Source organism: Myotis daubentonii, chromosome 6 (genome assembly GCF_963259705.1).
Source record: "Myotis daubentonii chromosome 6, mMyoDau2.1, whole genome shotgun sequence".
Taxonomy (NCBI): domain Eukaryota; kingdom Metazoa; phylum Chordata; class Mammalia; order Chiroptera; family Vespertilionidae; genus Myotis; species Myotis daubentonii.
The window spans coordinates 7,133,702-7,253,653 of NC_081845.1; the positions used below are offsets into that span (position 1 = coordinate 7,133,702).

The following is a 119,952-nucleotide window of genomic DNA, read 5'->3' on the forward strand; positions in this document are numbered from 1 at the left end:
GCATCAGAACTAGAACTTTACCAGTAACACTGAAACGAGCTGTGGACCCACTCAGATCCTATTCTTTTACCTCCTAAATCCAGAGCAAGCGATACTATATATGCATTTCCTTGCTGTTTACAATTTTTACTAGAGGCCCAGTGTGTGTGTGTGTGTGTGTGTGTGGGGGGGGGTGTCCCTCAGCCTGGCCTGCGCCCTCTCACACAGTCTGGGAGCCTGGAGATTTCCCCAAAGAGGTAGGCCCTATCCACCCAGCCAGGGCTCCCCGCAGTGGATTCCCCTCCCAGCCCCCCAGAGGGCGGCCCTGTCCACCCACCACAGTGCCACTGCTGGGTAGCCTGGGCCTCCCTCTTTGGGGAAATCCATCAATCCATTGCAGGGCTCCACGATCAATTGCCCAAGGAGGTAGGCCCTGCCCACCAGGCAGGGGCTCCTCGATGGATCACCCCTGCAGAGGGAGGCCCCACCCACCCACCGCAGCCAGCCTGTTGGTGGCCTGGGCCTCCCTCTTTGGGGCAATTGTGGAGCCCCCTGATTGATCCATTACCCCATTCTCCCTCTGCAGGGCAATCATTGGGCAATGGCCAGGCCCCCGACCAATTGCATCGCACCCGCCTTGGCTGGCCTGCCAGTGGGTGTCACAGAGTGGTCATCGGGATGGTCGTCCGGATGGTTGTTCCACTGTTCAGCCGTTTGGTCAATTTGCATATTACGCTTTTATTATTATAGGTATTGCTTAGAGGTACATACTTCACAAGCAAAATATTGTTTGGTTTGTTTGTTAGAAAACTTAACAAAAATAATTTCTTATTGTATGAAAACCGCAGAACTTACTTTTTTCACTCAACTTGATGTTTGTGAAATGCATCCCTGTTTTTTATTAACAATATTTACCATAAAAGGAACGTAGAATGAGTAAGGAGATGACAGGCCTATTGAGCTGTAAATCTGCCCTATCACTCCCTATGGACATTTCCTTCCTTAGGGCCCTAAAAATTCCATGGGGCACAAAGATGTCTAATTTCACATGGTTCCTTTGGGTGGCTGTCATCTGCTTCACATATTGATTACTGTTTTTGCCTTCACATTAACCTCCCTTTAAATGTGGGGAATATTCTTTTGTAAAGTTTTACTCCATAGAATCCTTGCATAGTAACTAGTAAAAAGTAGAAAATATCTCAATCAGAACAATAATTATACTTCTTTTACTCTGATTTGCTGAACATATACATGAATATTTATAGAACATTTTTCCCCCCAGAAAATATATAATAATAAATATAGGCTCAGTTGCCAGCTTAAACCCTAGAAGAAATTTCATAATGATACTTGTCTCCTCTATTCTCGCAGAGACATGCTTTTGGCACAGCGCCTGGGGATGCGATGGGTCTCCCAGAGCGTTCCAGCAGTAACTGGACTCAGCAGCGTTAGATACCCTCAGTTACTGAAACACTGGCTCGTCACCCAAGCCTGTTCGCAGAGGCGAAAGCCTATACTTTGGGCTCTCTCCCGACCCATCTGACTGCTCTCCCCACAGTATGGAAGCCAAGTTCATGCTTGCCAGGGTGTTACTACTCTTCAGGATTACACATTAATCCACACAATTAACTTGAAGCAACTTAGTTCTTTTAATTGTGCTGAGGCATCTAAAGAATTTGATGGTAAGACTGGCATGTGTTTATACTCAAAACATACATGGCTAAGAAGCTTACGTTAGCATAGGCTTAATGACTTAGAAATGCCATGGTTCTAAAATGAAATCATATCACCAAGCACATTTAACTCAGGTAGAAGCCCTGACTTTTCATAATGAGCGAAAGGAGTCATTCCCCTGGGGCCAGGGCATGGTTAAGATGAACACAGAAATGATATCATCGGACTTGGGGCAACTGACCCCCTGCATAATGTATATTGCATCCTTAATAATGGGAAGAGTTATCTGGCGTCTTTCACCGTGAGAAGGAAAAGACACAGGTTTAAGTAGAATTAAATGCAAATTATGTTCAGTCTTAAAACTTTGCCTTTTAGAACTGGACTCAAAGAAGCAGTAGTCTGCATATGAGCGGGCCCAGGGAAGATCTGAAGCTGTCCACTTTTCCCCATGCTTTACCCCCACGTGGTAATCTAGACATCACTAAATGTGGGGATGCTGGGACAAAAAGGGGTGCTGAAGCCAAGAGCCCCAGCGTGTCTGCAGAGAGAGTTGGCATGGTAATACAGCAGAAGTGGGGCGGTTCTGTAGGTGTACAGGTGGCTGTCAAGTTAAAATTTGGCTGACAAACAAAATGCAGTCTTGTTTTTTCCCAATATGCACTTCGCTCAGGAAGAGAAAGGCACAGGAAGGGCGTGGGGGAAAAGTGGAAGGTGAGGCAGGACCTGGGTCTAATCCCCGCTCACTGTTAACTGGCTCTATGACTTTGGGCATAAAATGGAAGCATTTTAGACATTTTAAAACATGCACAGCGGTGCAACTTTAAAAAATAAATGGAATTCTCTTAAAAGAGGTATGGGATAGTGGGAGAATCGCTGGTTTGGGCAACAGAGAGGTCGGGATCTGAATCCTGGCTCTGTGCCTGAATTTCTGAGTTGTCCAGGCAAGTTAGTCATGTCTTAGAGATTCCAGCCCTTCACTCATAAGTAATAGCAGCCACCTCATAGCGTTGCCTGTGAATTAATGATGTGATATTTGTAGTGCAACTGGATCATTGCCTAAAACGTAAGAGGTACTCAGTGAACCAGTGCGATTGTTCTTATCCGTATAATGGGCAGGTTGTGAAACATGATCTGCAAGGTCTTGTACAATTTAGACAAAATTCTTTGTAATGTTATCAGCAGCTCTTTTGCCCCATAGTAATCTCTTCCTTACTTCAGACTTTGCAAGAACATCAACCTCTTTCCACTGCTTTGGAAAACCTATTTCAGTCTCCATGAACCGGGACCACCTTGTACCCAGCGGTCCCATCAAACACAATGTCCTTCTAGTTCATTGGTATCCTTCAACTCATTCATTTTTCCCCACACCCCCTGCCAGGAAGAACTACTGTTTAGACAATGATCATCTCTTGCATGATATTGCAATGACCTTTTGAAGTGTTTCCTGACTTCCAGACTTGCACGTCCTACTTTATCAATGGGTAACCATGAATGTGCTCCAGGTGTGTTCATCCCCTGGGTCCTCATGGAAGCTGGGTGGGGCCTGGGGCCACCTCTTTCTGTTCCCCTTTGTGCCTGATAGTGTTACCATTTTCCATGCGTGTTGTTTGTGCAAAAACTCTCTGTACTGCAGCCAACGTGATCTTGTAAAGAAAACATGTAATAAATTTACAGCAGTCAGCTTAGGATCAATCAAAATTCCTAGCCTGCTGGGTCAAGTTCACTTCGGCAGCTTTAATTTATATGAGACTTGCCAAGCTATCTTGAGAAAATATTTTCCAAGTTCTTTTAATTCCCTTTTTAAAAAATTTTTTTTTTTGCATACTGACAAGTTAGCTTGGAGAAGTGGGCTTATGGCATTCTCCCACGGTATAGAGGAGGGAGAGGCTCCTGCCCGAATTACAGATGGAATCGGGAAAGAGCAGGGCAGGGCATGGGGAAGTAAAAGGGAAGTCCACCGCCTTCTAGTCCTGGGGCTGGTGGGGAGGAGAAGGGAAACAGAGGGTGTTTGTGTGATGGGAAAGGAGAGGAAGAAGAGCCCAAAGTCTGCCCTGAGTCTCGAGAGGGTGGGGGCCCATTATATCAGTGGGTTGCATACATCCAAGAGCAAGGAGGGGAGCTATTACCACAGCCACCCCGGGTGCAGCCTCTGAAAAATACGGCAGTGCGGATCCTTTCTGAGGTTCAGCCTCGATCCCTGTGGGGAAACGAAGCTGAGTCAGCTGCGGGCCCTTCTGAGGCAAGGCGACCTGCGGCCCTGAGCTCCGGGGAAGCAGTGAGGTGAGACCGCCCTGAGCCCTGCTGGTCCGACCCAGCCGAGAGGACCCGATCACAGGCCCACCCACACTGGGATGACCAGGATCTCTGGGCCATTCTGTGTAGATCTGAGAGCCCCAGTGTTTCCCCCAAACCTCAATAACCCATCCATCCCACAGCTCTGTTCCTAAACACCTGGTGAAAGAAAAAAGGGGTTCTATGCAAAGTAACCTCACAGGGCGACTGCTCATAAATGCCTAACTGGGCAGGTCATGGTGGGTAGCCACCCCCCAGGCATGTCACTTTTTAGCAAACGTTCATCTTTGCTTTAAGCAAGACCTGTCCATTGTTTCTGTGCATCTAAGTTAACACGCCCTGGAAATAAGCAATAACCACCCTCTGGAGGGCACATAATCTTGTTGACTATCTTGTAATTCAATTCCCACCTTGCTTTCTCCCACCTCCATGCAATCTTCCTTCATGTCCCTCCTTAATTTCAAATGTATAAAAGGAAGTGCAAAACTGTTATTCTCCAGAGCATTTGAGATCTTTCTCCCCAGCATAAGTTCTCCGTTTGGCCCAGATAAACTCTTATGAAAATCCTCTACAGGTCTGGATGATTTCTACATCGATAACCTGGATACGATTTTAAGAAAGAAGCAGAAGAGGGGAAGGCGGCGGAGAGGCTGAGCGGTTCTTCCCGACAGGCACTTGGCATTCCCTACATGGCCTTTTTAAGTTATTGGCCTGGACTGTGCTTTCAACAGGCTTGAACATTTAACTTAATTTGTTTTTCTCTTAACCAGGCTTAGGAAAAAGACCAAACGAAAGAAATTACATTTTCCTGCACATTTCCGTTGGAGTGTGTGAAATATTTGGCGCACTTCTTGTGTTGGTAATGGTATAAAGCAGATTACAAAATTCTCAGTTGCCCTTTTCCACCCTCCACCCCTTTCTTCTGCTTCTAATGTTTTACAAAGTCAGTGGATGGCGGAAGACAATATTTTGAAGTTCCAAATTTGGGCAACTGATTGAACGAGCCTACAGTTAACCCCTGAGGTTGGAGTGAATTTGGAACTGGGAACATGATTATTAGCTTGGAGAAGTGGGCTTATGGAATTCTCTATGAGGGAGCTACGTTTGGAGAAGTGTAACTTGATGTAACTGTGCATTATCAACATGAAGGTATTGTTTTGGAAGTTGGGGATATGTACTTGGAGCTTAAGCAGGAGACTGGGACACGAGGTATAGATGGAAGAGACTCCAAGATCAGTGACAAGTGAAGCTATTGGGTTGGTTAAGATCTCCCTTGATGAACAGTAAAAACATCTACTGAAGGAAAGGACCCATGAAAAAGACTGAGAAAATGGTGAAAGTGGACATCCTTGTCTTGCTTCTGATTGTAAGGAAAATGCTTTTAGCTTTTCACCATTGATTATGATGTTAGCTGTGGGTTTGTCATATGCGGCCTTTATTATGTTGAGATATTTTCCCTTTATTTCTACTATACTGAGAGTTTTTAATCATAAATGGGTGCTAGATGTTGTCAAATTATTTTTCTGCATGTATTAAAATGATCGTATGATTTTTATCTCTCATTTTGTTTATGGGGTATATCACATAAACAGATCTTGAACCAACTGTAATTGAAAAAATAAAAAAAATTAAAAACAAGAAAAGAAAAAGACTGAGAAAGAAGAATATTAGTTAAGTGGCCAATTGGGAAAAAGCAAGACAATGTAGTGGAAGGAAATGAAGAGAAAATTTCAAGAGTCTGTGATAATCTGGGTCAAATTATTAATCAATTATTAATTTATTCAACCAGTACGAAACACTTATCATGTGCCTGGGAGGGAATTAGGCTCTGGAGATACAAAGCTGCAAAGTAGTTGAGTAGAGTGTGAATTTGAAAAGGACACTGGGTTTTGCCACCAGGAAGGCACAGTGAAGTTTTAATAAAGTGATGGGGTCAGAGGTCAAGCTGCAGTCGCCAAGGTGTGACTGGAAGAAAGGGAGAAACGTCTTTCAAGAAAATCCGTGGTGGAATGCAGGAAAGCCATGGAGCCAGTGGAGTTCACATGGGAAAGAAGACATGTCTTAGGGAGAGAAACATGAGTTTGTATGTAAGCTGAGAGGAATAAGCCAATGGGTTCAATGCATTCTTCCAGAAAATATTTATTGAATAACTATTCTGTGCTAGACACTGGTCCTAGGGAGAGCGGAGGGCAAGGGAGCAGTGACTGAAACCCTGACCCCAGGGGGGCCCCATTCTAATGGGAGGAGGCAGACATAAACTCAGAACATACCTAATATTTTCCTGTGTTGGCAAATGCTATGCACAAAGGAGCTGGGTCATGTGGAGGGGCCACCTGATCTAGAGGCTAGGCCTCTCTGGGTGGACCCTTGCACTGAGGCCTAACTCAAGAGAAGGGGTGGCCACACACATGTCCAGGTGAGCAGCCCTCCCTGCTGGTGTTAGGGGAAGAGATGAGCATTTGAGTGAGTAGACTGAGTAAAGAGATCCTCCCTGCCCCATGTGGGCAGACATCCTCCAATCCATTGGGGACCCAAGGGGATCAATGGTGAAGGAAGGGTGAATTCTTGTGCTAGGTTAAGCCCTGGTCTGAGCCCAAAGGCCGCAGAACCAGAAACTCAAATGTCTGGTAGCCAGAAAAGATGGGTGTCTCAGCTCAAGAAAAGAGAGCAAGAATTCACCCTCACAGACGCATCCAGAAATAATGTTTTACCATAGAATTAACCATCACAGGAGGGTAAAGGGAAGACTGGTTTAGAATAAAAGGGAAGTCATGGGGGTGGTTGATAAAGAAGTCACCGGAAGCGATGGGCAGGATGGGAATAAGCACAGGTGTGTGTGTATAAGATTTGATAGGGATGCTTCTGTTATTTTATTTTTCCAGCTTCATGGAGGTATAATTGACAAATGAAATTGTACTGTACTTAAGGTCTACATAGTGATATGTATACCTCATGAAAGGATGCTCCTTTGAGCTAGTCAACACGTCACCTCACATATTTACTTTTTCTGTGTGTCCCCCCTCCCCCTCCCCTCAGAGAACATTTACGTTCTACTCACTTAGCAAATTTCAATTTTAAACACGGTGTTGTCAACTATGGGATGCTTCCTTGAGACATAGAGGAGGAACATACCATTGGAGACATGTTCCACGACTTTGGTGGATTTCTGAACCTCTCTGAGCCTTTTTGTAAAGCAGAGCATTATGGGTGGGGTGCCTGGCACCATGGCAGGTAGATAGCGAGTAGGCTGTGCGTATGGGGAGAGAGAAAGACTTTGAATCGGGCAGAGGAAGCTGGAGGGATTCCCTCTTTTCTGAAGCATTGTCTCGGTGCAGAGGAGAGGGAGTTCTCAGAGAGCCTGGCCTGCAGTTGGGAGTGGGCTCAGGGATAACATAGCCTGCTCAGAGGAGAGGGATAATATTTAGAGAGCTGCCACTGAGGAGGCTGGGAGGGGTCGGGAACCATGACTTCTAAGGCCCTTGCTAACTCTGTTCAGTGATATTTTTTCCCCCTGAAGTATTTTTTTAAGCCAACGGTTTCATCCAAAACTGAAGTCTCTCTGTACTGAGTCCAAGAAAAACAGAAGTCGTATTACAATTATAATAAGACTTGACAGGAAGTGGTACCCAGGGGAGCTGTCCTGGCATATGCTGGGGAGGAGGCCTGTTTCAGTGATGCTGTCCTTCCCTATCCATCCCCCAAACTCACCTGGATCTGGTTCAGTCTGAAGACTCAAAACTGATCTTACCTTGGGAGCGATGGCACTGGGGGGTGAGGTGGGGGTGGGGCGCAGTGTGGGAAGGGGGAGCAGCCTATGCCGGTTTACTTCCAGGTTCAATGCACATGTGGGGTTCCTTTACAGAGAACCGTGGGATCTGGTTACATCTAATAAGAAAGAGTAAGGAATAGTCACTATATACGATGTTTAATATATAATTTATATGGCTCAAGGTCCAATTAGGTTATATTTTTATGGATTTAAATACCCAGCTCATTTTTTTTCATTTAAAAACATAGCTTGAAAGCATATAACATTCTTACCCTAAAATATTACTTACAGTTTGTGCTTTTTTTTATTTTTAGTTTCCTTTGCTTGACAAATATATGACATATTATCATTAAGATATTGTACTTTTATTTTTTTTTAATGTCCACTATCTTTGGATGAAGTCATTAAGTGAATTAAATGTCTTTTTTACTTCTTGTTTTCTGTACATAATAAAATAAAATAAAATAAAATGTACAAGTATTTTCATGGAGCTATTAACATAAGTTAATTTAATTCTTTGTGATAGTGATTTCACAGTTTTTCTTTTCTATAAATTGCTGTAGCTTGTTTTAATGAAACAACTTGTGAAATTTCCTGAAGTACTGTTATTTTTCCTTCCTTTCCTTTTTCTCACATACTTTCAAATTTAATTTAAAAGCGTGCAACATTTTTATTTTGGTGTCGAACTGTTAAGGTTCTTATCCTTTAAAAAGCTTTCTTACACAGGAATGTAAAATCCAGAATGAATTTATGGCCTGAGACTTGTGTGTTTAAATTAGGAAACCAAATTTATTGCTGATGAGTAAGAACAAGATCTTCACCCACGTAGCTTTCTTTGGCCTTTCTTGAAAAATGACCTTTTCCTGTTTAAATAGCCATTATTGGGAGAGTCATAAGAAGAGATGAAGACCCTTTCTGGGCATTAACGATGCTGGCTTTCTGACTTAAGGTCCAAGAGATCCGTCAACACTCCGAATACTGATGCTCTAGACAGATTCTTGGTTTGCAGGTAGGACCAGAGCTGAGTGTCATTGTGGTCCTTGGCCGTGCAGCCCCGCTCACTGGCGCTGTGCCTTCCTGGAAGTCCAGGCGGTTTCACTCTCTGGATGGTTCCTCTTCAGTTTCAGGGAAGCTGTAAGTTGCTTTGTGTAGATGTATAATGGCGCTACGTATTTAGGGAAGCTGTAAGTTGCTTTGTGTAGATGTATAATGGCGCTACGTATTGCATACCACGTCTATAAACATATGATATCACATGAGCGCACTGAAAAGCAGCTGAATTTGCCGATTGCCAATGCTCTAACCTACATTATAACACTATTTGCTTTAAGTATTTTCATTTTTTTTCTTGCTATTTTTGGACTGTGGTCAAATGCACAGGGTAAACTATGTGAACATTAATTCAGATTGAACATGTATACATGCTAGATTTCCATTCCTGGGAAAAAGTAAATCTATCCAGTGTGTTTGGTCAATTTCCTTCTCTTGATTAGTTTTATGATTTATTCTTTAAATTCTGCCTTAATGATCACAACTTAAATACAGTTTGACATTTGAACAAAGAAAGCAATTTGTTATTTTAAAGAACAAAAGCTTATGATGGAGGAAAGTGAACTAAATGCAGCGGGAATTCAGAGTTTTGACCACCGGGGAGTGGATTTTTTTCCCCATCTGGCTCGGTGATGATGAGAAAATTTGTTCGGAGGTCAGGGTCAGAGAATCAAGAAGTTCCTGAGCTATGGATAATCTTAAATTCTAATCTAATCTAATCTAATCTAATCTAATCTAATCTAATCTAATCAACCCTCCTAATTTTGTAGAGATGTAAGCAGAAGGGAAGGGAGGTGATTTGTCTGAGGGCACTTAGTTGTTAATGGAAGAGTTGGACTAGGAATGCATTCTCTAGTGTCCAGATTCAAAACTTTGCCTACTGTAACAAATCATATAAATTGAAGCAGGGGTAGGGGCAGGGGGAGGATTAAGGGGATAGGAGCAGGGTTTTGAAAACAATGATCTCTTTGCTGAGTCCCGCCTTTTTGGAACCCTCAACTGAGTACTGTCAAGGGGAAAAGGAGTTGAATTTGCCATTTGTATTTAATTCCCTTGAAATCTGCAAGAGATTTGGAATTAAATCCCAATATTGACATTGATGATTTTGAGGTTAGACACCTCAATTATCAATTGAATGTGTTGGCCTAAGTCTGTGGTTCTTAGACTTTACCAGACATCAGAATCACCTGGAGGACTTGTTAAAAACGAGTTAATGCCGGGCTGGCCTGGGTCAGTGGTTGAGCATCGATCTACCATTATGAACCAGGAGGTCATGGTTTGATTCCCGGTCAGGACACATGCCTGGGTTGTGGGCTTGATCCCCAGTGTGGGGCATGTAGAAGGCAGCCAATAGATGATTCTCTGTCATCATTGATATTTCTATCTCTCTCTCTCTCTCTCCCTGCCTCTCTGAAATCAATAAAAATATATTTTTAAAAAACTAGTTAAAACCCCCAAGTTTCTGGTTCAATAGGCACAGGTGGAGCCTGATAATTTGCATTTCTTTTTTTTTTTAAATGTTTTTATTAATTTTTTTGAGAGTGCGTGCGAGAGAAAGAGACACAGATGTGAGAGAAACATTGATCAGTTGCCTCCTGCACACTCCCTGATCGGGGCTCAAACCCACAACCTGGGTATGTGCCCTGACCAGGAATTGAACCGGTGACCTTTAGATGCATGGAACGATGCTCAATTAACTGAGCCACTCCAGCCTGACTGCTAATTTGCATTTCTGATAAGTCTGCAGGTGGTCTGAGCACCACATTTTGAGAACTGGTGATCGAGGTCACCAAGGTCTTTTCTGCACAAAAACTCCTGCACCCTCTTACTTTCACCTTCTTGGCAAGTGAAAGTTAATACTTCATATTCCCTAACCTTGGGAGGGATGGGACCAGGAGGTGTTGCAATTGTGGACCCAAGTTTTGTAAGATCTTCAATGAAAGACAAAAGTTATTTTAGTATGATATTAATCCTATATAATAAAAGGGTAATATGCAAATCAACCGAATGGCAGAATGACTGGCTGTTATGACGTGCACTAACCACCAGGGGGCAGATGCTCAATGGAGGAGCTGCCCCCTGGTAGTCAGGGCGCTCCCACAGGGGGAGCTCTGCTCAGCCACAAACTGGGCTGACAGCTGGTGAGCACAGAGGTGGTGGCGGGAGCCTGTCCCACCTCTGTGGCAGTGCTAAGGCCCATGGGGAGCGGGCCAAAGCCATCAGTCGGACATCCCCTGAGGGTTCACAGACTGCTAAAGGGTGCAGGATGGGCTGAGGCTCCCCACCCCCCGCCGCCCCGCCCCCCAGTGCACGAATGTTGTGCACCGGGCCTCTAGTATAGTATAATGTTGAAAGTCACAGGTGTTATTGGAAAAGGAAGGTAAGATATTCTATCTGGCAAAAAGAAAATGTGGAAGAACTTGACTATACTGAATGCATTATAGGCTTCCCAGTAGTACCTTCTCAGGGAAGCCATTCTCAAAACAAACCCTATTTATTTAAATTGGAGGCAATGGGGGCTCCCAAAGAGAAAAAATAGTTGTATGATCAAAGCACTGAGTGAAAAAAGTCACAAAAAAATTTTTTTATGACACTATCTTAACAATTCTTCAGGTAAGAGCTTTTCAGTTGCATTTTATTGATGTTCTTTCATAGTTAAAATGGCATGATGCCATAGTTTTAATCCCACTTTACTCTTTTCTTAAGCCTGAATACAATATGCTTGGTGTTTTATTGAGTTAAAGGTGCTTCTTTAATCATAACCAAGAAAAACGGGGAAGTCCAAATGTATAGTCAGTTCGTTCCTATTACAGATCTACAGTTTTGCCTGTAGCAGTTTTCCTGTGGGAGTCTATATTGGCTGAGATTGCTATGCTGGGGTTTTAGATATTACAGTTATATTTTGTACTGTACAAATTCTTTTTTTTTTTTAAATATATTTTATTGATTTTTTACAGAGAGGAAGGGAGAGAGATAGAGAGCCTGAAACATCGATGAGAGAGAAACATCGATCAGCTGCCTCCTGCACATCTCCTACTGGGGATATGCCCGCAACCCAGGTGCATGCCCTTGACCGGAATCGAACCCGGGACCCTTCAGTCCGCAGGCCGACGCTCTATCCACTGAGCCAAACCGGTTTCGGCTACTGTACAAATTCTAATTGCTAAATGGACACACCCCTTCTTGTTATACACTGTTTATTTGTTTTATGCCAGGTTTTAAAATAAATATTCCCCAAACTTGGAACTTGACCTTTAAAAAGTAAAAATTGCATTTAAGATGTATAATATACTCCCAATATAAAATAATTTATTATTTTACATTTCTTTCATTTAAAAATGACCCCAAATCTGATTTAAGCCACTTAAGAAGAGGTGACTTTCTTTTTGTGGTCAAGATCTAATGCACGGGTATCTACTTTCATCTTAATGAAATAGGGCCCTTGGAAAATGTAAATTTATACAAAAGAAAGAAAACGAACACATACCTCTCAGTGGGCTTTCTGTTGACTGTGTAACAGTTACTGTTTTATCTGGTCCTGCCTGGGGGGAAGATATGTGAGGGAGGGTCTTGGAGTGAAAAGTTGCCCCGTTGGTAATCTCAAAACCACCTGGGAACTAGCCTCAGAATAGTTGGTGGGTGTCCTGGCCACTGTGTGCCTGGGCAACCCTTTCCCCATGGAAACGCAGGCAAGTTTTCTGGTGCGTTGAGCTTAATTAGGGCTCCATAATCCAGGGCTTTCTTTCTTTTTTCTTAATTTGGTTGACTTTTGACATAGAATGGTTGTGTCTTGGAAGTAAGACTATCAGAAGTTAAAAATGAGGCCATGATAATAATTTTTAAAAGTCAGATGATAACAAAGGTTGACAAGGATGTAGAGAAATTGGAAGCCACGTGTTTTATTAATGGAAGGCAAAAAGGTGCGGCTGCTTTGGAAAAAAACAGTTGGCACTTCCTTAACTGGTAAAACCTAGAGTCACCAAATAATTGGGTAGTTCTGCTCTTTTTCTCCCTCCCCCTCCTCCCCATACACTTCCAGACTCTCCACACTGGCGTGCAAGCTCCGCGGGCGTCCTGGCCTGGCTGTCCGGTCACTGCTCTACCTCCACCATCTGGAACGGAGTTTGGCACCCAGCAGGCACTCAATGTATTTCGGTTGAATAAATCTGTGAGACAGGCATATTGTTAAGTCGTTAAGAGCACGGACTCTGGAGTTATCCCGCCTTGGTGTGAATTCTGCTTCTGCTCCTACTGTGGGACCTTGCACTGGTGACTTAGCCTCTTTGAACCTCAGTTCCTCATCGATGGAATGGGGCAGTATTAGCACATCACAATCACTTATGAGAGAAAATTCATTTAACAAATTGTTATTAAGAATTGAATGTACAACACTCTGTGCCATGTAATCTGGGCATCACCTCTATAGATGAATAAGATGTGGTCCTTGGCCTTAAGAGAATAAGAAACTTTTCACCCTCCCGGGGCGGAAATCTGTAAAAGCCAAAGAAGGGCTCCAGGCCTGTGAGGAATAAATACACCAGCGTGAACTCCCACATCACCCAAACGCATTAGGAATCACCAATTAGCCAAACTTGGTTCCCAGTTTTTAGCAACAGGAGACAACAATTTTGAAATGATTTTTTTTTCTAAAATATTGTGTTAGATGTAAAAAATATTAATTCCTATATGTTTCAAGTGGACAGATTCATATCATCACGAGAAATTTTTATTTCATGTCTAGCCAGTTTATTTAAAACCAATGAAAATTAGTACATTGAACGCAGAACATATTTTTAAAAATACAACTTTGCTTTTGTCTTCCAGTCCTCATTGAAAAATGTATTTAGTGGGAGTGTGTTTCCTGTCCCTGCATCATTAATCAGGCAGGTCCCATGATTATGGGGCTCACTCTTAGACGTTTGTACTTCTAGAAGGTTGTGATCACTGTAGCAGGTTGTGCCTTCTTGACTTAAAATTCTTCCTAAACCTAAATCTACAACATACTGTGTGTGTGTGATTTTATCGTCCTAATATAGACAGTCCTACATACAGTCCTATAGTCCTATCATTGGGCAAAGGGCCAAGTATCAGCATTCTGCTTTCAACAAATAGTAAAAGCATCTTCGTTGCTATTCCGTTAAAACTGGAATTTTAGTGTTTGCCATCTCTGTATTTTGAAATATACACATTTTTGCCCTCCTCTTTTTTCTTTTAAGCCTACCATCTTAATGAAAATATAAAATTGTGTCCTACAATTTCCTGGTGCATTGTTAAATGGTCAAAGGCCATACAGCTCCTTATATCATAATGACAGGGCCCACGGCTGCCTGACCCTTGTACTATGTGGTAATGCCTTTGAAATAAAGGCTGGATTTATTTATTTTTCTATTTCCCCCCTGGCTCTAAACTTGTCACATAAACTAATAGGAGAAAAATATTTCTCTATGTTTTGTGTTCCTGGAAGATGATTTACAAAAAATTAGGTCATTGTCTATCTACACCCTCCACAAAGAAATAAAGTTTAATTTATGCCAATGTTGTTTATTACAATAGCATGAAAGATTGGGGGAAATTGATGTCAAATCAGGACAGTCTCTCAAAATCAGGATTTCTTTATAGCTAAACATCACATGAGGACCTTCTGTTTGAATGTTTTAGTTTGCTACTGCCATTAAGTAACTCTTTGATCACTGCTCCAGATGCAGGTATTGTGGGCAAGTAGTCAAGATTCCCACCTTCCCTCTTCTTTAAAGTGAAGTGGCATTAAAAGGGAGAGATGGGAGATACAGAGGAGGAAAACACACACACACACACACACACACACACACACACACACACGCCCCCGCACGTTGACCAGGGGCTGCCTCTGTGACAGTCCTGCAGGCTCAGCTGGTGTGCTATGGCCTTTGTTGGTCTTGCTCAGGGCAGGGCCACAAGGCCACGCTGTGTGGCCACACATGAACACCCAGCTGCGTGCCATCATTGTCAAAGAAAACAGTACAGGTGAGCTCACAGAGACCTAGTCATGAACACAATCACCGCAGAGATGCATGGTAATTAGCACAAGTGTTTATAATTTTACATAAATTGCTATAATTATGACAATATTTTAACCAAAAAGAAAACACAGCTTCTTGATTTCTTGCTTTGGTTCATTTGTACTCAGTCCAGAACGTTCCCTGGAACACATCCCATTCCTTTCTGACATCATCATCACCAAGTCTAGCTGCGTGTAGTATTAGTACTGGGGATTCCTTTGCCTTCTATGGCATTCCTCCTATATCTCCAAACCAAAGTCCTCCCTATGTGTCCTTTGACCCGTACCCTGTCTCAGTTCCTCTCACCATGCTCCTAGTCACCGGGTCCCACACAGTGAGCAGGAAGTCAGGGGGCTGTGGGTCCCAAGGGTGGGCGGGTGAGGAGATAACAATTTGAAGGGAAGGGAGGCCAAAGCTCAGGGACAGTCATATAGGAATAAAAGCATCCATTGAGATTAAGGGCTGGCTCCCCGGAATGCTTGAGTATGGATCACATGTGTTGAAGGAGAGGCATTAGGAAGAAATGAGAGGGCCCATCTTAGGTGCCATGTTGACCCTTAGCCACCATTTCCACCCAGCCATGCAAAACCATGGACTTCTAACCTGACACACAGGGGACCAGGGGCACCCTGGACACCCCCGCCTAGTATGGGGCATGCCTGGTAGGAATATTCTACACCAGCGGATCTCAACCTGTGGGTCGCGACCCCTTTGGCGGTCGAACGACCATTTCACAGGGGTCGCCTAAGACCATCCTGCATATCAGATATTTACATTATGATTCACAACAGTAGCAATATTACAGTTATGAAGTAGCAACGAAAATAATTTTATGGTTGGGTCACAACATGAGGAACTGTATCTAAAGGGCCAGGAGGTTGAGAACCACTGAGTTAGAGGATAGCTGTTCTTCTCATGAACTTTCTTGCTCATTGCTTCTTACTCTCTCGCCTTGTGACCTTCCACATTCAAATGATTTTTCTACAAGCGGAACCAGGTTCATGTTATTTATAATGCAATAAGCACGTCTCTAAATGACCCGGTGGTTCTCAAACTTTTCAGTCTTAGGATCTCTTTACACTCTTAAAAATTATCAAGGACCCCAGAAGGCTCTCATACGGGTTTGTGTGAGGTGTATCCACCAACATTTACCCATACTAGAAACTAAAACTAAGAAAACTGTGAAATATTTCTTTATAAATTCACTTAAAATAGTTATAATAGTGTTAACCGAAACAACATATTTTTTAAATAAAAAAAGTAACCATACCAAACAAAAAGACTTTATGAGAAGAATGGCATTGTTTTACATTTTTGCAGATGTCTCAATGTCTGGCTTAACCAAAGACAGCTGGCTCCTTATCCGTGTCTGCATTCAATCTGTTGCTACATCACACACATGCAGCCCCTGGAAAACTCCACTGCGAAAAAGACAAATAACATCTTTGTTTTATCCTGAAAAAATTTTTTGATATTGTAGAGCACCTGAGAGGCAGTTAGGGACCACGACGTGGTCCCAAAGCACATTTTGGTAATTATTACACCAAATCATCATCATAAGGCTTAAAGGAACCGAAGAGATGATTGCTAATAGTCACGTTAACAGTGAAACCACCCCAAAATGTTGGTTATCTACAGGTGCACTTGTCGATTGTCCTTTTGTGACTATGCTACTGAGCATTTTATGTGATTATTTTCTTTTATTATAAATTCCATCATTTACATATCATCAGAAGAGCTTAACATTTGGAAATAAACAGTATGGTATAGTGGTTAAGAAAAATAGCTTTACAAAGTATTTTTATAGAGAATACTATATGCTACTATTTGCATTAAAAAAACAAAGAGTAAGAGATGCTTTAGTCCTAGTCGGTTTGGCTCAGTGAATAGAGCATCAGCCTGTAGACTAAAAGGTCCCGGGTTTGATTCCGGTCAAGGGCACAGGTCCCCAGTATGGGGTGTGCTGGAGGCAGCCCATTAATGATTCTCTCTCAACATTGATGTTTCTATCACTCTCTCCCTCCCTCTCTGAAATCAATAAAAAAAATTTTTTTTTAAAAAGAGAGAGTTGCTTTATAGATTTTCTAGGAGAATCTATTAAAAGTACTAGTAACAGTTGAATATCTGGTGTAGAAAAAATGGCTATCACCCATTTATAATTCATGATTTTTTTAAACAAGGCGTATGCATTCGTTTCTCAATTAAAATATGTAGTGAATAACAAAAAGAAAAGAAAAACAACAAAACCTTTAGATTCAAGATTTAGCTTAGAAACTTAGCCACTTATTACCTACATGACCTTGGCCCAATTACTTGATCTGTTTAAAACTCATTTTTTCTTACATGTAAATTGAAGTTATTGATAATACCTACCTTATCAGATTATTAAATGCAAAAATAAAATATCTTGTTCTTGGTCCATAGAAACAACTGTTTTACTTATTTTTATCATAATGATCACTTTTTAAATCAGAGGATTATTTTGAAAGCCATTAATCATTCTTTAATTTTTCTTTTATTGGGTGATTCTAAAGTTTCGTTAGATGAATATAGTAATGCAATTACAACAGTGATCTGCTCATCGAGGGGCCGTTTAAAAGCTTAGATTATTCTGTCCGCTTTTGACTGCATCTTATCTTTCTGCCCAACATCATGCTAGACTTCCATAATCACACTTCTATACCGCACACCTGTCCTCGGTCACCCTACCCTGCGCCCGGCTGGTAGGTCCATTGTTCCTGCAGCCTACGGCAGAATCCCCCAGCTTGAGGCCAGCCGGTCTGAATTGACCTTTTGCCCTTTTTATGCTTGAATGGGCTTCATTAGGCCCTGTGGTTCCTGTACTGGATTTGGAATCATCTATTTTTAGTAAACCTCTTATTTGTCGATTATTGAGCTCAGCTACGATGGATTTGTAAGTTCCGACTCCTCTGGTTTTGATTCTGTGTATGTCTCAGTCCCAAATGCATGACTCACTTCCTGCTTAACCTAATGTGCATATGATTATTTCCTTTGTGCTTTCCATCCTGTCATCTGGGGTTGGTCCTTGGTGGCCACTTCACAAGTGTCTGTCTGAGCTTCCTCTGCTGCTTCTTGGTGCGTAAGAAATCTGAAGACTCCTACCTCAATAATGTACGGGTGTATCAGAGGAGCCAATCATGTGGCTTGGTGAGCAGTGGACAACACAGAAATATCACTCTCTGGTCCATGTGAGACACACAGTGTCCTCTAGCAAAGGCGGGTCTGGTTGAGACAGCATTCTTAAAGGGTGTCCATCTTCTACTTGGGTCTTTTCACGTCATCTTCCCTTTACCTGTGTGTCTGCCTCAGTGTCCAAATGTCCCCTTTTTATAAGGACACCAGCCATATTGGAGTAGCGTCTACTCTAATGACATCACTTAAACATGATTATGGAAAGATCTAACATCCAAATAAGGTCACATTCTGAGGTACTGGGGGTTAGAACTCCAGCATGTGTTTAGTTGTGGGTCACAATTCTCCCCTTCCCAGGCAGGACTTCTGGGATCCCAGCTACTTAGAGTATGGTCTACCAGGGGTTGCATGGGTTCCAGATGGTTGTGTCCTCCTAGCTCCATAAATGCCTTCCCCTCGTAGGGAGGGCCAGATCCAGGGGAGGACCACAGGGGCCTAGTCTGGTAGTGTTGTACTCTATAATGCAGCACATAAAATTATAAACTTCAGCAAACTCTGCCCCACCCTTTCCCCCAGCCTTTAGCACTTCAGGCAAGCTGGGCTATGACATCCTGCCAGCATCTACAGCCATCTGCCCAAAGGCTTTCTTTGGCCCACGGAGCCCGCCCTGTGCCAGGGAATTCACACGCCCCTGGAAGCAGCTCTCAACCCGGGACATCAATGGCTCAGCTCCCTCTCTCCTTGTGAGAAATAATCCTGAAGGGTAGGGTAAATGTGTGAGTCAACATCAAAGACTTTACCCCCTATTTTAAAATCTCATTTGAGAGATATTTGTTTAATGTGGAAAAAATTAGCACTGAATTGTCACATGTATTTTTTTCATTATGGATTTTATGAATGGTCCGTCTCCTCCACTTTAAAAAGCAAGCTCCAAGAAGACAGACTTTGTGTCTGTTTGGTTGACCGCTGTATGCCCAAGTCAACACAGGGCCGGATGTGTACACGTGAGCAGTGCTGTGGGGATGTGGAGTATGAGAGGGCAGAAAATGGCAGTGCTCACGAGGCATGCTCATCATCATCATCATCATCATCATCATCATCATCATCACTTTACGTTGGTATTATTATTGTTATGACTTCACATTTGTCTTAGGAAGCGAAGTTCTCATTCCCTATGATGCTGCATTTCAGCATCTTGTTTTGCTTTACCACCATTTTCCTTCGCCCCAGGATTATGATTATTGGAGAGCTGTTTGTACCTGGCTCATGATGTTTATTGGTATGTAAATTTCCAAGGGAGAAATGTGGTTGTTGCCTGATTGGGCCCATCGTAGTTACCACTTGGCCACATACACGCTCTTTAACCTCCTCTCTGCTGTCTCCTCTTTCAAACATAAGCTCATCCAACAACTCTAATTCTTTCCCCAGGCAACAATAATTCATGAAGAATCCATCATCACTTTTCTATTAAAGGTGGAATCCCCTTCTGAAGTCTTTTTTTATGTAACTGACTTATTTGTGTGCTATCGTTTTTCTCTGTTCGTTCCCTTCTTCTCTTTTCATTTTCCAGGATTATTTCCTTCAGGACATGTAAGCCAATCTGGTTTTAGCTCAAACACATGATACAAGACTTGGCATTAAACTTTTCTCCTTCTAAAGTGTTTATCTACTTTCAATTTCACTGACCTTCCATAGTTTCCATCTCTACACGATTCAGCCAGAAAGCTGAATTAATATACAATTGCCCCAATTCCCTAACGAAGGAAGAGTGTGATGATCTTATCTGCTACAGTAACATTTTATGGGGTGGGTTCTATTTTTTTTTAGAAGATATCTAATTTTTAAATATAGCACTTCATTCACCTCACCTAACACAATAGGTGTTTGTGGTGGATACTCAACTCCTTGTCGAATTGATAATCACGGGCTTTTTAAAGCTGTTTTGGACCTGAATGGTAAAACACAGCCTCGTCATTTACTAAGCATTTCTTTAATGTCCAGGGAGTGCAAAGGAAGTACAAGGACACAATGACTGCCATGGAAGAGTACAGAGGAATTGTACTGCTTGGACAAAGGGTCAATTTAGTAGAGAAGGAGTTAGGTGGCCATGGGTGGAAAATAATTAGATTGATTATATGGATCTTTAGATGCAAATAAGAGAACTGCCAGAACAAAGAAGACCAGCTGACTGATCTATCTCTCTGTATTATACAGAGGACAGCCCAGCTTGTGGTGTTGAAAGTGAACACTGGACTATTGATTTTGGCTCTCAGAAGACTTACCACATTGTACTCATGTTACAGCCTCTCAACATTTTCAAGTTATCAATCAAGTTAATCACATGCTTGTGGGAACTCTTAGTCCACTCTCCCACACCAGATTCTGGTGTGTGTGTGTGTGTGTGTGTGTGTGTGTGTGTGTGTGTATGTGTGTGTGTGTGTTTTGTTTGGTTATTATTTTGAATTTTGTTTAACTTTCCATAGAACTCTCTCTTCTCACACTTGTGTATTGGTTAACACAATGTAGAAATTATAGAATTTTATCTTCAGTGGAGTCTTTTCCTTTTGTCAACAAATAGATTTCACAGCTACTGTGTCTATATGGTAAAATTACCTTAACATTACTGTAAACAGTATTAACATTTAGCCCCTTTGATGAAGTTTATTTAGTTTACTACTGATGAAACAATAGTTGAAAAAGTTTTTTATCCTCCACTCTTTTGTTTGTTTGTTAATCTATGCCAGGGATATTTTCCCATTGATTTTTAGGTAGAGTGGACGAGAGAGGGAAAGACAGAGAGAAACATTGATGTGAGAGAAACACAATGATTGGTTGCCTCCTACAAGAGCCCTGACCAGGATCTGGGCCAGGGAGGAACCTGCAACCAAGGTACATGTCCTTGACTGGAATCAAACCTGGGACCCTACAGTCACAGGCCAATGCTCTATCCACTGAGCCTAACTGGCTAGGTCTATCCTCCACTCTTTATCTGATAGAGATTATGACAAGTTCATAAACTGATTTGTACATTCAAGAAATGTTTATTTGAGCACCTATTCTGTGCCATGCATCGTTTTTCACAGTAAGTGCAAAACACTAAACAAAACCACAAACACAGACATTTTTTTCTTGCAGTCCACACATTCTAATGGGATGGGATTGACAACAGATAAATTAATAACATTTGAATAGTGACATATACATTTATGTGATAGAAACCTTTTTATTTATTTACTAGAGGCCCGATGCACGAAATTCGTGCAAGAGTAGGACTTCCTTCCCCTGGCTGCTGGCACCAGCTTCCCTCTGGCACCTGGGAACCAGGCTTCCCTCACAGACCTGGCTTCATCCAGAAGGTCATCCAGAAGGACATCCAGAAGGATGTTTGGTCTAATTAGCATATTATACTTTTATTATTATAGATTTTATTTTTAAAAATCTTTATTGTTGAAAGTATTATACATGTCCCTTCCCCCCCCCTCCAGAAATCTTAATGTAGAAATGGTTCAAATTCCTATATTAGTTATCTATTGCTGTAGAACTTCCCCATTCCCCTCCACCCCCCAATTTAGCAGCTAAAATCAATAACTGTCTATTATCTCACCCACGTCCCATGAGTCAGGATCCAGGATCAGTTCAGCTAACGGTTCGGCTCAGGGTCTCTCATGAGATTGTACTCACGATGCTGGCCACGGCTGCAGTTACCTGAAGGCCGCCTGGGACCGAAGCATTGCTCCCCAGGTGGCTGACTTCCATGGCTGGCAAGCTGGTGCCGGTCTTTGGCAGGGGCCTCAGTTCCTCAGAACGTGGACGACTCCGCCCAGCTGCTTGCGTGTTCTCACAACATGGAGGCTGGTCTTCTCCACAAGAAGTGATCCAAGAGAAATAGGCAGAAGCTGCATGTCCTTTAAAACATTGTCTCGAAGTCACACATCCCCACCTCCGCCATATTCTGTTCATTAAGCTCTACTCTTATTTAAAAAAAAAAAAATTATTGTTGAGAGTATTACAGATATCCCTCATTTTTCCCCCTTTGCCCTCCCTCCACCCGGCTCCCACCCCACCCCATTCCTCCCCTTGTCTATTGTCTGTGTCCAAAGGTTACGCATATTTGCATATAAATTCTTTGATTAATCTCTTCCCCCAAGCTCTGCTCTTGAAGGGGAGATATCAAAGAATTTGCAGATGTTTCTAAAAACCACCCTAATTACTCCCATACATTTAAAAACATACTGAACAAATAAAAGGGTACATTTCAGAGATATTTCAAAAGCAGTTATGCCATGTTTTTTGTATATTGTTTGTTAGCATATAAGGCCTTATTTTACAGCTGCTGTTTTTTATTGTTTATTAGCTTTGCTTTTGAACACAGAATCATTGAATATTAGGTTTCTTGCGCTTGACTCTTTCCTTGCTGCTCTGGTTTCTTTGCTATTATGCTGTCAACACTGTTTCGGGTTCCATTAGTGAAAATGTTTGATATTTAAAAACATTTTTTTGTTATAAGTTGATGAATTTAAGACCACTTATTATTACCTTACTCTGGCAATGAACATGATGTGTCTAATGACAGGGAGACTCAAATTACATGGCTCAGAAGTAAAAGAAAATCCCCCCGGTTCTCAAATAAGTTCCTTTTGGTGGGGCACCTATAGTCTATAGCAGTGATGGCGAACCTATGACACGCGTGTCAGAGGTGACACAAGAACTCATTTTTTTGGTTGATTTTTCTTTGTTAAATGGCATTTAAATATATGAAATAAATATCAAAAATATAAATCTTTGTTTTACTATGGTTGTAAATATCAAAAAAATTTCTATATGTGACGCGGCACCAGAGTTAAGTTAGGGTTTTTTAAAATGCTGACACGCCGAGCTCAAAAGGTTCGCCATCACTGGTCTGTAGGAACGTGGTTCCTGTGGAAGTCAGGCTTCTGTACACAAATGCTGTATGATGGAATGAAAAGTTAAAATCGTGGTCAGCTACATGTGAGCCGGGAAACCTGGAGAGAAATCGCATATGGCTACTCAGGGGACATCCATACCATCTAGAGACATGTGAGTGAAGGAGGAATGCTTTGGCTCTTTGGTGATCATATTTGTGTATTGGACTGGAACACGTGAGAAGTCCCTCCCTTTGGGGCCCACGTGTGATGACGGTTCCAGGGCCTGCCTCTTAATGACCGAAGCGGTAAATTTGGAATTCATCAGGTTCAACTTTCCTCCACGACTGGGCCTCCCCTCTGGGCAGTCTTCCATGCGAAGCCGTTAGGGATCTTTCCAGGCACGGCAGCTGGACTGGAGATGGCAGTGAGTTAGTCTCTGCGCCCTCGATGACAAATGGTTCTTGTCAACTCCAAAGGCCCCCCTTTCCCCAGAAGGGAATGCTTTTAAGTTTCTTAGCAAATTAATTAGTAACTGGAGATAGCACCTTCTTTAAACCGTTCCCACTTTACAGCAAATAAAGGGCCAGCAGACGAAGAAATCAGAAAAAAGTATATATATAAGATAGTCACTTAAATGTCAGGCCTTGTCAGTCATGTGGAGATTTTACCTCTGCGCCTGGATCCTGCCCTACAAACAAGCTGTTGGTGGAGCCAGCTGGTAAAGGGCAAGGGGTGCAGGAGAGGTGCCTTTTCTGCCATTGCATCGCTGGCAAGTTCAGTGCCATGAATGCCCGAGACATTTCTACTTGTACGGGGAGATGGACTGAAGCGGGTGGAAGCTCACTGTTTCAGAAAGACATCAGATTTTATACAATGGGTGCAAAATGAAAACCAAACAACTAGTGCCGGTCAGAGCCAGTTTGTATCTGAAAATTATTTTGTGTCGGAGGAGACAGACCTCAGATGTATTTATGCTGATTTTCAAACAATGGTAAGCAGTGTTGCAACAGTTAAGTTGACGATGACATAGAGCTAGGAGAAACTTTATAGATGGTTGTTTTCGACCCCAGAGACATGAGATGACTCAGTGAATCACTGCTTAGTGAAGGGATGTGGGCACAGCGAGGACTAGAACTTTCTGGAAAAAAACAAACCCACAAATTTTGGATTTTCACTCTTTGTAAAATAGTCATTTAATTATAGGTCATTTTGTGGATATGTTTTCATCTGGGGGGTGTGGAGGGGGGGAGAGGAGAAACAAGAGCCACAGAACTAAATAGAATATACGTTGTAAAAATGTTGTTGTAAAAACAATCCAGTGAAATTAACTTTCAGACCATGGTTGCCCGTGAGACCTTCTCGGGGTGGGGAAAGGCAAGGTGAAGGTTGCTGGAACTGAGCTATCGGCTTGGGTCCTAAATGAACTTGGGGCCCCTTACTTCCTCCAGGTGACATTTCTTTCTTGGGGAGCCACCCCCTCCAGGGGGAGCCAGAGTTGGCTTCTGATGGCTAGTAATAGTAATGAGTGCTTCTCTGTGCATGTGATTTATTTATTTATTTTATTTTAACACTGCCCCAAGTGAAACCCTCAGATTGACAACCAAAGTCTGATTTGCGATCATTACATTAGTGATAGCCCCTGACAAGTGGAACAACTTCATTTTATATTAAAATCTATAAGCAATACCCAGCCTTGAATCTTCTCCTTTTTCTCCCCGAATTACTGTTCCACGTCCTGTTTTCAAAGGCAATGTCAGGAAGTGAGGCTATACCACCATGGCGAGCCCCATGGACTCAACAGCAGGCAGAAAGGACTTCCCCAAGTCCCTCATGCAAAACTGCCTTCTCCCCCTTCTGCCCTCAACAACCGATGTCTCATGACCAGAAAGGAGAATTTTGAAGCTGGAAGGATTATTAAAGTTCCTCTGAACTGGATTTTTAAGTATATAGTCCCACGGAGGCTGACTTGGTCAAGGTTACATAGCTGGCTAAGAGACTGAGATAATACAGTTAGTTGGGCTCAAAGAGTTCCCCTTGAAAACATGAATTCTCTGAGCAAAGGACCATCTTCAGCCAGCACCTTAGTGAGGATGAAGTTATCTAGCCCCGGACATGGGCACACATGGGGAGGAGGCAGTCCTGGAAGAGGAGGTGATACCGAAGGTGATCCCTGGCCGCCTCGATGGTGTAGGCTGTGTCCTCACAGGTGAGGCCAGCACCATAAGACTATTTCTCCTTGTTTCCTGCTCCACTGGGTGGTCTCTGTGTGGCACCCACAGGAGATGTCATTTGGAGCAGGACAGGCCTGAGGCCTGCTGGCTTCCCTCCCTGGTGTTGTATGCAGGTACCCTCTTTGCTTCACTACACCCAGCAGCAGGGATTTCATGGGACTCCAGGATCACAGCTTAAGCACAACAGGGCTTTCTGTTGGCCTGGAAACGGAGGTTCCTCAGCTCCTGGAACCTCCCTCACCCTCACCCACAACTGCTCCTCTGGGACTACGCTCAGGAGAAGGAGAAAAAAGTGCAGAAGGAATGGGTATAGCCCCCCCTTTCTCTGTAACTAAAAACAAAATTTATATGGAACTAAGTGGAAACAAGAGATTCGATCTGGGAGTATTTTTTCCAGAGTGGAATGACCACTAAAACAATTACTGTTGCTATCATTGGTGAGCTCGTTGTGGGTTTCAACCATTTTGCTGACTTTTTGGCAACAAGTGTGAGTTTTCCTGTTCAATTAGGCCTTGGGGAGTGCTCTTAAAATCCTATGGAATCATCTGACTCCCTCCAGGAAAAGCCTGATTGGTATTAATTTTCGTCCTTTCCCTTTGATGCTGACCTGGACTGAAACACTTCCTGCTTTTCTCATATGTTCGTTTTCTTACCACCTTCCCCTCCCACGCCAAACGATCATAGTGTTTCCAAATATGAGGGTCTAGTTGTGGAAAATGAAGGCATAGGGTCCCGTTACAGGCTTACATGTCTAGGGATCCCCAATGGGAGGCATAAATGTGCTTTTAGTGGGAAATCTGGATGTGTTGATTAGCAGGGGCCGAAGAAGTAAAATAGCCTTGATAGACTAAAACTAGGAGAATTTTCCTTCTCTGCGTGCAACGGTAGCTCCATAACAAAGAGCAAACACCTTTTAGATGGAACCCAAAGTTCACTAATGGTGCTGAATTATAGTTTAGCACCTGTGTATTTATTTTATTTGATTTAAAGTGGCATTATAAAATATTTTTGTTGTGCCAAACTCAAATTTGAAAAACACAAAGTAGTAAACAATGATCTTTATGTTCTTCTTGTTAACACTTAAGAGAATTTTGTAAAATTTGAGCTTGCTGTGTTCATGATCTGCGTTTTATTTCTCATGCTACAAGTTTACTTTGCTAATGAAATTATGGTTTTATTTTGAGATTTAGAATGATCTCCACCAATCTCTCTCTCTCTCTCTCTCTCTCTCTCTCTCTCTCTCTCTCTCTCTCTCTCTCTCTCTCTCTCTCTTTTCTGCCTGCTATTATGAGCATGCAGCTTGGGTCTGAAACAAAAATCATGGAGTCTGAACCTCTTGGCATTACGTGTACTCGTTGGAAGGTTGAGTCCCACAGAGTTAAGTGGAGGCCGCAAGAACAACTGGTGAGATGGCCCGGAATTCTTTCTGGACGCCCTGCAACTTGATAGCTGGAACAAAGAGTCTCCTAAATCCGTGGGAGGAAACGTAGGCTTGATTGTTCCTTCTTCGTCTATAACACGGGGCTTTGGTGGTTGTTCGAGCACTTGCAGGAAAGGGAGCTCAACTTGTTTGTCATTGCCTCATAGGAGGACTCTTAAAAAAACACAGCTATAAATCCTGGAAAAGGGGATTTACCAGTGTCAATGCTTCTTTCTTGTGGGAGAAAAGTGTAATCAACGTCTCTAAGTCTGATTTAAAATAGGTGAGGTTTTTGAATGTTTCCTACCCACTTGACATTGAACTCTTGAATTACTGATAGGGCTCAGAAAAAAAAAAAAAGCCAAATATCAGTTTTCCAACTGGAGGAAGACTTCATTAAAGTGACTGAATGATCAAAAGAATTCGAATAAGTAGGGCAACCCTTGTGAGACTTAAGGAAACAAACCAAAAATAAAAAAGTAAAAAAAATGAGGACTTACTACCTGAATTATCTGATAGGAAACCTGGCACATTTAGGAAGAAAATTACATTACCATGGTGTGAAGAATTCAGACCAAATGAAATTAAGTGGAAGATAGGATCATCAGCAGCCTGGATAACTTAGTTAGCCAATGCCTTTGCAGTGAGTGATGTCATAGATAAGAATGAGTATTTCTCAAGATATAAGATAACACCAGAGACATACATGAGGCAATTATATGTGAGGAAAATATGACATAATTTTGAATGTTCTGAAAGTAGTAAAAAAGCAACGTGATGGGAAGAAAATGATAATCTTAGATTGTGAGATAAAGTTAATATGTGGAGCACCTTGCTCTTCTTACTCATTTTTTCTTTCATTTTGGAAACCATTGTTTTGGACTGGGAAAGGAGACTGGGTCTTTACAGATTAATAATTTGTTTAAAAGTTTGCTCCCATGTTATCAAATAAATTCGTCATAACACCAATAGAAAATGCTCCATCCCTAGTTCTCAAATAAAACAAAGAATAAAATATGAACTGGCTCAGGACGAGAATATCACATCCATCCTTAAAATTCCCGTGTCTGGGTCTCGCAGGGCAGGCGTTTCCTGTCACTGAAGGCTGCAGAAGAGAACACCCCATCGCCCCTACAAAATCACAGGAGGCCTTGGATTTCTAAGGGCTGCTTGCGTGTGTTCAGAATCCTCCGTGTGCCTAGTTTAGTGTCTTACAAGTAAATAGTTCATGGATTGAATACATGACCGAAACACAGAAGGAGACCCAAAGTCAGAAGAAAGCAGGAAGTTGGCAAGAGAAATCCGGGAGACCTGGGCTCTGGTGTCCCGTCTTCTACAAGGCCGGCCTGAGTTACAAAAGGATTTGTGCAGCTCCTGGGTAAGTGCCAGGGACTGTGCTAGCCATCACGGTGCTGCTGAGGAGGTCTGCTTCTGAAAAAGATGGCATAGCTGGGGTTTGGGAATGTGCACCCGGGTACAATATAACACCCTTGCCACAGACGACAGCTAGCAGAGAAGAAAACTCAGCAAAGCTCTAAATGATCGTTTTGTATCCACTTTAATGTCCTAAGAGTCTGCCTTTACGCCAGCAGTGACTTCAGATGTCTTCAAGTTTGCCTCTCAGCCAACAAGGCGGGCCTCCCCAAAACTTTCACAGGCTAACAGCTGTAATTAAGGTAGAAGGCCTTATTTAAAGAGTAATTAGCCTGCAGGACTGGAAGTGTAAACAGAACGCTAATTCATTTAGATAGGTAATTGGTGTTCCGGTTGGAGATCTTAGCATGGTCTTCCTCTTTAGCTATGACGTGTTTATGTCCCGAGTGCAGACAGTGTATTGACCCAATGGGATGGAATTTAGCAAACTTTTGCTTGGCTACCAGAGTTTTAGCTCTAAACTCTCCCGTAAGGAGTCATGCAAATGCGCTTGAAAACATTGTGAAAACATCAAATAAAATTCTATGGCAAAGTCATTAACACTTGACCTCTCTTCATAATTACAGGGACCATATGGCCCAACTTATTCATGTTTTTCCAAAGTAAGTATTGTTAGATCCCCTCTCATATTCAGTAATGTCTTGATTTGGAGATAAATTATGTGGTCACTTTAATCATCATCATAAAAAGACACAACATATAGTGATTGCTCTAACTAAAGATGTAATTTTTTCCACGACAAATGTCAAAATCCTTCTCCCTACTTATTGCCATAAAGATACCTAGCAATTGATGCTGTTGAGTTAAAAAAATATTTTTTAAGGACAACTACTCTACCAGGAATTTTATCATTGCCTTTGCAAAGTTTCCTGGTCTGCCAATAACTCGTTAAAAAAATAAAAATCATTGTACTTGATAGCTGCATATCTGTGTTGTTGTGGTTTCTCAGTCCTATAGATAAATTTCATGGACGGTGGGTCTGATGTTGTTTTCCTTTTTAAAATGTTTCTTCTTCCTGTTTATTGTATTTCACCACACCATACAGCGGATGCAAGGCCTGCTGCTGGCCATCTCTTCAGCATGTGCATCCAAACAGACCTGTATCAACAGTGCATATCACACTAATTCAACACATATTTAATGAGAGCAGCGGTTGGCACATAGGAGGCACTCACAGATATTTATTGAATGAATAAGACCCAACCACACCTTTGGGTTCGTGCTAGGTGCTACCAGCTAGGTGGTAGGAAGTGGGAGAGGAGAGAAAGCTCTGTATCAGGTAGGGGCTGCCCTCAAAGGGTTAACAGTGGCCAAGCGTAGGATGTAAATATATTAGCCACAGTTGAATGTTAGAATCATTAAGTGCCAAAGAATCTCTATGAGCAGGAGGTAGAACTCGCTGGGGCTGTAGAGGAGATATTGGGGGGTGCGGGGGGGGGGGGCTTGAAGGAGGAAAGGTAAACATTACACTTTTGGATTTTCCCTCAGATCAGGGGTAGCTCTGGCCCCAGATTGAGACTCATGAATGTGGAAGGACCCTCCTCATGTCAGTCACTGAAATTGTGCACATGCTACCTTTTTTGGGGGGGGGGGGGAGGAGGGCATAGTGGCTGACAACTTCCCTTCATCATGGATGACTAATCCAAAAGTGCATTAGCTCACTTTGCAAATATGAATATATAATACGGCAATACATAACCAGTAGCATTCAAAGAGAAGTGAGTTTCCATGGCCACTATGTTATCCAAAATATAAAGTAAAATAATTTTACCGCAAGGCATTTCAAACAAGGAAGGCCTCACGGCAGAGCAATAGCGATACAAAGAGTTTAAAACGAACGGGACACGCAGATCCTCCTTTTGTTTGTTTTGAGTGTGTTGTCGCTCACACCGAAGCAGACCGTGCTGCTGCCAACAGGGCAGCGCCTCACTCGGGCTCTCGGGGTGCACGCACGTTTCCCGTGCGCCCCCAGAAAAGGAAAGTTCGCCCCGGCCCCCGGGCGCGCGCGCAGGGCTCGGAGAGGGAAAGTAACCCGAGCCGCGCGTTTCGGGCGGCCCCACCCCCGCCCACGAGTTTCGCTGGGCTCGCCCCGCCCCCCCTTTTATTCCTGGAGCGGCGACCGGAGCTGAAACTTTGTAACCCGAGCGCCGGCTCCGCTCTGCTCGCGGCCCCGGAGCGGCCCGGAGGGAGGCGCGGAGGTGGACCTGCGGCGGGAAGGCTCGCGGGCGCGGCGCACGGAGCGGGACCCGGGAGCACGCCGCGCGGAGGAGGAGCCGCAGCGGGAGCCGCGGGCAGTGACCCCGGCCGTGGGCGCAGAGGACCGGCGGGGGGCGGCCGGCCCGGAGGGTCCCAGGCCGAGGAGAGGACCGGGGGCCTGGGGTCGCCGTCCCGCGTCCCCGCAGCGGCGATCGCCCGGGAGCCGCCGCTGTCTGGCTCGGGCCGCGGCGGGAGGAGGCGGAGCGGCGGGACGGTGGCAGCTGGGGCCGCCGCCGCCGTGTGTCCCGTGGCCCGGAGAGGGCCGCGCCGCCCGGCGGAGCCGCGCTGGGGTGACCCGCTGAGCGCGGCCATGCAGCCTTGACGGGGCGCGGGGACAGCGCGGGGCGCGCCCTCCTGGTGGGACAGCGGGACCGCGGGCGCGGGCAGCAGGACTTGACCGCCGACTCCAGCCCCGCTGGGAGCGAGGATTTGGCCATGGAACCCGTGACCAAGTGGAGCCCCAAACAAGTGGTGGACTGGACGAGAGGTGAGCGGACGGGGGGCCCGGGGTCTCCAGCCACGGGGACGGGGAGGGCGGGGAGCTGGCGCCGGGGCGGGGGTGCGCAGCCCTTGGTGCCAGCGAGATGCGTGGAGAGCGCCGCGCGGTGACCATGCGAACTTCTTTCTTCAGAGGGGCCTGTGCGCCCCCAGCTCTGGCGTGGGGGTGACGGTCGTGGCAAGCCGAGGGGAGCCCTCTCTTTAAACCAGGGAGGAGCGCTGCCTGTCCCTGGAGGGTGAGCAGGCGGTGCCCCGCGTCCCCGCTGCCCGTCCCGGGGCGCGAGGCACAAGGCGCCTTTGTGTGGGTGCCTCCCCCCGGACCTCGGAAGCGCCGCTGCCCGGCGGGCGGTGGGACCGGCGGCGGGAGGGTCCGCCGCTCGCCAGCCCCTGTTCTTGTTGGAGGAGAGAGGGCGGCGCAGGAGCCAGCAGCGAGGCGTGCGCGGCGAGCCCCCTGGAGCCGGGCTCCCCGGGACTCGGGAACTTTTGCGCCGGGACCCCGGGGGCGCTGCGTGTTTAGGCCGCAGGGAAGCCCCGGGAAGAAGAAACGTGTGTGAGCCGCCACCCGAGTAACGCCGTGTCTGGGACGAGGGGCAGCAGGGGGACGGGGAGGCGAAGGGGGTGGGACGGGGGTAGAAGCTTGGACTCCGAGCTGTCGCGCGCGTACTTTTGACTTTCCCGAGATTTCCAGGAAAAGGGGATAGAGGTTTCTCAGGCCCCTGTACTCTTCTAAGAGAACCGAGCTCAACCAGTATTTTCATGGGTCCCTTCCCCCCCCCCCCCAACTCAGCGTCTGTTTCAAGCTATTGCCCTTGGTCATGTCAGTAAGCCTGTGAGGTGGTAACCTGGTAAGACTAGGTCATCTTTCCAACCGCCTCACCGTGGCTGGGGCATCCTGAACACAGCTTGGCTGCCTCTCATTCCTCCTGCCCGCGGGAGGTGGTGGATGGAGAACACGTGGGGAGGGATGTAGGGGAGGTGTCCGTGGGGGTGTCTGCCCGGTTCCTGCTCCTCTGGGAGAGGGAAAGGCTACACTCTCCCCTGAGAAGAGGTTTGTCCGGTGGCCAAGAGTACTTGGGCTCTTACTTAAAAACAAAGGTGAAAACAGCAAATACTTGTGCGTTGGGTAAAAAGTAACTAGCAGTTGTCAGTGCTGGGTGCCAACATTAACTTAAAATACCCAGAGCCTGTTTGTTCCCCATCCAGCGACTCGCCCAGACTGAGTTGGTCGATCTCTTTTACCTGTGAGTCTCTCATAGAGGCAACCGAGGAAGCTGATGATTTTGCTGTCTTTGAACCTGAGAGCTATTCTATCCAACATGGTAGCCGGTAGCCACACGTGGCTGTTGAGTCCTTGAAGTGTGGCTGGTCGGAGTTGTGACATTCTGTAACTGCGAAGAGCACGTGGCCTGGGCATGTACACTATCCCGTTAGTAGTTCTGAATCGTTATCACACGTGGAAGGGATAGTATTTTCGAAACATGGGGTTAAATCCAACGTATTCCTGAAACCAACCTCACCTGTTTATTTTCACCTTCTGAAATGGGGCGCCTGACCCGTTCCCTGGGGGGCTGCCGTTTGTGGCTTCCATGCTACTGCACAGCACTGCTCCCCAGGAGCGGAAGGGTTACAGCTGGTCACGCTGGCTTCCCTGAGCCGCTGCCAGACTCCTTGATAATGTACAACCAGAAAAATGCCAGCAGGCACACAGGAAGATATGGAGTGAGAGCTTCACACCCTCAGGATTGGTCTTTTTTTTTGGGGGGGGGGTTCCTCTTGGGATTGGGAGAGAAGTGTACATTCACATCCTGTTGTGTTTGTTTAGCATCGAAAAGGAAGAGCACGTTTAAGTGATTTTGGAGTCCAAGATTGCTTTCATCCGGGAAAGTTTCCCGCTGACCTGACGGCGATTGTGGGTGCCTGGGTTGGACACTGATTAGGTTACATACCTGTGGTGAGCACGTGGCAGCTTTATACAGAATGCCTGTGCCCTTTTGGACCCTTAAATACAACCTTATAGAATGACCTCCAGACTTTCTGTGTTAGAACGTAGAAAAGGTAAAAGGAGCGAGTATGTGGCTAACTCTTAGATGACAAGAGGTGACATGCTCCCAAATTGCACGGTACCTGTCTTGAATATTTCTCCTAGTCGTGACGTGAAAGTATTGGCTTTTTAATGGACTATGGGCGTATGCAAACGCGTTTGCTTATAGGACTATTTTTAGCTGTCTTTTCCAACCTCTCTACTCACCCCCCCATTTTATAAATACATGCTACTGATAAGCAGCTCTTCCTGTAGACTTTGCCACTCCTGGTATCGCATGGTTCTATGGCTGCGGTGATTCTGAGCCTGGAGAAGGCTTTGGAGTCAGAACTATCTAAACCCCACTGCAGTCTGCAGAATGTCTACAGTCGTCTGTTTTTTATGATGATTATTATTTGTACTAATCTTGGCCATACTGTCACCCATTTATCATCACAGTAGATCCTCACTAAATATTGAAATGTGTCAGGCACAGGTCCGAGCGCTGTAAGGATTAGTTCATCTCCTGTGCACAGCCACTCGAGCTAGGAACTATGGTTTCCATTTTGCAGTTGAGGAGACGGAGGCATGGGTTAAGTACCTAGAAGGATGTCGCGTAGCTGGGAAGTGACAGAGCGGAGTGCGACCCCAGGCGGTTTGGCTTCATGCCGTCTTCTCAGGAGGCCGGGCCAGGGGACTCTGGCTCTTCACCTCCTGATGGCTAGGCCTTCAGGGTTCCCACGATGGGCGTTACTGATACCATGTGTTAGGAGGAGAGTTGTCCAGCGTGTGTGTGTGTGTGTGTGTGTGTGTGTGTGTTATCCACATATTTTGTATACATCAGGAAAGCTAGTTGTAAATCAAATTAATTCATAGTTCATGGCACCTTGCCTTTCAAATAATTCAGTAAAGTTCTCTTCATCATGATAATTGGAAAACATTCCCTGAAGCAGTTATTATGTGTCAGACACTGGGTGAAGTCCTTTATTTAGACTTCATTTAATCCTCAGAAAACTCAGTGAGTTGCATGAACCGTTATGTGCCCATATTAAAGACGAGAGAGAGAGAGAGAGAGAGAGAGAGAGAGAGAGAGAGAGAGAGAACGAATGAGAGAATGAGAATGAATTCACTATGGGCCCCATATTTATAAGTGCCGTTGCTCTTAAATACCCTCCTCCCTTGTCACTTCGTTGCATGGCCTGTACCGGGCAGTGGTTGAGTGGTGAGAGTGCGGGCTCTGGAATGAGACTCTGGGTTCATACCCCAGTTCCACTCCTGACCGTATGTGAACCACCTCAGTCAACCACCACTCCTTGTGTTTATTGCTTCCTCTCCTCTTTTGCCCTGTAGCCAGGTCTGCCGGAAGGTTGAGTCCTGCATTGGGGACCAGTCAGTGCTGAGGACATTTCCCCGCCATGTGCTCCCTCAGAGCACCCAGGACAGGACTTGGAGCTGGTCAGGAAGGGTCTTGACTAGTTGCGTGATAGATGCCTCTCGCCAATATCATGAACACGCAAAGCGTATTTTCTCAACTTTATTCTTTTTAAAAAATGTTTTTATTGATTTAAACATTTTTATTTATTTTTAAATATATTTTTAGTGATTTCAGAGAGGAAGGGAGATGGGGAGAGAAACATCAATGATGAGAGAGAATCATTGATGGGCTGCCTTCTGTACATCCCCTACTGGGGATCAAACCCACAACCTGGGCATGTGCCCTGACCTGGAATTGAACCATGACCTCCTGGTTCATAGGTCAACGCTCAACCACTGAGCCACACTGGCCAGGCTGATTTTTTTAGAGAGAGAGGAAGGGAAAGGGAGAGAGAGAAACATTCATGAGAGTGAAACATGGATTCGCTGCTTCCTGCATGCCCCCTCCTGAGAGTGGAGCCTGCAACCCGGGCATGCGCCCTGACCTGGAATTGAACCAGCGACCGCTTGGTGAATGGGATGATGCTCATTCCACTGAGCCACACCGGCCAGGGCTCAACTTTTTTTTCTAACAGTCACTGGACTTCCAGGGAGCATAGCATTAGGACTGGCTCTCGCTGTTGACAGCGACCCATTGGGCACCTGGTCCATGACTGGTCTAGGAGGATTGCTGGAGACAGAACCGCAGGCCAGTGCATCGGCGTCTGCATGCTCACCAGATCCCGGTGGTCCGTGTGTGTTGCAGTGTGAGACACATGGCTTCAGCACGCGGCTGCGAACTTGTCTCACACTTCATGGGCGGGTGCTCTGTCCTATCCTACATGGGCTCAATCTCTCCTGTTTAAGTTCTGCAGCGATGCTGGGCGAGGCCACTAATGAAAGCCAAGACAGTCTTCGGGTGAGTGCTTACATTTATGAGCACCACCTAGCAACAGCAACCCCATGAGATAGTTCCCCTGAGCATTCTTGCATGTTTCTTGGGATTTGAAGAGTTCTCCTCATCACTTTTTATTTTTTTTAAAGACAAGTAGTAGGAAGGGCGTTGCGGAGTGGTCGGTGGGCTCTGTGGTTGACATGTGTTCTCAGGATCCTCTGTTGGCCAGTCATTCTCTCTGGTCATCTGCCACTGCATGGTGTTCACCACATGTAGCTGACTTTGGCGGGGAGATGTCGTTGTTGATGGAAAATGACACAGTGTCATTTTGGGAATAAATAACCAGGGAAGTATGGGTTGGACCAAGCCGGTGTCTCAGTTCTGTGTCCTTGGAGATTGGAGGTGACCTCTCTGTTCTCAGGCTCCCCCGCACGCCTCGCTCCGAGTTCCCATCATTGTGTAGAGCCGGGGGCCTCCCTTTCCCGGCTCACCTCTTCCATGTCACAGCCTCCACGTGTGACCCTTCTAGCTCTGGGACATTCATGTTCTCTCTCAGCTTGCTTTCCAGCGTTTTCGTCACCGGGGTAGCCATGCGCTGGGCTTTGATGAGTGAAGCCAATGTGACTTACATGACACTCGCAGAGTTTTCCCGTGCTTGTTCCCATTCAGCTTCTCACAAGCCCAAGGGGTGCACAGCGAAGGCACATCTCTGCTGCAGATGAGGAAACGGAGGCTTTTGGACAGTAAGCCAGGAGCTGGGCCAGACAGCAGGCTTCTGTCCTGTTGTCCGTCCAGCCCTGCTTCCTCTGGCCGAAGTGGCTGCCCTCCGTTCTCATCTAGGCACCGAGTGTGGGGAAAGGGCGGCTTCAAAGAACTCCTGACTTTTGTGTTTCCTGGTGAGCCCTTCAGGGTTTACACTCCTGGGACGCATACCTTTTCTTAAGTTTCCTTTTTTAATTCCACAGCGTAGGCAGGGATTTTTAAAAAATTCTCTACATATTTTGGGTCTGACCTTTTTGCATTTGTGATAGTGCCAGTTACTTGTTTTTATTGGAGTTGGTGGTGTTTTATTGTTACAGAATGCAACTCAGCAATGAGATGAATCATTTGACTCTAATTGTTATTTTTATTTTGAGGGTTCTATTACAAATTTTTTGCCTGATACAGTGAACATTTCTGGTTGGTAGAACCACACACACACACACACACACACACACACACAATGCATTTAACTTTCTTAAGCCACATCTGCAACTTTTATGGCCCCATTTCCTGCTTGCCTTTGATTCTTCACAGCTTCTTCATTTTACCGGCCCTGAGGGGGACTGTCAGGCACTCACAGTGAACAAAGCACAGGCTTTGAAATACAATAGAACTAGATTCAAATTCTGTATCTGGCACTAACTGGTTGGAAGCTTAGGTAAGTAAGTAAATTATCTCCTCCAAGCCTTCCTCTGTTTTCTCCTCTGTAAAACTGGACTGATGATCACCAACCCACAGGGTTTCGTTAGAATTGGGAGAGGTAATATGGGGACAGCACTTTGCATAACGCAGCAGCATGTGAGTGTTACCTTTCGCAGGCTTACTAAAAATGGATGGCGAGTCCATCCTCCCTTCCGTTGGTGTATGGGCTGTAAGTGAAATCAACTCCACCTTCTGCCTTCTCGTTGTTCGATACCTTCCTTGAGGACCTTAGACGAAGGTGGGGTCACAGGAAGGTGTAGTGGTAGCTCCCTCGGAAAAGGCGGAAAAGGCGTGGAAGGAACACTTATGTTGATGACAGATCCCACCCTGTCGTGAAAAAAGGGTATCGGTCACTCACATAATCCCTGAGGTCATACTGAGCCCCAGGTACGGTGCCAGGTGCAGGGGTCCAGCTGGTCCCTGCTGTAATGTGGTAGCTGGCAAACAACAATAACAATAAACAACAACAACAACACAACAGAGCAGACGAGCAAGAAATACCAGCTGTTGACAAACTCAAAGTAGAGCAGAGACGTGAAGGCGAGTGACTGGGGACGAGGGAGACTTTTGGATGATGTCATCGGGGGTGCCTCTCTGAGAAGGTGACACTGAGGCACGGTGACAGGAAGGAAGCGGCCGTGGGAAAATTAAGGAGGGGGGGAAGCACTGCAGGCAGAAAAGCACGTAGTGCCAAGGCCCTGAGGTGCGGATGAGCTTGGAGTGTTGGAGGAAAGGAAGTGTGGGGAGTCCTGCAGAGTAAGGAAGGTGGGTGGGGTGGTGGTGGGTTTGGAGACACACACAGAGGGTCATGTAGAGGCTTATCTCGGTCAGGGCCTTATCGTGTAGGGTCTTATCTTGGTCAGGCCTTTGCAGTTTTTCCTCTAGTTGTTTTGGAAAGCAGGGGAGTGACTTGATTCGAGTTGCATTTGGGGGCAGAAATGAATCCAGGAGCCCAGCTGGGAGGCACTGCGGGATTCTGGAGATGGTGGTATCCTGGTGGCTCCAGTGTTTGAGAATCCAAGGTCTGGGTACAGTTGGTTCATTGATAGCTCCCCATCCCAGCAAGTTTAAAATTATATTTGAAAGTAGGAGTGATCGATCGCTATATAAATATTTTCTTTCCCTGCCTGTGTTAGGAGAGCTCCCTGCGCCCCCCGCCCCCCGATTCCTCTCTGGTCATGGGAAATAGCGAGCAGCAAATCTGTCTTTTCGCATTCACATGCTTTGTTCACGTCCTTGTTCTTCGCTGGCACATTTTGCTGGGAGCTACAGTTTCCGAAGCTGTTTATTCATCTATGAATGGGGTTTTTGTGAAAGTGGACTTAGCCTAGTTTGTTTTCTTTGACATCAAGTGGCTGATTGAACAGTTTTTTTAACCTGGGGAATCACAAGGGCAAATGCAGTTGTGTTTATTAGAGCAAAACAGCTCCTTAGAATGCAGATCAGTCGTTCGGAAAAATGAGAGAGCTTTTCCTATATGAACACGTAAAAATGTTGGAATCAAAGGAAGTGGTAGAGAGATCTGATTTTAAATATTTGGTTCCATTGACAGACTGTCAATTAAAAAAAAATATTTCAGAGTGGAAAGGAGTGGGAGAGAGAGATAGAAACATCAGTGATGAGAGAAAATCATTGATTGGCTGCCTCCTGTACACTTCCCACTGGGGATCGAGCCCATAACCCGGGCATGTGCCCTGACTGGGAATCGAACCATGACCACCTGGTTCATAGGACAACACTCAACCACTGAGCCAGGCTAGCTGGGCAGACTGTCTTAATTTTGCTTTAGAAAATAGAGCCACCATACTTTCGGTCGAATAGATGGTATTTTGAGAAGTTTTCAACAGGTGAGAGTTGAACACATTTTTAAACAATGCATCACTTCTCAGTAGGGGAGCATGAGGTGGCAGGGATTGAAGGTAGGCAGGCTTGGGAAAACCTGGAAGTTTCCCTCTGCACACCTAGTTCCCACCCCCAGCTTGTGGGTAATGTGTCCCAGCGGAAAACCCCCGTGAGTTCTCTATCAGCAAAGGCCCTGATCATCATCATCTGAGTCATGCTTTCCTGAGAGAAACCTTTTCAGTCCAAAGGAAACGTTCTATTTCCTATTCTCAGAGATTTGCAGCGGAGGGGAAATTCAGTGCTTTTGCGTTTAGGCGAGGATGTGTGCGTGCCTGCGTGTGCGCGCGCCTGTCTCTCTGTGTCTCCAACTTTAACTTGTGTTCACGGAACAGTCTTTCATGTTCTCAGAGTAATTTTCTGTTATGTCTGAAGGACTGCCTGGAGTATGACCTTTGCAATAGAGGAAAACTGGTTTAATGTGGAGAGTGGACCAGACTTCCAGGGATGTAACACCTGTTAGAGTTGTCAGCACCGTCTTAACATGGATTCCAACTGGAGTCTGAAACTAACCATGAGCAGATGACACGGCTGTGAGCAGTCTTGGTGAAAGTGACTGACTACACCAAAGCCTTAAATTGTTTGTAATAAGTGCTTGAAAAAACATACACATTCCTTGCGAGTAAGACGTCTAGAGACATACGGTATGAAAGGGTTTGGTTACAAGCAGCCCTAGGCCAAGTCGGAGAATCCTCTAAAAAGCTGATTTGTAAAGAAAGACCCTTTTTGAAGGTGGAGAAATTCTTCATTCTTTTTGGCACTGTCTGATCGGGACTCCGAATGAGCACCCCTAAGTGGAGATACGACTATTGTACCTGCCTCCTGGTATTTGTCAGATGAGATGTTCACAGCACCCTTTTCCAGCCACGTACACGTGGTGCCTCCCAACATCTTGTCACTCTTGTTCTTAAACTTACTCTTCTCAGCATCAGCATCCCTGGGGACCTTAGGCGTGTGAATTCCTGGGCCCCACCCCAGTCCCACAGAATCAGAAACTCTGCTGTCTCCCAAACCCTGGGGCTGGGGCCCAGGATGCTGTGTTTCACAGCGGTCGCCAACCTTTTGGACCTCATGGACCACCAGGCAATTCTGGTGCTGGGCAAAATGTATTTACTTATTTATTTTTAAAATATATCTCTGCTGATTTCAGAGAGGAAGGGAGAGGGAGAGATAGAAACATCAGTGATGGGAGAGAATCCATTGATTGGCTGCCTCCAACTAGGGATGGAGCCGCAACTCCGGCATGTGCCCTGACTGGGAATCGAATTGTGACCTCCTGGCTCATGGATCAGTGCCGAACCACTGAGCCATACTGGCCAGGCAAAAAATGTAGAACCACTGGTCTATACCACTCACGTGAAGTGTATAAAAACAAATGGTGTGGGTCAGACTGGCCCCCATAATTCCCGTCTACAGTAGGTTTTCAGCTAATATATAATGACGGGTTAGGAAGTTTTCTGTAGGGATGGTGGTTGTTTCCTTCAGTGGGTGAGTTAATGCACCCAGTGTCTGTAGCGTGGGCAGGGAAGAGTTAAAGCTGCTATCCTCAGCGGCTCCACCCCAGGCCCTGGAGTCCTTGTTGCTCTGTGAGGGCTCAGCCCCAGGAAAACACAGGAGGGGGTTGTGTTTCAGGGCTGTTTTAGGTTTTGTGTGGAATTTCCAGACCTAACAGAGGAGCAGAGTGTAAACCCCTCTTCCCCATTCCACTTGGAGAGCGTGGATAATTCTCTGTCACTTAGCACTCCGGTTTTGGCTTTGCATAATGCAGGCAGATACCAATGAGGGACAGAAAAAGCAGGAAAGAGAAATACCCAGGGTGGCAAGTATGTTACAGCTCCAAGTAAAAAGCTCTCTTGTCTTAGTGCATGGACGAGGAATCAGGGCAGATGGAGTTTGGGAGCTCCCTGCCCTTGACAAAGGCCAAGGGAGTCAGTCTAAAATAAAAAGAGATACTTGTAGGAGTAAAGGCTGAAGACCAGGAATGGCCCTGAGACTTGCAACAAGAGTTGCAAACTCAGATGCCTACAGGGGCCAGGCAGGCAATGTCAGAAATTGAACTGTGGGGCACGTGAGACAATAAGGAGTGGTGGAGACTGTGGCAAAGACAAAGACATGTTTATTGCTCAATTTCTGCTGGCTATGCACCTACAGTATCTAGGTCTTCTGATTTATGTTTCAAATAAAGCTGGAAATCTGGATTTTTATGTAACACTTACCAGTTTTTAGAAAACTGCTCATAGTTGTTTTTTTGTTTTGTTTTTATTTTTGGCATAGGAAAAACAAAATATATCTGTTGGCCAGTTCTCTCTGTGGACAGCTGTGACCAGATGTTAATTGTCCAAGTGAGAAACATACCTATAAGATGTGAATACAATGAATTATATAGTCATTCATCAACTATTTAGTAAATCTGTTCATTACTAGGACTTCATTTTGCTACTTAACTAATTCCGTTATTTCTAAAATTGCAATATGTAATTCCATGCAGGTATTGATGAGCCAGAAATACACACCTACATTGATGAACACAGCAGACCATTGCAAGTTACTCTTCAGTGTAAAAACAGGAATTTTCAGGTGGTCCGGGAACCACAATTTGAGAGCCACTGTAGGGAGTGGGGAGGGGTGATTAGAGGCCGAAAGACCAGCTCTAGGAGGCATTTGGGGTGGACTCTCGGTGGGAGCTGAAGAGAGGCCTGAGCTACTGCAGGGGCCTTGACAAAGAGAGCAGGGAGGAAGTGCTGAGAGAGGCACGGCCAGGAGCAGACCGGGAACCTGCGCAGGTCTGAATGTGGGAGTGGTGAGACGGGGCCTGATGTGCAGGTTTTGTGCCCCAGTGCCTTAGCACGGCAGGAGCATTAAAAATGTGTTGACTTCTGAGAGGAGCTGCTTTGTGGGTTCAAGAGTGGACACACCTTAACGATACCAACCTCAGAAGCCATTCTAGTGGGGAGACGATACATCTTGCATGGTCCCAACATCTTGCCTGTTTTAAACACCTAAAAAAACACAGGTTTTTTTAGCAAGTGCCCTCTCTCATTGCAGCACTAGAATAGTCTCATGTTAATGAAGTGTAAATATCATGCAGTTTCGCACATGAAATGTGTTAGAATAGGATAGTGTTAGCTGAGATTCAGGTCCTCACCCTTGAGTGTGAAATGATGCAATATACATGAATATGACACCCAGACACTTTTCTGTACAGCGCTTTCTAAGCCATAGAACACAGAGTAAACGAGAGAGGATTAGATTAGGGCAGCCTTCCATGGGGACAGAAAATCAGTGTTATAAATGCAAGCTGCATCCCGGAGTCATCGCCGACGTCTTAGCGGGATGAGCAGTCTGGCTGCGATTGCTATGTGGGTGGGTGAACCGGTCCCTGAGATTAGTGCCTCCTTTGGGTTCCAAAGCGAGGAGAAGGCCTGACCAGAATAGCGCCAAGGTGGGTAGGGCTCTTTAAGGGCCTGACAGGACAGGGAGGGGTGGCAGGTGCTTTCTCAGCAGGCATGATGTGGCCCGTTCCCTTATTCATCACTGGCCCAACCAACCCTTAGAGATAGATGCGATTTCTTCTGTGATTTCCGCCAGGCAAAGTTAACCTGATTCTTTAATAGTAACAAGACTCTTTATTCAATAGCATCAGCTATAAAGCGGTAGCTTATTTTTCTTTAAAACATCTTTCCCGGCGCTCTGCATGGCAACATTCCCATGAAGACTAGCTAATTTCTCTTCTCTGGTTTCTAAATGAATACCAGTTCCATGTGCCTGGCATTCTGGAATCATGCTACCCGTCTTTCCCATACATTCTAGCCCTGCAAATGAGGTTTTCAATGAAGTGCTGTGCCACTGGGATTTATTAGGAGAAATATACTCTAACTGGGGGCCCGGTGCACAAAATTTGTGCAAGGGTAGGGTCCCTAGGCCTGGCTGGCAATCAGGGCCGATCTGTGGGGCAACTGGTGGGGCTGTTGGGGTCGGGGGGAGGGGGGGGAAACTGGCACCCGCCTTGGCTGGCCTGGGGCCTGTGGGCTGGGGCCAACTCCTGCATTGAGCGTCTGCCCCCTGGTGGTCAGTGCAGGTCATAGCGACCAGTCGTTTTGCCCGATTTGCATATTGGGCTTTTATGATACAGGATTCTTTACACCCTCCATCTGTTACATAGAGTGACTCGTTAACTGGCACTTTCACCACGTCCGGGGAGGCTGAGAGTCACCGTGCATTCACTCAGCAGGTATTTATTGAGTGCCTACGGTGGACGGCACTGTGCCAAGAGCTGAGGAAACAGCAGAGAGTGAAACAGGCAAGAGCTCCTGTCTTTCCAGAGCTGATACTCTAGTGCAGTGGTCGGCAAACTGCGGCTCGCGAGCCACATGTGGCTCTTTGGCCCCTTCAGTGCGGCTCTTCCACAAAATACCGACTTCTGTACATGGGCCTGTGCATGGGCCATGAAGTTTCAATCACACTGTATGTGCACGCCCGCATGTGGTATTTTGTGGAAGAGCCACACTGAAGGGGCCAAAGAGCCACATGTAGCTCACGAGCCGCGGTTTGCCGACCATGGCTCTAGTGGGGTGGATGACAACAAGCAGAATTCTTAGGACAAAGAAAGGCTATTTGCTGTGGGAAGGGCCAGAGTGGACGCAGAGGGAGTGGGGTACAGTGTGACCAGGGTGGCCGGGGAAGGGTTTCAGTGGGCAGTGCAGCTGTCACGTGGAAGAATGTCTGTGGCAGAGGGAAGAGCAGGTGCAGATGTCCTGAGACAGGTGAGTGCCTGACACGTTAGAGGAGCAAGGAGGCCAGGGTGGCTGGAGCCGAGTGAGCAGAAAGGAAGAGCAGCAGGAGAAGAAAGAGAGGAAGAGGAGAGGGGAGACCAGAGGGTGCAGAGCCTCAGGGAGCATCCCTTCTATATATTTGGTGTTTTGGGGGAGCTGTTGGAGGGTTTTGAGCCAAGGAGTGATATCAGATTTACATTGTAAGGTTACAGTGGTGGCTGTATTGAGAGGACTGAGGGGGCAAAAATGGAAGCAGGGAGCCAGTTAAGACTTATGGATGAAGATGTGCAAATTGCCAGTTATAAAAACAGGCACAGAGATGTAAAGTACAGAATAGGGAACATAGTCAATGAAATTATAACACTATGCATGGTGCCAGGTGGGTACTGGAAATATTGTGATCACTTCTTAAATTATATAAATGTCTAATCTCTATGTTGTTCACCGGAAACTAATGTAATATTGTTTGTCAACTAGTTGAAAAATAAAAAAATTATTAAAATAAGTTGGAAAACAAATAGATGCTATGGCAATGATGCTTGGGCCAGGTGGTAGCCATGGCCACCGCGAGAGGTGCCGTGTGCTGGGTATTTGGAAAGGCCAGCATTTGGAAAGGTCTGGAGTTGGAAGGATTGGTCTGTGGAGAGGTGGAAGTGTGCGGGAGGAGGAAGTTAAGGGAATATTGAAGTTTAAATTTGCAACGCCTGGTAGTCCATCCAGTGAGGTAGGTTGTTGGATATGCGAGTCTGGATTAATGGAGGAGGTTGGGACCAGGTAGAAATTGGGTGGCCATTGGGGTATGCCTTGTGTTGAATCTTTGAGACTGGGTGATGCCACCCAATGAGGGGCGCAGGGAGACAGGAAATGTGGGCGGTCTCACCTTTAGAAGTCTGGGAGGTGAGCAAGCAGCAGAGACTGCTGTGAAGTCGCTTCCATGAGTAGAAGGAAACCAGCGAGGGCGGTGTCCTGGGGCCAGGGAGGAAGTGTCCCCAGAAGGAGGGAGGTCGGCTGGGCCATACTGCTGTTCGGCCGGAAGGGGAGGGCTGAGAATTGATCATAGTATTTAGCGGGGTGGAAGATTTTGATGAACTCGACAGGGTAGTTTTGGTGGGTTGAAGGGGGCACAGTCTGAGTCAATTCAAGGGCAAATGGGAGAAGGCGAATCGATGTCCCAGGAGACCACCCAATGTCAGAGCGCCTTCGTGAATGAGCACAGTGGTTTCATTCTGAGTAGGTCATGTACTGAATGCATTCTATTTTAATTCTTTAAAACCTGTAGTCAACTGTTGGAACTGATAACAGGTTGGTAATTCTATAATTGATAAATTGGGACATGTTACGCGCTCCCTGCATTGCAGGTTACGCAATCTCTTACTTTATACTAACAAAGCCATCCGTTCAGTGAATGGCTATATACTGATAGCTTCTCTCTCTCTCTTGACTCCATTTTTGGGAAATGAGTGTAAACAGATTTCTACGAGTTCTGTATTATTCCATACTTGAGCCATTTAGGTAGAAAAGATTTGTTCTGCCTGGGTCCAAAACCTTGGAAGAATTCCTTGGTGCTGTTGGTTTACTTTCTTTGTAAGATTTACCTGAAATATTTAGAGTGCCATGAAATCACATATACATAATGTCTGTGATAGCCCAGAGGTGGAAGCCAGTTGTTAGCAGGAAAGTTGGTGCAAATAGAGATAAACAAATCAATTCTAAATTTAAGTCATCAAAAGGTATTTGTGGAGCACCTATCATTTGTAATGTCTCTTCCAGGTGCAGTGCACGGAAGGGTCCCTGTGCCTTCTCTCCAGTGGAGTGCACCGACAAGGCCACAATCATTTAAGCTACGGGCATCCTCAGAGTGCAGAGGAGGAGTATTTGACTCAGATTTGAATGAGCGCAGCATGGAGGGCTTCTTGGAGGAAGTGCCATCCAAATTGAGACCTGTAGGATGAGCCAGGAGATAGTCAGATGTAGAATGGGGGAAAGAAAATATTTGTCAGGCCCTAGCCTGTTTGGCTCAGTGGATAGAGCGTCGGCCTGCAAACTGAAAGGTCCCAGGTTCGATTCAGGTCAAGGGCACAAGCCCGGGTTGTGGGCTCGATCCCCAGTGGGGGACTTGCAGGAGGCAGCCGATGCATGATTCTCTCTCATCATGGAGGTTTCTATCTTTCTCTCCCTCTTCCTTCCTCTCTGAAATCAATAAGAATATAAAACAAAAAAACAATTGATTGGAAAAAAAATAAAATAATTTGTCAGAAAACTGGCAGGCAAGGGAGAGCATGGCATTTAGGAGCAACCGAACAAACTCGATTGTGCTAAATCTGCCGTGAGGTGAAGCGAGCAGAGAGGAGGCTAGAGGAGTGGGGAGTGGGGAGGCCAGAGTGCCTCTCTTTATGGAACATTGCACTATCCTGGGTTTTAGACCCCGAGTGAACTAGTCACTCTGAGGCAGGGGCAGCTCTGAATCTCAAGGAGACGTGTCAGTCAAAGACTCTGCAAAAGTTAACCTGACTTCCTGAGTATTTGTTTCCTTTGATCTGTGACATGTGACACTGATTGGACTTCCCGCATCAGGAAACATAAAAACTTCATTAAAGAAAGAAGGAACTATTGAAACATGGACTTGAGTCCAAAAGGAGAGGGGAGTCGGGGCTGCCTGGCAGTGGGGGAGGGTGTGGGCAGTGAGGGATGGAGAGGAATAGCCTGGGACAGAGGAAGGGAGTGCTGAGGGGTGTGCCTGGAGGTCACACCTTGAGCTGTGGGTGTTCTGTGTGTTCTATCACCTGTAATCTGCAGCCGGTGGCTGATTAATGATTAATCACTGTTTCTAGCTCAGCTATAATGTTGTCTTTATGTGCCGAGAGCCTTCGCTCAGTGGGGTGAGCCAGAGTGTAGCATCGCATGTGTACAAATGTACTCCTTAGAAGCGGGCAGAGATATCATGCAAGGGTTAGGAAGGCTCCCCCAGCCCCAACTTCTCATGGATGCTCAAGCTTGTAAGACATCCCCCCCCCCCCGCCCCCCACCACCTTTTGCGCTTTTAGCTTGGTGCAATTCACACTCAATCTCTGAAAACACATGGGCATTTTAGACCCAGGCCCAGATGAATCATACTTGCTCTACCAGCTCCAGAAGCAGCCACGTGGGCACTCACTTCTGAGGTCCTGAACTCGGAAAGAACACACAGATTATACTTAAAACTAATGGGCTTGGTTGTGGTCGGATGGGAACCAGCGAGCGCCGCACCCCCTCTGCAGGGCGGGGCTGCCCTCTCCCTGGCTTGCATTGTTTCCCAGCGTGTGGTGGGTGGGGGCCTTTGCCACATCATTCCGGCTTAAACACACACTCGGGCCGGGAAAGCTTCTCTCTCCAGCAGCCAAATTACAGCTCCCTGCAATGTGGCGTCTAGAGTAATTGAACAAGGGAGAATTTCAGTTTTTAATAGTTACCATTTAAAAAACATCAGCCAGTTTTTCTTTCCTCATGCGCCCCCCCCCCGTCACCCCAATAATTTGGGAGTATGTGATCCCTTGGGGGACTTTTATAGCGATTACTTTAATCAATTGAACATCCTTCTCTGTGTATTAGAGCAACTTAAAATTCTGTTTTATAATTTCTTTTTGTACCCGTGGGCTTGTTTCACACCCCGAGGGTGCTTTCACTTACCTTCATCTTTTCTTTAAAAAAGCACCAGAAGGGATACTGCGAAAATATTGTTTTAAGATAGCATGCACATTGGTGTCTTTTTTTTTTTTTACTATTTTCTGATTTTAAAATTCACTTTAACTTGAGATCAAATGTCATGGTCCAGTTCTGCTATAGAGATTCTATCCCCTAAAATCATGTTCTAATGAATCAAACAGCAACAGATCATTGTCTAAGACTAGTACACAGGGAAAAAGAAGCATACATGCCTATTAAGCAATCTTAGGAATTCTGGGAGAAGTCTAAGGATCCAAGAAAAATCCATCTTATTAAATGCAGTTGTGGTAGACTTCCTGGAAGTGATAAAAGCAGGGAACCCAATCGTTCACAATGACTTTAATTGTCGTGAGCAGATCTGAAAACAATTTTGTGGGTTAAGGTAGGTGACTGTCATCTCTGGAGATAACCATGTAACTGTAATGTTATAAAAAACGTCATAAAGCTATTTTTTTTCTTATAAAAGCAGACTGTGTACTGTAGAACTTATGGCTGTAATTGTTGGTTTTATTTGCTTTTTACAAATCCAAAGTTATAATGAAAGTGACATATTGCCATGAGATGTAAGGAATAGAGCTCTTTTTTTGTTGTTCCATGTAAACTTTTTTAAAAATCTCTTTTTAAAAAGAGCGTTTTCATCCCATAGCCAAATGATAGGATGAACATTTGCATTTGAGGTGGCCGGGGATGGTATCTGTGTATCTACTCAAATTAGGTTCGGGCTGTGCAATAAAGTAATGCTTGATAGGCAGGGTTCTCAGGGGAATGTGCCTGCTCTGATGAACGGAGGGGCATACCCTTGTAGTTAATTGCCCGGATGGAGAATAACTGTTTTACTCTTAAGGATTTTGCCTGGGAAAAATATGTATTCATGCATTCATAACCTCTCTGCCCCTCTCTCCCCCCTTTGTCTCTCAGTTCTATACTCTGTGTTTGTGTGTGGGCCATTCCTCATTCTATTTATGTTTAAATATATTTTTATTGATTTCAGAGAGGAAGGAAGAGGAAGAGAGAGACAGAAACATCAATGATGAGAGAGAATCATTGATTGGCTGTCTTCTGCACGCCCCCTACTGGGGATTGAGCCTACAACCTGGGCAGGTGCCCTGACTGGGAATTGAATTGGTGACCTCCTGGTTCATAGGTTGACGCTTAACCACTGAGCCGTGCCGGCCGGGCCCATTCCTCATTCTAAACATTTGTGGCCACTGTAGTATAGACGGTGGTTAAGACCAGGGTTGGTTGCCTAAGTTTGGATTCTTTGTCATCTTTATAGATGTGTGATGTTGGCCAATATGTGTGCATTGTTTAGTCAACTAGCTTATTTCCAAATTTGGGGTCGTACTAGTACTAAACCTTCAGGGTTTATGTTGAGGGTAAAAGTGAGAGAATACTGGTGAAATATTGACCACAATACATGTCAGTGCTTAGGAAAACTCTAGCTATTGTTTTGTTGCATAGACTACAGGAATATCATGGGAGAGAAAATTCACATTTCCTACAGAATAGTTTCAAATTAAACGAAGATACCCTGCCCTTTACAATTGGTAAATTACAAGTCGGTGAGAAGAATGGTAAAGAGAAGATTGGGTCACATCCCCTTTGGGCAGTATGCTGATATCCAGTGACTTTGAAAAGAGATGCCAATTCCATCTCTTAAACTTCAAGATGCAGATGATGTCTTAAATCGCCCTCCCTGGTTCTTCCCCTCAGGTAGTGTTCGGATTCCTGACAGATGCTAGTAGTTATCTGTAAAGTCAAGAGGAAGGTTGTCACCAACTCAGGCTCTTTAAGGTCATATTTCTTGTTTTATCACGATTAATTTTTCACGACTTACTGCATATCCTGCCTCCCTGACGGTGGCTGTTGATAACGAGTGAGTGTGGCAGGCGTCCTTGGGCGTGTCCACGGTGTAGCACATATTCCACTGACTAATAGTCCCCTGTCATCATCTGGCCCGCAGCCCCACACGGAAGGCGCTCCTTCTCGCCAAGCCCAATTAAGGAAACCCGCTTGGTTTCTTCTTGGAGCCAAGAAGTTCTTTCGTAAGATCTGCTGCTGTACGGACTGTGGGAATAGCTCTCAGAACGGGGATTATTTCTGTGCTTTAGTTACCAGAGTGGCTTCCCTCAGTTTCAAAATCTCAGAATGTCGCAAACTTCTCAAAGGACTTTGAGGCGACAGGTGCAAAGGGGAGAAAGAATGGTCCCCACGGGTCTTGTGCAGGCGGGCACCTGGAGTGATGTGAAACCTGCTGTCAGTGCTCACGGTGGACCGGGGTTATGAGCAAGACTCACACCTGCTGTTTGCTTTGGGAGGAGTAGGGAGTTACAGAAGAAGCTTAAGGATTTACCTGATTTGCTTTTCTATAGATGGAATAGACTATGAGGCACCTTTGCACCCCAGACGGAGGTTTGGGGATGTTTGTGCACCTTAGTCGGTGTGTGCCTGTTTCCTGAACGGGATTACGGCAGTGACTGGTGTAGAGGAGTTGCCTTAAAACTGGATAGGTCTGTGTTAGCCAAAGAGCACCATTTCTCCCTTGAGAAACTTTCTTCTAGATCAGTGATTTCCAACCTTTCTCATCTCATGGCGCACGTAAACTAATTTCTGAAATTTTGCAGCACACCAAAAAAAGGTACTAGTTTCTGTCGATCTGACAAACAAAAAGGTGTAATTTGGGTTCATTCACACTGGGTGGTTATTGTTGTGTTGGCTGTTGTCATTTTTTTATTTGACAGCCTAAGGGGAAGGAGGTCAGTGCCCCTGACTAAATAACTACTCAGGTAGTGCTTTTATTTTATCTTCACCGAAGATATGTTTATTGATTTAAGAGAGAGAGAGAGAAACATTGGTCATTTGCCTCTGGTATGTGCCCTGACCAGGGATGTAACCCAAAACTTAGGTATATGCCCCGGCCAGGAATTGAACTGGCAACCTTTTGGTGTACAGGACGATGCTCCAATGAACTGCGCCACCCGGCCAGGGTACATTGCATGTTTTAAAAATTCTTGTGGCACAACCGTGTGCTGTGACACGCCGGTTGAAAAAATCGCTGTTCTAGATCAACTTCCAACAATGTATTTGCCTAGTTATTTTATGCTTATGTCCTTAAAAAATACATGTATTTGTAAGATATCTATACCTTCCCCTCAACAGTATTATGGCTTTAGAACTCTGTGTAGATCCATAATGAATAGTCTAATGCACAGTAATTCTAGATGCTACTAATTTCCAAACTTGTACACGGAATTTAAAAGCTGCAAAAATCCATGGAAACTTCCATAGGAGGGAGTTAATAGCCAAGCTAATTGGCGGTTCTGTCTTCCGTGGAACTGGCCATTGAGCTTTCTAAGAAAGCAGGGCTGATGAGTCAAGCTAACCGCCCCCCTGCAGGGCCTGAAACAGCCAGGCCAGGGGCAGCCACCAGGCCGGGTGGCTGATTTACGGTCTGTTTGCAGGCCCGGAAGAGCCAGGGTTTGCTTTCCATGTCCTTGGCTGCTCAGATTTGCAACAGAGCCCTTTGCCTCAATTCAGATAACAGCAGTTTATTTTCATTTTCATACTTTTCCTCATTTTATTTGGGGGAAAGGATAGGGGGGAATCATGTTAGGTTTGAGGTCAGGGAGACCAGGAGGAACGTCATAGTAAAGAACTATTAGGTCTTCGGTGGTGCTAAGGTGCTAATCCTGTTTAGTTTTGTGAACCCCAAGGTTGCCTGCATATTAGGAAAATGGGGTTATTTCTTGTCCTCTCCTGGGACTGTGGTTCCAGCGCTGTGAGTTCCGTGATTTTTTCCTCGCTAACTAGAACTTTGAGGGTTGGTGATAACCCTGGATCATAAAGTCCCAGTACGTGTGCTTTTGCATGAATACATTGTTCCATTTTATAAAGAAACTGGCCCAGAGATTCTCCTGGCTGAGACGTAGTGGCAGGAGCTAGACTGGAACTGAATTCGCCAGACTCCTAGTTCCAAATGATTCTGATCATCCTATTTTCCCAACCTCACCCTCATGGCCCCCACCTCGAAATCCTATATGATTTACGGCCTTGTAGGTCCCACCCACCAGCAGTAGCATGGGCACCCAGATCCATAATTCTGTGAACTGTTGATGTACTAGACGTGGTGTCGGCTTTTGTGGGTCTGGTGATCAGGAGCTCTCAGTCTAGCAGGGAGATGCCAGCATGAATTATTACACAACAGGGTGTGGCACATTCCATAATGGACATGTCTGCAGGTCCAGGAGGTGTTCAGAGGAGCACAGAATGCCGTGTGTGTGTGTGTGTGTGTGTGTGTGTGTGTGTGTGTGTGTAGCTCAGGGTTAGTTGTGTGAGGATGGTTTTAAAGGATAAAGAACTGGGTTGAGAGTGGGGCCTTCTAGGTGAAGAGATTTAGGAAACCCCGCAGTCCACTGGCAGGGCTGGAGGGGAAGTTGGTAATGGGATCACGGCCAGTGGCAGGCATCACTAGGTTGTATTCACATTGTCCACCCTCCCCAGCCTTCTTCAGATGGGAAGAGGCTTCCCAAGGTCACCTGCAATCCTCTATTTTCTTGTTGGGCTAATGTGAAAAGTCTTTGACTGTGAGGGCTGGTGTCATGATGAGTGTGTGTGTCAGGTGCCCGGAGGCTCCGTGGCTGAGATGGGTTCGGAGAAGAAAGTTCAGGAATCATGCTTTGCCTGGAGTTCAGACACTTAGAGGCAGAGGTCCTGTCTGGAGCCTTCCTGCCCTCCCAGGAGGCCGTGGGGGTGAAGGTGTGGATGCAGGTTTGCAGGTTCAGCTTCCGGAACCAGACAGAACTTCCCTTCAGTGTTCTCGGCCTTGGAGGAAACAGATAAGGGATGATAGGAAGCAGCTGCCTCTCACGTGGCCGGCAGAAATGCAGCCTCATGGAGCAGCTTGCTCATCTCAGGAATATGAATGGAAAGTCCTCACTGATTAAACCTTTGGGGGCCCTGATTTTACTTTTATTTGTGCAGTAATACAGACTTTATTTTTAAAATATTTAACCATTATAACTCTAAATAATTTAAAAAAATATCTAATTTTCCCCTCCCTGGTGAACCCTTCTCGTTTTTCAGAGTTGGGTGTGAGCACCTAACAGAACCCTTCCTAGGCATTTGCATAAATGTTTATACATATTCATGTTTAATTATTTCCATTGCTATAAATGGACTCAGGCATCATTTGAACCTGATCCATAGTTCTTTATTTTGCATTTAATACCATCTTAAAGACCTTTCCACCTCACTCCATTTAGTTAAACCTTGAACATTTTAGAAGTGATTTTTAGATAATGAGACTTAATTAACTTTATCAGTACTTTAGGAGTGGTTGTATGAATCCAAGTGCCTCTAAGAACAGGAACGGGTCCGGCCCGCCCACATTGGTGCTGAGCGCAGACGGGGGCTGCTTTATGGCAGGCTGGCTGGCACCTGGCAGAACATCTCAGGTCAGCTTGACGAGAAAGGACTGATCTCTTGCTCGGAGAGTTTATTACTCAGTTCTGCTTCGACAAATATTTAGCCTTTTCTTATGCCAGGATCATTTCAAAGTGAGAGGTGGCACCATGTACAATCGTGAGAGCTGTGAATGTGGGACTTGTATCTTTCTCCAAAGCTTGCTCCGTAATTTTGCAAAGCCAGGAGAGGTTGATCAATTTTTGACCCAAAGGAATTTTCATGCTGGGAAGTGGGACCCAGAATTGATAAGGGAAACCCTTTGGGAGAGGAAATGGGTCAGGTCAATGCTTTGATGATATCAATGGCCTGCTGACATCATGGGAAGCACTTGATGGCAACTTGGTAAAATTATCTTGTACAGTTGAGTTTGCCAGACCCCTGCAGCCCATGGCATTGGGGGCGGCTCCCCGAAGGGCAATAGCAATTGTCGCAGGAGCAGCGGTCGCTGCTGGAATGCTGTCATCATGACCTCAGTGCTTGTTGTTTAGACAAAGGGGGAAGGCGCCTTCACAGCTTGACAATTTGCCAGCCACCTGCTGCCATTCTTTTTCTTCAGTGCTTTCAAAGCCAGCGGAGCCTGGTCTTCAGTTCACTTTTAAAAATAACACAGGATGGCTCAGTGGTCGAGCGTCGACCTATGAACTAGCAAGTCACGGTTTGATTCCTGATCCGGGCACAGACCCTGGTTGCTGGCTCGATTCCCAATGTGGGCTCGTGTGCAGGCGGCAGCCGATCAATGAGTCTTCCTCATCATTGATGTTTCTATCTCTCTCTCTCTGAAATCAATATTCCTTCCTCTCTGAAATGAATAAAAATATATTAAAAAAATAACGCAGGCATGCATACAATTATAAAAGCTTAAAATGATGTAATTATGAAGGACACATGGCAACATGAGCTGGTTTTCCTAATCTTCTCCATTCCTGAAGGCAACGCATTTCTTATATTCCAATTGCCAGCGCTGCCTTGAAGAGGGACATTCCAGAGGGCAGGTGGACGTTCATGGTCAGTTACTTAGGTCTCTTAGTGGAACTAACTCTCATCAAATAAGCATTAGAAGGACCTTCAAATTTCGGGAGGATGTGGGCCTAGGTCACGGCCTTCTGAAGAAATCATACTCTCTAGACATGATGGCACATACCCAGTTCATCGCTGTAACCTGAGTCTCAAGGAAACGGGGGCTTTGTGGGACATAAGGAGTTAAGAACATGGTGTATCTTCTGGGGGATGTGAAATTGCTATTTACAGTTTAGGAGGTCCACCTCTTAGACCAGCAGTGCTCAACCTTCCTAATGCCGCGGCCCTTTAATACAGTTCCTCATGTTGTGGTGACCCCCAATTTCATTGTTACAAATGGAACATAATTAAAGCATAGTGATTAATCACAAAAACAATAGGTAATTATATATGTGTTTTCCGATGGTCTTAGGCGACCCCTGTGAAAGGGTCGTTCGACCCCAAAAGGGGTCGCGACCCATAGGTTGAGAACCGCAGTCTTAGACAGTGGATGACGGGCACATGCCCACTCAATGGTGAACATGGGTTTACATCTGCATTTGTTCATTTATTAAGCACCGGTCAATCTGATCACACAGAGAACAAATCAAGGAGACAGCTGTTTCCCATCTCCATCCTGCTCTTGGGGACCCCTCACCCCCCAGTTAGAGGCTTGACTTTCCTGGGGAAGTCACACTCCAGGACGGGCGCGTCACCTGCAGTGGAGGGAAGGCAGAGCCAGCTGGAGCAGAAAAGCCTCACCCTCGTGCTTACTGGTGCCGTGACCTTGAACACAGCTTTGCGGAGACGCCGCCTGCAAAATGGGGCTACTAAGACGTCCCCTGGTGAATATGAGGGTGATTGAGACACGGGAGTGAGTGCCCAGCTGATGGTACGGAATACAGAAAGGCCCAGGAAAGGTACTTGTGACTTCTTTCTCTTTTCTTTTCTATCCCTTTGTCATGAGATGAGATGGACCTAGCCCCAGACATTCGGGTGCTTGGTGCTCAACATCATTCACCAGGGGTAACTTTCTGAGGCTGACAGTCCACAAAGAGAAAGTTTCCTTCTCCAGAAATTTCCCTCCTGGAGTTGCAGCCACGCTGTGATGTAGTTGCCTCCCCCCTCGCCCTCCGTCAGGAGTCGGGGGGGCGCCAGACAGTTACAGTGAGTTACAAGTCCAGAGTCTCAGATTACTTTGGCCCAAGTTTGACATTGGAAAGTCTCCTCCAGGTGCTTCCTCTTGAACCAATAAATGTAGAATCCCACGGGGAAGGACACGTTCTTTTAAAAAAATGCCGTTTTGAAATCCGCCAACGCCAACCTCTCGCAGTCCATCTCTGAGTTCCACGGTGCGCATTCTCGCCTGGCTTTTTCTCAGGGGCTCGATCTGTGCGGTAATCATTGTCAGCCCTGGTTTGACTCATGCATTCCTCGCGGCTGCAGTCAGATGTGTGTTTATGTGAAATATGGAAACGATTTCCCCCTCCTTTCCTTTGTGCTGGAGTTGGGATGGAGCGGCTGAAGTTCGCCTTTGTTATTTCTAAGGGGTCGTCCGTTTCAGGGCTTGAGGAGGGACAGCTGGCCGCGTGGCCCAGACGGGTCCTCCTGAGACCTCGCTGACATCCCCGCAGCTAAAAGCTGACTCTGAATCCAGCATCCGTGCCCCGTGCCGGGAGGCCCTCCCTTCTAGAACTTCGAGTCGCCCAACATTGAAAACAAGTTGGAAATGAAAACAATGGTCCAGGAATCGGTACCGGAGGAAGGATTTCTTCCCCTGAATGTGTCTCCTTTATCCGGAGCCATATGTCTTGTGTCTTGGTCTCTGCCTAAAACGTTATTTTTCTTCTCTTCACCTGCTCTTCCGCTTGGGTCCCAGGAGGTTGGGGAAGGGATAGGCTGAGTTTTCAAGGTCCAGAGTGAGCTGTAGAAAAAGGGCGTGTGACCCTCCCCGTCTTAAACCGTTTGCCCTCCTGAAAAAGAACGTTTTGTGAAAACGACCCCAGGCCGTAAAAGAGACTGTAAGCCGCTGGCGTTGTGTCCAGCCTGCTGTTCTCATTATCTGTTGAGCAACCCTTTTAGTGCCTTGGCAGACAGGGTTTCTTCCTTCACAGCACAGTGTTTTCCCAACTGCGGAGTTATAGCTGCTTCGGAGCCGTGACACATGGCCAGGTGGCAAGATCATTTTATAGGGGAAGAAACTGAAAAAAACTTTTAAGACGTGCAGCTTTCAGGGGAAGGAGAAAACAGAAGTCAGTTTTGCAGAGAGTTGAAGTAAAAGGGCGCCCGTGGGTTTATGCTTCCTTCATGGGCAGATCTCAGAGAGGGCCCAAAGAGGACGTGCGCGTTAGTCGCTCCTCACCCGTCCCTCAAGGCGTAGCTGTGCGGAGGGACCTTGAAGGAGCTCGGGTTTACTGAGGAGCCAGAGACATGAATCAGAGTATCCGGTCCAGGGGGCGGGGGGGGGGGGGGGTGATGGGCCCCGCGGGGTGGAGGTGGTGTGGCCGGGGCCCAGGGAGGCCTCCTCGCGAGGAGAAGCTTCAGGTGAATCTTGGAGGATCGCGAGGCCGTTGCCAGATCAGATAGGAGCGTGGGAGGCCTGCAGAGGCATGAAAGCGGGAAGCGGCAAGGTGTGTGAGGAGAGAGAATCCTCACTCGGGGAGGCTGCAGCTGGAGGGTGCGAGAGGGAGAAGGATGGGCGTGGAACTCGGCCAGGTACCCCGGGCCAACCCTGGGAGGCCTTTGCCTGTCATACGGTCCTGCTAGTGCCTTTAGGACTTGGCCCCGCTCACTTGCGAGGCCCTTCTCTGATGAGTTGATACTTTATCTCCTTTCCCCTTCTTCCTAGCACTGAGCACTGACCTGTTACAGGTTAGGGTTAGTGTGTTTGCTGCCTGGGTCCAGTCACTGGGATGGACTTCCTTCCGGTCTGAACCGTCTCCAGCGCCTCAAAGTGCCGGCCGTTGAGTGTTGAGTTGGGGCTTCATCCTCTGAATGTTGGGGAGGCGTCAGAGGGAATAAATGGGTGGCATGAGCATAGTTGGGTGGTAGGAAGAGTAGAATGAATGACACATCGAGGCGATGCCAAGTGTTTTGGGAGGGAGCTCCTTGCACATGGAGGGTCAGGGGAGGAAGCATGTCAGGGGTCGTGCTCCCCGGGCCACTTTGGATGGGCCCAAGCTCTGCCCACCTGGTTGATTATCCGTAGCTGGTATCAATCTCATTTTACTGGAGATGTTTTTAAAACTCTAAGAATTTGAGAGAAGTTCTGAGAATTACTTTTCCTGTTTTGCAAAACCAATAGCTGCCCAAGGATTCCAACAGAGGTCAAGATGTCATCATGTTACATAGGCGTGTGCTGTATGACGATCTTTTGGTCAACAACGGGCCACATATACTGTGGCGGTCCTCCAAGATAATAACGGAGCTGAAAAATTACTATAGCCTGGCGATGTCGCCATGGTAGTGTTCTAGTACAACATGTTCCTCACGTGTTTGTGATGCTGCTGCTATAAACAGACTTGTAGCTGCTAACTGGCAGCATGGCACAGACAACTATGTACAGAACATAATACTTGATAGTGGTAATAAATGACTGTGCTACAGGTTCGTGTATTTACTATACTATACATTTCATCATTATTTTGGAGTGTGCTCTTTATACTTATATATATATAAACAAGTTTTCTGTAAAAGTGTTATACCAGTAGCACCCTCACAGAGCTCATGTTTACTGTGTCTCTTGGAAGAGGCATGTTCTCTTGTGCTTGATTCAGTCTCCTGTCGTTTTCTGCAGTGACATGCTGTGCAGGCTGTCCCATTCAGCCTAGGTGTGGAGAGGCTACACGATCTAGGTTTGTGTGAGGGCACTCCGTGATTTTTCACACAAGAATAAACTGCCTCATATTGAATTTCTTGAAATGTATCCGTATGAAGTGGCACATGATTGTGATCATTTTTTTTGCATTTATTGATAATTCAATGATGAAAGACTTGATCTCAATTTAATGATCTTCCTTTGAAATGCATTGAATACTTTGAAACAAAATGAGTTCCTTATGTAAAAATAGGTTTTAATAGACTTTGTGATAGCCGATCTCATACCTATTTGTGTCTTGCAGTTAGGTTGTCTGCAAAATGAAAAAAGATAAGAAAGTGAACATTCTGCAAATTTTCAGAGATAAGTGATATGATGTACCAGCCTGTTGACTGGGCTTGGAGGAGTTCCAATGCATAAATTTTCCTGGTAACTAACTGAACGTTATCACTTTAAGACTTGGATATTTTTTATTTTCCACTCATTTTGGCTAGAAATCGTTCTAAAACAAATGATTTACTTTCTTGTGTTCAGAAACAGAGTGCATTCAACATTCCATGAATTTTACGTAATTACTGAAGCGTTTGTTTACCGAAAGAATAATGTAGTGACGCTGTGTCTCTCTTGGTGAGCGACTCTGGAATGTCATCTTTTCAACTGCCCCGGGTTTTTAGGTAGCAGATGCTCCTACCAGCACCCCGCGTGTGTCTTTCTTGAATTGACTCAACTTGTCTCTCTGAAGGCTGGGAAACAGAATAACTTACTTGCTTTCTAAAACGAGATTAAATAGGCTTTGGGTGAGGCCCTGTGTGAGAAGTCCTGGGTGAGTCCTGTGAATGTACTTATCATCTAGGCTTAACATCTCAAAGAACAAAGGACTCATATTTTTCAATTCTTCCTAATATTAAACCATCCATATCTGAACAAAATTATACTGTTATTTCTATTGGCCACACTGCTGGGTTTGCAGAGTGAAAAATAAACCCCCAGGCCTCTTACACTGTTTGTCTAGAGAGCTCTTGGCTTACCATTGGGTTCCAAGGGGTGTGAGGTGAGGTGGCTGGAGCTGTTACTAAAGGTTTGTTTTTTATCTTCAATAACAATGATAATTTATTGGGCATCTACCATGTGTAAGGCATTGTGAGCAATGTGGGGAAATGACGTCTTCCTAGAAATTCAAATTCTAGTTTGGAAGAGGAAGTAATGGAAGAGAATTAGTTAAAGGTTGACCTTGAACTGAGCGGACAGCTTCCAACATAACTCAGAGCTGATGGGAAGAGGCCCCAGGGAAGGTGCAGCAGTGGGATCAGCCCTGTTTGTCAGAGGTGTTGCATGTGGTGTCCAGGTTAGCATACCTGAGTTCAAGATTGTCTGTCTGTACACGCCAGGTGGGTGGGGTGGACAGCAGGACCTACGGGAGGTGAGACCGGTGATCACTTCCACGTGGGGAGGGGGCGGTTCATGGAGTGGGGAGGATTGGTGTTGGATCTTGACTAATGAGTACAATTGCTGTGTTATAGAAAGCAAGGGAGGGCTGGCCAAGAGGGGCATAATGCCCAGGCTGGGGAGGTGGAAAAGGGCCAGATGTGTGTTGCAACTCTGATTCGTTCTGTTCTCAAGAGAGCTTGTTCATTCTCCCGGCTTCTCTCTCTGAGCCTCCGGGTGGGAAGACAATGGGTTCTGGGGTTGGATGAACTTGGAGCTCAAGACCAGTTCTACTACTTTCTAGGGGTGTCATCTTCAGCAATTTTTCTGAGTCTCTCTAACATCCACTCCCTCATAAAAGGCAGGGAGATAATCAGACTGATCTTGTCGACTCTAGAAAGGTAAATGAGACTTGCATTTGACCGTGTACAATAGAAGCCTAGACTATGCTCAGTAAATGGTATCATTTTCTTGGACCAGCCCTTACTCAGGGCTCCTGTCTGGAGCCTCTTGGTGCCCACAGGCTGTGCCCACTTACTGACTCACTTACAATCAGCTCAGCAGGTGCAGGAGGAAATGCATTACCTCATCTTCTTCCTACACTTCTCTCCCTTTTCAGATCTGTTCACCCTCTTATGTTGCCATTTTCAGTCTGGGTAGAGTTTGAATTCTTACAGTTAACCTAGTTCAAACTCTTTGGTTAACTTTTGCCTTTCGTATGACATCTCTAGTCTGCCATCTGATCCTGTCCATTTTTTTCTCTTGTGATGCCTTCATTCCTATGTGCCCTGGGCTCCCATCACTTCTCAATGGATTACTCAGAGGCTTGTCCGAGGGAGTCTCTGACTTTACTCAGCCTCTGTCCATCTAGCACATTCTTCAGATACTACTGCAATCCCCGTGCCTTCCATAGTCCTTTGATTTGGCCATTCCTGTTCCATCTAACCTTGTTTTTCATTAGTTCTGCGTATGATAATAGGTAGTATTTGTGTGTGCTTTTTGTGTGCCAGGTATGCGTTAAGGCTTTTATTTATTAACCCAGTTTTCTTTATAACAGCCCCATTAGGTACTATTATCCTTGCCATTTCGTAGTGGAGGGAACTAAGTCACAGGGGAATTAAGTGATTGCCTAAGGTTGAATAACTAGTAAGTATTTGAATGCAGATGACTTGGCTCCAGACCCTACATTCTTAAGACCTGCTCTGTCTTCCTTCTCTTTCACCCATATAGGCTCCTAGAGGGCCGGGGCTAAGTCATCTACCTTTGCTCACCACACTTCATGCATCTTCTTGATATATAATAGGCACTTACTAAATGCATGCACTGCATAATTTCCTCCTTTCTCCTCTGAGACCTACTTCACACTGCTCTCTCCCAGCATCATGGTGAGAGATGGAGGAGGGGGAAGTGTTCTCCTACAACCTCATACAGTTTGGGGTTCAGATCTCAGACATGTACCAGTGATCTGACCTTTGTCAGGCTGTGTTTCTTAAGCCACTCTATAAAATGGGGATATAGTAATGCCTGCCTCATAGAGTTTATATCAAGTGTGTCAGATGCTCTGATTCTGTTTCTAGCACATGGGAAATGGTCAATAAGCATTAGCTTCTACAAGTAGTTGTATTATAATGCCCTCCCCTCCCACTTTCAGCTAACCCTTGTCTGTTCTTTTAGGCCTATTCCAACTCATATGTTCTCTATGTCACTTGTGTAACTTCTTCAACTTACAAAGAACTGGATACTCGTTCCTGTTTGACCACTAATTAGTTGTGTGACTTTGAGCCAGTCACTAAATTTTACAAGTCTAAGTTGGATCATGGTGATAACAAGGGTTTTTGTGGACTAAATAAGGAGTATGTGGACTGATTCTAAGCACTCAACAAACTTTCATTTTCTTGCCTTTTTCCCTTCCTTGTCACCAACTCCTTCTCCACTGACCAGCAGAAACTTCATAGCAGCTCATCTAGACTCAAGAATCTAACTTAGTTGTTTGGAAATTACATGGAAGAAAGGGAGGCTTCTGTTGCATGGGATGGACTGGACTGTGGTCCGTCAGCAGGAAGCTCATGAAGTTGAAGAGCTCCTGCCCTGTGTGCTTTTGCCTTTTTGAAATGTACTCTCAGTGGTCATTCTAACCATGGCCAATCCTTACAATGAATAACAACTTTGACATCCTTTGAATTCATTCATTCAATAATTCTTGAGTAGTTACTCTATGCCAAGAACGGTCCTAGATATTGAGGGTATGATGATAGACAAAGCCAACCTGGTTCTAGTTTCCCTGGAGCTTGTCAATGTTGGGGAGACAGACACCAACCATGCAAATATCTATAATAATGAAAGCGTAGTATGCTAATTAGACTGGACAGCCGAACGACCTTCCGGACGTCCTTCCGGACAACCTCCCAGACAAAGCTGGGGCTGTGAGGGCTGAGGCAAGCTGCCGCAGCTGTGAGGGCTGAGCCCTTTGCACAAATTTTGTGCATCGGGCCTCTAGTTAAGTTATAAAGTGAGATGTGTTATGAAGAGAAAGCAGAGGTGTCATGATTCATAATAAGCGAGATTTAGTGTTGAGAGCTGGGAAAGTATTCCCATTGGAAGGAATGTTCGAGCTGAGGGCTCAGTAGGAGTGTCCAACCAGGGAGTCAGTGGAATATCTTTAAATGTAGCACTCACTCTTTTTCTTTAATGCATGATGCTATTTATTATTTTATTAAGCTTGGATGATGACAGATGATAATTAGTCTTCAAATCTGGAGGTGCCCAATTATGCTGTCCCTGAATGTTTTTTATCTAACTTGTGTGTTCGTCAGGCTGGAGGAGGGATGATGGAAGAATTTGATCACAATCAAGCATTGTGTTTTTATTACACTTGGGGCCAGTGCTGTCAGTCAGGCCCATCCAGGCACTGTGTCGCATTGTAGGTCGCGTTGCCTGGGCTTGCCTACCCAATAGCAGGTGCTCTTTATTTTCATCTGTATTATGTATATTTGCTCTGAAAGTTGCTTTTGTTGAAACTTGAAGAGCCAGGTGCTTGCAGCGAGAGAATGGTCAGATTACTGGAAATTTGAACACAAAGAAGGGACACCCCTCAGCCAGGGGTAACGAGCAACCCAAATATGACAGTTGTTTGGGGGCATTGTCCTTGAAAACCCCCCCAGTATAATTATCATTATGGAACTGATTTTTTTATTTCCTTTTTCACGAAAGATATTTCCTGAAATGTTACAGCCATCTTCCAAGTTGAGGAGCCTGTGATAGCCCGAGAGATGATTTTAGATTGTCTGACTAATTCAAAGGAAGACTGCAACTAACATTTCTTCAACACCTGTCACTTGCAATTTCCCTTTTAACATGAAGAAGCAGGACCTGGGAGATAATTATATCCAGCTAATTATTTTTTCATATTTATGTTTGTGGTACTTTCTATTTATGTCAAGTGATACCAATTTATAGCAGTGATTTAAAGACTAACAATGATGTTTAAATCCATTTTTTTAAAAAAATAACCACTTAGCCCAGCCAGTGTGGCTCAGCTGTTAAGCGTTGACCTAGGAACCGAGAGGTCGTTGGTTCGATTCCTGGTCAGGGCACATGCCTGGGTTGTGTGCTTGATCCCCAGTAGGGGCAATGCAAGAGGCAGCATATTGATGATATTCCTCTCTCGTCGATGTTTCTATCTCTCTATTCTTCTCCCCCCCATCTAAAAAAATCAATAAAAACATATTTAAAAAAACCTAAATACATAATAGTAGAAATGACACTCAAATTTGGCAAAATCAGAAAGTTGGTTCTAGAATGACTGAAGATTGGGAATACTGCCTTGGTGTAATCTGGATTTCCCCCCTGCTTTCTGGCATTTGGTTTCTATGTCTAAGGGCCTATTTTAAATTTGGATGTTAAAATCTGATGAGACCATAAAATATTACTTCATACCCACTTGTATGGCTCTAATAAAAAAGATGGATAATAACAAGTGTTGGTGAAGATATGAAGAAATTGAAACCCTCGTAAATTGCTAGTAGGAATGAAAAATGGTGCAGTCCCTTTGGGAAATATTTTGGCAATTCCTCAAAAAGTTAAACATAGAGTTACCATATGACTCAACTATTCTATTTCTAGGTAGGTATATACTCGAGAGAATTGAAAACATATGTTCACATAAAAATCTTACATGAATGCTCATAGCATCATTATTTATAATAGCCAAAAGTAGAAACAACCTAAGTGTCTATCAGCTGATGAATGGATTAAACATGATGGTATAACCATACAATGGGATAGCCATAAAAAGGAATGAAGTATTGAACATGCTAAAATATGGGTAAACTGAAAAGATTGTGCTAAGTGAAATAAGCCAGACCTGAAGGCTTGGTACAAAATGTCCATTATAGGCAAACCCACTGAGATAGAAAGAAGGTTAGTGATTGCAGAGCTTGGGTGGAAGATGGGAATGGAGTGTGTCTGCTATAATGGGTATGGGTTTCTTTTTGGGATGATGGAAATATTCTCCAATTAGATAGTGGTCACACAGCTCTCTGAACATACAAGAAATCCCGTAATTGTACACTTTAAATGGGTGAATTTTACGGTATGTAAATTATGTATGTGTGACTGTTTATAGGAGCCTTTATGTTGTCACCACTGCCAATTGCGTTATCCAGTGGTGCCCATGTGGCCTTCGAGCCAGAATTCTAACATAGACTGACATGGGTGGGTTCTGCCCCGCTGTGCAAAGCATAACATTATGTTTTTATCTTCACAGTAGTCCTCTAAGGTACGTGGGTTATTCATATATAATAGAGGAGGTCGATACTTAACGAAGTTGAATGGTAGAGTAGGAACATGAAGCTGGGTCTTTACACTATACTTTGTACTATAATTTATAAACGAATTGTCGCACACTTGAGCGGTAGCTGGCCAAGGTCATAGTTGCAAAATGGGGTGGAAGATGAAAATGTTTACTCTTGCCAGATTAACTCACTTACTTGCATTCTTATCCATACTTTCCTTGATGCCACTCATAAATATATTGACTCAAGATGTCTTAAATAACAATATTAGAGTACTTCATAAGTTACAAAGCACTCTTAAGCACAGTACTTCACATTATCTTAGTTTGAAGCTAGGGAAAGTGAGGTATAAACGTAAGTAGCTGTCCTAGACACACAGGAAGTTAAGAAGTCAAGTTGGGTTTTAAGTCAGGTTGTCTGACACCCACATCCATTGTATTTTCTGGTTGTTTTGGAGTGTGTGGATCCATTCCTTCTTCATTAATTCAACAATTACTTTCTGAATGTCCATTATAAGCAAGAGTCTGTTCGCGGAGCTGGAGATACGTAGGCAAAGACACTCTTATGGTGCAGTTTAGAGGGAGGAGACAAAAAGAAGACCATTAGCCTAGTAAGCATGGTCATTTCAGATAGCGATGTTTTAAGAAGAAAATAAAAGGTTGATATGATAGGAAGTGATTTTGATAGATGTGAGAACAAAGATACCTACCAAGAAAGGTTCCTAGTGTCTGACTGGGCTCAAATGTGAGAACAGAGCCTACCAGCTGTTTTAAAATGGGCCTCTCATGCAAGCTGCATTTCAGAGAGCAGCCTGCACTAAAGTGCCTGCCAGCACTGTGTCCCTGATGGCTGAGCCAGTCCTTTCTTATGAAGGAGTTTCTGGAATTGTATTTCAACCAATAGGGCTGAGACTTACCCTGTCCAAGCAGAGCTGTGCAGCTATATTCCCATTAGCATCTTTACAACTGATCAGAGTGACTCCATTCAAACCAATCAGGACATGGCTTTTGGGACTGACTAATCAAATTGTGAGGATTTGGAATCCACATCTGCATGAGAGTGGACCAATCAGGGACCAGGGGCGGAAACGTGTGTGTGTGTGTGTGTGTGTGTATCTATAAGTCAGCTATCCTCTGGCCCTTTCCACTGAAGACCGAAGACTGCATTTCCCCAGCTGCAGCTGAAACGTGGAGGACTTCTTGCAGAGCTGGGCCTTGTCTGAGAGCCGCCTCCTACCTTTGCTGTCCCACAGCCGTGCTGTTTGACAATTGAGCTGTTCCCTAGCTGTGCTGTTCTCATAGACATGCTGTATCACTACTGAGCTGTGTGTCCTGAATAGTTTCCTTCTTCACCACACCCAAACTGGGGATTTCTGTTGGCATTGAGTTCGTGACAACAATCATTAGTTGGCGCATAGATGGACTTTTTTTTTAGATTGAATGGTCAGGGAGTGTTTCACTGAGAGGTGATATTTGAGTTGAGACCATAAGTACCTAAGAAAGTCAGCCAGGCAAAGATCTCTGGCTGAAGACTTTTCTAGAGAGATGAACATTTAGTACAGTGCATATCCCAGCATTTCCTGTGTTTCTTAATCAAATTTTGAGACTTGAGTTTAAACCACTATTCTAGTCTTCTGTATACACATGTCATTTTCTACTTTTTGGCAGACTGTATATATAGTATACATAAATAATAATCATAAAAATAAATTTCAAATTAAATGCTTACTTCTTAATAGAAAAATATCAGCCCAGACGTGTGATTTTCTATCAGGCATAAGCCTCATGCAAAATTCCCTCGTAGGAATATGAGCTATGGTTTTTGCTTGGATGACTGAATGGATGTTTTGAAGCTCATGAGAAGAAAATGTCATTCTATCAGTGGGTCCCCATCAGGACCACCTACTGACCATATTTTTCATGGGAATCCCTGAAAGAGTGCATAAGCCCCCCTCCTCCCACAAGTGCTGTAGGGGAGTGTCTCCTTGATGCTAAGTACATATATATATCTCGAAGCTGACTCAGATGGAAATCTTTGTTCTAGGGAAAATCTCATTTTTTTAGAACCCCCAAGCAGAAAGCTTTTGTTTCGTTGGTGTTGCCATGCCTCTCCAAAACAAGAAACAGGGAAGTGAAAGGATGGAGGTGGTTTGAGTGACATATCCTTGAGTTTTGGGCTGGTGGTGGTGGTGGTTGGTGAGGGTGGGGTAGGACGTTCCATGGAAAAGGTTGCCGTGCCTGTTGTTTCACCTCAGGACTGGCCTTGGGAATGATTGTCAAGGCCCTTTGGGCTCTCAGGGGAAGCAGAGTAGCCATCTGATCTGCATTTACTCTCCAAAGCTGCCTCTTCCTCCTTTCTGTCTGGCACCTGCTTCCTGCATTCCCACCCCCTTCTCTTTGGTTAACTTTTTCTTTTTCTAATATATTGTATTGATTTTTTTACAGAGAGAAAGGGAGAGGGATAGAGAGTTAGAAACATCGATGAGAGAGAAACATCGATCAGCTGCCCCCTGCACACCCCTACTGGGGATGTGCCCGCAACCAAGGTACATGCCCCCAACCAGAATCGAACCGGGGACCCCTCAGTCCGCAGGCCGACGCTCTATCCACTGAGCCAAACCAGTCAGGGCTGGTTAACTCTTTTTCATGGAGCAGCACTCGCAGACTTTCTAACCCTCTGTAAAAAAACCCGAAAAAAGTGGAGGAGAATAGCTTAATACATCTTTCTTCATTCATTGTTGTCCCTTCTCCATACAAGCTTTCTTTCAAGGAGTTCTCAGTTCACTGTCTTAGGGCAAAGCCAGAGTCCCAGGCTATGGTAGAGTGGACCCTCCAGTCTCCTGGTATTTCCTCGTGTTGCAGCATCGTTGCTGGAGCGTGCTCCAGTGGGGCAGGTGCTGCGTTCGTCGTTGTTTGTGGTAGGATGCAAGTCGGTACAGGAGCGAGTGAGTGGACTGTTCTCTACTCTGGGAGTGGATCACAGGCAGGGTTTGTTTTTTCCTTTTTTTGTAGCCTCAGGATATACACGTAGGTGTGCACCTGCACTGACAGCGACTTCTCTCTCTTGTTCGTAGTATTGCTTTCTGCCGTTGTCATTGTCTGGGATGCTCATGGCATACAGAAGCATGTCTTTTTCTAAATTCAGGTTTTTGGAAAATAACTTTGGGAAATATAGGTGGAGAGGTTTGTGAATTCCACAGATATTTAATCTTTTAAAGGCCGCCAATTTTATTGGTGTATCACTACCCTGTCTGGTCACCTCTGGTCTAAAGGACCAGTTTCTAGGGCCACATTCAAAAGTGAAGAGGCTACAAAAGAATTCCATCCAGATTTCTTAGGGGAAAAATAGAGTCTATCAGTCTCACCTGTATTTTAGAGAGTTAATAAGGAGCGTGGGACACCAAATCCTGCAGACCGCTCGTGGATAACATACTCCCCATGTAGGAGCTGGGGTCCCCAGTTTCTTAATTTTCTCATTTGACCCAATGGTGTTTACATGGCCATTAAAATTTCTGAGGGCCATCGTGAGCAGTAAACTAAGTCAGCTTAATGACTTGTGCAATTTCCTGTCCCATAAAACTCTACTTTCCTTGGGTCAGTTAAGAGGACATCTGTGACCATTCTGCATTGGAGGATGGACAGGCAGTATCTGGAGGTGCAGAGCAGAGACCCTGGTGCCCGTCCCTGTGGGTGTGAGCCCTGGTCCTGTGTGGCCCTGGGCAAGTCACCTCCCCTCTCTGTGCCCCAGCTCTTCATCTCCAAAGTGGGACACACATGTGGGGACATAAGGGAGATTAAGGGATTTATATACATTCCATTTTGGAAAGGTATCTGCCATGCAGTAAGTGACATTTAACCTTTTGCTACTATAATATCTATCATTTTATATGTTTAGCTTCCCTCTTAATTTTACATCTCGGAACACTTGATTCCTTCTCATCCGTAGTATTTGTAAGCTCTACCAATGTTACTGTATTTTGCATGAAAGACTCTAGAAGTTGTTTGGACATTAGTTCTGCAGGGCTGAGACCGAAAGCCTCCTGTGTTTCCACCAGATGCAGACCTCTGCGTCCTTCACCTGCATTTGCTGCGGCACCATGACGATGCTCTGGAGAGGACACTGGTACCTTAAGCTGTAGGGCTCCTTCCGGCCTTTGGCTCTTTAGTGTACGTTTTATTTTTAAAAAAATTTTTTTTTATTGATTTCAGAGAGGAAGGGAGAGAATCATTCATCAGCTGCATCCTGCACGCCTCACACTGGGGATCGAGCCCGCAACCCGGGCATGTGCCCTGACCGGGAATCGAACCGTGACCTCCTGGTTCCTAGGTGGAGGCTCAACCACTGAGCCACGCCATCCAGGCTTAACATTTGATTTTTGTTACAGGTCCATGTAGGAGGTGGTATTATTACCTCTGTTTTACAAATGAGGCAGCTGAGGGACTTGCCCCAGGAGTCCCGTTAGCAAGAAGCGGGACTGAGGTTGCAGATCAGGCTCCTAGCTGCTGCCCTGCCATTTTCTGATATAAATCATAAGACAGTGTTTTTCATAATCATAGAACATTGTTTTCCTTCTGCACGTGGGGCTTCTTTGGAAGCGTAGGGTTATTTGCAGCCAGGCTTGGTGGCGGTGGAGGAAGTCTGGCCCTCTCCTGCTCCCGTTCTGTGGGAGCCTCTGCTTTGTGATTGTTTTCACATTGAATTATCTGCTTAACTTAATTTGTGTAAATGGAATGTGTTTAATTTCCCTTTACTTAATTATGTGTTTCTCCCAGTCCTGCTAGCCTTTCTGTAAGTTCCCTTTACAGAAAGCAAAAGAACTGGCAAATAGGCCAATAGGTAAGAGTGTAGGGTTTATGGCAGATGCAATAAACCCAGTTTACTTGAAATTGGGGGTTTTGTTTCCCTTCTTTGTGGGACTGCATAATAGTTTGATTCAGCTATTTATAAATGTTTAATTGTATTTGAAACAATAGGATAACCGAACAATAGGCCATAACGTATTGGAATAATGAAACGGGGCAATACTCTTTAAAAGCTAGTGTATTCATATATGTGTCCCGTGAGGGGAAAGTCTTAGCTCACCCTGGGTTCTGTTTTCAGGTGGGAAGCAATGGGCTGTTTCTGCCCGGTAATTCTCCTACATGTCGGAGAGCGTTTGATTAGCCGAGGAGAGATCATTTATATTCCCTCAGAGGAGATTCCGGCCCCTTTTTTGGGCAAATGTTCTGTATCTGTCGGTTCTTAATCTCTGATCATTTGCACCCTTCATCCTATTCGGAATCATCATCCCATCTCCCATCTCAGCCTCTTTTCTGTGTCTAAACTTTTTCCTTCTAGCTCTAAAGCTACTTCTGAAATGCTGCTTCTTCAGTGAAACTTTCACAGTGAATTGAAAGAGAAATCCGGCCTTATCTTTACTTCTACTTCTTCTTATTCAGGGATAAAGTTTAATGAACTTCCATTGTACACAGTTTCTTCACTTTAATTATAACGGACTAATTTATTCTGCACATGAAAACTGTTTGGCACAGTGAACACAAATTTCAATTCAGTTGGTCACTGGACCTTGTTTATTTCGTTTAAGGGAAGAGTTGATCACATGTGGGTGCATATGAATTAAAATGCTATTGGGTTTATGTTGGCTTGCTAGGACTGCCATAACAAAGCCCCACAGACTGGGTGGGTGACACAGTAGAAATTTACTTTCTTGCTGTTCTGGATGCCGGAAGTCAGAGATCAAGGAATCAGCAGGGGTGGTTTCTTCTGAGGCCTCCCTCCTTGGCTTGCAGACAGCCTCTTCTCCCTGTGTCCTCACATGGTCTTCACTCTGTGTGTTTCCTCTTTTTTAAGAATGCCAGTCATACTGGATTCAGGTCCATCCGTACGACTTCATTTTAATGTAATTTCCTCTCTAAAGATGTTACCTCCAAATAGTCAATGTTCTGAGCTACTGGGGGTTAGGACTTCAGCACATGACTACTGGGGAGACACAATTCAACCCTCACAATAGGCAGGGAAGAGAACAACCTGAAGGAGAGGAGTGTGGGATATTGGTCATGATCTGGCTTAGAACTGGGCACTAGTAAGTGATTTAGGGTAAAATTCAAAAGAATTCATCTTTGGTCCATACTTTCCCAACTTTTTAGACTCATTGAGATCTGAAGTACCTTCTAAGTATGTCTAAAATTCCGTGATTCTTACTGATAATTTAGGAAGATGGTTGGAGAGGCGTTTTTATAACCCTGTGTTTGCTGGTAGAATGCAAAAGAGCGGGCCTTTTGTCAAATAGACCTTGATTTGAATTCAATCTCTTTTCTTCTGTATGAAGCTGAAGAAAACTCTGCTATAAAAATCTTTCTCTTGGCATCTTGTAAGCTCTGTGACTGTGGATAGGTAATATAGCGTCCACAAGCCCTACTTCAGCCGTCTGTGTGTGGTGGACATAGAGTTCTCGGGAGGCTGTCCTTGGCCCTTGGTCATTGTCACAGCTGCCTGCTGCTGATGGGTGCTGCCCCTCTGCCCACACCCTGGGTGGCCCAGGAGCTGAGACCCAGCCCCTGTGACCCAGGTGGAGATCGCCGTAAATGCCTGCTGACTTGCGTGGCCTCCACAACCTGCTCCACTCACATGTCATGGAGACCACTTGTGGCTCAAGGTGGTCCAAGTGGAGCAAAGTTTATATCAATGTCCCCAACCTCGCTTGCTGTGTGATGGAGCCCTTCTGCTAGACAGATGTCATTTCAGGGAGGAATGACGACTCATCTGGTTACCATAAAATTCATTGTTTCTTACCTCTTCTTTCTATATTTAATAGCCCCAAATGGTTATCAGGAAATTGTTCCTCTTCCTATATCTTATCAGGAGGCAATCGGGGTAAGTTTGTGGGGCAGAGATGTCCTTTAGCCTAGAGCATTAGATTTTAAGACCCACAAACTTTAGTATTGCCCGAAGTAAGTGCTAGACTTTTATCTACCTTTCTAGTCCAGAGAGGACCCACATAGCAGAGAGTGCTCGTGTGTGTGTGTGTGTGTGTGTGTGTGTGTGTGTGTGTGGTGTGTGTGGCGGGGAGGGGACAGCATCATGCTTTTCACATTCATTGTTCTAGTTAAATTGAGTTTTTATCCTTTGTGTTGGGATTGAGTTTATAGCAATCTAGTTGTTTAAAGCATTAGATGGCTATTGTTATTAGGCTACAATAGTTGAGCCAATTCCGGTAAAATTTTATTTCAGCAAAACCATTAAAACAAGTTGACCAGAAAGTTCTCTGTCCAGGAATAAAATTCCCAAGTTCTATTTGGCATACCTATTTTAATCATTATATAAGAACATTAGAATGCAATCCTGTTGGCAGTAGTATTTGGTCTGGAAAATTCCCCTAAGCTAACCCATTTAACTGCCTTTCTCTGGTACCACTGCTGGATTCTGTATTCATCAGAAGTTTTTTAGTTGCAAGGTACAGGCATGTAGGATATTCTGGGGCATTCTCTCTCTCTCTCTCTCTCTCTCTCTCTCTCTCTCTCTCTCTCGGATTTATTTCTAGAAAATGACTGCCAGTATCCCCAAGGTTGTGTCTTTATGGCTTCCATTTGGAAAGGAAGAAAGAGCCTCCATCTTCTGATATATCAAATATCAAGGAAGATTTTAATTGGTTTCTCTTGAGTCATATGGTCATCCCAGAACCTAATACTGGCTGGTAGATGAAATACTGTGGCAAAGCATCTTGATTGGCAGGCCCACTGGGATCACATGGGCTGGGAGGGTGATGGAACCCCCAAGGAAGAGTTGCTTAACCAACAGCCACACATGTGTCTAGTACAGATAAGTGGCACTGCAAGTCCTCAGGCGGTTAGTGTTTGTTCTTTTAGTTGAAGGGGAATGGGAAGGTAAGAGTCATAAAACTGAACTGGATCCCTTTGGAAACTTTAAGCTGCACCTTTAAAATCTGTCTGAGATGAGAAGATGAGGACACACTTGAAAGGTCCCTCAGGTGGGATACATGTTATATAGACAGTCGAATAGTGGAGCATAATGGGTGACTTCTTGGAGAAAAGGCACACAGTGGCACTGATGACCTGCTTTGCTTTCCCGGTAGGCTTAGATGACTGCCTGCAGCAGTACGTCCACAAGTTTGAGCGAGAGAAGATCAACGGCGAGCAGCTGCTGCGGATCGCCCATCAGGATCTTGAGGAGCTGGGTGTCACTCGAATTGGACACCAGGAGCTGGTGTTGGAGGCGGTCGACCTTCTCTGTGCACTGGTTAGTTCAGGAAAAGGTGATCTGTACCGGGGTGATGTTCTTTCGAACTTTGTTCTCATAAATCTCCATTGTTTGCCATTGAGCTTGTCATTATCTCCTTTCAAAAATATTTTCATTGATTTCAGAGAGGAAAGGAGAGGGAGATAGAAACATCAATGATAAGAGAGAATCATTGATCGGCTACCTTATGCACACCCCCTATTGGGGATTGAGACCGAAACCCGGGCATGTGTCCTGACGGGGAATGGAACCATGACTTCCTGGTTCATAGGTCGAAGCTCAACCACTGAACCACACTGGTTGGGCCATTATCTTCTTAATGATTCATTGACGTGAGCTGGAGATAATGTGAGAAGGGAAGATAAAAATCATTTTCTAAATTAAGAGTTGGCAAATGGGGCCTGTGAGTTAAATCTGATCCATGTCTATTTTTGTAAATAAAGTTTTATTGGGACACAGCCATGCCTGTTCATTTAAGCATCGTATGTGCCTGCTTTTATGTCACACGGGCAGAGTTGAGTATTTGTAACAGGGACCATGGGTCCCCCAAAGCCTAAAATACTATCTTGCCCTTTATAGGAAAAGTGTGCCTATTACCAAAAAACTCTTTTAGTCTTATTTTTAAATCTTGTGTAAAGAATAAAAAGATAGAGATAGTCCTGAAAGAAAACGTCTACTAAATTGCAACGAAAAAGGGGTTCTGATTTCCATGTCTGTTCTTGTTCCTATAGAAAGCGTTTTTATTCTGCACAGGCATTCATGATATTTAAGTAGCTGATGCCTGTGGGTGAAATAATCAACCTATCAAATGGCAGCTAAATGGGAAAAATGTGGATTTAGTTCCATTTCCCAGATGACTGGGCTTTGGCTTGACCGTGACTGAGTTCAATCCTGCCAGGTGCTGACTCTTGCATTACACCTGTGGCCGCGGGGGTGGCTCTCGGTGTGGGCTGAGAACCCCGGCACGGGCATTGTGCTTGTAGACTGGCTGCCAGGGGCTGGGGTCCATGTCTGTCTGTCCTGGTGCCGTGGAAGGGTTTGCACAGACCGGGCCGCATGCAGGCGGGGGTAGCAGTGCCCGGAACCCGAGCCAGGGGAATATACAATGACATCACCGAGGACGGCGGGAAAGAATGTGCCGCCCAGGCCGTGGCCAGCGCGGGCCGGCGCTCCGTTGATTATATAACACGCGCTGCATCGTGCGTCTTCTTTTGCTTAAAATGGACAGAGCCTTGTCTCCTGCTCGGAGATGCACCGAGCTCTTGTTTAGAGAAGTAACGGGGAAATTATTTGATAAATGAGCCGCCACGAGGGAGACGCCCTGGCTGAGCGGGGTGAGCGCTGGCCTGGGAGGCGGGCTCCCTGCCCTCTGACCCTGGCCCTGCTGCTCGCCCTTCACTCTGGGGTCTCCAGGGAAACGGGGGTGTCTGCTTCCCCTGTCTGTGCGGTCCTGTCCCCCTGGATGGGCCGTGGGCTAGCGTGTGTGTTTGCACTGCCCAGGAGATGTCGAAGAGCCCTACAACTGCATTTTTTATAATGCAGAGAAACATGTTTGAGTTCACTTTTATTATGCTTTCCGGGAACGATGCTGTTCAGTCTTCTCTGCCTTTTTTTTTTTTTTCTTGATTGATTTCAGAGAGGAAGGGAGAGGGAGAGAGAGAGAGAGAGAGAGAGAGAGAGAGAGAGAAACACCAGTGATGAGAGAATCATTGATCAGCTGCCTCCTTCCTGCACGCCCCACACTGGGGATCCGAGCTCACAACCCGGACATGTGCCCTGACCGGGAATTGAACCGTGACCTCCCGGTTCATAGGTCGACGCTCAACCCCTGAGCCACGCCGCCGGGCTCGGTTCTTTTGAACCATCTCTCTCCGCTTTGCGGTGGGGCTCGCAGGCCAGGGAAACCACCTTGAACTCCGCAGTGAGGAAGGGAAGGAGGACGGGGACTGAGGCACGCTGTGTTCAGTGAGGGCGATGATAAAAAACCCAGCTGCCTCTCCTGCTTTTCCCCTTTCCCTACCCCTTCAGCCATTAGACTGGAAGGAACAAAGTTGGACGCACGCCAGAACCCAAAGCTGTGTTTTATCTCCTACAGTTTCCTCCTCATTTCCTTTGTAGACAAAGTTCTGACCTCAGACTCCTTCTGGACATGCTTGGTGTGCAGGGCGCTCGAGGATGCATCTGACGGAGGCTCAGGGAAGCCTCGCGTGGACGTGTCATTTCTGGGCTGGGGAGGGTTTTAGAGAGTTTGACTGAAATATCATTTCATCTTGAGATCATCTCCCTTTGAAATATTCTTATGACAGTGAATATATTCATTATACTCTCGGTGTAACTCATTTACACCACGAATACGTTTGCACCCTTAACCCATTTATGCCAGCCATAAATCGGCGATCATTTTTTGCCTTGAAGAATTCGCCCCCCGGGCAGCTAGTTCATGTGTGCTTACACTTGGCCCTCGTGTCATAAAAGGGGTTTTTATGTAAACGTAGTTTGGCGGATGTTGATGTTATGATGGACAGGAAATGAATAGAATTCGAGTAAGGAAAAAACAAAGGCATCAGAACGTTTTGGAAAGAAAAGGGCATATAGAATGGATAGGAACCTAAAACAGGGAACAGCTACTGGTTAAGATTCCAAAACCTGTGAGCAGATGGCCCACAAATAGCTGGTCCTGGGGAGAGAGCGAGGAGAGAAACCGCCTTTGTGAGCATTGACCTTGGCGGGCTGGCGGGACTTAGGGGAGAGACTGGGATTATGAGACGCAATTGGGGCCACTTCCCAGGGTTGAATTCAGAGTCTGAGCCCCGTTTCCTCCTTCTACCCCAGGGCCGAGGGCAGCGGGGACAGGCTGCTCTTTCCAGTAGGGTAGCTGTTCGCCACGTGACTCTTTCAATTACGATGAAATAAAATGCAGTTCCTCAGTCGCACTAGCTACATGTCAAGTGCTCAGTAGCTCCGGTGGCTCCTGGCTACCATGTTTGGACAGTGCAGCTGGAGAACATTCTCGTTATTGGTGATAGTTCTATTGGAATATCTGGAGGGTGCAATTGAGAGTTAATAATGTGCAATTGTAACCCATTTTCTTTGCCAAATCAACCAGACCCTAGTTACCTGAAGACCAAGGCAGGGACAGATGTATTTTCTTGAGGTCGATGTAGGCTGAGAAAGTGGATAAAGTTGGAATTAGTCATGTGTTAAGGATGCCACCTACAAGTGTGATTAAGTAAAACAGCTGTAATGCATCTACCTGCCCAGGGTGTGTCTGCGCGCTCTGTACCCTTAAGATTATTCACTGGTCACCTGTTACCCACGGGGCAAATCGTTAAAAAACATTACCCTTTTCTCTGGGGAGAAATCATGCAGGAGGAATAATCTTTGCTGGCAGTTGGTTTTAACTTGATCTTTCTTATGAGCTTATTAAATGCTTTCAGGAAAACAAAGTATATTTCTTAGGTTGTAATTTAATCGATGCAACTCAATAAGCTGGTTTTGATTGTATGTCTCTGACACTCCTTAATCAAGAATGTTAGATCATGGACAGAACAAGTGGGAATGGGGAAAGAAGGTAAAAGTTGTGTTAATATCTCCCTCCCCTAGAGTGTGTACAGTGTAAGGCACAGGAAGAGTGAGCATCTGTCTGTTTTGTTTTCTCCTGTCCCGTGTGTCTCTGCCAGACCAGGAAATGGCCCGAAGGCTGACTTCGAATGGAGTGACATCTGTGTGGAGAGTTTTTAGTACACGTGTTGACTTTCGGAGGCTCGTTGCCTTTCTTGCCCAGTTTGTATTTTCTTTACCTTCAAGCAATTTCTGAAGGAGACAGGTTTTAGGGCAAAGATTGGTGAACATAATCAAATCTGTTCTGAGAAATTATTCCTTTTCTGTCTCATTGTGGGGCACTGAAGTCAATACTCCTTTCCTGGTCATGTTTCTACAGTAGAAGCTCTCTTGACCTGATACCATCAGTTTGTTTTCTTGTTACCGTGGAATGGAGTCATAGGGAAAGGAATTTCCCTGCCTTTCTTTGCTCCACCTTCCCTTTTTTAAAAAATATATTTTATTGATTTTTTACACAGAGGAAGGGAGAGAGATAGAGTTAGAAACATTGATGAGAGAGAAACACCAATCAGCTGCCCCCTACACATCTCCTACTGGGGATGTGCCCACAACCCAGGTACATGCCCCTGACCGGAATCGAACCTGGGACCTTTCAGTCCGCAGGCCGATGCTCTATCCACTGAGCCAAACTGGTTTCGGCCTTCCCTTCTTTTAAAATTATTTTTTATTATAGCTTCATCTATTCATCCTTCCAGTCTCATGGCTTGTCTTTGTTTCTTTTTTTTTGGGGGGGGGGAATAAAAAGAACCAGCAGTTAGAGTGGAAATGAAAAGAACCAGTTAATAAGAAGCTGTTATTTTAATATCAAATGTGGTAGGTTTGTAGGAGATTGAGGTTTAAAGCTTCTTGCAACACTAACATGCATTTAATCCCCTTAGAGTTCAAGAAGTAACTGCTGTGTGTAGCTGTGAAAGTTCCCAGTAACTTGTGACGGTGGTATTCAGAAAGCAGGCTTTCCTGCTTTTAGTTCAGATCGCTTGCTGTGAGTTGGCAGGCTGAGTAATTGACCGAATGAAGGGACAGTTCCTTTCAGCGATAGTCACCAGTCCTTTAGGACAAGCTGTGTCATGTGGCTCTTTATCCATTTGCTTGTGAGTCCGATTCTCTGAATTGAAAGGCCATGATGCAAGTCCATCTTTTCATTTCTGTCTTCTCTGTTCAAGGACAATTTCATATGCGAGTCTCTAGAAAAGGACACTGAGGGGAAAACGAATGAATGGAAGGTTCAGGGAGAACATTTCCATTAATACAGAGCACTCATTTTTATTATGACATTTACAGTTTATTTTTAAGGTTTGCAAGAGAGTTTTAGTTCATGGATCTGGGAGCTTTTTTCCTTTGTATTGGTACCTAACTCTTTTTCAAGATTTCTATCTAAATTAAAAATATACTTTTTATTCAGCTAGGAAGCAACATATATTGAAGCATCACATAAAAGCTAGTTAAAGTTTTCATTAAGGTAAAGCCTTGCTATTATTGTTATTACCTTTGTTCATCTTGGGATGGAAAAAAAAGAGCTCCCCGGTATATTTATGCTTTGTTTATCGTGATCTTAAGACATGGCTGTCCTGGGGCGGTAGAGATTGGGGCTGTGAGAGAGGAGGGGCTAAGGGACAGCCTGGATCAGGGGACAGAGCATTGCTCGGACCGAGAGGGCCTGCTGGCCTCTCAGAGGGTGAGGCCTGGCTGGCTAAAGGAAGCTTTGAACACAGGAGAGAACTGGCGAGTTAACCAGGTCGTCGGTTAGAGCTGGATCTAGGATCACTGGCCACTGCCCTTTTTTCTTGTCCCGTTTTCTGCGTTACCACTTTGCTCTTCCTTGGGCAGGAGGTGTGGAAGGGGGCATACCACATCGCGACCGGAAGCTTGTACCCTCAGTGCGGATGGCGCGGGTTCGAACCCCACCCCTACCACTGGTTAGCTGTGTAGCTGCAGAACTTACTGAATGTCTCTGTCCCCCAGAGAAAACATCATTTCCACCGGCACAGGCTGTTTACCTGAGATGATTCTTGTCCAGCACTCAGCCCAGTTCCTGGCACAGAGCAAGTTCAGTCCTGTGGGCCATGAGATTAGTCCCAGTGGTTAAACAGTACCACGTTCTTGCCGGGGCGACTGCTGACACAGTGTTACGTACCCCAGAAAGGTCTTCGCTTTTTGTTAAACTGATTAAACAGATGGTAATACAGAGACTCATCTCCCACCTCCTGCCAGCGTCATCTCAGATGGATGCGGTGTTTCCTGGAATTTGTTCTTTATCAGCCAGGGAGGCGAGGCAATGTTGTCATATGAAATTGATTTTTTTTAAAAGCACAAGTAAGTGGGGCATCGTTCAGAAAGAACAGAGGCTAGAAGCTCCCGAGACGGAAATTACATCTCAGGTGAATTGACATTCAGTTAGTGCTGCTCTGCTTCTGGGAGAGTCTTCTCTGATGGGAACGCAGCCCCCAGGCCCTGTTTTATTGCCTGGGCTGGACACACAGTGGTGAGCTGCGCGCACAGCCCCTGCCCTCGCTGACCTGCATCCCAGTGAGGATGGTGGCAGCAAATACGATGGTTCAGAGAGGTGACAGGTGAGGCGCCAGGGAGTGACCTGAGGGGTATTGGCAATGTCTGCAGACATTTTTGGTTGTCACAACTAGGGAGGGGGTGCTACTGCTGTCTAGTGAGTATCGGACAGCTGAACATCCTGCCGTGTACAGAATCCTCCTCCCACAACCCAAAGAGTCATCGGACTTTCAGTGTCCGTAGGACCCAGGTTGAGAACTCTGCTCTAGATAGTCCAGGAAGCCTCAAAGAAGAGCGGGGACATTTGGGCTAATTTGGACGTTAGTGAGAGGGGCCTGTCCCTGCCAAGATCTGTCCGAAGAGGATTTTGAAAGAGGAACTAGCAAGAACAAAGTCCCGGAGGCAAGAGTAGGCTGGGGGAGGGACAGTGTGGCCATTCTAGGTCAGATCAGCACTGTGGGCAAATGATAGAGGGCTTTGTGGCCATTGTAGGAGTTATTCAGGTTACTCGGTGTGCTTTTGAGTTAAGATGAGAGTTTGGAGACGGTTCATTGATTTTGCATTTTCTGCTTGATTTTATTTTCCACAGAATTATGGCCTTGAAACCGACAATATGAAGAACTTGGTTCTGAAATTGCGAGCGTCCTCCCACAACTTACAGAATTACATAAGTAGCCGGCGGAAGAGCCCAGCTTATGACGGGAACACGTCCCACAAGCCCCCCAACGAGTTCCTGACTTCTGTGGTGGAGCTCATAGGCGCGGCCAAGGCCTTGTTATCTTGGCTGGACCGGTGAGTTGCGGGTTGCTAGACGGTCCTGTGAAAGCAGGGCCCGAGGGGCACAGAGGCCTGTGCTTCGTCTTAGGAGCACGAACCGTCGTCCCCTTCCTTTGCCTCCCGCGGGGCCTCTGCAGGTGTGCTGGGTCCAACATGAGGAACTGTATTTAACAGGTGAATTGACATTCAACTGTATCTAGATCAGTCAATTCAACTGTATCTAGATCAGTGGTTCTCAACCTCCTGGCCCTTTAAATACAGTTCCTCATGTTGTGCCTCCAGGTCCCCTTTGGGACTTACTGGAAAGTGACCGGCAGGGCCACGTTAACCTCAGCCCAGAGAAGCGCGAAACTGTGCTAGCGTGTTTGCCTGACGTCAAACATTAATGACGATTTGGTCATATGAAGGCTGTTGGTTGACTTCTGAAGGGACGTTAATTCTCTTGGCTCATTTTTAATGTATTTTTTTTTTTTTTTGTCTAGCACTTCTCTCTTTCCTATTCAGATGCCTGATTTGTGTGTTTTGAGAGGAATGGTTACACAACACATAATTTAAGCCAGCCTGTTGAGGAGCCCTGCTTGTTGGCATAGTGCGGGATCCCAGTGGGGTCCCCTCCCCCACCCCCACACTTTTTAAAAGAGCATATGTTTTGCCTTCCAGGGCCCCATTTACAGGGATCACGGACTTCTCAGTCACGAAGAACAAAATCATTCAGCTGTGCTTGGACCTGACCACCACAGTCCAGAAGGTCAGTGTGTCGCTGTGGCCTCCTAACTGGTTTTTCCTCCCCTTTCTCTTTTCCCTCTTCCTCACAGGGTTATGTGCAGGTATGAGGTATCATGCTTTCTCTCTCTCCCTCCGTTTTCCCCATTAGAACTGGGGGGAGATGAAAGCCTTTATATTAGAGGCATTGAGTCAATGGTTTCTGAAAATGGAACCAAACCAGCGGCCTTTACCTCAAAGATCACCTTCTCTGATTTCAGAAAGTTGAGTGAATGGTCCTGCACTTTCTCTAAAATGTCTGAGCACTTAATTTTTTTTTTCAAATAGAAATTCTGGAGTAACTAAATTTCACTATAATCTTTGTTCTTAGTCTTCTTTTCGTTTTGACCGCTGGTGGTTGGGTTTACCAGTCAGGATGGATGAGCTAGGTTATGATGCAGTAACAAGTAATTCCCAACCTCAGAGTGCATTTCTTGATTATCTAGATCAGTGGTTCTCCACCTCCTGGCCCTTTAAATACAGTTCCTCATGTTGTGACCCAACCATAAAATTATTTTAGGCAGGATGGTCTTAGGCGACCCCTGTGAAAGGGTCGTTTGACTGCCAAAGGGGTCGTGACCCACAGGTTGAGAACCGCTGATGTAGATCCAAATGGGTCAGTTTGGGGAGCTGCTCCAGGCCCTTCACTTGAGGACATAGGCTGGCAGAATAACCAGCATCTCCTGTTTCTTGTTCCGGGCAGAGAGACCAAGGACCTGGGAGGATTGTACGCTGACGAATGTTCTGATTTGGAAACGACACGTGTCAGTTTCACCCACAACTCATGGGCCAGGCCTCGGGCCAGGAAGATTTGTATCAATCTAACTTTTAACTAGTTTCTGTGACCTGAACTTTAAAATATTTCTTATTAGACCACCAGCTTGTAAGGTCACTTCTTGTCCTATTCCCTGGCACCTAGCAGACACCGTAAAATACTTTTGAATGGAGTTGAGGCTATAAAATGTAAGGAAGAGGTTGTTCTTTTTTCATGTTTCATTTGTTTCTAAAATTCTGATTCCCCATTAGTTCCCACCGCTGATTTGACAAAAAGTAGAGCATGTGCTTTGCTCATTGCTGCCGGTGCCGTGTAACAGGTGCAGTTCTGAAGGGCCGGGCGCTTTCTTTTTGTTCCTGGAACATGGGGAGTGGAGCCTGGCTTTGAGGTCCAGTCCTGGGCAGCCATTGAACTTAAGGCACATGTGACTTCATCACTTGCTTTCCAGGCCATGTTCTTAGGAGCTCAGAACCGCTGAAGTGGCTCTGAGTTTCTGCTCTGTTTTACGATGTGTAAAGTAATCTTGACAAAGCCAGTCTGATACGACTTGCGGTACATTAATCACCCAGCCACTGAGTCCTGGCATTCGTGAGGGGGAAGACGTTTATTTCTCTGACACCTTCAGCTTTCTTTTTCTTCTCTGCTTCCCTCTCCCCACTATATTCTGCCTCCTATTTTGATTTGTAAAAGAATTTATTTGTGATCAATGAAAAGGACAGTGCAAGAGTCAAAGTTAAACATTGTAATTGGCAAATGGGAACGTTTTGCTCATGAGTGTGTCAAACAATGGTTGTTGGTGCCAATTCAGTGCCAATAGGAGTCCCCAATTTGGGGTGTGGTGAAGAAGGAAAAACTATTTAGTGTAAAACAGCTCGGTTGTGATCTAGCAGGGCTGTGAGGCAGCCCTGGGGCCAGGGCCCTCTCTGGCTAGACGGCTCTGCTCTGTGTCCTGCCGGTCTGCTGCATTCTGTGCTCCCCGCTGGTCTGCTCCCCTCCTGTCCATCCAGACATCTTTGGTGTTTCAGCTCAGCCAGGGAAACAGGGTTCAGTCATTGATGGAAAGGGCAAGTGCACTCTCCTGAGCCAGAGAGGAGCTGGCCTATATAGACAGAAGTCCCTGCCCCTGGTCTCTGATTGGCCTGTCTTCATGCAAATGAGGACTCCATATTCTCACAGTTTGATCAGTTTGCACTATCCTGATTGGTGAGAGTAAAGCTGCTCTGGTTGGTCAGAGCTGTGCAGCTTTGATTGGATGGCGAAAGCCTCAGTCCTATTGGTTGAAATAGGATTCTAGGAACTCCTTTATAAGGGCTGGCTCAGATGGCACGAACACAGTGCAGGCAGGCAGTGCAGTGCAGGCTTCTCCCTGAAGTGCCGTTTGTGTGAGAGACCCCTGTGTAGAAATGGCTGGTAGGTTCTGTTTTTTTGTTTTGTTTTGTTTGTTTTAATTTGAGCCCAGTTAGCCACCAGGAGCCCTTTTTACGAGGTATCTTCTTTCTCAGCGTTCACAGGTGCCTTTGTGTTTTATTTAAAGGGTTCTAGACTGTTGACTAATTCAGGCTGCCCTTGCTCTAGGGCAGGGAGAGGAGGAGAAAGTGATGACGTTGAAGGCTGAGGGGGCATTTGTTTTCAGGAGATGAATCTGCTTTGCCTAAGCAGGTTGGTGTTGGCGTTTGGACTGTTCCTTCCATAAATATTTATTGAACACTTACTATGTGCCTACCACTCTTCTAGGCAGGAGGAATATCAATGAATAAGCAGATAAAAAAGTCCCTGACTTTATGGAACTTACAGTCTCTGGGGGGAAAAGATAAATAAGCAAAAATATAAAGTTAGAGGAGTCCTTAGGAGGGAAGGTACCGGAAGTATTAGAGGGGAATCCTGTTTTAGGCATGTGGCTAGAGTAACCCTTACAGCGAGGAGGACATTTGGGAAATCCAGCCAGTGTGACGCTGCTTGTCTGGACCGAATGGTCTTACTGCGTCGTCTTAGGACGATGTGTTTTCCTTAGAGCCGTACAGGTGATTGTATGAGTGATGATGACGAGATCTCCCTCTGGGAGGTTGAGGTCTGGGTCCAGTTACCTCCGGAGCAGGGCGCCCACTGAGTCTCCTCCTCACGTTCACCTGGCTTTGGGGGTTTCATGACATCATGGTTTTTAAATGTCTGTTCAAATGAATGAGATAAGCTGATGTTTAAAAAAGCTGATGAGAATTTGTCTTTTAGGAGAAATTTAACCCAAATTTAAAGGATACTAGAGGTATTGTTTTGTTTGTTTGTGGTTCATTTTTTTTCTTTGTTTTCTCGTTGGTGTTTATTGAGCGTATGCTTCAGGGAAAGATAGGTTCAAACCCTGCCTCTCCCCTTAATTAGCCCTGCGACCTCAGACAAGTCACTGAAAACGTATGAGCCTCGATTTTTTCATCTGTAAAATGGAAATGCTAATATTTACCTTACCAGGTGATTTGATGAGTTTTCTACACGGTATTGTTGAGAAAAAATAAAGGGTGGGTGGGTGGGGAATTGTAATAGGAAGATAAACCGTGACCAAAATATCTTTTTAATGTATGTATATATGTATTTGGACTATATACATGCATCCAAAAAACAATACACCAATGACTATAGAAGCGCAGTGGAGAAAAACTGAGTTTACCTTAGTAGGGAGGGAAGTGGAGTGAAGCTGTCCATCTATCCTCCCAAAATTGTGATGACGTGAAAACTGGAATCACAACGGTGAGAGCCGGGAGGACAGTGGCAGGTGCTGAATTCCAGTGTGGAAAGCAATGAGACATGTAAAGCCCAAGAAAACAGTGGAAACAAGGCCAGCCCCGAAAACAGGCGAGGAGAAAGCCAGGAGGCCGTTTACTGCGTCCTGGTTGAGAATCGGTTGTGTACTGTGTCTGGCACATGTTACCACGTATACTTCTCATCAGCTGAGGCCGGTTTGATCGCCCCTGACTTCCAGAGAAAGACACAGAGGCCTGGGGAGGGGAAACAGACTCGCGGGCTCCTCAGGTAGAAAGAAGGCAGCAGAGGGAAGGGCGTGGAGGGAGGGGCCGCTGGTGGCTGCCCAGGCTGGGTCTCTGCCAGGCAGGCTGGCCCCGGTCCGCTGGGCCAGGTGACCGAGCCGTGTGACAGAGCTCAGCCCATTGTCTGGCTCACGAGGAGGGGCCTTGGTTCCAGGACTCCTTTTTCCATTCCACGGCCTTCGTGCCAAACAGCACGCCGTCGGGCCTGCAGCTGCTTCCCGCCCAGAGGAAGGGGTGTGGGGGCCCACGTGCATGGCCGTGAAACGCGAGCCCTTTCTCACACCGACTCCAGCCATTCCTCCCGCCCGTGGCCCTGTCGCCACAGGGAGAAAGCCATGCTCTTGGTGGCTTCTCGGATCCCTCAGAGGATCAAGTATAAGGAACCGTGAGGTCACACATCCACCTTGCCTCTTGGGCCCCGGAGCGTGGAGAGGCGCTCTCTGCCTGTGGGTGATTATCTCCCGGTGATGACGTGCTCATATCATGTCGGGATTTGTAGGGAAAGGTCATAAATACAAATGATTAGTTCCATTTCTGGCTTAAGAGTACAGAAGGGTTCTGTTTTTCTGGAGCTGACATTTAGTTAATGATCTGTCCTTCAGAGGGTGTTGACAGGGGATGGGCCATCGTGGTAGTTGCTCGTTTCGCGCCACCCTCAAATTGGAGGAGGAAAAGCGCCGTTTCGAGCTCTAATTGGTACTCATGTTTACAGAGGCTGTTCCCATGGTTAGAATTTATATTAGACTCACAGTGTAGAAATGCATTTCTCAGTTTCTTTTCATCTCCCTTTTCTCACTCGGCTGCTCTTTCCTGTGATTGTTTCTCACATGTGTACCAGGGAGAGACATTTTTGGAAAAATGTAAGAAGACCCTGAAAATCAGATGATGAAATCACCTAGGGTAGAAACCGGTAGCTCTTTCCATCCCCACTCCCGCGTGACCTCACATGTTGGTGATTGAAGGGAAACTGACAATTCCAGCTGAGGTGATTAACATCCTCCATGTACATCAGACAATTAGCATCTTCCCTAGAATGCCCCGGCCTGGGATCATACTTAGTGGTGCTGAAAAAACGGAAGAATGGCGCTGGCCTCCCTTTTCTTCTGCGTGCACACGGCCTCCTAGCCTGGAGTCCTGGGCCGCAGCAGGTTGTAGAAACGGAGGGAGTTTCGCTTTGGCTGCTTCTGGACAGGACAATGGTGGTTCCTATAATCAGCTAACCCGGTTCATGCAGCTTCAAGTCTTTTGTTCTTAAGCTGAGTAAATAATGCTTTGCGTTCCAGCCCTTTATTTAACGTCATTAATAGCATACCTCAAGACCACATTTTTGGCACTGGGTTAAATGAATGTTTTGTTGAACCCTTCTCATCTGTTAAGGACAGAAATATCTGATGTAATCTCAGTGGTGCTTAAAATAAACGTTGGTGGCTGAGCCCTTATTTGAAAGCTATTCTTATAGGCAGGCCCAGAGCTAACGACGCCTGACTTGTTGGTCCCGTGCTAGCTGAGCCCCAGGGTCACATTTGGGAGCCTTCATCAGGTTTCGTGGACCTTGGCTTCTGGCTTACGGCTTACTCTCCGCACGGTCTGGACAGCAAGATCTCAGCCCAGTGATTTTTGTAGGTTTTTAGGTTAATCAGTCAGATGGGTTCCTGGGTTGAGAAGGCCTTTGCGTCATGATTGAGCAGAGCCTTAGGAGGAGTCGAATGGCCACTATTCCCACTCTATCCTCGCCATCCAGGTCTTTCTTCCATCCATCCTTCTGTCCACCCAGGACTTCTCAGACTGCAGGGTCGGGGACATGTTGGGGACCATCTTGGCTGCAAGAAATATCTAGATAGCTTAAGCCAACAGTTTTAGAAAAATTTTAGTTCTTGTATTTATTTTTCATTTTTCTTCTTCCCTTCTTTAGGATTGTCTCGTAGCAGAAATGGAGGATAAAGTTCTGTCCGTAGTAAGTATACGTTCTCAAAGTTACTGCAAAATTCCCTTTCCCAAAACAGTGAGAATTACAGGAATTAAAGCAAATGCACTGTGGTCCCTTACTTCAGGACATACTTTGAAATATTGGCTTTCAGGATATGGGTCTATTCATGTAGATGGAAAGGGAAGAATAAAAGTTACTTAACAACAAGACCAACTACTGTGCAAATTCCTGTGCTGAACTTGGATATATTGTTTTTTCCTATGAACATTTCATCAGTATGCAGTTTTACTTAAATGGATGGCTAGCCTGTTAATCAGGGTGAAACTGATCTGCCGATTTTACTTGAGGACGGTTTTGATTTAAAAAGAAAAAATTCTTGGCAAAAGCCTTCTGATGCAGGGGATGTACTGTGGCTGTTTAATGGCATTTTGTAACTATTCATCATCGCTTCCTCCTTTTGACATGAGCTAGCCTGTGCTCTTTTGATAAGGCCTTGCTCCTACTGATGTTGAGGAATTTAGCAGTGAAACTGCTATAAATATATTTTCCATAAATAGGGAGGCTAAACAAATTGGAGGAATTAAAAAAGTGTCACTTGTTGGATTCTCCCCCTTGGGGAAAAAAAAATCACGCTTTGGAATTTCCTGATTGTTTTGGTTGTTTAATTTTGAAAGGTTAGATGGATCTGATTGGGGGGAGTGACCACATGTGCCCACTGTGATTTCTACACGGAGACCGTTGACTAGGGATCCTCACATTGTCTCCAGAATTTCACTCTGTCAGTGTTTAGCATTCAAAGAATGCGAGCATCACCATCGTCAAAAAAGATCATGGACCTGAATTTAAAACACAAAAACTATAAAACTCCTGGAAAAGGAACAGGAGACTCGTTCTAGGTGACCCGAGGTTTGGTGACGAGCTTTGAGGTACAACACCAAAAGCATGAACCATGGAAGACAGATTGACGAGTTTAGACTTCATTAACATTTAAAACTCTGCTCCATGAAATGCAGTAAGAGAAGGAAAAGATAAGTTCCAGACCGGAAAAAATATATTTTTTAAAAATATATTTTATTGATTTTTTACAGAGAGGAAGGGAGAGGAATAGAGAGTTAGAAACATCGATGAGAGAGAAACATCAATCAGCTGCCTCTTGCACACTCCCTACTGGGGATGTGCCCGCAACCAAGGTACATGCCCTTGACCAGAATCGAACCTGGGACCCTTGAGTCCGTAGGCCGACGCTCTATCCACTGAGCAAAACCAGTTAGGGCCGGAAAAAATATTTTAAGAACACATATCAGATAGGGGAGTTGGATCCAAAATATACAAAGAACCCTCAAACCTCAGTAATAAGAAAACAAACAATGCAGTTAAAAAGTGGGCAAAAGATCTGAGCAGACACCTCGTCAGAAAAGATGTACGGCTGGCAAAGAAGCATCGGGAGAGATGTTCAGCATCACGTCTCATCAGGGAACTGAATTAAAGCAAGACTCCTCTGTACACTGAGTAGAATAACTGAAGTTCAAAACACGACAACACCAGACGGTGGCAAGAACATGGAGCAACAGGAACCCTCACCCGTTGCTGCTGGGAATGCAACATGCTCCAGCCTGGCAGTTTCTGACAAAATTAAACATACTCTTAACCCTGTGATCTAGCAGTTGCAATTGTAGGTGTTTATTTGAAAGAATGAAACACTTATATCTACAAAGACTTGCACAGAATGTTATAGCAGCTTGGTTCATAACTGCCCAAACTTGGAAGCAACCAAGACGTCCTGCAGTAGCCGAACGGATAAACAAACTGTGGTCCATCCAGACAATTTATTGCTGAAGAGCATTTGGCAATAAAAAGCCATGAGCTCTCAAGCCACGAAGAGAGATGGAGAGACCTTAAATGCATGTTACTAAGTGAAAGACGCCAGTCTGAGAAGGCTACATGCTGTATCATTATAACTATTTGACATTCTGGAAATGACAAAACCATGGAGACTAAAAAGATCAGTAATTGCCAGGGATTCATGATGGGGAAGGGGGAGAGAGGTGACGAGGTGAAGCACAGGGGATTTTTGGGGCAGAGAAACTATTCTGTATGATATTGTCATGGTAGATACAGGATACTATACAGTTGTCAAAACCCATAGACCTGTACAGCACAAAAGAGAACCCAGTGTCAACTATGGACTTTAGTTCATCATAATCTCTCAATATTGGTTAATCAACTGCAACAAATGTAACACTGATGCAAGATGTTAACAATATCTTGTTATTATTAATTACACTATAATAATGTGACTATTGAAAACTGGGTGGAAAAGAAAGTATAGGGGAACTCTGCATTTTCTGTTCAGTTTTTCTGTAAACCGAGAACTGCTTTAAAAGACAAAACTGATGAAAATAAAACAGGTGCAGGTAAAAAGACTAGACCCTTGTCAATATTTGGTATGCAGAGAATGTGAATGATCACTAAAAAGTTACAGAGGGCGGGGAATCGATGATTCTCAGCTTGCCAGCCGGTGCCTGAGTGGCTGTAAAAGAGATAATAGGAAAGCTGCCCTTTTGAGACAGAGCTGAGAGTGGCACATTCCCACAGATGCTGATAAACATGGAGTTAAAGTGCCATGCGTTCATGGAGCGGTTGTGGAAATGATTGCCGGCCAGAGCTAAAGATGATAGGCGAAGCGCATTGCTTTAAAATTCAACTCCAGATAAACCTGGTTAATGATTGAGCCTTTCCTGACGCTTTGCCTCTCCAACTCTAGGTCAAGGTTTTGAATGGCATCTGTGACAAAACAATCCGCTCTACCACGGACCCTGTCATGAGCCAGTGTGCGTGCCTGGAGGAAGTCCACCTGCCGAATGTCAGACCCGGGGAAGGCCTGGTAAGCACGCCGACAGCAGTCGCACGCCGTCATGTGTGTGACTTTCCCCCTTGCTTCCACTATCGATAGAATTCAATTAGACCGTCTCCCGTCATGTCGCTAGGAATTTGCCATCTTGACCTGTTCGGTAGGTTTTGTGGCTTCAACGTATAAAAATAAGATCTGACTTTGGGTGGTGGGCACATGGTGCAATATACAGATTTGTAGCATCGAAATCCACACGTGTTCATGTGGACCAATCTCACCCCAATCCATTAAAGAAGTAAAATTTAAAAAATAAAAATAAATAAGGTTTAAAACTGCCCACTCAGACCTTGAAGGGATTGTCTCCACAGCGTCACTTTGAGGGCTTAGCGCTGCAGGGACGTAGAAAACAGCTGCACAGAGGAAAGCTGGTCTCTGGGTGCAGAGCAGCAGGTGCTCCGCAAGTGTCCGCGCTCAGGACGGAGGAGAGGAGGCTGCTTGGAAGGAATGACTCTTAAAAAAACACTCAGAAATGCTTCACTGGTCATGTCTGAGCGCTGTAACACCAGGCCCCGAGAATACACACAGGCAGATGCCTCGCTACCTAGCTCAGCGCCTGGACACCTGGATTGCCCGGTCCCTGGCATGCAGCCCATGCGATTAACATGCTGAAGTTTAAGTGAAGAAACCCTGAGGCCCATTGGTGAGCTTAGAGCAGCCGTGGGCAAACTACAGCCCGCGGGCTGGATCCGGCCCATTTGAAATGAATAAAACTATTGAAAAAAAAGACCGTACCCTTTTATGTAATGATGTTTACTTTGAATTTATATTAGTTCCCACAAACACTCCATCCATGCTTTTGTTCCGGCCCTCCGGTCCAGTTTAAGAACCCATTGTGGCCCTTGAGTTAAAAAGTTTGCCCACCCCTGGCTTAGAGGCTTTCGGTCAGGGTTTAACACCAGCCCGCAAATGATTTAACCTCTTTACATGGCGGTTTCCTCCTCGGTCAAAAGAGAATAATAACAGGGTTGTTGAAAGCATTAAGTCAGATGCTGGCTGCTGAGTGCCAGATGCTGGACCCATAGTACAGGTGCAGTGGTTGGTGGCTGTGGCTACTGTAGCTGCTGTGGAGGGGGAGGGGGAGGAGGAGAATGGGGAGGAGCAGGTGGAGGAGGGAGAGTAGGAGGAGGAGGGAGAGTGCCTAGCAGCTGTGTGGAGATATCAAGGCAGTCTCTGCTCTCAAGACAGAAAACCAAAAAGCAACCCAGTGTCGACAAGCCCTCATTCTCAGTAAGTAGAACTATGCGTGCGGAGACTGCTCGGCTTCAGAGTGAATGGTGGATTATAACAGACTGGGCAGGAAGGCTTCTTTGGGGGAGTTTACAAGCACATGAAGCGGAGAAATGGCCTGAGTGGGCAGAAATGGAGTTGCCATTTCAGACGGTAAAGTTATAGCAATGCTCTGGGCGGAGGAGTACCGCATGTGGGGAGAAGCTGCTCACTCTGAGGATGAAAGCAACCAGAAAGGAGAGGAGTGGGGAGAACCCTGAAGGTGTCATATTTGAGGAGGTTCTCATTGGAGAGGGTGTGGGTGGCTGAGGAGGGCGAGTTCAGGGTCAAAATGACTTCTTGGGAGGATCTACGCTATTGTGGTATTGATACCTATTTGAGCCACTACTCTTTATCCAATCAACTTTCTGCTCTCTTTCCCCATCTTATAAAAGCTTATAGCCCAACCAGTGTGGCTCAGTGGTTGAGCATCAACCTGTGAACCGGAAGTTCACGGTTCGATTTCCTGTCAGAGCACATGCCTGGTTGCAGGCTCAATCCTCATCGAGGGTATGCAGCCAACCAGTGGTTCTCTCTCATCATTGATGTCTCTCTCTCTCTCTCTCTCTCTCCCCCTTTCCCCCCCTCCTCTCTGAAGTCAATATAATCAATAAAAGTATATTTTTTAAAAAGTTCAATGAACATTTTTTTATATCTGACATGTCAAACTGCAGAAACGTGTCCTCGATGACACGGCGAACTCACTTCTGAGTGTGCCTGGTCTGGGTTGTTAGTGGCTTGAGTAAGTCCCTGCCACGACTGCTGATCTCAAATGTAACTGACTATATTGTGTCGCCAGACAAAGAGGTGGTCAGGAGAGAACAGTCCTCGTTTGAAAGGCCTCATTCATGCTGCGGGGCTGAGAAGATTCCTTCCAAGTCCCCAGAGCTATGGCAAAATTCGGGGTGCCTGGGACCCAAGCGGCAGCATCAAAGAGATGCCGCTTCCCATTGCTTTCACGAGTGTTTCGGTTGGCATGGCTGTCCTTCGCGGCTCTCAGGGTCGTGTTTCACAATGCTTCAGGAGGCTTCACAACGAGTATTGTTCTGCAGGGACTGCCTTTAATGTTTGATAAGCTCAAGTCCCACTTGGGGCGGTATTTCTGAATGCTAATATATCTGTGACTCCCTCTAGGGCATGTACATCAAGTCGACCTACGATGGACTGCACGTGATCACTGGAACCACGGAGAACGTAAGTGCCTGTCCGTTAAATGGAAGAGCTATTGGATGTTTAAACCAATTAGACACAGAGACCCACGCTTTTCATTCAAATGTGTGTTATCTGTAGGGAGGGCGCGGGTGCCCGTGTTGCTCATTTCTGTTGCTGGTACACACTGCTTATCACCAGCTGCTGTCAATTTATTATTTAAATTGCCCTTTATTGCTCTTGTTCACGTACCTTGCCCAGTTTCTACCCCCACCCCCTTGTGTTAAGTATTCCTTTTGCACCCTGGAAGTGTTCATGCATGAATACAAAAACAATGATCTCTTTGCTGTCGAGAATCACTCAACAGAATTGGTAAGCAGATGTGTAAAATATGGTGTGTTTTTTTGGTTCAGTGGAATTTCTGTGTCACCAAAGCAACTATTTTGGGATGTTTGCATGACAGATTCTTTTTGTAGAGTTGTATTTCATAATATTTGGCATGATAATGCAATTTAGGTCCCCCCCCCCCCCCCCCCGACTTTGAATAGAAAGAGCAAGGCTATTTCTACTGCAAGAGACTTTGTACACTGTCATCTTGCTTTTGGAAATTCTGCTACTGAATGGTATTTCTTTATAGCCCTTCAAACATTTTGAATTTGTGAGAAGTAGAGCTAAGTGAATGCTTTTTTTTGTGTGTTTGGCAACCTATAATATGGCTAGCTTTTAAATGACATTGATATGAAACTTAGAGTGTTTGACTAGTTTCCAGGATCTGTGTAAAGGAAGCCTGTGTCTGTGGAATTAATCTACTGTTTAATCAACTAAGACAAGAGGAAATGATTTCTTAAAATAGAAGAAGTTTGGTACCGACTTTCTAATCTGGTGAAAATATGTGTTGAATTTAGAGCTTCAGCTGCTAGGTCTTTTGATAAAATAAAATGGCATGAACTTTGATGAGAGTTCGTGACACAAAGTTGATTTTTGTAGCAAGAAAATGACATTGCTTAAGGCAGTCAATGAATTATAGATAAATTGTGTGATTCTGGCAGATGGAAAAGTAGAAGATGGTAGTGTCTTTAAGCATTCTCTGTTGAGCTATACTGAGAACCACTGGTGCCGGGGTCCAGCCCCAGCGGGTCCAGGGGTCCCCAAAGGTGTGGACGGAGTCGGCTAAGAAGGAATGACACGGAGACAGCATTCAGTTCATCAGCAGCCTAGCCAGGATCTCTAGCCAGGATCTCCAGCCAAATTCTGGTCTGGATCTACAGAGAGGTTCTGCTTAGGATCTCCAGCCAGGTTCTGTGTCCATGTTGTCTTGCTAGGTTCTCCAGCTAGGTTCTGTCTGAGATCTCCAGAGAGGTTCTGCTGGTTCTCCAGCCAGGTTCTGTCTGAGATCTCCAGCCAGGTTCGGTCCAGGTTCTCCAGCCAGGCTCAGTCACCAGGTTCTAATCAGGTTTTCTTGCCATGTTCTATAGTCAGGTTCAGTCCAGGATCTTTTGCCATGTTCTCTCCAGTGAAGTTCTTCTGTCTCCAGGCTCCGTGTAGGTTCTGTCTTCTGAATTCTCTTCTAAGCTCTGTGTCTTTCTGTCTTGTTACATCTGTATTTATACCAGTTGATTCAATCCCATCAATCTCTATTCCAAAGGTTAGGGCGTTTCTTATCTCCATTCCAGGGAGTAAAGATTATGTAGCTTAAGCATGATTGTTCGTAGTTAAAGGGATTAATTACCCGCCTGGCACTTAGTTGAGGGGTTTTATTCCCTCCCTAACTTCAGGGGAAAATCCCTACCTGGGGATTCAACCTTTCTCGGAGAGGTGACCTTGGTTAAAACACAGCGCCAAGAAGGTAAGCAAACATATTAAGAACCGTATGCCATATATGCCAGGTCCCTTGAAACAGCAAGCATGGACCGGCTCCCGGCACACTGGGAGGTTTTTTTTTTTTTTTTTATTGAATGAGAGATATGGGAAGGGGAAGAGAGGGAGAGGCATTGATTTGTTATTCCACCTATTAATACATTCATTGGTTGACTCTGGTATGGGCCCTGATCAGAGGTCTAGCCTAAAACATTGGCATATCGGAATGACACTCTAGCCGGCCGGGGCATCACTAGGAATTTTTATACCGCCTCACCTGATAGGCAGTAACAGTACTGCTTTTAGGCTGGGGAGGGTGCAAAAGAAAAAATGCATAAGGATTACGCAATTCATCTCTTTATCTGGCATTTTGTATATTTCAGCTGCAACATGACAAGAATATATTTGTGTACCGCTCAGTGCGTTGTTCTAGGGTTGGATGGATTCAGAAGGACGGTGAATGTTATTTCAGTTTTTTGAGGTGAAGTTTTGCACTGGCGATCTGGTGATTGAATTAACAACCAGACCTGTGTGGTTCCAAATTCTCTCTGGTCTTGAAGCCATTTCAATCTTAGATATATGTGTAGAACACTATAACATGTTTTCAGAAGGCACACAGATTTTTTGTCTTCAAAATGCACCCCCCTTTTGTTTGAAGGATGAGAGTTGAATGGGAGACTAAATAAGTTGCTTTTGAACCAAAGGAAATGTCAAATGTCATGATACATTTCCTAGAATTCCTACCAGACTCATAAGACTGGATGAGTGATTCAGGGTAGTTGATCCAAGTCATCCAGAGAGAGGTGGTTTCCATCCAGCTAAAGGTTAAAAAAAATGAACACTGTCTTATCCTATTTGGTAATCCATTTGAGAATATCATTCACTCTTTCAGACATTTAGCCATATTCACTGAGTTCCTGGAATGTGCTGAGCACTCGCTAAGACTTGTAGATGAGGGTGGGAGGTTAGGTAAGAGTCCACTGCTCATGGGCTTAATCTGGATATTTTACCGTTCATGCTGGATGAAAATGCCAGCCATGGGTCAGCTTTCCGGCTGTCACTTAACTCTCGATGACTTCACAGTCAGAATGTCTTCATGGAAGCCTGTGGTGGGTGGTAGTGGGCAGAAATCAGCCACTGCGTTGCCAAACCCATGGTTTCCATAGTCCTCTACCTTGGACTCCAGGCTGAAACAATGCCAGGGGCCATCTTAGTCCCCTAGTCCTCCCCACCCCCCCGCCTTTTTTTTTTTGGAGGTTATCTGAGAAGCCACTATAATTTTTTCAAGGTCAGACTGAACAGTATCTAGTGATTCTCTATCAGGCTTCTTTTATGATGTTGGTCAAAACCTTTACAGGAGTCTTGACATACTCCTGTCCCCCCTGACCCCCTGAGATGAGGTGGGCATTAGATTAGCTTCTGAAGAATGGATACATTCTTCTTCAGGTCATCACCCTTCTGCTGCAAACCAGAACAAGCATCGTTTTTCAGCAGCCCGCCTCCTGGTGAAGATAGGCAAGGGCTGTTGCCCTGGGGAGACTTTCGGTATCGGGCTCTCTCTTTACCAGTGTTCTGCCAAGCACAGCCCTTAATCACTTGGTAGGTCATTTGAGAAATGAATGCATGGAGATCCTTAGCAAGGGGAGTCAATTCAGGACATTGGCTTGTTTTTTTTTAAGATTGCACATCTGTAAACAGGGGCTCCCTGGCCTCGAGGCCATCTTTTATAATGTGATGCTTACCTTAAAGGAATCGTTAGCCCAGGAAGATGAACTGGAAAAGTTGGTCTGTCGCTGTGGGTTAAGCACCTGACACACAGGGCAAGAAGGAGCATTGACACGTGCATTTATTTTTAATTCCCTCAGAGAGAGATTGGAGTGAGGCCAACTCCCTCTGCTCTCCACGATGCTAGTCTCTCAGGTGAGGCGCTGCTGGTTGGTATGGCAGCATGTTAAATGTTTTTTACAAACAACAGTCACACCCGTGCTTCGCGTTGGGCCTAAATGAGTCAAAGGGAACGTTTCCTCGGTTTCATGCTGCTTTTGCTCATTTCTTGTTGAGCCTGTCACAACAGTGGAGTGAGAAAATGAAGCAAGTGTGTCTTGAGTTTAGTTCAGAAGCCCCATTCCCCACCCTGCTCAGAGGTGCTATTTTTTTTTTTTTTTTAAGGAGAGTTGTAAATTGTTGGCGATTCAGCCAGTTATATAAGGTCCCAAATAAAATACTCTGGCCTACACAACATTTGACTATCATTTGAAATCAAAGGCTTATCTTTTCCTTCTCTTTTGTTCATATATCTTTTAAAAAGAAATATGTTGGTACTCTTTTTAATTGATTTCAGAGAGAGGAAGGGAGAGGAAGAAAGAGTAGAACCTTGATGATGAGAGAGAATTACTGATCAGCTGCCTCCTGCATGCTCCTTTGCCTCCTACATGCTCCTTACTGGGGATAAAGCCCGCAACTCAGGAGGCATGGGCCCGCACCAGGAATCGAATCGAGACCTCTTGGTTCATGGGTTGATGCTCAACCACTGAGTCACACCAGCCAGGCCATATATTTTAATTATAAATGATTCTAGTTCAATTAAATGAGCAAAAATACTATGGCCAAAATATTTTACAAGTAGATTAATCAATATATCTATATGTAAACACATGTGAATATATCTATATTTGCAAATTTTTAATAAACTATTATCTGGCAAAACAAAGTCTGGAAGTTTGTTTCAACACCTGAAATGTGTTTATTTTGAATTCAATCTAAAAATGAAAAGAATTAAACTTGTTGTCTCTAACAAATTTTTCTCTTTTCACCATCTTTCTATTCTAATACCACCGTGACAACCTGTAAAACAAGGTTGAGGTACAATAAGATTTAGCTTTAACAATCACTTAATAGGAGGTGGGATGACACAGTGATGGAGTGATGGTCTTTATATGTTAAACAGTGGGTCAGCTTTCACAAGATTAACTTTGCTAAGAGTAAAGGTAAGGTGTCTTTTAGATGAACCACTGGCTTTTGTCGGCTCATCATGTCGACAGTGTGCCCCACTCTCTGGTAGGTGACGTGACCCTGGCTGTTGTAACTGGCAGATTATCTGTTATAACAGACCCCGGATAAAAGATAACACAAGTATTCGTTCGCCAGGTTCTACAGACGATGTAGTTGCAGGGAACACATGTACACCATGTAATAAATTTCTTGAGAAAATTATATTTCCATTGCTCTTTGTCTACAGAAGAAAGAAGGAGGAGGAAGTAAAAGCAGAAAGAAATATAAAGCTTAAAAAAATAAGACGCGTCTCTCTGTTTGTTTCTAATAGTCTCCTGCAGACAGATCCCAGAAGATTCATGCTGGCGATGAAGTCATTCAGGTTAATCGGCAAACTGTGGTGAGTTTTTCCACTGCGAATTAAGACTTAATGTTCCCCTCTAGAACTTTTAACTAAATCCGGAGCCATTGTGCTTGAATTTTTAAAATTTTCACTTTATATCCCATTTTCCATCATTTTAAGTATTGCTAAGATGGACATATTTGTTTCAGCCTATTTGTACCTATTTGCTCACCAATGTGTCTCTATCCTTGAGACACATTCATAGATTTTATTTATTTATTTTGCCTTATTTCTGAGTGAGTCCCCTCTCTTCATTTTCTGTCTTTGAAGGTGGGATGGCAGCTAAAAAACCTGGTGAAGAAACTGAGGGAGAATCCCACTGGCGTCGTGTTACTGCTGAAGAAGCGGCCCACGGGTTCCTTCCACTTCGCCCCCGCGCCCCTGAAAAACCTGCGCTGGAAGCCGCCTCTCGTGCAGGTGTGTGGTCCTGTGGTCCGTCCCCACTGGCGGGGTAAGCCTTCGCCTGGTGGCAGGGCCTGGGCAGTGCTAAGTGTCTGAGTTGTCCCCCAAAAGCAAGATGAGAATTGGGAGGAGCTTGGTGTCAGGAGTCTGAGCATGCATAATTCTCCTGTAACCCTACTTATGTGAAAATACAGTCTAGCTTTGCACCGAACAATGTAGTAGCCACTGGCCACGTGTGACTATTTAGATACAATTAACAGTCCGGTTCCTCCGGCTCACTGGCCACGTTTCAGATGTTTGGGAGCCACCTGTGGCTGGGGGCTGCCTTCGCTGCACCAAGGTCATTCTCTGCTCTCTCTCTCACTTTCAGTGCACGCTGACGTAAGGTTTCCAGTTTCAAGGCTAACCTTAGAGAGACCACGTGGGGCTGAGTCGGGGGTGGGGGGATGGGGATGGTGGGGGGAGGTACGGTGGGAATAATCCACAGGGTGCGAGCAGTCATCCATTGTTTAGACGTCGTTTAGAATTGCCAGTCTTGGGTAATAATAAGCAGCAGACCGAGTTTTAGTGAGTTTTATTATTTACATCAGTCCTTAGCATTTGTTTCCTAAACCATGGATGAAAAGCAATGACATTTGAATGCCCTTTGCCCTTTTCTAAGATTAGGATGGCAATTTGTATGTAACTGATTTTTTGCCAAATCTTCAACTGGAAGGAACGGTAGTAATCTCAAGCCGTCCATTTGGATACTTGGTGATGCACAGAGCACTGGGAGTGCATTTACTGGGTTCCGTGTGTGTGTGTGTGTGTGTGTGTGTGTGTGTGTGTGTGTGTGTGTTGGTAAATAACAGGACGTGGGGAGTGGAGCAAAGAGAGGCATGGAATTGAAATCCCTTCTTAAGTAATAAGTGAACATATCAACCACACCCCTGATGCTTCTGTGTGCATTGCTCCGTGCAAGGTGTAACATCTTTCAATTTTGGGGGAATTCTCAGAAAGTGGTACATGACATCTCAGAGGTCGTCCTTCATCATCGGCAGATGATGGGGTGACTGCCAGGTACTGGGTACCCAGAACAGAAGTCGGGCTCTGAAGAGGGGGAGAGAGGGGTGGGCCGGGTGGGTAAGGCACGCTTCCCGTGGAGGTGGGAGCACTTTGGAGCCTGGAATGCCAGGCGGGGTTTGGCAGATGGGCGGGCATGTCCTAGAGGAGACAAACGCTATTGTTGAGGCACACCCACAAATGCCATCGGGGAAGGGTGTGTCTTACACAAGGTTTCCTAGAAGCAGAACGTGTGACAGATGCTTGTGAAACTGATTTCTGAGGACATGTGCTTCAGGTGAGGGAGGAAGGCAGGCAGATAAGGAGCAGGAAGCCAGCAAGGTGGCATCTCAGGTACAGCCTATCCTCGGCCTGTTATACAGGTGGAACCACAGAGCCACCGGCTCCTGTAGCTGTGCTCAGAAGGGGAGCTGCCAGCCGAGGGCTATTCTCCAGAGAAGGGGACAGCTTTTAGCAGCCGACTCATGGCAGCTGGGCTCACTGGGCCTGTGGGTATATGGGCACCACAGCCCTCCTGCAGGAGTGTGTGATGAGACATGCCCCCCACCCCTGCCAGGTATTGTGACAGGTGGGGGGGGGAAGACCATATTCACATAACTTTTATTACAGTACTAGAGGCCCGGTGCATGACATTCATGTACTGGGGGGGTCAGGGGAGTCCCACAGACCGGCCTGTGCCCTCTCGCAGTCCAGAACCCCTTGGGGGATGTCCGCCTGGCAGCTTAGGCCCGCTCCCTGGGGAGCGGGCCTAAGCTGGCAGGCAAACATCCCCCTTGGGGTCCTTAGAGCTGCCTTAGAAGCAGGAGAGGCTCCCACCACCTCTGCTGCACTCACCATCCATTAGCCCGGCTTCTGGCTGAGCAGTGCTCCCCCTGTGGGAGCGCACTGACCACCAGGGGGCAACTCCTGCATTGAGCACCTGCCCCCTGGTGGCCAGTGCTCGTCATAGCACCAGTCATTCCACCGTTCAGTTGATTTGAATATTAGGTTTTTATTATATAGGATATTCTATTTTATTATTACTTATTATTAATCTATTACTGTGCCTAACTTATAAATTAAACTTTTCATAGGTATGCATGTATGGAACAAGTATAGTTTACATAGGGTTCGGTACTGCCCAAGGTTTCAGACATCCACTGGGGGTCCTGGAACATAGCTTCCTGCATAGACAGGATGGCACCCAAATTGTCTGAGTTCGAAGCTCACGCTCCCAGTCAACGATAAGATAGTTAGCCATTTGTATTCACTTACTCGTCCAGTCCTCACTGCCACCCTGTGCAAGAGGTGCTGTCAGTATGGCTGTTTCAGAGGAGGGAACGGGGGCACAGGCGGTTACATTATTTGCTCAGAGCTAGGATTTTAACCCAGGCACCCGGTTTGCGGACCTGTGTCTCACTAAGCATCTAGTCTTTCGGGATTCCCAGTGAATGGTGAGTGTCTCAGAGAAAAAGCAAGCTGAACGTTGCTAACAGCTGCCAGCATGCACCGACCTGGCGACCTCGTTACCCGGGGTGGGGAGTGGGGGAAGGTGGTGCTGGCTTTGGGGAGGGGAGATGCGCGCCAAGAGCAGTCTCGGGGGTAACCTGCACCCTGTGCACCTGCTCCTGTTCCAGACCTCGCCTCCGCCCACCACGTCGCAGTCCCCCGAGAGCACCATGGACACCTCGCTGAAGAAGGAAAAGCCGGCCATCCTGGACCTGTACATCCCCCCGCCGCCGGCCGTGCCCTACTCTCCCAGGTAGGTCCCTGTCCGGTCCCTGTCGGTGCGTGTGGTGCGCATGCCACCTGTTCGTGGAGAACCTGAGTGGGTGTGAAGATCATGAGAAGAAACATTGCCGAATTCCATGTGACAGGGCTGAGTCTTAAAATTGCAGTTCAAGAGTGCGACCCTGGGAGTGGGGGCTAGGGGATGGGGATGGGGGGTGGATGAAGGTGGTCACAGGTGCAAACTTCATGTTATAAATAAGTCCTGCCCTGGCCGGGTGGCTCAGTCGACTGGAGCCCTTGTCCAAAAGGTGGTGGGTTCAATTTCCCATCAAGGCCACGTACCTAGCCCTGGCTTGTTTGGCTCAGTGGAGAAAGCATCAGCCTGCAGACCTAAGGGTCCTGGGTTCCATTCCTGTCAAGGGCATATGCCTGGTTGCTGGCTCAGTCCCCAGTAGGGGGTGTGCAGGAGGCAGCCAATCAGTGATTCTCTCTCATCATTGAGGTTTCTATCTCTCTCCCTCTTCTTCTCTGAATCAATAAAAAAAATATATATTTTTAAAAAGGGCACATACCTAGTTTGCAGGTTTGATTTCTCGTTAGGGCAGGTATGGGAGGCAACCAACTGATTGATGTTTCTCTTTCACATTGATGTTTCTTTCTCTCTCCCTCCCTCTCTCTATTCCTCTCCCTTCCTCCCTCCTTCCCTCTCTCCCGTCCTCTCTCTCTAAAATTCATAAATACATATCCTCTTTTTTTTTTTTAAAAAAAATAAGTCCTGGAATGTAAGGTACAGGATGGTGATTAATTTCCAATAATGCCATCTTGTATATGCAAGTTGCTGAGAGAGTAGGTCTTAAAATCTCTCATTACAAGAAAAGAATGTGTAACTGTGTGAGGTAATGGATGTTATTTAAACTTATTGCAGTGATCATTCCTCTCTCTCTCTCTCTCTCTCTCTCTCTCTCCCTGAAATCATTATGTTCTACACCTTAAACTAATACAGTATTATGTCAACTATATTTTGATAGAACGAGGGGGTGCTGTGATTCTTAGGGGGAAGTGTAGGTACAGACCCAGGTTTCAGGGGCCTTGTCACTTTGCAGTTTGGTGGGGAAGGGGCTCCTCATAGAAGTATGTGTTCTTGGGAATGCACTGTTTTGGCTCCTCCCTGGATGTTGGGAGGGGGTGTTCGGGGTTCCCTGAAGCCGAAGTTTCATGAACTACATGGTAAATTCATCTCTGGGGAGGAAGGTAATAGATATTTCTGGGACATTAGCTATAGTCACAGCTTTATTTTGCTGAGAGAGGTGTGTTCTTCATGGCACTTAAAAAATATGGATGTAGGTGTGGATGAACTCTGTTTGCACACACCTGTGTGTATGTGTGTGTCTATTATAAATTCTTAAAGCTCATTGCTTTATAATGGCTGTCTTAAATGTTGTATGATATAACGGGGATGGTCATACTCGATATTATATAGGGGGTGATTTAGGTATAAAATACAGGCTTATTTATGTCAACTTACATATTTCCATATGTTGGTAAACCTCGAGAACCTAGCCCATTCATTCAGTATACATTTACTTAGTGTCAGGCCTGGGTTACCATTTGCACAAAACAGATGTAGTTCCTGCCCCCGCCCCCCTCCCCCCCCAGACAACTGCCAATGGCTCCGTCAGCTGTTCTAGAATCAATTGAGAAATATGTAATTATGCTATAATATTTCCTAAGACAAAGTTTGGGTTGAACTTAGGGTGATGTTTTACTTTATATTAGAGTTTTTCACTTCTTTCTTCTTTTTTTTTTTTTTTTTTTTTGGTAAGCTGAACTATTTGCTTCCATTGTATTTGTTCCTGGCACAAAGAAGAATTAATGTCATTTTCCTCTTCTTTGAGCATTGGTGTGCCTAGAACGTATTATAGCATGTAGAGCAGTCGCCGTAGGTGATCAGGGCTTTCTGGTTGGGAGATAGGACTCTTCCTTGTAGACAAAGACTGGAGCCATGTGGCCATGGGATCCTACGTGTGTTTAGAGCAACAGGCAGTTGCCTTTGCATATGCAAAACACAGGAGTGTCACTGATGGTCAGTGTGTGGGCTGTTGAAACTGTAGGAAGGACACCCCCCCTCTAACTCCCAACCCTGAGTGTTCTTGTCTGGTTCTCAGTGACTGGTCACAGGGCAGTGGTAAGACAGAGGGTGATGTATATAGTGAGCAGGAAGAGGAGCTAGGGCTTTTAATCTACTTGGGGAGGCACATATGCATGCGTGCTCCCCCTCCCCCAACACATGTCATTAATGAAGGATATTTTCTGAGGCATGAAGAATGCAAATGGTTACAGAGAATGAGGGGTGAAGTCATGGAAGCTTTGTGAATGGGAAGTTCTAGTCCAGGTTGAAAAGTGTGGAAGGAGACAGATTCATGGGGGAAGGGGCACACAGGCAGCTGGCTCACGGGGGACACCACCCTGGCTAGGCTGATCCTCGGACGGTTTTGGACTCAGTTGATTCTGTATTTTGTCTGGTACTTTTTTGCAGGGATCACCTAGTGGGATTTACTAAAGGCAAAACATGTAACCAGCTGGTCACTTGGACACATGAAAATTAATTTCAACTTTTAGTATAAGCTGACATTTAGAAAGAATGAAGTGGCAATCGAAGATCCAGCGCTTGCCAGTTCCCGTACTTGGTTCAGGAAATAGACACTCTCCACTGGGGGGCTATAAAGGGCCCTTTGTGTTTTTTTGACATAATTTTCAAATCTAACAGCTCCATTCACAGCACGTGTCTTTTTACCTGGATCTTGGCAGAGACACTGCGCTGGGCATGAGAGAAAGGGCTCCACAGGTCCCACCTGAACCTGAGATTCCTGTAGTGAGTGGTGACCCAGTGATAGGACAGGTGTTCACGGAAGCCGGAGCCCTCTTTCCAAAGGTACACGTGTACCGTTTGCGCACATATGAAAACATGTATTTTCCCTTATTTAAATAGGAGGATCATGATCTTTGCCTTTATTGAATAGGGCCTCTATGTATTTGAGAAACAACTGGGATTGAAAAGGCCACGCTTTTCCCCCAGTGGAAAGGTGGTTGGCACCTCCTATGGGCACCTCCTGTAAGCGGCTCTTTGTAAGCCAGTGCATGACCTCCCACTGCCTCGCAGGAACGAGAACGGGAGTTTCGTTTACGGAGGCCTCAGCAAGTGTAAGCGGCCGGCGCCTGGCCCCAAGGGCTCCGAGTCCCCCAATTCCTTCTTGGACCAGGAGAGCAGGAGGCGGAGGTTCACCATTGCCGACTCCGATCAGCTGCCTGGGTATTCGGTTGAAACCAACATTCTGCCCACAAAAATGAGGCAGAAAACACCGTCGTACGGTAAGTGTCTGAGTGTGTTTGGTGCTGCTGTTCTCTTCCCCAGCCCCGTCCTTGTTAGGGACGGCTGGCTGGATTTGGCAGGCGCTGAGGGGAATCTGAGGAAAGCATAAACCTCAATGTAATTCGAAGTATGAGTCCTTTATTCCTTCCTCCAAAGCGCAGCCTTGTTGAGTCATCGCTCCCCTTGGCATCAAAGCCTGGTGGGTGAGATCACGTTCCAGTTTTAAATCTCAGAGCTTGGGTTTTAGCTGCGGAGTGGCCCCGCTCTGCGCACCCACAGCCTCAAGTTCAGCGCCCCCTGTCCCCGTGGCTCGCTGCGGAAATGCGATGCTTTCAGTTATTGTCCTTACTTTAAAATATGTGACTGCTTCTGCTTAAGTGAGTGTGATCCTGCAGGGGTGGCGGTCTAGAATACAAATGAAGGGGGTGATGATTCTCTGAGCCACCCAGTCACCCACTGTCACCTTGCTCCCTCCCACCCCCACAGGCAAGCCCCGGCCTTTGTCCATGCCTGCGGACGGGAGCTGGATGGGGATCGTGGATCCTTTCGCCAGACCTCGCAGTCATGGGAAGAAAGGTAAGTTTAAACAAATCACCTCAAATCAGGAATCAGAAGACCCAGGCCCGGATCTCAGTCCTGTTCCTAAATGTTCTGGGATAATTGGATAGAGGACTTCGCCTTTCTGAGCCGCATCGTCTTATCTATGAAGTCAGGAATGCGGAAGACCTCAGACCCCACATATTTCTAGAATGGCAGAATGATACAGTCCTATTAGTGCTTGTAAATCTCCTCCTCAGCAGTGTGTGCTTTGAAAAAGCTGCAGACATTAATGGTCCGATTTCTAAACAAGTAGAAATATCCTAAATTTTATGATTATTGGAGTCTGTTTGATTTTTCATGAACAAACATGGATCCCCCCCTGCCCCCCCCAAATCCTTCTCGTGTTAGAGGGTACTTACAGTTAGAAAAGCAATTTGTGTTTAGTCCTCCCTATGGGCAGTTACTGGTTGTTGCACTGGTCTTGAGAAAAAGGTTTATAAATATTCTTATTTTTTTGCCAGTTATATTGGAGCATGTCGGCACTGGCGGGGCGTTCTAACATTGCTTTTGCAGTGCTAAAACAAAGCAGGTGGCAGGTTGAAGTCCACAGGCTTTAGATGGTGAAGGGAAGGAGAAAAACATTCTGAAAGCCCAACTTTCACAGTAATTGACCCCTGACATCTCCCTGGGACTTGGTACCATTTGTCACCGGAGTACCCGTATCACCTGGGTTATGCTAATGTGGAAAAGGCAGAAGACACCTGTCTGACGTCCAGGGCACCTCCAGTTACAGGGAAAGTCTGTGGAGCAGTCAGCAGGTGGCAGGCTGTCCTTTGTTTAGATTTTAAAATGTCAACATCTTTCTTGCCGGTCTCTTAGCCTCTGAAGCTCAGATGTGGCCTTTTATTGCCTTTACGTCCTGAGAGATGGGGTGAGAGGCGGGGCGGGGAGTGTGAAATCAGTAAATGGAAAACCTACCTGACCCTCTGTCCCCACTCCCACATTTTTCTTGTATGATCATGTTAGAATGAAAGGTACAAATAACAGCTTTATTGCGATGGAACTCACTTATACCACCATGCTCACCCTGGGGCAGGGAGCATCTGAGTGCTCTTCAGGATGGTCCTAGTGTTGTGTGTCTGTCACCATCTCTAATTCCAGCACATTTACCCTCTGGAAAAGCAGCCCTAAGCCTGTGGGCAGCCACACCGCATTCCTTCCTCCCTCAGCCCCTGGCAACCACTCATCTACGTTCTGTCTCTGCATTTGCTCATTCTGGACGTTTCATATCAAGCGACTCATATGTGGTTTTTTGACAACGGGCACTTTTTTATAGTAACTTTTGCCCTTTGATTACAAAAGCAAATCAAGTACTGGAAGAACATTTCGAAGGTGCTCACCTGCATCATGAAACTCAGCATCAGGCGGCTTCCCCCAACCTAGGAACCATCAGGTGCAGGTGTCGTGTCTCTTCCAGCTGTCTTCATAGATACAATTATACACTTGGGAAAAGCGTGCAGGGTGGGAGGCAGAGATGTTCACTAACACTATGTAAGCTGAATATTATCTAGAACATTTTTAATAGCTGCACTAGTATTCCATCTCATGGCTATCACACCTATTTATTTAGGATTTGTTGGACATCTAGGTTACTTCTGTTCTTATTCATTCCCCACCCCCATCGTAAACAATGCTTCAGGTAGCACCCTTGTACGGAGATCTTTGCACATTTTTAGAGGTGGAATTTTATGGTCAAAAGAATGCCAAGTGGCCTGCGTTGTAGGTTTCTATTCAGTTTCATAATCACCCGTCACCAATCCCAGGGGGTCTCCTAGGGTGGGATCAGTCTTTCTGCTGGGAACTGTCCTGAGTAGCAGAGCATTAAAATGTTTTGGATTCCCTCCATGAATGGTGAACAGTGCCCGCCCTTCATTCAGGTGACAGCTGTTAACACGTGAAAGAAAAACAAGACATTCAAACCCGTAAAGAATTTTTGTGAGTTTATTTGAGCCAAACTCTTGACAGTTGCCGGGAAGCAGTATCTCAATGAATGGGGATAGTGCTCTGGAGAATGGCGGGTTTTCCTGTATTTTTATGCATTGCAAGCAAAGGCGGGACGTAGGTGGGTCACATGAAATCCATTGGTGATAGACTAGAGAGGCGGCAGAAAGCAAAGAGAGGGGGGAGGGGGAGGGGGTCCTCTGGGATTGGATGAAAAGTAAAATGATAGACACATACTTAGGTGGGTGCAGGAAGAATGAACATGATAACAGTGAAGGAATTTCTGGTATCTGTCCTGGCGCCCAGCACATTAGGTTGTGCCCCAAGGGGTCCAGAAAATGGGAGCTTATAAGTCACCCAGACATTTCAAGGGTATGTTATCATAGATGCAAAAAGACACATAGGCTCAGTTAAGGTAAAGGCCGACCTTGTCAGTGAAGATACCAGCCTAGGACGTAACTATCCGACACAACTGCTTTTAGTTAAAGTTTAATTTCAGACCATCCTTTGTGGTTACCTTAGGCCTCTGAGTTTGCAAGACCTCCATGCAGGCCTTCCCTGAGCTTGTCAGGTTTGCACGTGACCCCTTTCGTCCACACATCCAAAGGCACCCCCATTTTTTTGAATGCTCCTTAGGGGCGCTCTAGCATAGGAAGCCTGTTCTAGGAGCATGTGCTATGTGCTGCAAGCATTGTGGAAGGATGATGGGGAAGGAGCATGGTGTTAGCAGCTTTCTCTCTTGGTTTCAAGTGAAGTCATGAAAACCCTTACCCTGGTAATGGAGGGCGGGCCTGCTGTCTCTGCTCTGCCCACCTGTCACCTCTCAGGTGGGAAAGCAGCCCAAACTCTGATGGCCCTCGGCCATTTCTACTTTCCACACCCCCAGGGGGTGGGCCTGGCTGTCAGCAGGGCCTCCTAGCCCATCCCTGGGGGAGGGCAGGCTGAGGTACCCGCCATCAAAGGGCATCAGAAGGTTGAGCGGGCTTTGGGGCCCACTTAGGCGGTGCCCGGTCATTTTAATGGACTTGTGGTTTTTGTCTGACAACAGGTGAGGATGCCCTTTGCCGGTATTTCAGTAACGAACGGATCCCGCCGATCATCGAAGAAAGCGCCTCTCCCCCCTACCGGTTCTCCAGGCCCCACACGGAGCGGCAGCTGGTCCGAGGCGCGGACTACATCCGAGGCAGCAGGTGCTACCTCGGCTCGGATCTCCATAGCAGCGCCACCATCCCGTTCCAGGAGGAAGGGACCAAAAAGAAACCCGCCTCGTCGGGGGCCAAGGCCTCGGCCACGGAACCGTCCCTGCTGGTCAGCTGGCTCACGCGCCTGAAGCTGTTGACTCACTGAGCCCTGCCCTCGGGGAAGCCCCCCTCCCGCTCACAAGTGCCTTCCTTCCTAGTGGGCCGCCGTTCTGACTTTCACGCACAGTATTATGTAGACACCTTTTGCAGATTCTTTGTGTGTGGTTTTTTTTTTTTGGAAAATTGTGTGCCACCCTTGTCGGATGGTGGAAGTAAGTGGGTGGGAACCGATCCAGAGGCCCTCGGCGCCGGCTTGTGGAGGCGGAGGGAAGAGATGGGTAGAGATGGCTTTTCTGGCCTCATTCGGAACCCGGAGACACTCTACAACCCAGCCCGCAGCCTCTGCCGGGATTGGGGCCAACGGGAGGACCTGGGGCATTGGTTTGGGGGAGGGACATAGTCGGTGGCCATTGCCGCACAGATGTATTGGTTTGTGGTCCAACTTCTCCGCCCGAGAAAGCCAGTGGGGAGAACACTTTGGTTTTGCTTGTGCAAGCGCCGGAGCAGCTTTGCCTTGGCGATCACATGACTCGGCAGTGTCTGCCGCAGGGCAGAGGTGCGCGGGCAGACCGGTCACACCGGCTTCACCTCCTGCTCATCCCAGTCTCAGTTCAGGGCGATGAACACAGAAACGCACGGAGAGAGGGCTGGTCACACACAAAGCCCTTTCTACAAGGCCCCGAGGGTGTCCTGTTATATGTTATCGTCTTTGAGGGAAGAGAAGCTATAAGATTTGCTGATAGCCAAAGTCTCCTTAAGAAAAACGAAGCAGCAGGACTTCAGTTTGTGAAAGAGACGTCAGTTCGCAGTGTGACCTGTTCAGTGTCTCTTCCAGAGGAGAACGGACCGCTCTTCAATCGGCCATGTTTTGCCGATTAGTTAAACCTTGGCGAGTGTCACGGTCACAAATTTTCAAGTAGCATCAGGTATTTTGGAAAAGTGTGTCTGGGTATTAACTCTTGTGTAAGCTGAATGTATAATATTTTGTTAGAATGGAAAAGTACTATCTTGTTAATTTAAGCGTTTTAAATACAGTTGTATATTTTTCCTACTCGTAGTCACACGGAGTGGAAGTATTTCTGTTTTGCGCCATGCACAAGGCTAACAAAAAAGAGAGTTTGGGGTCGTTTCCGATTTACAAGTGGCTGTTGCGACCACAGGTGCTCCTGTTAAAAAGGAAAATGAACCCTCCCAAGAATTTGGGATTTTCTGGCTTAGAAATGGGGGTGTTGAGGAGGCCTGTGTGAAGTCCATGACATTTGGGGAATTTTCTCAGGTATTGGTAGGCAGAGCTGGTATCCTCCAGCCAGAAATCCACCCCCCACCATATCCCCGAATGGTTTATTTTGCCAAACTTCCTGAAACTCAGTGACTTGGAGGTTCCCTGGAGTTAGTAAACATCTTCCCTTTAAAATGGTCTTGGTGGGTGAGGGAAGAACAGCCCTCACCGATTAGAGGGATTGGAATCAATCGGGCGGCCCTGCCAGCCTCTCAGGGTTTCCTAGGGGAGGGGAGGGGTTTGGCAAACCAAGGCCAGGAGAGGCTGGGAGTGTGATTCACCGGCAGCTTCTCGGCACACTGTGAGGGCCAAGCCTGGGGGCAGAGGTCTGCTCATGGGCCCGGTGACCAGGAGGGAGCTGTGGGAAAGCCTTGCCCGTTTCACTGTGAGTGTGAGCTGGCGGTGTGCCCAGAAAGTGGGGTGGGAACACTTCCGCTCACTCCCTGGGTGTAGGGGCAGACTCTTAGCATTGCAGTGCAGCTCAGTAATGAGTAAAATAGCTGAGTGAGACGGCTCGGGGGTCTTCGCTGGAGATGCGCTCCTTTTCTGTGGAGAAAATGCCACTTGGGATCTCTTGACTGTTCTTGAAATGAACTTGCAGAAGTCAGTCTGAGCTAGGCCGTGCCCAGCTTCGATGGCTGCAGCAGATGTGTTTCAGACTGGCCCCTGGGGGCCAAGGGAAGGCCAGGGAAGTTTCTGGGTTCTCTAACCTGGGGTTTTCTCCTGAATTGTGTTTAAGAGATAGATGGCTGCTTTAGAAAAGTTTGTATGTGTCTCTACTGTGGAGATATATAAGCAGTAGTTTAATACTAACGTCTTAGCAACGAATGGAAACTGCTAACCTCAATAGTAACCCGGGTTTATGGTGGACAGGTGTTAACATATGAAGATGCAGAATGACTCTTTTTGACATGATACTTTAAAATAGTGATTTTTTTCAAAATACTACCAAACCAAATTCAATACATGCATCTTTGTGTAATAAATATTTATAATATCACCACAATCATTAAATAAAAATCAAAGCACATAAAAGCATCACCCTATTTAATATTCTGAAATGAAATTAGCAGGCACTATAACTGGCCTCTATACACACACATCCATTTAATGTCCTAACTTAAATATAAACGTAGGAAACATTTATAATGCAATCATCATTTTAATACGTAAATGCTCAAACGCAGTTATGTTACAAGGGGCAGTGAAATCATGAAACAAGGGGCATGCTTGGATCTATATGTAAAATCCCCAGGGACGTGGCGTCTGCAGACACTGACCAGCACAGGCCTGCTGTGCTGGCAGCTCAGCACCAGGAACAGATTGACGTCAGCAACGATTTTCTAAGATGTGGCCAATTCTTGCTAAAGCTCTAGACAAAACAGAAGTCTACAGTAGCGACACCCACAGAGTGCTTCCTGGTGGCTGTTCTAAGTCCTCACAGCTTTATCAGGCGGATGCCATGGGCTTTCCCCTTTTACCTGCCAGGAGTTACCCAAGGGCACCCACCTGATAACAGGTGAGCTGGTGTAAACTCTGAAGCAATCTAGTGCTGGTCCTTGCTCACATTCTCTTTGCTATTCAGGCTCCCCTCATCATACAGAATATTCTAATTACGTTCCTAAAAAACCCAACACATACTAAAACGGGGCTAAGAATTCCCTGTGTGTTTATAGAGAAAATCAGAGTATAGCCCCCAATAAATCTAAACTGGGTTTCCGGCCACATCAATATTTGGGGGGGGGGAAGGGGGGCAGGCGGGCAATTGAACATTGTCATGATGGGGAACCGGTCTTTGTTGTGAGGGTCTAGCCCCCAGGGCCGGTGCAGTACCCATGCTCCATTGGTCACGCAGCTCGTGGCTCTCGCCATACTGTGCGGCGAGTCAAGCTTAGTAGGACCATGGCACATGTTTGGTGATACCTTAAAGGGACTTACAAATAGATTTTATAACCTGAAGGGTATGGGATTCACAAAAATATTAATCTTATTACAAAATTCTAGGTTTTGTGTTAGGGGTTTATTTATTCTGGGTCAGAATTATTGCTGGAAGTGTGCCGGTTGGACAAAACTTTGACAAAAGTGAGGTTCAACGTAAGTAAAGGAAAAGGAAATAACATTGAGTTCCGATTTGCCACAGGGCCGTGTGGTTCTCGTGTCAGGGATGCGAAGCCTGTCCCGAACAGTGTCTGTGTGTGTGTAGAAGAGAATTTCTTCTTACTACAAAATTCCTTCTACAATCTGGCCTATGGCTCACTGATTTGGAGAGAGGAGAGAGAAGATTTTTGTCGATAATCAAAAATAATGTCCCTGGGCCAGGAGGCGGTCATACAATCCTGCAGAACCTTGGGGGCACCTCCTCTGCTCCCCTTTCATAGAAATGCACATGGTGTCGGGTTATTAGGAACTGAATTCTGGTTGTGGTGATCATTTCTAGGCCTCTCCTAAAATTCCATGGCTGTGTTTGGGAAGCTCATCTTCTGAGTCGCTCATCTGTTTACGCATGCTGCCAGCTTGCAACAGACCTCAGGGCTTAAACGTGTGAGGCGACCACGGCAGAGATGGGTTTCCATCCTACGTTCTCTTCTGGGGCGCACCAACCTCTCGCGTCACTGCGCCAAGGAAGACAGCTTGCAGCCTGAGGGTTCCTGCCGGGCTCACAGCTGAGGATCGCACACACCCTCCTTTACTGAGGTGCCGATTTCTCTGAAAAGCTGTGAAACGGAAGCTGTGGGGGGCAATGAAGATGTACACCTCAAAGGGATTTTAAGAAGAAGAGATACAGCTCTCCTGAAATCCCGGCAGCCCAGGATATGAAGACTCTCAGTTTCTTTCCCCTGTCCTGGAGCAGAGGTTTCTGCAGGGATTAAAAGAGAAAACATTGAGGGGGAAATCATTTCCTCTTGTTTTTTCCATTGACTAGACCCGTGGTCGGCAAACCGCGGCTCGCGAGCCACACGCGGCTCTTTGGCCCCCTGAGTGTGGCTCTTCCTAAGCCTTAGGAGGACCCTAATTAAGTTAATAACAATGTACCTACCTATATAGTTTAAGTTTAAAAAATTTGGCTCTCAAAAGAAATTTCAATCGTTGTACTGTTGATATTTGGCTCTGTTGACTAATGAGTTTGCCGACCACTAGACTAGACCAATTATCAGGGACTTACTTTATGACAACTGTATTTTCAGGGTGACAAAGACTGGATTTTATGAAATTCCTTCATCATGTTGACAGATCTTGGTCTGAACATTTTGATTAATCTTAACCATAAAAGAACTTTAATGAACTTTAATATTAAGTAAGATTGTCTTTGAAGTAAAAAGTTATCCTTTTTCTTTGTGGGGACTGGGCTCTATTTTCATATCTCTCTATATAAAAGCCCAGTGACCATTACAGTGGAATAACCAGAATGACCGTCGCTATGATGCGCACTGACCACCAGGGGGCAGACACTCAACGCAGGAGCTTCCCCCTGGTGGTCAGTATGCTCCCACAGCGGGAGCCTTGCTCAGCCAGAAGCCGGGTTCATGGCTAGGGAGCGTAGCGGCGGTGGCAGAAGCCTCCCCTGCCTCCGCAGCAGCGCTAAGGAGCGGCAAGCCAAGCAGTAAGGAGCAAGCAGGCAGGTGGTAGGGAGTGAGCAGGCGGGCGGTTAGGAGGGAGGGTCCTGGATTGTGAGAGGGATGTCCAACTGCTGGTTTAGGCCCGACCAGCAGCTGGACATCCCTGAGGGGTCCTGGATTGTGAGAGGGTGCAGATTGGGCTGAGGGACCCCCCTTATGCATGAATTTCATGCATCGGGCTTCTAATTTTATACACACACACACACATATACATATATACTTATATATATACATACATACAGCTGAGGCCATGCCAGGATAAGAGTGGATGGATTTCAGGAATTAGGACCAACGTAGAAGTCTTTGGTTTTTAGAATTAGTCTTGGAGAAGTTAGAAGCAGTTGCGGGCGCGGCTTTTGAAGTCTGGCAATGCAGCTGTCCCACTCTACCACTGACAAGCTCTGGGGCTTGAAGCCAGTTACTTATCTCTGCCCCCCAGTTATCCATGTAATGGGGATAATAATAGCATCTACTTCATAGGCTCATAGGATTAAAGGAGTTAATGTCTGTAAGGCCCTTCGTGTAGTTGAGCACACAGCACTTAATAGATGCTGATTATAGGTGTGGTGTTTATGCCTCTCCACCGCTGGAGAATATGGCATTCAGAACCGCTCAACAGGGAATATGTTCATTCCCTTGTCCCTAACCAGCAAAATAATGCCATTGCCATGCTGTCAGAATCCTGCTTTGTGTTCTGTGGCCTTGAAGGGTGGATTTTACAAATCTGAGTTACTCAGAAACTAGGGCTGAGTCAGAACTCAAGAAACCATATTAAGTTTATGATTGGACATACTCGGAATAATAGAGTATTATTTTAAAGTTGGCTTGACTGATCATTAGTGTGTTTCCTCTCTTTAATCACCCCAACTTTCTTCAGCAAAATGATGTAGGAAAACCAGGGAAATCATTTTCCCCATCTTCTAAGTGGCTGAATGACTTTCGCCTCTCATCCACAGTTAAAGTGGTACCCCCCAAACTTACTTCTGTTTCATCTATAATAATAAAAGCGTAACATGCTAATTAGGCAGACCTTCCAGATGAAAGCAGGGGCTGCAGCCACGGGATCGAAGGAGGGATCCAGGCAGCCAGCACAGCTGCAAAGGCCTACTTTTGCATGAATTTCGTGAAAAGGAATCATGTAGGATGGTATTTCTTTTGAAGTTCTCATGAAAAAGAACTCTGATATAAATATAAAACAAGTGGATTGTGCTGCCTTTGTGGAAGCTGAGTAAGACTGTCCTTGGAGATGCCTCCCCCAACATACGCTTTGGTGGGTCCAGGGAGAAATAGGGAGAGAAGCTCTGGGAGGGACAAAAGGAACTGGAAAGTGGTTGTTAGGCTCGGCTTTCATTTGTTTGATTGAGTTTTGCCTGACTTTCAACCATCTGGGCGTGTGCAGTGTATGAGCCAGGCTGTGAGCACACACGCCAACAGGTGCCTCGCTAATACAGATAAGCAGTCATGAGTGTTGTTTCTGGACAGACTTTCACGAACAGAGCCGGGTTCTGGTTGCCCTTGCGTTGAGGTGTATTTCTCTGTTCCACGGGAATAGGGTGGAGCTGTGGCTGCACTTTCTAAGGTGGATTTCCCAGCCCCTTCCCGGCTGGAGCTCTTGTGTTTGCCTCCCTCCGCTGTTAGGTGGAACCATACAAACATGTGCATATTCAGCCGCAGTAAAATAAAAGCCTATCCAATCAGCAGTCCGTATACTATACTTCAACCCAGCAGATCACAAATGCCAGGGGATCCCATTCTTCCTTCCTTCTTTCTGACAAAACTCAGTTCTGTTCTGTATCTGGGGTCCCAGTTGCGTTTTGTACTAATTGTCTTCCTCCCTGGACCTCTCACCTTCACTTCCCTGAACACCTGATGATAACCCCCACATGTGATTGTCCTCATCTGTTCATTTCCCAGGAAATAGCCTGTTTTATTCCAGGAGAAAGGGAAGACAATTGTGGATTGACTGAATTGGCATTTTATATCATTTGTGCTTGTGGCGATGCCAAGGATAGACATTCAGAACAGATGAGGAATTTTGAAAAAAAAAAAAAATACAAAAAAACTAGAACCCAATTTTTGGAGAAGAAAATAAGTAAACCAAGGTTTGCGTGATTTAATTTGCTTCCGCTTTTGCTCTTGGGCCTTTAACTGGAAGAACATTAAGTGGAAGAACATTCAATGTCATGTGTTTAGATGACTTTTTACTTGGAAGTGCCACCTTTCGGCTTCTCATTGAAGGAAGTCCACTGAAGCCTGCTTAGAGTGTATTCTATTCCATGATGTTAACTGAATTATAATCTTTAGACGATATAAAACACAAATGCCAGGGTGAAAGATTTGTTTTGTGTGTTAGTTTTAACTGACACACAAAAGAGGTCATTTTGCTAATGCTCTTCCTTGCACCCCTTACTTGGCACTTAGTTCTGTTTTCTTAAATCCTGAGGATGAACTCATCTTTCTATGTCCCATCACCTACGTCAGCAGTTGCCAACCTTTCGGACCTCACGGACCACCAATGGTCCGCAGACCACCGGTTGGTGACTGCTGACCTAGGTAACTCTCAAGGTCATCCCCATGAGGCTCTCCTTGACTCTACTTTGGGAAAAATTAATCTATTGTTTCCTATTAATCTCCTATTAATTAATCTCCTATTGTTCTCATAATCCAAGCTGGAGGAGCAAACATTGCATTGATTCATCCTGTTAGTTAGATGTTTGCCTCTCCAGCTTGGATTATGAGCCTTTCTAAAGCGTTTCTGTATAGCTCACATGGTCAGTAGAGCAAATATTATTGAAGTCACTAGATGGTAAAATTAATGACTGTACAGTCTGAAAAAAAATTAGAAAAATATATTAAAGCTTTCTGTGGGAAAAAAAAAAAGACTTTATATTAACCGATTTTCCCCCCAGACTACTACATATAGAATTTCATTGCATTGGCTCTCATTCTAAAGAAAAACATTATACCAGGTGTCAGAACTCAATCCTATTTATAGGAAGAATAAACCTTGGCCATCAACAACAGCTTCTCTGGTTACAGGATTACAGTAACTGCTGGGAATGTAAGCACTTTCAGAAGTCTACAGAGGACTCATTTAAGACTTACACAGCCAGTTTCCAATTAGGCATAGAAAAAGTTACAGTGGGGCGGAGGGGTGAAGACTTTCTACACATTTAGACACGATGGAGGACCATTCCAGTTGTGTGATGTTTGGTGGAAGGAGAGTAATTTGTACCTGAGAAAACCAAGTGCCTAAATACTGAGGCTATTGACTAAATGGTGAAAGAGTGCTAAGCACCCTCATCCCAAAGGGGTGCCGTGATGGAACCATTGGGAATATTGTTGCTGTGTTTTTGAGACAACAAACCGATACCGTCAGAGACTTGAGAGCCTGGTTTTAAAAGAATGTTGGCCTTTGCTCACTGCTAAGTTGTCCTTTGCTTACCTGAGTCTGTGGGCTTCTCCTTTGTTGATGTATAAACACAAGCAGAGATCCGGCTGCCCCGGGCACCCTGCACTCCAAACACATGACAGGTAGCAGGAGATGTTGGACTACGAAAAAGAGAGAGGAAAAGGGAGAAATATCAGATGATTAAATAAAGAAGCTCCTTTGGAAATTGCGGTTAATGATGAGGACATTTACTGGACCTCTTTACGGTTGTTTTTTCCTGATGAATGCATCCGGGGACTTTTATCAAAAGCACTCTTGCAGAATTAACTACAAATGTGAACTACACTGACTGCATGGGAGATGGGATTGAACCCTGTCCTTGGCAATGGAATACGTGGTGCACATACGACAATACTCTGCTGCTGTCGTGTCTCCTTGTGCGGGTAGCACTGGTCCTGACCTTCCCAGACTCCCCTGCTGCTCTGCGTGCCTTTCTTCCTCTTGCCTTTTTGCTTTTTCTTTTTTAAATTCTTTATTATTGAAAGTATTACATATATCTCCTTTTCCCCCCATTGACTTCTCCCAGCCTGCTCCCACCTCTCAGCACAGGCCCTCACCCCCGCTACTGTCTGCGTCCATGGGTTATGCTTATATGCATGCATACAAGTCCTTTGGTTGATCCCTTACATCCCACCTCCCCCCTACTCGCCCCCCCGCCCCCCACCGGCCTTCCCTCTGTGGTTTGATAGTCTGTTCGATGCTTCTATGTCTCTTGCTTTTTCACGTTTGCTCTGACTTAAGGCCTCTTGCTCTGCTCTTTTCCTTTGTCTTTTCCTGATGCAGCTCAAACCCCAGTCACCCGGTTCCCCAGATTTGCTCTCTATGCCAGTGATGGCGAACCTTTTGAGCTCAGCGTGTCAGCATTTTGAAAAACCCTAACTTAACTCTGGTGCCGTGTCACATATAGAAATTTTTTGATATTTGCAACCATAGTAAAACAAAGATTTATATTTTTGACATTTATTTTATATATTTAAATGCCCTTTAACAAAGAAAAATCAACCAAAAAAAATGAGTTTGTGTGTCACCTCTGACACGCGTGTCATAGGCTCGCCATCACTGCTCTGTGCCAATCCTTCTCCCACCCTTTGGCTCCTGGGCCAGGAGAAGATGCAGCATAATTATTTGGCAATTGGAGGACAAACAGCAAATAGTCCAGCCCATGCAGCTCCACAGACATCCTCTCAATGGGCTCTCCTTTTGAGCAGCGCGGGCAGATGAAAACACATTTGCCAAGGAGACGAAGAACAGAGTTGGGCAGTTATCTGATGGCTTTTCTAAAGTTCAGGAAGGAACAGCTGTCCTTTGTTGAGAATTCTACTGCTTCTTTGTTTTCTGTTTCATGGATTTCTGCTCTTTTATTTCCTCCTTCCTTTTCTTTCCTTTGGATTTATTGTGTGTGTGTGTGTGTGTGTGTGTGTGTGTGTGTGTGTGTGTGTGTTTAGACTTATACTAGGCTCATGCTGTAACAACCGCCATAGCTCAGTGATATAACACAGTAAGAGTTACATTTTCCTTATGCAGCAAAGTCCCGTGTGTATGTTCCTGACTGGGCAACGCTCTGTGACAGCCGTCCTCCAGCTAGTGACCCAGGGACTCAGGACACTCCTTCCTTACGGTTTCTCCAACTTGAGGCGGCAGGCTTACCCTGGCATTATCCATCTGGCCGAATGGAGTGTGGGACATGGGAAAGTGAGACGGTAGAACAGAGTGGGCCTAGAAAGGACCATCATGGCACCTTTATTGCAAGCGAGGTTGGGAAAGGGATATGGGTGGGACTAATAGTCTCTGCTATGTGCCTTTATTTTTTAAATGAAAATGCTTGTTGTTTTCTTTCAAAAAATTTCAAATGCAGTTAACATTCAATATTATTTTATCTTAGTGTCTGGTGTACAGCATAATGGTTAGACATTTGTATAGTTTACGAAGTGATCCCCCAGTAATTCTGGTACTGACCTGGCACCACACGTAGTTATCACAATATTTTTGATTATATCTACCATATTTTTAAGTGGATACCTAGCTTATTAACATACTTTTCTTTTTTAACATTAACACGTAGACTACAAATTTCCCTTAAAACATTACTTTTGCTGTATTTCACAAGGCTTGATATACAGTGTTTTCATTATCCTTCAATTCCAACTAATTTTTAATTTCCATTATGATGTATTCTTTGGTCCATGCCTCATTTCGAAGTTTATTTGCTTTTATGACTTCGGGATAGGGGAGGATTTCTCACACAAGACAATAAGAGGGCCCACTGTAAAAGAAAAGGCTGACAAATTCAACTACATTAAAGTTAAGAACTGTTTGTCAAAAGACACTGTAAAGATAATTTTAAAAAGGCTACAGATTGAGAATAGAGAACAAATCAGTACTAAAATGAGCCAAAAGCATTTCACCAAAGGGAATGAAATGGCCCATATGCCCGTGGAAAGATACTCGTTAGTCACCATGGGAATCTAAATCAAAATCACAGAGAGACATTCTCCTATACTTAGTGGACTGGCAAAAATGCAGTAACTGAAGAATACGAGGAGGAAGTGCTAGGAGGGCCAGTGGGACGTCATATGCATTGCTCATGTGAAATAACATTGAATATTCATATATCATAGGACACAGCAGTTTCACTCCTGGGTATGTATTCTGGAGAATAAAACGACTTGAGAGGTAAATGCTCAACTGTAGGAGACTGATCCCTTATAGGATGGTCTCCCAGAAAAGGAGTTGGGCTCCCGCAGAGCTCCATGGAAATTGCCTATGACCCCTTACTTAGGGTAATAAATTCTGATTGAATGCGAGGCTTAGATCTTATTTTTCCGGGGCTACCTGTGGGAGGGGAGAGCTGGTTGTTCCCTCACTGTGGATGCTAATGAAGCGAATCGTGCTGCTCTTGGCAGTGTCACTCAGCTGCAAACTGGTCATTGCTGGTCAGGCCAGGGGAGGTCCTGGGTCTTCCTTAATCTTGCAGCGTGAAGGCCCCACAAGGCGTAGGAACTCTCTCCTGGAGTCTGACTTTGGGCTCTGGTAGACCTTTGTCTACTGCTGAGATGAGATGACCGGGACCTCCATTTCCTCTGCTGCCTTTTTTCCTGGGTGTCCCCAACAAATGGTCTCTAGGTGGCCTATTTGTGCAGCCTGCCCATCTGCCTTTGTTTACACACCACAGCCTCATGTCCATCAACAAAATACCGTATCCATTGTGGTTTATTCTTACAATGGAATAATCTGCAGCAAGTGCAAAGGGATGAATTATGGTTGTTCACAGCAAAGAGCTGAATTTTATTAACATAGTGTTGCGTGACAAAAGTACCAGAATTCAACTTACAGCATAATGTTCTTCATAACTTTCTAAAACAGGAAACAGTGAAGAAAATATTAGTGCCACGCCCTGTAAGTAACAAATGGAGAAAAAGGGAATGATAATGACCAAGTTCAGGATCTTGGTCCTATTGGGTGGGATGGCAAGAGGCCGGGACAGGAAGGGACCTACAGGTGGATGGATGGATGTAACAGATTGTCATATTAGCTAGATCTTGCTGGAGTCAAGGATAAAAGTATTGGTGCTTTACTTGGGAGATAAACACCCAGGGCGACTGAAGAGAGAAAAAAGATGTGAAGCGATACAAAGTGTGATGGGATGAACTGTGTCCCACCTACCCTCACTCCTCTCAAATTCACATGGTGAAGTCCTAACCCGTTACCTGGGAATGCGGTCATATTTGGAGGTGAGGTCTTTAAAGAAGAAATGAGGTCTTCAGGATGGGCCTAGTTCAGTATGACTGTCATCCTTACAAGCGGACACTTGGACACAGGCATGTGTGTGGACACAGGCATGTGTGTGGACACATGTGAAGGTACAGGGAGAAGACAGCCCTCTCCAAGCCAAGGAGAGAAGCCTCAGAAAAAACTAACCCTGCCGACACCTTGACCTGACTTCTCGTCTCCAGAACTGTGAGGATGTTCATTCCTGCTGTTTAAGCCCCCGCGTGTGGTCCTTTGTTGGGGCAGCCTGAACAGATCAGGCACAAAGTGACGCACAGACTTATTGGCCTCCACTTCCAGACGGGCCACAAGGAGACACAGTGGACGGTTGAGTCCTGCTCAGTGGGGCTTCTCTGGAAAGCTGTACAGAGGGAGGATGAAGAGGGCATTTATCTTCTGGGGCCACCCATCTCCGCTGTGCCCATGGGAAGTTAAAGTCCTAGTGCTTTCATGGGGTGTCACTTCCCCTCTTTGGTGGCTGCTCAAGTTGTTAGAGCCCATGCCATATAGTGTGACCTTTCACCTGAGTCCATGAAGGGCAGGGGGAGCGAGAACCTGGGTGCGCAGGGGGTTGGCCTGGCTGCAGGGTGGTCCATCGAGGGAACCCGTGGCTCTGATCAACCCTGACTGGGGAACCAGTAGCCCAGGTGCCTTGGTCAGTTGTGGGGCGGGGCTGAGGTAGAGCAAGTGGTGAGGGTGAAAAACCTGGGGGATGCTGAGCAGATGGGAGGAGGTGCACGAGATTCATGATGGGCCAGTCACTAATATTCTAGCTCTTGGTTAGGATACTGGGTTTATAGGTATTCGTTTTATTATGTTTAAAACAAACAAACAAACAAACAAACAAACAAACAAACAAACATAAAAGAAGGACAAGCATGACCTGGTGGTGATGATGATGGTGATGATGATGCTTAAAGAATCAAAAATTCAATTGTGATTCATTCAATTCTGGTTTCCTGAGTTTGTTTGTCTTTCTACCAAAGAGAATAGCAGTTGATTTTCAGTTCTGAGAACCTCTTACTCTTCCTTACCTCCAGGGCATCAATTGGTTATTTTGAAAAGCTCATTTAAACACGTTTGGGGAGAGAATCAAATATCCTGTAAAAATTCAACAATTACTACTCAAACCAGTTTTATTCATAAGCTATTATTTCAGAGATTAACAAAATAATGTACAATACATTTAACTTAGAAAACTTTCTTTTCAAATCAGGCCTAATAAAATAATTGCAAACGTGTGTTTTTAATTTCCAAGGCCTGCCAGTTTCTTGTGTTTGTTAAGAGCAGAATCGTTGCATATGCATGTGTATATCCACTGTGTCTTACTCACATGGCTACAACATACATCAGTCTGTGGTTATCATGGACCCTGAACTTGACAAGCATTCTTGCTTTTCTAACATTCCTTTCCTATTGCCTCAATAAATAATGTACCCAATAAAGCACCTTTCTTTCATTTTCTTTGCAGCAGAGCCTATGTTATTTTCTTAGTTATGTAACATTGTGCACCCAGTGGTTGGCCTTCCTTTTCTCTTGTAGTTTACTTTTCAGTTGGAAAAGAGTGAATGAAATGCGTGATGCATTGATATGGCGGCTGACAGTGTCAGTCACGCACAGTGCTGGAGGAAGCAGATGGCATCCTCCAAAGAGATCACGGATGAGAGTCTCATGAACGGGTAATTTACAAAAGTGCCGGCAGATGCAGAGCATCCACAAGGGATGGAGAAGCATCGCAGGATGAGCAAGAAGGACTGAAGATTCGTGGAGGGAGAAGTTCCTGTAACCCAGTGAGGATGTGGTAGTGGGAGAGGGGTGGGGACACCCATTAGGAGCCATGATCTTTGGTAGAAGATCATACCAATGGCCCGAGGAGGAAG

At 45.6% G+C, this 119,952-nt stretch overlaps 1 protein-coding gene across 8 annotated transcripts; it reads left to right on the forward strand.

Moving 5' to 3' along the window:
* Window positions 1-30,523: 30,523 nt before the first annotated feature.
* Window positions 30,524-107,014, forward strand: CNKSR3 (CNKSR family member 3). 8 transcript variants are annotated; one of them, XM_059699994.1, is made up of 14 exons: window positions 30,524-30,669; window positions 56,609-56,910; window positions 71,432-71,595; window positions 78,311-78,513; window positions 79,159-79,246; window positions 84,980-85,021; window positions 87,759-87,878; window positions 90,306-90,365; window positions 95,500-95,568; window positions 95,842-95,988; window positions 98,652-98,776; window positions 101,906-102,114; window positions 102,602-102,691; window positions 105,705-107,014. In XM_059699994.1, exons 4-14 carry the CDS (start codon window positions 78,335-78,337, stop codon window positions 106,001-106,003), a joined length of 1,428 nt encoding a protein of 475 aa, XP_059555977.1. In that variant the 5' UTR covers window positions 30,524-30,669; window positions 56,609-56,910; window positions 71,432-71,595; window positions 78,311-78,334; the 3' UTR covers window positions 106,004-107,014. The 8 variants fall into 8 exon arrangements, with proteins under 8 accessions (XP_059555977.1, XP_059555979.1, XP_059555976.1 ...); XM_059699993.1 differs by lacking the exon at window positions 56,609-56,910 and adding an exon at window positions 104,027-104,114 and having other exon boundaries at window positions 30,531-30,669; window positions 105,705-105,837; XM_059699991.1 differs by lacking the exon at window positions 56,609-56,910 and having other exon boundaries at window positions 30,531-30,669.
* Window positions 107,015-119,952: the final 12,938 nt, after the last annotated feature.

Coding starts and splice junctions, on each gene's coding strand:
- CNKSR3 (XM_059699991.1), top strand. CDS start 30,618: ATGGAACCCGTGACCAAGTGGAGCCCCAAACAAGTGGTGGACTGGACG. Junction 87,879..90,305: donor TCAGACCCGGGGAAGGCCTG/GTAAGCACGCCG, acceptor GACTCCCTCTAG/GGCATGTACATCAAGTCGAC. Junction 95,569..95,841: donor AGGTTAATCGGCAAACTGTG/GTGAGTTTTTCC, acceptor CTGTCTTTGAAG/GTGGGATGGCAGCTAAAAAA.